This window comes from Gorilla gorilla, chromosome 6 (genome assembly GCF_029281585.2).
Source record: "Gorilla gorilla gorilla isolate KB3781 chromosome 6, NHGRI_mGorGor1-v2.1_pri, whole genome shotgun sequence".
Lineage (NCBI taxonomy): Eukaryota > Metazoa > Chordata > Mammalia > Primates > Hominidae > Gorilla > Gorilla gorilla.
Genome location: NC_073230.2, coordinates 58,128,330 through 58,261,799, shown reverse-complemented (window position 1 = coordinate 58,261,799; position 133,470 = coordinate 58,128,330). Strand labels below are relative to the sequence as shown.

Below are 133,470 nucleotides of genomic sequence, written 5' to 3'. Positions count from 1 at the left end.
CCTTTTTGTTCTGGTGAGGCTCGTTTGACATGGTAGAGTTGGTTATTTCATTCAGCATAAAATAAGTTAGGGAGACTGAACAGAGAGATCCCCACCTGGGATCACTGCCAGACAACAGGGCAGTGATGTCAGTGATGATGAGCCCAATCTGAGTACCCCGCCAAGGCTGTGATACCTTCCAACCTGGCAAGTTTTGGTTTATTGGCAGTGGTACTGAGGCAGGCTTGTCTTTCTTGCAGCCTGTGCAATAAACTTTATTACTAAGGATCTCCTAAAATTATACCCAAATTTAGGAATCAAGTCATAGATACCTAGTTTCAGAAATGAGGAATCCAATATAGTATTTCCTTTATTTAATTAAAAGTGCTAATTTATGTAAGCATAGTAGGTACTATATAATGTTCTAGAGAAAATATGACATTTTTTTAAAAAGCAGGGAAAAATCTTCCCTGGTAACATGATAAATGATGCTATCAGCTTAATATTAGTTATTAACTTTAAACGGGAGAAAATAAATGAACAAAGATAACTTTGCGTAAGAAACAAAAAACACATTTTCTGAGGTAACCATAAAATTTTGTACAGGCCCAGGGTCAAAAAATAAAACACCCCAAACTGGTTCTAAAAAGTACTAGAACTCAACAATCTCTGTGTTCCTTGTCTCTTCTTCATGTTCCCTGTGTTTTAATTAATTTTTATTTATTTTTTTGAGACAAAGTCTTGTTCTGTCGCTGAGGCTGGAGTGCAGTGGCGCGATCTCGGCTCACTGCAACCTTTGCCTCCCAGGTTCAAGCGATTCTCCTGCCTCAGCCTCCCAAGTAGCTGGGACTACAGATGCCCACCACCATGCCCAGCTAATTTTTGTATTTTTAGTAGAGACAGGGTTTTGCCAAGTTGGCCAGACTTATCTCGAACTCCTGACCTCAGGTGATCCGCCTGCCTCAGCCTCCCAAAGTGCTGGGATTACAGCCTATGTTTTATTTTTCATAAAGATAATGTTCTCTACTTTTTACTATAAAGTCAATAAAATTTTTCATTGAATAAATAATAAAGCAAATAAATAACAAGTAAATAACATAATATTAAATAAATAATACTTTATTGTCTTTTTAAAATAAACAACTACAACTCAGAAAATTTATGTTTATGAAATCTCACCTTGAGACTACAGTGAAAAGTTTCCTTATGGATCTCTGCAGTATGCTTCCACCACGGATTCTTCTAAAGATTAGAGCAATCTTAATTTAAAACAGATTTAATGCATATAATAAAAGTTTAATTATTGTAATATATACTCATTGAAGAAAATCTGAAAAGTTCACAATGCAAAATGGAGAGGAAAACAGACACAATTCCACAACTCGGAATGTTCTGGTGTATTTATCTCCTAATCATCCTTTCTGTTTACACACATAAACACATAGCATAATATATTTTAATAAAGCTAGAATTACACTGTAGATACAATCATCATTAAAACATCTCTATGTACTATATGCAGAACTCTACATTCCTAATAACTCTTCAGGGGTGCATAGTTTTCCATTGAGTGGGTGTACCATGCTTTCTCAACTGGTCCCTGGATGTTCCACTGTTGTAGAGGACAAGATCTTTAGGTGTTGAGAAAATTCTTATAAGAAAAGCAGAGAACCATATGGGCTTAAGAGAAATAAGGAGTTGATAGCCTTAACAAGACCTCCAGAAGTTTATTTTTGTTAGCACCTTAGTTCCTGGGTGTTTTCTAGGGATCAGCAGCACCCTCATCACTGGAGACCCAGCCCAGGCCCACTGCCTCAAGGATCTGCATGTTAACAAGATCCCCCTGGTAATTCCAGCACATGTGACAGTGTGAGAAGCTCTGGCTTCATGCAACAGAGGAAAGGGTGTAACTAGAAAACTCTCAGCAATATTTCAAAATAGTACAAAAAGCAGCCTATGGGTATGATTCTTGAAATCATTTCAAGTCATAATATTGTTCACAAATATATCAGGCTAAATTTAAGAAATGGGATTTGGGGTTTGGAACAACTCAGAGTAAAGTTAGGTTGAAATAGAAGGGATAACCATCTTGGAAGTAGATTTTTTATCAGTCAAACCTTCAAATCTGTGTTTTGTGATTTCTTTATTTCCATTTAGAAAGACTTCTCCTAGCTAGGGGTGAGATATCCTGTACATCTCTTGTATTTAAGTTCCCACCTTTTTGTCTAGATATCTTTTGTGTTTAATACGATGAGGCACTAATTGATTTTTTTCTAGTAGCGTACTGATTTTAAAGAATCATGAATTACATAGTTATGCTTTTTCCTGTTTGTTTTTTATCTACTTGTTCTTTTGAATCAGCTCTCAAAGTGTGGTTCACAGATCTCTGTGTTCCTTAAGCCCCTTTCAGGGGATATGCAACGTTAAAACCCAGATATTACTTGCTTTCCCATGTGTTCATATGCACAGTGATGGTGAAAAAGCAGTGGTGGGTAACACTGCTGGTGCCTGAATCACCACCGTGACTCCACACTATGCTGGCAGCCATTGTATTTCTCATTGCAACACATTCCCAGTTTTTTAAAAATTCCAGTTTTACTTAAGAATATCCTTGATGAAGCAGTAGAAGTTGTTAGTTTTTTTAAATAATCTCAATCCATGAGTAAACATCTGGTATTTTGTGAGACAAAATGGGAAGCAGACATAAAGCAAATCTATAGCATATCACAGTACCTGTTTTCTCGAGGCAAAGCACTTGAACAATTATTTGAATTACAAGCTAATCTAGCCACTTCTTTGATGGAACACCATTTTTACTGAAAAGAATGACAGGTACACTATGTTTATTCACACTTGAGTTTTTGGCAAAGATTTTCTTGTAAGTGAATGGCATGAGCCTGTCACTTCAAGCAGAACAACTGAATATTTCTTCAAAATATAAAATTTAAGTTTCCAAAGAAGAGTTGGAATTTTAGGAAGCTTTTCATTGTGAGCAGCTTCCCAGTACTTCAGGACATTTCTGATGAGATTAGCGGTGAACAGATTTTGATGTGGCCTCTACAATCCCTGCTTCCTGGGGCTCACGCCTTTTGACAGTCCCTCTCTTGAATGGGGTGGATACTTGTGACTTTCTTCTAGATTACAGCATGCAGCAAAAGTCATCAGCTGTCAGTCCCATGATTGTGTTGTCTAAGACTTGATCTTGCTAGAACATTCACTCTCACTCTCCCGCTGGCCTTGAAGAAGCAAGCCGCTGTGTTGTGAATTGCCTGCTGTGAGAGCCACAAGGTGGGACAGCCTCTAGGAGCTGAGGGCCACATCCAGGCAGCAGGGAGCAAAACCCGGAAATTTTCAGTCATATAATCACAAACAAATGAATTCTGCCAGCCACCCGAGTAAGCTTGGAAATGGAGCCTTTCCCAGTTGATCTTCCAGAAGAGAATGCAGCCTGAATGGCACCTTGAATGCACCCTGGTAAGACTCTGAAACAGAATCCAGCCAGGCTATGTCTAGACTCCAAATACATACAAACATATAGACGCTGTGTGATTTTAAGCTGCTAAGTCGGTGGTAATTTGTTATGTAACACTAGACAACGAATACAGATTTTGGTATCTAGAAGTGGTTGGGGGCTGTCACAAATCCCTACAAATGGGGCAGTGGCTTTGGAAGCAGGCCATGGTTGGGGGCTGGAAGAATTTTGAGGAGTGTAATAGACAATGCCTAAAGAATCTTGGACAGACTGTTATTAGCTATGGAGACTTTGGCACTGTCATTGGGATCTCTAAAGAAAAGGAGAAGCACGTTATTAGATACTGGAAGAGGCAGAATCTTATTATATAGTGGTAAAAAGCTCAATGAAACTGTCTCCTGAAATTCTATGAAAAGCTGAACTTGTAAATGATTAACTTAGCTATATAGTGAAAGGGATTTGCAAGCAAAGTGTTGAAGGTGCTGCCTGGTTTCTTTTTGCTGCTTATAGTAAAATGTAAGGGCAGAATAACTGCATAAAACAGAACCATGACTTGAGGACTTTGAAAATTCTTTAGCATCACCAAATGGCAATGATGCCAACATGAAGAGATTTATTGTCAGGAAAATGCACTGTGGGAGAAAAGCAGAGGGTGTAACTATACAACCATTTGCCAAAATCTTAGAAGGAATCTAAGCTCAGAATATTCACTCACACAAAATACCTTTCAGTGCTTCACAGACCCTCTCAATAAATTAGCGGGCCTCTGGGAAGCTTAAGGGCACTATCTGTCTTTCATGCCCAGGGGGCCAAGGTGGAGGCGGTATTATTACAAAAAGGTCTGTGGATGTGACTTGTGTCCAATGGAGTGAACCCATTAAAATCCACAGAAAGCCCATAGAATATTTGAGAAAACTGTTTCAGCAGAAACATCACAAGCTTAGACTAATGGGGACAGACAGAGTAAAACAAAAGGCCACTTCAGACTCCCAAATACTACTGGCAGGACAAAGGCTGATAAAACTTCTCACCTGCAAATGCCTTTTAGGAAAATGGAAGGATGACCCAGAAGGCAGCGTTAAAACTCAGAAGGCAAAGCCAAGAGCCACAGGTCATTTATTCTAAGGGCTTAAAGCTTAATCAAGAAACCCAACATTCTCCTGCCTAGATTTCAGAACTGTAATGGATTGGTGACTCTTTTGTACGTCCCGGGTATGAGAGTGTGTATAGCTGTTATCCTCTGCCTGTCCACCTGTGTGTACAGGGTGAGATGGGGGCAGATCATTCTTCTCTTTTGTTTCCCAGGTCCACAGATCAAGGGAAGGTGGGCCCCAGGAACTATACTTATCTGGACCTGGACTTGATGATAAGATTGTGGACTTTGTGCCGACACCTGAATGGGCAGAGACATTGGGGAACCTTGGGAAGCATGAATGTCTTTTACATGTGTCATGGATGTGAATCACTGGGGGCCAGAGGGTGGACTCTGGCAGACTCTAAGGTGGTCCCTGCAAACCTTGCCTTCTGTTCATGTTTCTGTGTAATCTCCTCGCCTTGAGGGTGTTTGGAACTTGGGACTTTCTGCTAATGAACAGAATTTAGAAGTGATAGGGTCTCACTTCTGTGACTAATTTACCGAAAGACTGTAGCTTCTGGCTTGTTCATCCTCTCTTGCTCTTTCACTCACTCTGATTCGCACCTGCTGCCATAATGGGAGCTGCCCTGTGGAGAGGCCCATGTGGCAAGGAACAGAGGGAGGCCTCGGGCCCAACAATCATAAAATGAGCTTAGAAGTGAACCCTCAGCTAGCTGAGTCTTCAGATAAGACCTCAGCCCAAGCTGAGGCCTTGTGAGACACCTTGAGCCAGAAAACAAAGCTAAATGCACCTAGATTCCTGACCCACAGAAATGGTTAGATAATAAATATCTCATGTTTTAAACTGCTAAGTTTTTGAATAAATTTTATGTAGCAGTAAATAGTAAGGCCAGTAAAATGATATTTCTAGCACACTTGAGTTTGTGGCCCAAAATTCAAACATACTGCCCTATTTGTGAGTTCACTGCTAACCATATGTATTTACCCCTAAAAATCTCATAGTGAAAGAAAGACATGGTTTACCTCCATAGATTCCTGAGTGTCCTTCCAATAGCTATTGTTTGTGTAAAAACTTAGAGATCCTACTGCTTATCGAAAACTTGCTAGTTCATGTACCTTTTTTTTTGTCTGATTAAAATATCTCCTGCCTTCTTCATTTTAAAATAATTTTTTATTTTGAAAATTTCAGACACAGAAGTTGCAAATATAAGACGGAGTTCTTTAGTACCCTTCAGCCACTTGCCCCCAATGATAACATTGTACACAAGCATAATACATTATCAACATCATCTGATTCCTTTTTTGAATAGAAAAACAATTCTATTTGGTAGATCTATTAGTAGGCTTTCACCCTACATGGAAAGTCTTTCTTATATTGGAACTTTTCAAGAAATGTGGCTGCAGATCTATCTAGTACTATCTAGAGGGCAGGGCCCTCAGATCCCGACCCGCAAAATGAGCCTCAGTGGGAATCTATACTTGCCAACCAACATGAACATAGCAATAAAATGATCCATTTGTCAGGGCCTTGACGAGGCCTGCGCCCCAGAGGGCGCTCAGCTCCCAAGCTGCTGAGAGCTTTGGGGGGTGGCAGGTGTGGGGAGCAGGTGTCTCTACCAAAATAACAGCAGCAGCAGCAACAGCAACAATGATAATAGACAAAGTAGAGTCCCAGGAAGAAGGGAGGCACTGTTATTTGAATTACATTACTAAAGTGATAATAAATGTCACTTCAATAATGTGTCCAGTGATAATAAATGCCACTTCAATAATGTGTCCGTGGACATTCTAAGCATCAGACTTCACGTGAGCATGACTGTAGTTCTTTCAGCTAAATTACGGATTCTCTTTGCTTCACATCTCTCATGATAGGCAAACAAGCTTAACCATAATTTCCAACTTTAAAATCTAATAGAGATGTTTCACTTAAGAGTAAGCATGTTTTCAATCTCACCAGCACAAACTCTGGCAAAAACACAATGAACAGTAACTGTGGCAAAGCAAAATAATTAGATACCATTAAGGAAATAATCTACTTAGAAGATGGGTGATAACAATTTTTTCAGATCCAGCTGTGGCTGTGCTGCCTAACATAGCAGCCACTATCCACGTATGGCTATTTAACATAAATCTATTAAAATTAAATAAAATTTAAAATCTGTCCCTCAGTTGCACTGGCCACATTCAGGAGCACACGTAGCTAGTGACTTTCATACTGGGCAGTACAGATATAGAACATTTCTTTTACCACAAATAATTTTCCTGGACAGCATCAACTTGCAGGATGCAAGAATCTGAAAGGGGCTAAGAGAAAAGAAAAAATAACAAGGCACATGAAGTGAGATATGAAATGCAGCAGAGCTCTCTCAATATCATTAAATGTCAGAATGATATTTAGATGTATATTATCAGATAACTCACCAATTATCTCAGCAAAAATTTTTGAATAATCTTCCTTTCCCCACTGATATTTCTAATGCCTCCTTTATTAGTCTTAAGGGACTCTGGGCAATCCCACCCTTTGGCAACTGGAATCGTGGCCACTCGCTATGTGAACATTTTTCTTATTTGAAGGAAAGATGGACTCGGAATGCTGCCACTAGGAAAACATGGCACGATGAGCCCTGGGTGGTTTTCGTCACAAGAAGCCCTTTTGTATAGCGAAAATAATATGCTGATATGATACATGATATGACATGCCACAGGGAAGACTGTTTGAATGACAGGTTCAGCACAGGGACTCTGTACTGCAAGCATTTGCCCACAAAAAGGACAGACTCTCCCCTTCGAGCTTCATGGGCAAGGTAAGAGGGTGGCACTGCTTCCAATTCTCCCTCAAGTGTGTGGGCTCAGGACCCTCTCATGAGATGCCAAAGCACAGTCAACACCAAGCTGTGGAGTTTAACAGACTTTGTGGAAATTCTGTGGTTCATAGAGATAAGTTATTATGCATTCAATGGAAACCATAAAATGATATAGGACATAATACTGTTCCTCAAGTTAACTGACCACAGACTGGAAGGGAGTCTCCCAGAGGCCTCCGGGGACATCTCAGCCAGATGACGCCCAGCCTCAGTGTTACAGAAGGCTGCTCATCTTACAACACAGGACCTTCAGCCTCGTCCTCCTGCCTAGAGCCCAGACCCAATTGCTTCAAGCCCCCAAAGAATCCTTAACCCCACAGTAAAAGTTCTTCCCTCCCTGCTTGGGGTGACTGCAATCCGAACAGTTTCTCCTTTCAGGAGAATCTTCCACTCCAGGAGCCAGGCAAAACCATGGGGAAGGCTGCAGAATGACTGGCCTTGAAGCTATGCACTATTTACTTTGGGGGTGGGCTGAAGATGATGGATACAGCTACCCTAGCTGCACCTGCTGTCCCCACTGCTCCCAAAGCAAAAGAAGAAGTTGACTTGAGAAATTTCAGCATCCACACAAAATACAGAAACCGCTGGCACTCTCCCACATCATCAGTCTCCACTGGTGGAAACCCTACTAGTCATCTATTACATTAATCATAATAGCTAATACTTATCGGGTGCTTACTGTGTTGCAGGCACGTGTTAAGCCCTTGATATGCATTAAAAGATTTGATCAGCACAACACTCCTATGAAGCAGGTACTATTATGGCAAAGTCTAATTTTCAGAGTTGAAACTTGACTCTGACAAACACTGGACTAGTGTCCTAGGGCTGTGGTGATAAATGACCAGCACAATAGAAATCTCTTCCCCTACAGCTCTGGAGGCCAGAAGTCCAACCTCAGGCTGTTGACAGGCCACACTCCTGTTGGTGGTTCTCAGTGCTCCTCCGCCTGCCGCGGCGCCATTCCAGTCTTGGCCTCTGTCTTCACATGACCTTCTTCCCCTGAGACTCCGTATCTGTCTGTGTCACTCCCTTTTCCTATAAGGACACCAGTCTTTGGATTGAGGGCCCACCCTAAATCCAGAATGATTTCCTCCTGATATCCTTAATAACCTCTGCGAAGACCCTACTTCCAAATAAGGTCACGTTCTGAGGATCCTGGTGGATGTGAATTTTCAGGGACACTGTGCAATCCACAACACATAAAAATAGTGAGGACTCATCAGAAATTATTTAATGAGTTCATGAGGGGATCAGCAGGATGTCAAGTTGAGGAAAAGAGCACTTGAGAGGCTGAGTGTGTACATGTAGCTGGGAGGGGAATGCCGGAGCAGGTTTGCTAAGTTAGCAACAAAGCCTGTGAATGTCTTCAGGTCAATAAAGCGTCACTTTTGGGGTTATCTTCACTACTGGGCAGAAATCATTTGTATCTTTACAGGACAAATGTACATGTGTATAAGCAACTTCACAGAATCTAGGGCCAAGTCAACGGCAATGCAGGTTAAACACGAATAGATTGTCCTAGAGAATTAAAGGGTCCTTGGGTGGGTCTGTTAGCCTGTGTCCCAGTATGACATTAAAAGGACACACCCAATCATTCTCTTTTCTGTTTTGGATCATTTTTCTTAACAATTTTTATCCCCATCTTACAGATGAGAGATTTGGTTGCCTAATAATTATATCAGTGATTCAGCCAATGGATTCAAGCTCGAAACCCAAGCCTGAATTTAGAGCTAAAATCTTTGCCAAATATATTTCCTCAGCTCTTTGGTTTTGAGACTTCTTGCATTAGGTGTTCATTATTTATTTTTGTCTATAATATTCACAGAGTGAAGCAGAAGCAAAGTTCTTTGTATCATGAAATAAGAACTACTATCTCGTTTTGACTTGAGAATTAACATGAAATACACACAATATGACTCAGTTCCTGGCTTTAAAGTGAATGTAGACAGGAAATCTTGCATTTTTGATTAAACATTTGAGATTTTGGCCATTTGTGAGGACCCAAATTTCAGGACAGGAAGTGCTGTTAGCTGTGCTGAGGCCTGGATCTTATGGGCATGTTGTGTGTGCTGGCCAGTCTTTCAGCCTAAAAGGGGAGCCTAGTATAAAAGATGCCATCAGCTTCTCTAATCTCTGCTCCTCATTACTCAGGATCTCAGCGGGGTGTATTTGTGGTGGTATTTGTGAAGCTGGGGATCTGTAAATCTCCCTTGGCCCAAATTGCTTGTGAATGCCGAGTGCCTATTCTATTCTGCAACATGCTTGTCCATGAATTACCAAAGATCATCAGCATGCTTTGATGTTCACATGTTTCCAAAAAGAAAACTCAAGCTAGAATAGAAGAGAGCTGGAATCTTCTAATTGCAGGATGCTTACCAATTCCAGTGATTATGAGGAGGCTTGAATATCTCCAATGACAGAGGATTCGGTACCTTCCCAGGCATCTTTTAGCCATTTCTCACTGTGGAAAGTTTTTCTCTAGTTTTCATCCATTGTTCCAGTTCTTCCTTCTGTGTTCACATGGAATCAGTCTCATCTCTTGGTCACAATCATTGATTAAGTAAATATTTTTTTCACAACTACCAGCTTCAGTGGAGGTACAAAAATGAGTGAGACTTGGAGCCTGCAAGGAAGTCATAGTCCAGGGAGGGTGGCAGACTGCCTGTGGAAGTGATGCGGCTCCCAGAGCCTGCTCTCCCTTCACCGAGCACCACAGTCTCTGCAGTGCTTGGTCGTGTGGGAGGATGACTGTTCCATAGGCTGGCTTCCTGATTTATCTCTGGATCTAGGCGGATCACCTGAGAGCCAAATGTCTGGGCCAGGATTGACCTCTGTGTTACTTTTTGACATCAGGTCTTCAGGCTACCTTGAGTTGTCTAACAAATAAAAGCCTGGAGAACCCCGTTAGGCAGTGCTTGGGGAGGGGGACGGCTGAGGACATCAACCACCTATGTCAGTGGTTCCCAGCCCTGGCTGCACCTGGGCAGCTTGGAAGCAACAGACCCTTAAGCTCCCCCAGACACCTGATGTCATTGGTTCGGCCTGGGTCCTGAGCTTTTGTACTGCAAATGCTTACCACTCAATCCTATCATGCAGGCAAGGTTGGGAATTAAAGCATTACAAATATGCAAGGTCTCTTATTTGAAGTCCCATGAAGGAAGACATTTCTCTCAGAGTAAAGTGCAGTGTACATTGTATTCTCCTAAAAGGAAACCCATGGAAGTAGTAACGTAGCTTAGACCCCTAAATCAGGAGATGAGTTATAGATATAGATACATACACACATATAACGTGTGTATGTGTGTGTGTTTGCCTCATTTTAACCATTTGTTCTACTTTATATTAGCTCTGGTAATGATTTTTTAAAATTATATTTTCTTACATATGGGGAAAGATAGTTTTTGAGGTGTTCACTTATTTTTCCCATTTTCTTTTCTTCTTTCCTTTCCCATAACAGATAGCTAAGTCTGTAGTTTCTTTTCTGGGATGACATTTAAGACAGGCTTCTTAAATCTAATAAAGACAATAAGATGTGAGAAAAAGGGGTGCCTGAAGAAAATATGGAGAGGACAGGGGATTCCCTTCAGACAAAAGCAATGCTTCCTTGGATTGGAGGAAGGAGAGAGAGAGAAAGAAAGGGGGTGGGGGAAAGACGGAGAGGAGAAAGATGGAGGGAGAGAGGAGGAAGAGAGAAGGGAAGAGAGAAGGGTAAGGGGCAGGGGAGAGGGGGACTGATCCACTGTCGTAGCTTTTTGGCAGTGCCCTAAGGCAATGAATGACAGGGCTTCAGAGCTGGGGCCACAATACAACAGGAAGAACCGATTTTACCTCACCAAGGGTTCCTCAGCTGAGCACGACCCCGAGCAAAAGAGCCAGCAAGGCCAAAAGGACCAAGGAGAGGTCATCATCAGTGGACAGATGGCAGCTGGTGCAGGGGACTCTAGGATCCCAGCCCTGTGTGAGGCCCTGAGAGCTTGGCAGCCTTAGTGAGGGGCCTGGGATTGCTGAGGTTGATTTTCTGCTATCTTAATATGACAAGGCCTGGAGGTAAAATTAACATAATTCATTAAAATAAAAAAGGAAGAAAGCCAAAATGTAACTTCTTACACACCTGCTATTGCGGACTGTTACGTATTCAAAAATAATCTCAAAGAATTTCTAAACTGAAGTGAGCCATAATTCAAACATTAACTAAATACAATTAAGAGTAAAAGGCTACCCCAGATGTGGTCTGACTGGCACAACATCTGTGAGTCCAGATTGGCTGCCTACCCTGGCTTCATGGCTGTGTACCCCAGCTTCTGAGGGTTCTCCTGAGATGTTCAGGCCTTGCAGAGTCAGCTCTGAAGGCCTCCTGGGGATCTGGCAACATTCTCTGAAAAGCTCTCAAGTCAAGTGCAGTTTCAAAATGATTTCATCCCAGTCAGATACCTAAATTTTTAAAGCAGCTTTGTTGGGGTATAATTGAGACACAATAAACTCTACCTGTTTAAATTTGATAAATTTTAACAAATATATACACAGATAAAACCATCACCACAATGAAAATAAAATCCACATGCATAACCCCCAAATTCCTTTGTGTCCTTTGGAAATTCTCTTCTCCCACCTATGGCTCTTCCCCCAATCCAGGCAACTACTGAACTGCTTTCTTGACCTAGACAATAGTTTTCATCTATTAGTATTTTATATAAAGAATCTTTTTTGTCTGGCTTCTTTAATGGAACATAATTATTTTGAAGTTCATTCATGTCATTTTATGCATCAGTATTCATTCCTTTTCACTGATAAGTAGTGTCCCATTGCATTGATGTGTCATGGTTTTTATCCATCCATGTTGATCGATATTTGGGTTGTCTCTGGTTTTTGGCTATCACGAATAAAACTGGTATCAACAGTGCTGAATGATTTGCTTGAATTTAGTTGCCTATTCAAAGATACAAGTGATTCATCACAAGAGAAGTAAAGGCTTCTGGTGGAAGATGCCTTGTTTCACGGAGGGAGAACAGGAAAAGAAAAGCGTGTGGAAGAGGGGTGCGGTCTAGAGACCGTGAGGAATGCCTGTCTTCCCCTCAGTTGTGTCCTCGCCACAGTGCTGCTCCTGGACCTCCCTGTCTGAAAGCTGAGCCCAACTCACTTCTAAGTGAGTCAATTTTGATAAATAGATGACAAGATCTAAGTAGCACCGAGGGTGTGGGAGTGAATGGGAGGCTGAGGGGCCCAGGGAAGGGAGCTGCCTTTTTCCAAGACTTCCATGTGCTGGGCCTTATGTCATTCCTATGCCATCTCATTGCATATTCGCAGCCTCCTTTTAAGGCCGAGATTATTATCGTCTAACTTCACAGGCAAACATGAGGGCTTGCAGACAGTAAAAAACATGTCTAAGCCCACCTGACTCACAATTTGCAGGTCTGGAATTTGAGCCCAGCTCTCTTGGCTTCCAGGGCTGTTTTCTTTCATCCACCCTCTCCAGGCTGGCCTCTCAAGCTGTGGCACGTGCAGGTGGCAGACAGCAGCTACAGCCACGGTTAAGAGGCCAGCAGGGGAGAAAAAGTGCATTCTGAGCTGGGTTCTTAGCACATGCAGGGTTCTTACACCCCTTGTTCAGGCCTGGGCAAAGCTCAACTGAGACAGGGAGGGTCCACATGCCAGAGTAGGACAGGAGCATCCATCCAGGCCAGAAGGGTTCTGGGCCACAGAGTGATGGTCTCTGCACAGCCCCTCTGGTGTGGGAGATATCCCTGCTCTGCATGTGAGCAGGGTTTATGCAAGAACCCTGAGTTCTTATGAGTTCTTATGAGTAGGTACAATAGCTGATTTTAAGGATAATTTTGAAGTCAAGCCCTAAGCAAAGAATCAACCTGGGTGGCAGCCCCTGTGTCTGCCCTTAACTTGGTAAGTGACCTGGGTAAGTTCCCTGCTGGCCCTGGGCTCAGCTTCTCCCTCTCCCCACGAGGAGCTGGGCTAGGCCTGCAGGGGCCAGTGGTGCAGCGCCTCCTCCCTGGAAATGGCATTGGTTAACTACATCCATTCTGGCCAGCCTTGTGTTCCTTCACCACTAGGTGGAGGGCATCTCTTAGGTTTCCCCACTGCTCCCTGAAGGCCTTGGAGGCGGTCTTAGCCATCCCTCCATGAAAACCACTTTAAATTTTGACAGCTTTTTAAGGAATTCCAACTTAGATGTTAGGAAATATTCGGTCAATTCATCTGCCCAAAAGCTCAAATTTTGAGTTTCTTCACTTTCTATTTTCCTATTTCAATATATTGTACTTTTTAAAAAACTTTTATACTAAATAAATTGAACTTAAAAAATGTTCTGGCCTGTATTTATTACTTGGGAGATTTCCAGCAGAATTGCTTTACTGATGCTTGCCTCTTTGTGAAAAGTGCTTTTGATCTCTTTTAAGTCAACTGTTCTGTCTTGCGTCAACCAGACACAATGAAATAGTGGAGATGTGGGAGAGAGGTAAGGACTCGTTCTTTCAGCTGACATGTTTTTGAGAATTCTGTTACCCCCAAAGGTATTCATAAGGCCTCAGCACAGAGCAAACTATTCTCACAATCATGCCTGATAATGAATTGATCACCTTGGGCATTTACCAAGTGCTCTCTTCACATCTCTTATCTCATCGAATCCTTCCTACTCCTCTTACAATGAGCATTTTTTAGTCTCTGCTTTTATAGAAGAAGCAGGCGAGGCTATTATTGGCCACATAGATTCCCCACCTGCACCACAACATACACAAACTATCCAAGCATAGTTTGGAATTAGGAAAGGGACTTGACCTTATTTAAGTGTCCGTGAGTATAGGAGTGGTCAGACTTTCTCAAATCCTGCATCTAGCAGTAGGGACCCAGAGAAGCCTGCCTCATTCAGGTGGCTGTGTTGGCTGGCATGGTTGTGGGGGCCATGCAGGGACATCCCCAGCCTTCAGATGGAACCTTCCAGAGCTGTGTCTTGCCTGTCCCTAGAGTCCAGTGGAGGCCAGCACACCTCCACTGAAAAAAGAATCTGAAGACTTCAGCCAGGCTGACTTGCCCTGGGGTTGCTTTTCAAGTGGACGTACAAGGACAGAATCAGCTACAGAGAGAGGGAACCTGGAAAAGCAAATGACTTCCAGAAGCCCCGGAATCTGCACAGTGTGTGAATGTGTGGAAATAGCAGCTTTCACAAGGAACATTTCTCTAACTGCAAAGGAAATTAGGCAAGCAGTTTATTTAGGAGAAGCAGAAGCAAGAGGAAAGTGATTTGCCTTTTTTTCCTCTTTTTCTCCTGAGAGGAGGATGATCCTGCAACAATCTACCAGCAGGGCGTAGTGAGTCCTTCCCTATTTGCTGGAAATCCCACCCTCCTGCTATTGCACGTCTCGGTTTCTGTTTTGTAGGTTGCTACTGGCAGGAGGGGACTGGAAGTCACAGAAACCCAAAGGGCTCAGACTCATGAGAGACAGAGTGTGGAGCTAGGAGATCCCAAGCATGTCTCGGCATACAGGGAAGAGAGCCAGCATGTCAGCCCACACCTTGAAAGGGACCAGTGTGCCTGCTTGAGAAAAAGCACACGTCCTCAGGCAAGTGACATTTCCCTCTCAGGCAGAGTGAAGGGCCAGGTCAAAAAAGAAGAAGTGAAAGTTGCTGCATGCTTCGAATACTGAAGGCAGCCTTCAGGATTTAGTACCCCAGGGCAGACTTCTTTGGGGAAGCTGGGAATGAATGGTTTACTTGGAGAGGGAATTGAATCTTTTCTGGGCACCCCCTCACCTTTTGCCAGGCACTGTGCTAGACCTTGGGGAGCTCCAGGGAGCAAGGCAGGTACTGGCATGTCATCAGCACTTCCTGACAGAGCCTTCTACAACAATGGAAACGTCTGCTTCCACATTTGTGCTGTCCAATATGGTGGGTACAGTCACATCTGCTGATAGAACACCTGGAATATGGCTAGTACAACTGAAGGGCTGAAGTTTCAATTCTATTTCATTATAATGTAAATTGAAATAGCCATGTGTGGCTAGTAGCTACTCTGTGGAAAAGCACTATTCCACATAGACCCTTGATGTGGGGAAAGAAAGAAACACACTGTGCTGCAGGTTCTGGCATCATGATGTTCCAGGTGTGAAATGGTTGCTCGGTTTCTCTGAGAAGACAATCAGGAAGTAGGATCGCTGGGTGCATCTGGGAGGTGTGCCTTTCCAATGACTACATTTACTCTCTCATACACTTAGTAGAGCCTGCAGGGGTTGTGTGTACCTCGTGTGTATCAGTGACCAAGTACTCCTTAGGATGACAGAGTGTTTTCTTTTTTGGTTGCTCAGCATCATCTTGCTCTTTATGAGTTACAGCTCACATTATCGGGAGCCTGAGCTGCTCCCAGGGTGCTAGGGGCTGGTGAGAGGTGTGGTATCCAGCAGCTGGGGGACCTCAGTGAGGGGTTGGCCTGGCCCCATTCTTCTCTCTAAGGTGTGGGGATAACGACTCCTCTATTCCTTTTCTCTACGTGTCAGGCCCATAAAAATCCTCATTCCATGACTGTGCTGGTGTCCACTGTGGGGAATGCTCTGTTCATCTGTGCAGTGGGAAAGCTAGTTAGCTCCTGGGTCCGGAGCCCTTCTGAAGGAAGGCCTGGCAGTGAGAAAGGCTTTCCTTTTTGGTTGACATTGGAAATGCTGGAGATGGCTGGCTGCTTCAGTGCAGCAGCTTTCTGCCCTCTCAGATCCTAGGGAAGAAAAGAAGTTGCACATTCCTCATACCCTGGTCTGCAGCCGTTCTTCATATTAAAGAATATTTAAATGAACAAAAAAGCTGTCATCAGGAATATGAAGTGAGGGATTATGACTATTTCACAAACATTTACTCCACACCTACTGTGTGCTGTTAGGTTAAGCATTAAGCCTTCTGGGGTCTGCTAATGCTGCAAGGCTTTGTTGTTACTGGCAGATTTATAAATGTGCTTTTAAAGCATGAGATTGTCAAGAACAGGAAAGATTCAATTTTATCCCAAGGTTGGGCTAAGGATTTTGTGCAGTATAGAACAGGGTCTGTGGAGGAGATTCTTTTGAGATCATTGAGACTTGCTTTACCCGGGAAGGTGACATCTTGTGCTGTGTATCTGTGTGATACCTGGCTAAGACTTTGAAAATAATCACTACATATTAACAAGTAGGGTACAATGGAATCTTTTTATGTGCTATTTTTCTACCCAAAATGCTCAAAATACTACTTCTCCTACTTTTTTTTTTTTTTTTTTTTTTTTTTTTGAGACTGAATCTCACTCTGTCACCCAGGCTAGAGTGCAGGGGCACGATCTTGTCTCACTGCAACTTCCACCTTCTGGGTTCAAGCGATTCTCGTGCCTCAGCCTCCCGAGTAGCTGGGATTACAGGCACCTGCCACCACACCCGGCTAATTTTTGTATTTTTAGTAGAGACAGGGTTTCATCATGTTGGCCAGGCTGGTCTCTAACTCCTGACCTTACGATCTGCCTGCCTAGGCCTCCCAAAGTGCTGGGATTACAGGTGTGAGCCATCACGGCCGGCCTACTCCTCCTCCTGATTTTCCTTCTGAACTATCAGTCCTGTTCAGCACTTTTCCTTGTTCCATTGTTGAAAGTCAGGCGCATGCCTTTGAAGTGCATTGTCAAATCTCTATATCATGTTTCTCTTTCCCAAAACTATTCTATCCTCCCCACTGCAACCTCTCACATGCAGTATTGTAAGGGAGTTTACTACCCAAGAGAAACCATTTTGAGGATTCTTTTTCATGATTTCAAATGATTGGCTCTACATAGAAAGGTCTGTACACTGTCAAACATACAAATGAATATGACCTAAAGGCATCCAGTTGTAGGGAAATATTTGGAAAACAAAGATAATTTATTAACTTAACTGATACCTTTTCTTCTTCTCTATTTTAAAAACACAGATATGTTATTAAGATCTCATTATTACTTCAATATTGGCGTATTGCACTGATTTTGTTATAGTGAATTGTGTTATCCTGGCTTCAAGGATCTGTGAACATTGTATGGTTTTGTGGACGTTACTTTTCCTGTCTGAGCCTTAGGATCCCATATTTGTAAGTGGGCACAATAACACCTTGTGAGAATGACAAAAGCACTTATATGATACCAACGCAGCAGATGCTAATGTTCCTCCTTCCTTTTTATTCAAGTCTCTAAGCATTTTACAGTGAATCTAATGCTACTTTTCATCCAGGCCTGAATGAGAAAGCACATAGAAATGGTAAGCTGGTACTTTTCATATGGTTCACACAGATGCTTAGGACCCAAATCTGTTCTGAATTATCCAGGCCCAATGTCAGGTCCTGAATTTCAATGCCGAGTAGAGATGCAAGCTGAGGAGGCAGATAGTCCTGCCTCTCTGCTTCCTGCTCTAGGGAGAAAGGCCTTAGGCACCCCCTCCCTCCCTTGCAGCCTCAGCACTGAAATCCCCCAGCAGCAGATAGAGGCTCCCACCAAGCCAGTTCCACTCTCAGGGCAAGGGTAATTTCCAGAAGTCAGGAGACAGCTTGCGTGATGACCTTGGAGCAGGTTCTGGGCCACCCTGCTTCACCCTGGGATGGCGTAACCGTGGCCAAGTCACCGTGTGAGCCAAGCCTGTGCCTTCATCCATGATCCAGGGCCTGGTACCGCAGGGAACGAAGGGAGCGGCAGTGCTGGGAACATTAGCAACCCGAGGGCATCAGGCCAGGAACACGGCCAGGCCAGGGAAGAGCCAGGGACAGGCTGGCTGTGGTCCCTCCCTGGCTCTCGGTGCTCCCCCAGGACCCCATTTCCTACAGTGTTTCCCTTCCTACAGTGACATGCGTATTAATGGTAATGTTGAAGAGGGGAGGTGGGACATTTTTAGTTTAACTATATTTGTGGAAAGCTGGATTAAATAAACCATCTTCTATTCTGCCCAGGGCATTTCAAATGCTAAGGCACATTGTGGATCTCCAAAAGAGGGAAGAGTGTGTGGCTTTTCCCAAATTGTTTGCCCCATTCTCCTTTTTTGCATTATGCATAATGGGCTTTAGGAAATGTGGCTTGAGGGTGACTCCCTATGACCTTGAAAACGGCTCTCTGCTTCCTTGGCCTTAGTTTCACTACCTGAAATTGGTGCTCACACCCCTCTCCGCCCTTCCTCAGGGGGCCCATGCATTCATGACAGCCCTGCAGCTTCAAGGTCAGGACAGGGGCTCAGCTCCTGCTGCCTTCCCCAACCCTCAGAGGGCACCTCTTTGGCTGAGTGGTGGACCCCTTCTCTCCAGGCGTCTGGCACTCCCCAGCCCCCAGGACACTCCTCCAGCCCAGCCACATGGCCTGGCCTTCTTTCAGCACTATTCCGTGTCCAGGCCTCTGTACTGCATTCACGCTGCCCTCTCTGCCTGAAACTGTCTGCTGCCTTTCTTTGCCCAAATAACTCCTGTCTTTCAGTTCAACTACATCCTTACTGATTTTCTGCCTGCTGGATCTGTCCATTTCTGATGGGGAATGCTGGAGTCTCCAGCTCTAGGAGTGGGCTCATTGATTTCTGTGCGGTTCTCTCCGCTTTTGCCTCACGTATGCTGGTGCTCTGTTGTTAGGCGTGCACATGTTAAGGATTGTTACATCTTGTTGGAAAATTGACCCCCGTGTCATTATGGAATGCCCCCATTTACCCTGATGCCTTTGCTTGCTGTGACTCTGCTGTGTCTGAAATCAGTCAGTATAGCTACTCCAGGTTTCTTTTGATAGTGCAACCATGGTATTTTTTCCTTAATTTCTTTACTTTTAATCCTTATGTGTCTTTATACTTAAAATGGATTTTTTTTCCTTTTTTTATTTTTTTGAGACGGAGCCTCATTCTGTCGTCTAGGCTGGAGTGCAGTGGCGTGATCTCAGCTCACTGCAACCTCCACCTCCCGGGTTCAAGCAATTCTCCTGCCTCAGCCTCCTGAGTAGCTGGGATTACAGGCGCGTGCCACCATGTCTGGCTAAGTTTTGTATTTTTAGTAGAGACGGGGTTTCACCATGTTGGTCAGGCTGGTCTTGAACTCCTGACCTCGTGATCCACCCGCCTCAGCCTCCCAAAGTGCTGGGATTACAGGCATGAAAAATGGATTTCTTATAGACAACATCTAGTTGGGTCACATCTTTGGATCCACTGAAACTATCTTTCAATTGCTGTCCTTAGACTATTGATGTTTAAAGAGATTATGGGTACATTTGGATTCATGTTGATTACATTTGTAACTGTTCTCTATTCTATGTGTGGGCCTTTTTGTTTTGTTTTGTGTTTGTCTTCCACTCTTCTTGACTTCTTTGCTTTGAGTATTTTGTATAATTCAATTTGTCCCCTCTCTGCCTTCTCTTTTTCAAGATTCAGCTGAGGTGCACTTGGTCCCATGGGTCCTGTGTACCTTTGGGTACCGGGTGTCTGTGTCGGCAGCACAGAGCTTGTCTGTGGACAGTCTTGCCTGACGGTTGCCCATTTCACCCGCGGCTCCTCCAGGGTGGTGGCCTTACATTCTCAAGTCTCTGACCCTGGCTCCTGGTCCTGGGATGACAAGGGCAGGCCTAGTCAATGCTGGTGGGACAGGACAGAACTATGTATATAGGGCGGCACTTGAATGAGCGTTAACACAAACACACATTCATAGTACTAAAAGCATGTTTACATTGGAAAATAAAAAGCCCCAGAAGCATTCTTGAGGGAAATCCCCTCTCCCCCACACCGACTGCTGCACAGCTGAACTCCATGACCAAAGGGGGCTCTTCCGGCCTTCCCTGCCCCACAGCCCTTCTCTAGATTCAGCCAATTCACCTCAGGGCCAGAGGCTCTGCCTGTCCCCTGGAGGAGTTCCTTGTCCAAAAGAAGGGCCTGAATGCTAAGATGAGGAGAGGACCCTCCTGGAGCCCCCAGGGAGCCCAGGGCTCAGCACCCTATTGCGTCTGGCCCTTTCTCTGGGAGTGGGGGAGGGGGGAAGTTGATGTTGGCTGTGAAGCAAGTAGAAAGATGGCCAGAGCTTCAAAGGGAAAGCCATGGGCCTCAGGCCCACGTCATTGCCTGGGGCAAGATAAGACCTCAGGGAGTCCAGGGCTCTGGGAAGGAATCTCCAGCAGAAGCTTCTCTCTGTTGTTATTGGAGGCTCAGGATGTGTGAGACCAGCCTCTGCCCTCCACAGGCTCACAGTCCAATGGAGGAGGTGGACATCCCATACACTGCGGGGTGAGAGCCCTAAGATGGCTGACATGAGGGCTTGAGGAACTCAGAGACCAGATCTTGAGAAAGCTCCAAAAATTAGGTGCAATAAGTTCTGCCTTGTCCCAGAAGAACTCAGCAGGCAGCCAAGCGCGGGAAGACTTCCCAGGACCAGCAGGGCCCTGTGATGCGAGGAAACCTGGGAATCCGGTGTGATTTGGAGGTTGGGAGGAGGCTGGGGGATCATTTGGGGTCACATCTCACTGAGGATGGATGCCTTCCTGGAGATGAGATCTGACCTGGGAGACCAGCTGACCAGCTTCCCTCAGCTCTCGGGGTCCCTGCCTCCATGCTTGTCAGCTTTAATTTCCCATCAGTGCACGAAAACACACAACCGTTCTCCCATGGGGTGGTATGAGAGACCAACTTAAAAAAGGAATCATGGTGCTCACAGAGGTGGGAAGTGGGTGTGGGCAGAGGGGATTTACAGAGGATTTTGCAAGGGGCAGTGCCCACTGAGGGTGGGGATCAGGGCAGTGCCCAGAGGGAGGAGGTCCCTGAAAGGGGAATCTAATTGCGGGACCCTGAAACTGCACACCCTCCTTACTGTGGGGCCCAGCCCACCCTCTACCCACAGGAAGCTGGAGGGAGAATGACAATGAGGAAGCTCGCGCAGGTGCCTGGGGAGGAACAGCACCGTGAGACGGTGGTGGAGAGGAGGCCGCAGCCACTGAGGCCTTCTGGGAACCTGGGATCACATGTGGTCGCAACCACAGAGAGAGGTCTTAGGGTGGCCTTGTTCAGGAGAGGCCCATATGCATGTGCATGGCACCTCCTCAGGCCCAGGGGGTAGCAAAGCAGACAGAGAGGCCAGGGCTGACTCATGGGCAGAGAAACAGAAACATTGGGACAATTCACACACTCAACGTCACAACTAGTTGGTTTGACAAAACATGGGAAAGAAGAAGTGAAATTTGTTAACTGTATCGAGATCCATGCAGTTCACTTCAGGGGACAGTTTTGGTACCAAATTATCCTTATTATGCAAATTCCCTCCCCCAGCAGGTTCCAGTTGTGCCCGGGGACCCATGGCGGGTACATCTGCTTCCCATAGTTCCGATTCACCGAGTTGCCAGGGCCCATCTGCTCAGCCCAGGCCCAGGGCCTGCGGCCAGGGAGGAGGGGGCGTGGGCAGGGGCCAGGCTGTTGCTCCAGGACCTGCAGGGCCACTCCTGGAGCTGGAAGGTGATGCAGCCTGCCTCGAGCAGCCCAGATCCCAGACGTGGACAGGAGACAGAGTTCAAGGGACGTCTGCCTTGTTCCTGTCTTGGCCATGTCAAAAAGCAGAAAAAGCAAGGGAGTATCCCCATGAGGCTCTTACCTTTCTCCTTAGAAAAGTGCAGCCAAGAACTTGGCCTTTCCAAAGCATCGGCCTCCGTGAGGCCTGGGCTGCATTGCAAGGTCCTGTCTTCTCTGCCGGCTGCTCTCCAGAGCCCATCTCTGCCCACCCTTGCAGTCCACTGTCACCCATCACTTGAAGGTCATTGCCAGCATCCTAAACACTTGGCTCAGTGGTCTCATCTCTGCCCCCTTCCTTATTGCATCTGCTTTGTTGAACCTATTTGTGGGCCTCTTTTTTTGAATTAAAAAAACAATTCTGAGATGCTGTCCCCAATGAGTTTTCCTATCTGGAACAGCCCCTCTTATTTCCTTTGCCTAATTCCTCCTGCTTCTCTCCCCACGCTCCCCAGAACCATCCCCTACCCTCCACCTCTTTCCTGAGGCGACATGTACCTGTCACAGCTCCCATTATAGTAGCCTATGCCTCATGACTCCCAAATGCATCAGCCATCCATGGGGACCCGGCTGTCCCACCCATGCTTACACAAAGCCAAGTTCCCCTCCTCCAATCCTCTGCCCATTTTCCCTTTTCTCAGTAATGGCTCATATAGGCTCTGAGACTGGGTTTCACCTCCTCACCTCTCGTCAAAGCACAATAGATTTAATTATCTTAAAAAGATGTTATGCAACAAATATTTATTGAGCATCTAATATGTTCCAGGTACTCTTTTTGACACTGAGGATATGGCATTAAATAAATACAAAAAATCCCTGCTCATGGAGCCTGCGTCCTAGTGGCAGAGTCCAGTCCTCTCTTCTCTGCTTCTCTCCTCTCCTGACTTCTGCTGGTTAGTGTCAGCACCCTTGCTGTGGGTAAAGCCTCTCTTCTGCCTGGATGGCATGGCCCCCTTCGCTGTCTCCAGAGTTCTCATTGCATCACCCCCTCCCCCTCACCTCCTAAGACTCCTGGATGCCTCCCTAACCACCTGTTCAAACTCCTCCTGTCTATCCTCAATCTACATTTCTGAATTTATCTCCTATTTTTTTCTCCTTGAGTACTCTTTCCCAGACAAACAGGGCTATTGCTGTTGGACTTCTGGTTCTGACATACAACAGATTTCATTCACATTTGTTCTGTCTTGAACGCCCTTCTTACACCCCCAATCCTCTGCTTCCAATATCAAAATCCCAATCATTCCGAAAAGCTGGGATCAGACAAGATCTCTTCCAGGAAGCCTTCTGTAATCCTCAAGTGAGAAGTGATGTTTCCTTCCACTGGGCTTTTACAGCACTTTATCACTTTAGAGCGCTTTTCATTGCACCTTGTTTTGTAATCACCTTTGTGCTGGGTTATTTCTCCCTGTGCTTTCTAGAGTGCAGGCACAGGAGTCAGGTGCTCAGGGGCAAGTGCTGGTCCTAGTATTTCCAGCTGTGTGACCCCAGGCAGGTTACTCAGCTTTTCCAACCTTCAAAGTCCTCATCTGCAGAACTGGAGGTGACAATGGTACTTGTAGAGACAGACAGGGAGTACACATGGCACAAGCAGGTGGTTACAGCCCCCAACCCCTGTGATGCTGTGAGCCTTGATCCCAGCACATAGCCAGGCACTGAAGGCTCAGGAGCGATGTGATGTGAGTGGGTCAAGTCATTATGTGATGTCAGGAGTGTCTCTTTTATCAAGAAGAAATTGATTTACTTTATTTCCAACTTCCCAGTCTCTGCTTTGCAGCTCAAGTTATTCAACAAACCAATGAAGGATCTTATTAAGAAGAGCCAGAGATAAGATGCAGTGCAGAGAGAACAGAATGGAGTCAAAAGTCAAATGTGTCAATGTGTGTTGGGGGCAGGGACACAGAGGGGGCACTGTCTAATTGGGGGAAATGTCCCTGCTCTTGTCCTTGGTCTTGAGTTTATTGGTTGTAATTGTACTCATCTTTGACTAGATACCTCTAGGCTCCCTGATATTTTGCAGAGCTCTCCCAGTCCACTGATGCTTAGCTTAGCTTGTGTTTCCAGCACTCTGAAATATCCTTTCATTGCTCAGACTCTGTTTGGCTCTCATTTCTTTTCCTGGTCCTCCCGCCCTTCTGTTTCTAGTTCAGATTCATGCATTCTCCATCCTTTCAGGGACCAGCTCTCCAGCAGCATCAGCCACGTTGCATGCTCTGTGGGGCTGGAGGGGACCAGAGCTGTCCAAAATACCCCCAACCCCACCTCCTCACTCTGTGCCTGACCTGGCATATGCCCTCGAGATGCCTCTGAATTTTCTGAGGTGAAAGAGCCTGCTCCCCTAGGTGGAGGTTGGGAAACTTGACGTGCAATTTGTGGGTGAGTTTGGTTGAGGAAGCAGCCAAGGGAAAACCCTCTGAAAGCAGGTTTTCACCGCATCTTTCTCCTCCCCTCCCTGGAATTCAGAAGCTATGGGATTGCCAAACCCTGTCATTCCCGCATATCAAATCCCACATCCTCCCTGGAGGAAGCACTGCCGAGATGGAACAGCAGCCAAGAGAAGAATGGGCCTGAGGGGCCTGGGCCCATCCTGCCTCTGCAGCACTGGACTCTGGGTGCTCTGTGGAGCCCTGAGATGCAGTTCTTTCACTTTACGATGGGGCACATATCATCTTCCCCAGGCTCATGCAGAACATGCCCAGCATGGTGATGGCTGAGAAGGAGGTTTGCTGCTTCCCAGACACAATTGTTTGATCTCTAAGGGGGATGTGGATGGGTCCCTGTCTCACTTGGCTGTCATGCAGCTGGAATGAGATAAGGGGGCTAGAAGGTGCTATACAAACGCCAGGTGAGGCAGGAAAGGCTGAGCAGCCACTCCTGCAGCACTGAGCCCAGTGGTCCACAGACACTGAGGATTTAATCCTTCTTGTAACCCTCCAGACTTTCAGTGAGGAGAAAACTGGGGCTCAAAGAGGTTAGGCCATGTGTCCAATGTCACACAGCCTTAATGTACAGAGCAGATATTCACACCCAGGCTTGGCAGCTCCAGAGTCCCATTCCTAATCACCATGCCTTATGCACATCTCAACATGCCCACAGGGACACCTCTAAGGCAGGGCCACCTTGCGCTTCTGGCTGAGGAAATGACACTTGGCTTTGGAGTAGCAGGAAACCAGGGGAGATCTGTGTGCAGGGCAGGGTCAGTGATTGATCAGGTTCCTGGTGTAACACAATCACTATTGAGAAGTCAAAAGTCTAGGTAGGAGTAAGGAGACTCAGGAGGTAAGGAGGCCTTTAGGAGGCTCCCATTGAAGGAGGGCCAGGGAGACAGACTGTGTGACACTGAGGGTCACTGTGGAGACCAGTGGCAGCTGGGGCACGGCCTTCCATCTTAGTGGACCATGGAGGGCCAGGTGAACAGGCTTGGCTTCTCCATTAGGGTAAACAGGCTGAGATCCAGGGGTGATGCAGGGATGGCTGTGGACTCTATTTTCTCACCCCTGTCTCCATGTGGATGGACTTTGGTAAAACCCCTTGCTGGACCCCAGGAGGAAAGGAGTGGCCTGGACTTGAGTCTGGACGTAGGAACCAAGTGCGCTTCCTCTTGCTCCACGGCGGTCTGCTGCCTACAGGGTGTAGGTTCTGGTCCTCTCTCCCTGTCCTGCAGGGCAGGGGCTCAGCCTTTGCTGGGGCCTCCTAAGTTTAATCGCTACCTGTGGCCAGGTGGGCAAGTCTGTCTAATGCAGAACGAGTGTAATGCCTGCTGGGGTCACACCGTGAAGCTGTGTCCTCTCATCTCAGTTTTATGAGTAAGAAAGCTAGTTTTTTGGTTTCCCACTTGTTGATTCTTTTATCTATAATATCTGGGTTGTTTCAAACTCAGGGGGAAAAAAAAGAGACTATTATTGGTTCCTCCCCTCCCTTCCAAAAATGGGTTTGGGTCCAGGAGGAGAGGCAAGGCTGTAACTGTCTCTAGGAGGAATGGACTGGGAGTCTGCTTAGCACAACTTGGTGGCTGGTCCCACACCTCGAGGGTGGGCTGTGTCCAGACCTCCAGCTCCAGAATGTGCAGGAGGAGGCTTCTGAAAGCTGCATTTTTAACAGCCACTCAGCCACAAGCTGCATTTGGGAAACAAAGTCCTGGGAGATCATTGGAGGCACTGGAGCCTGGGCAAGGCTGGAGTCGGTGAGGGAGTCTCACAGCAGCTCAAAACTAGGGATTGGTTTTGCTCAGGCCTGTTTAATGGCAGGAGAAGCCAGTGGGAGCCTAGGATGCTGAGGGCAGGGTTGCTATTCTAAGAGCCACGGGGAATCCCTTTCTGCCTCCTCAGAGGAAGTTAGGGGCGGATGATTTGCAAAAAGGCAGAGAAGACAGATCTGCGCAGGCAACAGCAACATTTTGCCTTCAGCTCCGCACAGCAACACTGTGCCAGCCCGTTCTGGGTTCTGGTGCAGAGAAAACGCCAGAAGTTTTCAGAAGGATTTCCTGGGCTTTGGAGGAACGTGGAGTTTCGGTCTTGGTTGTCGGACAACTTCCTCCAGGTCTTTTACCAATTGCTCAATCCCTTGAGTGTGTCTTTTGTGCCTAGCCCTGTGTTGGAGTTGTAAGGCCATAAAAGAAAAGACATGAGTTTTGGGAACAGCCAAAGGGATTTCGTTCCTTGAGAACCCATGTGCTTCCAATGAGAATGTGAGACGGTTTCACCAAGGAGTCATAACCTCCAAGACATTTTATTTTGACAGAAAAGGTGTGACACATCCATCAGAAATGGGATCAGGAATTTTTGGTCCCCCAGTCCCCAGTCCTGATTTTTAATTCCCAATTTCAAAATTCTATACTAACATCCAAACTATAACTTGACTTTTAAATTTACCCCACTCCTCGGGAAGAGAAGTGCAATGCAGGCAGGCAGCTGTTTCCAGGAGATCAGAAAAGGGTAAATGAATACTCAAGATTTACAGCGTCAAAAGGCTATGTTGAGGATAATTCTTATGACTATGTAAAAGACAAGGTAGTGAAATTGTGAGGGCCCTGGGACCGGCCACTCACAGAATGACTGAAGCATGCTGCAGTGGAGAACTGGAAATGTATCTCTTGTTGCCCTCTATCTCCACCCACCCTCAAGACTGGGACTTAGAATTCCCACGTCCAGCACTGTTGTAGATGGGAGGTATGTTGCGCTGAACTGCTGCGCTGGCCACATTAAGACACCACATGTGTTCCCAAGTGGTATTGCAGCTGTCCTGAGGCCCATCTCTTCTCCCTCTCATATTGGGATCTCATTGGGAGAAAGTCTAGGCAGATTCCTGCCCTGCTGGACCTTCTCTTACGCCAGTGTGGACTTCACGGGATAGGGCAGACAGAGTATTCGTTGCATTTATTTGTTCTATCACTACAGAAGAAGCATTTCAAAATGTGTACAAAAGGATACTCTATTCCTCCAGTGGTACATCCCTTGTTCACAGCTAAACAGCAATAATTTAACATCATCATAGAGGCAGACTGGAAATATGACTGCATTTCTCATTTACAATCCTGTTCATGTACTCGCCAGAAGGGCAGCTGAAGACCTAAAGCTGTACTGGATACAACAGATTCGACCTGAACAATCACCACACACAACATTATAAAAAACTGTATTAGAAAGTATTGGAAACAATATTGCATATTAATATGTGGTTACACATGTTCACAGTGAGTGCCATTGCACCAAAAGCATTATGTGCTTCTTTTTTTCTGATGCCTGTACATCTTAAATAAGTCTAATAATTTTGGTTCATCTTAAAGTAAAAATACATTGAAATGAATGAGAGAGATCTAGATTTTAAAAAAGTTGACCATTCATTATTGCTGGAACTGAAGAAAGGAAGGATACACTGGCATCATGATTTGTCTACATAAGTCCAGTTCATCTCGCGTTTGTTTTGGCAAGAAGAGGACACTACAAAACTCACAGTGCAGTCAAAACAAAACAAAACAAGAAAAAAGCACAAAAATGTGGGGGGGAACCATATAACAAAACTACATCTCAGGCAGCTCTTTCTCAAGGAAGATTCTAAGATTTTATTATGTGGCTAATTCTAAATTGGAAATGGAACATGCTGGTATGTGAAGCAATTGGTGCTGGGACTTTACCCTTTGCTGATATGCAATGATAATGTGATGAGTTTTAGTGACTCTTGAATTAGGATAATCACACTCTTTAGGTACAAATTACAGAAGGAATATGGGGCAAGGAGCTGAGATCCAGGCTTTCCACATCCTGGGAAGCTGGGGTGTCAGGGAGGGGGAGGAACAAGACACAGCGATTACTAGCTGTAATCAACAGGCCAACCTGTTACCCTCCAGTCTCCAATATTTACTTCAAACACAATGAGAGTGCATGGAATCTAGGCACACAGTAGTACACAGCGGTACCCAAGACACACACTCACGCCATCATACAACAGAAGAAACTACGCAACAAAAAGTGTGAAGTCATGCAAACTCCTACTTTACCAGCTAGAAGAGAAACTTCAGCAACTTTTGGTACATGATATGGCCACCTTTTAAACATAAGTTAATTACTTGCTGACATAATATGAAACCTTACTTTAAATACAATAGTTTCAAAGAAAAATGGTGTTACAATATAAAACCACAACAAAAGGTGTGCAAAGAGACATTTATATTGGCTATAAAAGGCAGTGAGAGGAAAGGGCAAAGCAGTTTAGAAAAGAATTCCTGCAATCACTATTTACAGTTCTGGTTTGAGCTTTGTTTGAATTCCACTTGAAAAAATAACTCCCTTCAACCAACTGACTAGGGGGATGGATGGAAAAGAACAGAGTAGGTGAAATTTGCAACAAACTGACTCTAAGAAGGCTCTCACCTTAGAGATATTAACTTGGATAAGGCGCATCTTTCTCTGTGATTGCATATTGAAGGAGTGCTGTTTAAAGCCCTTGATCCTCTCTCTCTCTTCCTTCACTCAGTGCATTGGTGCGGCACTCAATAAACAAAACTGGAATTTTGTTTATTCCAGTTTCCAAATGCCACACCCTTCTGTGAGCAGAGAAATCCATGACTCAAGAATGGTATCTTTGTAAACTCCATCTTTTCAACAAAACTCAAATGTTTATGAGGAAATATATTTTTGAAGACCGAAGGGGAATAACTGATTTATAGGATTTATAATGACTCCACATGAACACAAATCAGCCTTGATACTGCTGACCGGGAATATTGGGAATATTCTTCAACTGCTTTTCTATTTTTTTTCTTGGAGGGCTTCCCAGACATTTGATTGGTTTAGAATTCATTTGGGTCAGTGGTTCTCCACCAGGAGTGATTTCTCCTCGCAGGGGACAGTTGGTGATGTCTGGAGAGTTTGGGTTGTCAATTTGGGGTGCTACTGGCGTCTATTGGGTAGCCACCAGGGATACTGCTAATTATCCTACAATGCACAGGAGAGCTCCCGCCTAACAAATAAGTAGTCAGCCCAAAATGTCATAGTGCTGAGACTAAGAACCCCTGTTTGGATTAAATGCTGAGGTGCTTATGTACAATTTCCTCTCTTTTGCTTCATTTCACCTTGGGACAGTGTTGGTGAAGACAAGTACTGTAAATATTTGAAATGGTATATTCTTCATTGCCTAGGTGGTTGAGAGTAATGACCTTAATGATTGATAGCATTAATCTTGAAGGAGACCCTTGCTTGTTGGGATCAGAATCTCCACACACCTTCCTTGGGCTTCAGTGCCTCCAAGTCATAGCACGGATGGGCGGGGTTCTCACCTGCAGTGCCATTTGCCTCCTCTTTCCTAGGGGATCTGGTGGCATTACTCTCCGAAGGTCTGGCTCAGTCCCTCAATTGCCCTGTGCATTCCAATATCCTGCAGGTGCAGAGCCAGCCATCCTATGTATGTGTGGACACACATGCTGGCTTGCCTTTACAGTAAAGAGCTTCAACATGTTTGAAAGCTTAGTTTCAAACAGGTGAGCTCTGTGTGTTAGCAACAGAGATGCTGGGCTTCACATATTTCATTGAGCTGAAAATTAATGACCGTTCTAAATCACTCCCTTATGGGTTTTAAAACGAGAATAATATATAGTGAGGGTAGGTAAAGAAACTTACCACCACTGAGACATTCAGGCTTGTGGCTACAAGCAGATGTACGTAATTAAAATGAGGGCTAGGATTGGATTTCTTCAGGAAAGAGGCTTCTGGTACTAGATGGAACCAGCCAGGGAAGGAAGAGATTTGAAATAAAGCTTTGGTTTCCGAGGAATGTCGCCGTTTGAGAGATTCAAAAACAATGAAGATCCAAATTTCGGGACTGGTGTTTAAATTGTAGTGACAGATTTTGGGGGCCATTAAAGGCATGGGAGTGAAAAAGCGGGGAACAGGGCTCCCCAGATATGCCCACGGGAAGACAGTCTCCTCCTACGGGGCAGCAAGCCTCGGGAGGCTCAGGCCATCTGAGCAGCCTCCGCAAAGCTAGCGAATCCAGGACAATCCCAAAGGCTCTAGCCCGGCGTCTCCCTCCACCCAGGGCAGTCTGACAGACACGACTTTCCCCAAACAATTCATTTTCCTACGCAGAATATGACTTGAAATAGTATTTTCTCTCACAAGTGCAGCCTCTCCGCCCTAGATGCATGTGGCCCGAAGCTGGCCTGGGCACAGGTTGTTGGCCCTGCTGTGTCTTGGCACTTGGGTGGCGGCACACCTGTCCTGTCTGCTCACCTGCAGAGCCACACAGCAGGGGCTGTGCTCTCTGCTTCTGGGGACTGGAAAAAGACACCTGGTGCGCGAACCTCGTGCTTAGCACAGGGTAGAGCACGCTCCTTCCCAGGCTGTGGCATGTTTTATCTATTTCTCTCTGAAAATTTAGACTAATCGTTTGGAGAAGGGGATTCTAGGAAGCAACAGGTGAGGGAATCTCAGCCAGCGGTCTGGGGAAACATCCAGGAAGGTAGCAGTTCTGGATGCTCCCAATGCAGCCCTGCCTCTAAAAATAAAAATCTTTTCAAAAGCAAATCAAACCCCAATCAACCAACTCAAACAAAAAACAAAAAACAGTTACAAATCCAAACACAACATTGTCTGGTCCAGTCCAGTCTATGCTGCTGGCGGGAGCGAGAAGGCGGCAGTCCTTGTGCTTTTCCTGGGGTGGCTCGGGGTCGGGGGTGGGCGCGCGGGAGGGCTTTAGCTCATGTGGAAGCGGTGCTCCCCTCGCGTTATGTGCGACGAGAACTCGTACCGGTCCTGGCTGTGGTAGCCGCACATGTTGCACTCAAAAGGATCACGGAAGCCGTGGCAGCCCATGTGGATGGTGTACATGACGTGATCCAGGAAGAGCACCCGGCAGTGTTCGCACTTGTACACCTTCATCTGCTCCCCGCTGGTGCTGACCACGCGGAGCGCGTCCTGCGAGTTCTCGGAGGCGGCGCGCAGCAGGTCGTAGGCGCGGTGCTCCTCCTTGAGCGACAGCCCGTTGCGCGCGTGCGGGGCGATGTGGTTGGTCAGGTAGATGAGACCGCTGCGCTGCTCCTCGTTGTTGCTCTCGGTGTCCGTGGAGTCTTGGCAGCTGTTGCTCGGGGACGCCTCGCGCTCCGAGGGCACCAACTTGGCCTTGGAGAGCAGCAGCAGGTTCTCCACGGCGCTGTCCTGGGCCGAGTGGTTGGAGCGCGGGGTGCCCTCCGCGAGCGGCTTGTGAAGCTGGTACATCGGGCTGATGACCGGGACCACCTCGGAACCGCCCGGGGGCGTCTGCACCAGCGGGCGCAGGGACTCGGCCCCCAGGTAGTTGATGGCGTTGTTGATGGCTTGGTCCATCACGTGGGACTTCATCATTTCGTTCTCCTTCTCGTAGCTGGCGCTGCTGTCGTAGGGCGTGTCGGACAGGCCCTTGTCCCCTGTGGAAAGCAGGCGACAGTGAGTGGGGCGCGGCCACCTCCGGAACAGGTCAGGTCTGGCAGCAACAGCTGAAATCTACAACCGGGGAGGGGAAGGGGAACACGGCCTGGGGGCCCAGCACGCCTGCGGACCCCACACCTGCACACATACACACACACCTGCGGACACATCACACCTGCACCATACTGACGGGCTGGGGGAAGGCCCATGCGTCTGTCTAGGGGACACGGAGCCAGGACCTACCCATTATAAGCACTTAAGGAGATTTTGTTGGATAAATGAATACATAAATAGGGGAACCAAAGATTAGTTTAATTATGTTATTGTATTTCATTTAATATTTTAAATAGTGTATTTGAAATGATGCTTTTTCAGTAGAGTGTTCTCAGTAATTTACAACTGGCTAACTTATACATTTACTGAATTAAAATACACAATAATTATATTATTATTCATTATATACATTTAAAATATGTGATATGTTAAATTATTAATTTTAATAATTATATTTAATATTTTTAATAATCTAGTGTAAAATTTAATCAAAATACATGATGATTGTATATTTTTTGTAATAAAATGACACATTTTTGACAAATAACCCAAAGGTAGATGAACTCTGTCTTGTGATGAGAGTGGAAAGGATACTCAAAAGTAATTCTCTGTAGTTGGCAGGCCCGAAGCAGGGCTCCCCAGAAACATGTGGTGGAGGGTAGGAGGCACAGCAAGGGAGCTACAGGGAAAATAGTTGCTATTCATCTGTTATTTTTAAAAAGTAATGAGAATTATTGATGTACAAGGAACTACTGCTGATGCCTCAGCAGTGATTGGGCCCTGGCCTTGAGAAACTTCTGATCTAACATCATCAGTTCATAGGAGTCCATGAGCTCATTTCCCTGGCAATGGTGAAATCAGAGCCTAGATTTGGCTTCTTCAATTAGCTTTGGAGTAAATATCTTAATACAAAAAATAAATTTTCTTGAAGACACACCTTCTCAATATGTTGGTCATAAGTTCAGTATGAAATCATGGCTTAATTAGCAAATTCATTAATTACAGTAACTGCACTCTTACTGGCAAGACTGCGGCTGTGTTCTGTTTCCAGTGGTGGTACATTAATGAGTCAAAGCACATGAGCCCATCCTTGGAATGTCTGAACGGTTTATATTTTACCACTACTCTGTATATTTCCATCCTTCAACACATCTAGACTGGGCAGAGGGACAAAACAGTGAGCAAGTGAAAATGGTCCCCATCCTTAGCAGCAGACAGCTACTAGGGGGAGGGTAGATAGAAGTTTATGCGTGATTGCACAGATAATTCCTTCCCATCTGGGAAATCCACGAAGACAAGGGGAGTGTGCTATGACAGCATTACACAGGTTTCTGATCTTGTAAGAGTCAGCCAGATAAGGAGGGTTGATAAGGAGGGTTTTGTGTCCCAGTGTTGGGGACAACAAGAAGGAACGTTCTGAAGGGAGAAGGGGCTGGGAGGTGTGGCAGGACCGAGTGAAGGTTGGGGAACCAGAGCCCTAGGTGGGGGCAGTGCTCGAGAGGTAGGCAGGAGGGGCAGGCAGAGGCCAGCGAGGCAGAGACTTTGTCTAAAGGAAAATGGAAACCACTGAAAGGTTTGAAGGAAGAAGTGGCCTTCTCATTCACGGTGGAAAGAACAGCTTGAAGAGGGGCAAAAGTGAGGGATAAGTCAAAACTTCCTCAATGTGCAGGTTATGGCTGATGATGGCTGGTGAGGGTGGTGGCAAGGGAAGGTCCCAACACCTCCCACGATGCACCTGACACTGAGGTCATCAGCTGGTTCTTACTAACAGAAGGATAAATTACTCTGTAATTCATACATTTACTAATAGTCCTTTTATAAAATCTGTGACCATTAAGAATTGTCCAGGAATATATGCCCCATTATACCATAAAGTACCTTTGAGTTTCATGTCTTATTTTGTAATGGATATGCATCATATAATAGCCTGGTTTCCATTTGTTTTCATCTACTGGTGGTCAGAAGTGGCACATACTCTGATTAGAGAAAAAAAACTTGTGCATGGCCAGTTACGCCCTCCCAGAAACAGAACAGGATGAAAACCCTATGAAGCTGATGGTAGGGACCAAAGAAGTGGTGTTTCTCTCCATTAAAGGTCAGAAAAAGTAATTGTATAGCACTACTGAAACCACACAATTTTTTTTGTTTCTGTTTTTGTGTTGAGCAGCTAAATGTCTTGTTACACTAACTCCAGAGCAGAATGAATCCATTCTAGTTTGTATCCAAGTCTATCCCTCTACCAAATCAAGGCAAGAAAAGGAGGGGAATGGACTTTGTAGCCAATTTTGCTAAATATAAAAGTCTTTACAGCCCCACCAAAAGGGTGCTTTCCCACCTAATCATCCTGTCTCTCCCCAGGTCATGGTTCTGTGGTTTCCCAAGCAACCACTGAAATCTGTTGTTTTCAAACTTGGTATCACAACAAATGGGTGTAGGAAAAAAATCAACATATATGCCAGATTACTGTGCCACATGAAAATTACCATAGAATTTCTCTACCTTAATACCCAACAAAACAAGAAAAATAAAAACCTATAAATTTCTCTAACAGCAATCAGCTACAGGAACATGTCATGTATAGTCATAGAATATTATATATACACATAATTATATATAATATGCATTTCATTATGGCGTGTGTGAGAACACACATACACTCAAAGACTAGAAAGAAACAGAAAATTCTGACATGAGATGTAGGGCAAAGCTTTGCTGCTAATCTCATTTCCAAATCTTTAGGTGTGAGTCAAGAATAACCTCAGAATTTTCCCTCATAGCCTCATATCTATAAAGACATGATTCAGATAGGTATCTTTTCCCTGTTCTGATCAGAAAAGCAGTTGAAACCTTGGCTGACAAGAATCAGATGAACATGGAGAAGTGAGCCCCTGCGGGCTCCCTGGGACAGAAACAAAGTCCTCTGTGGTCTACACTGAAGGGGAAGATGGCCTAAAGCTCCAGAGAATCTCCTGTGGGGATGAAAGCATTCCCCAACTAGGTACAGTGCTGATGGCTTAGGGTATTTAACTAAATTTCAGATGAGGGAGAGAGAGCAAAGGAAAAGTATTTTAACAAAGGCTGCACTTTGCCTCACCAAACTCCTCCAACCCCATCTTTGGCATTCTTTCAGGATTTAGAAAACTCAATAGCTCTCACAGGAAAAAAAAAATACAGTGGGAAGAAGGCTGAAATGTCAATCAAGCTATATCAGACCAACTAGAATAAGCAAGATGAAAAGAAATGTCAGGGTTACTAGGAAAATGTTTTCTAGAAATACAGGGGAAGAAAGGAAGTAAAACACAGACCATAGAGTCCCTCCTAGGGGAAAAAATCGTTAATTCCAACAAGAGAGGAAATGCCTCATAATTGCTTCATAACATGGAATCAATTTTAAAAGTATTCAAAATAAAATGCAAAAGCAACAGAATAAGGGGAAAAAAGAGATTTCGGATCTCGGGAGACAAAATAAGGAGCAAAATAATATTATTATAGAATTAATGCATGGATTAAAAATAGCAAGTAATAGAACAGGAACTACTAAAAATTAAATTACTGACAGAGGAAAACCACAAGAGAACAGTGAGTAAATGTAAAAATAGACAAAGAAATAAACAAAAAACTTTAAGAACTGTTAACAGATATGGAAGACAAATTATCTAACATATGGACAACTGGTATCCCTCAACAGAGATCACAACAGATGGAACAAAACATATTTATATAAAAGAGAATTTCCCAGAAATAAAGAGAAAAAAAAAAGGGACTCTCTAGATAAAATGGCAGGAATTTTTTATTCCGAATGAATAGACCAAGATACATCCTAATTAGGGTATTTAACTTCAAGGTTAAATAAAGAACCCTCAGGCATTCAGGAATAAAATACAAATCACCTTGAAGAAGAAACAGTTACACTAGACTTGATGTTTCCACAGCAACATTCAACAAGCAATGCCATCAGCAAAATCTAAAAGGTTCTCAAGGGAGAAAAAGAAAGAGTGGCCCAAGACCATAGACTCTGTCAAAATGCTCGTCAAATACAAAGGCAACAGGCCAACATCCTCAGAAACAATACAATGATAGAAATAGAACATCTATAGAAACTTTTTTTAAAAAGTTGCTTGAATGTAAAGTCCAATCAATTGAGAGATTAATCAAAATAAACAGAAATAAGAAGAAAAGGGCAGGGTCTGATCCTTGAATCTATTTAAATAGTTAGTAATAAATAACTAAACTACTGTGAATTATGATTACAGAAAAGAATGTGAATATTACAAAGCTGGACAATGTAAAAATAATAAGATAATGTGAACACTGGAACACTGAATGTGAACTGGAATACTGTCCTTATTTTTCAAAGCAGTGAGCCAGTAGATGCTGCTTAAATTGAAACAAATGGATTAAAAAATTCAAATTTCTTAATGTTTTTCATAATACATATTTTTAATCTTAGAGGATCCTTTAAATATAATATTCCTTTATGTCAGAGGATATTTAAGATAAGCCACTTCTCCAGTTTTGTTTGGGTCTTTTTTCACCTCTTGAATTTAAGGCATGTATGATATGTTGGAATATTTATGAAAGTATTTATTTCATATTTACCTATCCATCAATCCACCTAATTCATCAGCCTATCCACTCACATACATATGCAACAGAAAATATTTAGAATGATACTTTTCTACTTTTAATATTGGTAATTTCTGGATGTTGGGCTTTGTGGTGATTTGAAAACATTAATGTTTGCATTAAAATTCTTTATATTAACTTTGTGTTATTTTAACAATATAACAGGGTTTCTTTTTCTTACAAAAGAAGAAAATATACCTAGATAATTATAATGGGTAGCAGGAATATTGGTAATTGTTGTTTTCCTCTTTGTGCTTTTCTCTATTTTAAAAACGTTCCCAAGTCAAGCACCAGACAGACTAAAAACAACAATTATCATTGCTATTTAATACAAGCCCTTTTCTAATTAGATTAATCAGTCCTGTTGACCTGTATTTGATGATCTCAGAGGGGGAGATCTTTAATGGCCCCAGTGGTGAGGAATGTCGCTGGAAAAACAAATACTTATTCACACTCACATCAAAGTTTAAGGTAAAAATTTTAATCATAGGTTATAGAACAATAAAGCAAAACTATATGCCACTCTGAGCAACAGTCATCATGAAAATCTCACATTCTTAAGATGCTTTCTAGTGTTGGGAGCACCATCACATCCATCACCCCTTCTGAGCCTCAGAATAGCTCTGGGAGGAGGCAGGGCAACAGACCCACACCCATTCCACAGATGGCAACACTAAGCCCAGCACCATGCTCAAGGCCACCAGTCACTCCTAGCTGGAGCTGACTCTGAAGGATGGGGCTCTCTCAACTGAACCACTATTGGGCCAGCTTGTGTGAGAACAGCTGTATTCCTACTCTTTCCACATTCACATGAAGGCTAAACTCAGCCTCCGAGAAGTGGAGAGGGGCCTCAGAGACTCACTCACCTTTTAATTTTAGGGCTGCAGAAGCTGTGACACATTGGGAGTGACTGATGGAAATCTCATCAAGTTGAAGCGGGGGTAAGGTAGGTATTTTAGGGCAGGAAGAGGCATCATTTTTACAAATGAGCTGCCAATCACCAACAGATTATGCAGCTGCTTGTGAGTCTTTTGCTCCAAACTCCTCTTCTGCTACCCTTGTCCACTGTTCCTACTATGTCCCCTGGGAACTCCTTTTTCATCTTCGCTTTGCCTCATCAGAGCACTATGTTGTTTATTTCTTCTACTAACACAGAAGCATCTCAAGCCAACGCCCACATTGTGGTCTCACAAGGGTGGGGGTTGGGGAGTGGCTCCAGTAGCGTTTCACAGATGAATTTCTCCTTTGGTTTCAAGTCTCCAAAAGCTAAAAGGGGCTGCAAACGTTCATTCACCAAAGCATTCTCCAGGCTCCTCACCTGACAGAGGACGCCATCCCTGCTTCTTAAGGTCAGTAACCCTTCACTCCCCTTGCACACACTTGCTGCCTTATCTCTGCCCATACCCCAGTCACCACCCATCTCTCTGTCACTTTGTCCACCCCAGGCAGATGCTGGCTGCTCAGGAGGCAGCCCGTGGGCCCTGTGCCCAGTGCTGTGGGAATCCCACTGCTTACGCTCAGTACAGGACCTCACTCCTACTCCGTTCAGGAAGGCAAGGCCTCCCTTGTTCTCATGGTCCAAAGGCTCATGTGTGTGTGGACACCTCCCCACTGGCTCAGCCAGTGGCTTTCATTCTTTTTGTACACTGAATCCTTCTCTCCCTTGCTCCTCTCAACCCCCAACCTATGACAAACCTCTAATTAATCAAAAGGTCAAAATGGAGCCCTATTTGAAGCTGCAAGAGGGAGGCTGGTGCCCAGGACTTGGCCTTGCCTCTGTCCTTCCCCCTTCGTGTCATCCTGCAGGTCAACAGGTGCCCTCTGGGACCCTTGGCCTCACCAGCCCCTGTTCTGGCCCCACCTCTCTCCTACCACAATTTCCCCATGTGTCACAAACACCAGAAGTCCTTGAAATTCAACACGTCAAAAACAGAACCCCATCTTTTCCTAGAACCTGGTGTTATCCTTTTCATCAAGGGCACACTACTCTAGAATCAGTGTGACTCACGGTTTCCCTCACCTAATCCCTGCCCTCAGCCCTATGTTCCTCTGACACCAACCCTTCCCCTTCACAAGCCCTTCTTTCCATGCCTGCTGCCACTGCCTCCACAGTCTCCCTTTTCCAGTCATTTTTTGGTACTTGCTGTCTTTACTATCCTAGCCTTTGTTCTCATAAAAAATATGCCAGTGCTTCTTTCCTGCTGACTGAATGAAGGGTCCCTCGCTCACCTGGCATCTGAAGCCGTTCATCCTGTGGCAGAGCTGCCTAGGACACCTTCACTTTTCCTGCTTCCCCATGGGTACCTGAGTTAAGCTGGGAACACACCCTGCTCCTCCGTCATGTCCTTAGGCCCCCACTCCAGCCCTCGTGGTCAGCATTCTGGTTTCTCATTGATTTTAAACATCTGCCTAGATTCCCCCATTCCTCCAACACCTAGAATGTGCTGAAACTCTATTCCTCTTCCAAGGTGCATCTCAGCCTCATGAAGCTTTTACTGGTCCTCTTTCCTGGACAGAGTTAACCTTCACACCGAGGGATTCTAAACGTTTTCTCAATCTCAGAGTCATGGGATATTCACAATCACCCTGTGAGATACTAAAGGATGGAACCAAGGCTCTAGGGGCAGAGCCATTTTACTAAGCTGACAGAGTTGGTGAGTGGCGGTGGCTCTGTATTGACTCTGAGCTGGTTCCCAAGCCTAGCGCCTTTCCACTCGGACCCTGGCTCACTGTCCCTGCAGCGTCTGGCTGGATGGTGGTGTTGGTGTGTCTAATACCTACTCTGGGCAATGCTCCTAGAGAGAAGAATGGTCTTGTTCTTCTTCTTCTTCTTCTTTTTTTTTTAATCCCGCAAAGCATTAGGCAAAACAGCAATCCTAGCTAAGCCCTGTCTTCACTGGACACTTCTCAGGGGTCAGTCACTGTATGATTCCTCCCATTAACCCTTCAGAGTCCCCCATAAGGGGAGCATTAGGAGCTTCATATGAAAAATGAGGATCTGAAGCTCTGAGAAGCCGGCCAGGCCTGGAGTGTCCTGCAGTGTGGTGTCCCCCAGACGAGCCAGGCCCAAACTCTCCACCCTGTGCACGCTGGTGCAGCCGCCCCTAAGAGCGATGTCCACAGGCAGATCACAGGGCAGGCCCCAGATGCTGCAAAATCAAATCTAGGAAAAACTGATGGCAGGTTTGTTATTTTTAAGATACTTATCGGAAAAAATTCTAAGATATTTAACGAATGTTAAGCTTACCAATTTTTGCTTTTGAAAAAATAAGATTTTTCCCCTTTCTTCCACCCTCAACTCATTTCTACTTGCATCTAAAACACCCACATAGTTTTTTTTTAAGAGACAGCAAACATTTAACTCTTACCAAGAAATTTCTGAGGCATAGAGCTCTTACGTTTGGCGACGTTACTTGCTAGTCTGTCCAGCACGAGAGATCTCTCTGATCCTATCTTGCACAGGTCTTCTGCCATTTCACTGTGATTAGTTTCTTCTTTAATGACTAAAGTCAAAGACAGAGAGGCCAGTTTAGAAAGGCTTATGTTTAAAGGGTTCAGTCGCATCCAACGTTAAATCTGACATTTGTTAAGTGCCTACAAGAGCCAGGCCCTTCCTAGAGATTAATTCTAATCTTCCCAGCAACACTGCCAGACAGGCAGAGGCAGCCAGAGCAATGCCGATGACCAGCCACCTGCAAATGCTTCTTCCTCCAACAGCTGCTCACCACACATCATCCTCTTTAAGTCCAAATGCACAGGCACCACCACCATCGCCAGAGGCTGGACTGGGATTAAGTATTGATGTCCCTTTGACAAGTCCTTTTAACTTTTCATAATACTCCCAAATCTGCTACCTCAGTCAGTCCCTAACAGCAGCCCTCTGAGACGCAAAGAACTGTGTGATCTAACATCTGACTTCATGGACCAGCACAGTGAACTGAGATACAAAAATGTGGCCCCCAAGAGCCTACAGCAGATCTGGGCAATGTGGAGAAAAACCCAGAGCCCCTTATCCCTGAGCATACAACAAACTCCTGAAAATCAAAGCACCCCTGACTGCTGTAGAAAATTTAGAAATTATGGAGGTAAATGCTGATGTGTGGGCCATTTCTAGTCATTCTCAATTGTTCTATGTCATCTCTTTCCATAATTGAAGATACAACTTTGTATCCTGCGTAGCTGGATCTATATTTACATCAGTTATTGTGGTTGGAGTTATAAAAATATAACTCTTTCATTTCCCGGCAATTTATCCTAGTGTATAAGGAGATGATAATGTAAACTGATTATCTTAAATGCCTGATCAATTCTTCCAATACCATTCCTGCCTTATGCTTCCTCCTGCCTCGGATATTTCATGCTGATTTATCATGGGGTCTTCGGTAGGGTATCCATCTCTATTATTGATTTGTTTGTCTATTCTTCAAAGAGTTCCATCCATTTCAGCTACATTTTCATACATCACTTGACATTATTCTTCTTTTAAAAAGTTGCCAATTATCTCATGTATATATCCAGATACTTTATGATACATGGTTACCAGATTCCAGTAAAATTTACAAGCCAGTTTTATGTTGAAATGATACAGTAATTTGGGCAGAGGCCCATGGACGGCATCCAGACCTCTCTACCTCTCCAATCTCCCATGTTTTCTTTCTTGCCTCAGTATGGCTTGCTGGTTTTCTTCATTTTTAAGTATTTATGTCTTCATTGCTATTATGAATGTTACTTTGAAAACATATATTTCAAATCGGCTATTGTTGCTGGTATATTTTATATTTTAACATTTGGAATATGTGTTTTTTATTAAATGGGCAAACATATATAGGCCACACCCTGATTTATATGCAAGATAAATATAAATCCATAAAACCCAATTCCACTGGTCACACACTTCATCTATTAAGCTAATATGCTTCCTGACATGTCCATCCTTCTCTGCAAAGCCGCACCCACAGCCTGCCCAGGGCTCCCAGAGGTCAGGGGTCTTCCTCTGCACCATGGCGCAGGGCCTCCCAAAAGCCTCCACCCCCCAGAGTCAATCACAGCAAGGAACAAGTGAGCCTGATGCTCGCGAGTCACAGGCTGCTCTGTCATTAGATGCATGCACCTCCAAGGGCTGGTGACTCTGTTTGTGCACCAAAGGCTCAAGAGAAACTTATTTTTTCCATAAAGACATTAAGAAATTATAAGAGGTGACCAAAAGCCTTTTACTAAAGAAAATTATATTCACAAAAATTCATCTTTTCCTATATTGCCTAACTGAGGCTTTGATTTTACTGAATCTACCCAATCTAAGGAGGTTTTGGGGGTGGGAGAAGAGACTACTTGCTCATCCATCTGAGCACAGACAAGCGGTTCTTAGAGGGGAACAGAGGAGGAGAGATGCATCAGAAGGCACAGGTTCCACCCATCCGGGCACAGCACAGCTGAAATGACCAAGCCCCTGCCTGCCTTCCTGGCCCTAAGCACAGTTCAGGAAGCCTTCTGTCAAAGTCCTTTTATGGATCCCCTTAATACTCCAAGTTACTTAAACCAGCAGCACCTACAAGGGCCAGGTACTGGCAAGGGCAAAAACCAAAGGTGACTGTCGAAAGGTATTTATGATCATTTTGCACCTTTTGAGGCCATACCAGACAGAAATAATTCAATGTAATTAAGTGCGAGCCTGGCTTTGTCTGCTGCCACACTGAGACCAGACCACTGCTCCTTCCTAGAGACGCTTTCATACCTCCTGAGTGTGGGGACATAGAGGCATCACTGTGGTAGTCCAAGTAACTTAACCACCAAAGGGAATAAATGAACATTTTAGGGTGAAATTGATACTCACCACAGGGTAATATTTAATACACATTACTGGCACGTAGCCTTACTGACATAGAGACCAATAGAGAAGAATTAGCTTGATGGTGTCAGTATGTCAGTGACCTAAACATCCATGTTTAGGTAAGTACCTGACACATGTCTAGGCTCCTGCTCACACGTGGATCCACTCCCTTATGTTTCTCTCAGAGCGCTGCTATGAGGGTGGCCAGGCACGAATTATCACTCGCATTTAAGCGATGGCTCTGGGTCACATTCAAAAACAGAGAACTCAAACCCAGATCTCAGTGAAATGAGTGCTGCTTCTCCTGCTCCCCTGGAAGCAGCTCTCAGCCGGCTGTGTACTGCAGCTTGTTTCTTTAGTAATGAAAACAGTGGAGGAAACAGAAATGATATACTGTCTGTTTCTTTTGTTAATTTTGTCTTTTCAATTCTATGTGTATATTAGATTACTGTATTCAATAGGGCTTGGTATTATTGATTATAAGTCCTCAGTAAATATTTGTTGAGTAAATAAAATGGTTTATTAAGCATTAATATGTAAACTACATCATTAGGAGCACTTCCTTCCAAGACCCATTCACTTATTTTTTGCAGAAAAAAACAATATTTGAATGTTGACATTTTATTTCAAAGGAACATAATCATCCTCTCTTCCATTAGTCTTCTGCCCTGGGGTCTGGCCATGTGAATTAATAACTGTTACATTATTATTAGTTTAACATCCAGTTTCTTCTCTTCCACTCACCTTCAATGCCTTTCCATTCTAGACCTGAGATTTTGAAAGAAGCCAAATGACAATTTAATGGTATCTTCCCATTTCACAGGTGAGAAGATTGAGGCCTGGAGGAATCACCTGTAAGCCCCAGATCCCTGGCTGACTGGCAGAGGAGACAGCACTCTGGCTGCAGAGCTCTGGCCAGGTGAGATGTTGCCTCTCCATGCCAAGACTAATTGGCATCAATTTTTAGCCATTCTCAACATTCTTTTTTCCTGCTCTCATCTGCCATTAATAATCTGAGGCTACTCTGGTGAATTTTCCCTTTTGAACCATTTGTTAAAGTCCGAAAGGTGAATGAGGCTTAATAAATTTTCCTCTATTCGTTAAATTTCAACCTCACAGTCTAGTGATGATTTTTCCAGGGGCAGTGCTAAATGAATACTGTTTTGAAAGAGATTAGTTTTATTTGATCTCTTTATAAATTGCTTATCTCTTAAAAAATTAGGGAAGAACTTTTATAACACTGCCATTCCCCCACATAAATCCAGCCTTTCTCAATACTCTCTCCACATCATTTATTCTACAGGCTCTGGGGTCTGAATCAAGTGCTATCTCGTTATGCAATACAGTGGAGCATCACAGCTCCTAAGAAAGAAGCGACCTTTCCTCTCATCCTTCCACAACTTCAATATTATCAACTACCAGGGGCTTGCAACAAACTTCAACCTCACACTCCATGCAGGAGTGGATACCCTGCCCTCAGTCTGAACTGATGCTTAAAATCACAGCCTGAAAGTTCTTATTTGATCAACTTTGTTAAAAAACTGTTTCAAAACAAGATTTTACATTTTATTTTGTTTACAAAGAAATATCACTACTTGAGGTGTTTTTTTCTGTTGTTGTTGTTGTTTTAAAACCACCAACATCCAAAAAACAACCCCAAAACTTTTAAGGTCACTGCTATCCTAGGAGTTTCTCCCAATTGGAAGTGGGAAGGGTTTTAAAATCAAGCTCTCTCTGGTCAGATGAGGACCTAGAAAGCTGGGAAGCACAACGTGCTTCTGGTGAAACTGTGATGTTATTGGCCAAAAACTTCCCTCCCTCCTAGCCCCGGCAGGAAGCAGGCCCAAGGCTCTGCTCCTAAGGCTGCATGCAGAGCGCCCTCCTTCCCCACCGTGCTGGGGGGAGAGCCCACCAGGCTGGCCTCCGAGCAGCAGCGCTTACCTGGGTACAGTGTGCCCGGAAGGCCCATGCTTTCCAAGTAGTTGTGGCAGCGCTCTTTATGTTCCTCTAAAGAGCTTCGCTGTTTATAGCTTCGGCCACAATATCCACATTTGTGAGGTTTACCAACTGCAGAAAACACAATTGAGTTCAAGACCCCAATTAAATGCCAGCCTTCTGTGTAAGGGGAATGCATGCAATACAATTATTACCAAAAAAGTTAAAAAAAAAATTCTACCCTTGAGAGCTAAAAGTGTTACGGACTTGGTGAAAATTCCTGAATTTAAAAGTGTTGGTGGCCAAGGGTTTCTTTAATTGTACCAAGAACTCATGCGACTCTTGTTTTGTCTTAGTTTGTCTACTTTACTGACTACCAAATTCTCTCCTGCTTCAATCACGGAAGCCTAGCCTTTAACTGGAGAAAACCAGCCACTGCCGTGTGGATGCCAGCGACTGGACAGAGATGTGAGGAAGGCCCGTGTGTTGGCCACATTGTCTACAGATTTGCCTCCAGAGTAGGCCTCAGTCTATGCTGTGGGCTGGATCTGCCATGACGCTGGTGCTACATCTAACACAGCCAGAGTGAATTCAGCTCCAGGTGCTAAACTGGGTAACTTCAATCTCTAAGAAACCATGCTGGACAAATATGCTTGAATGAAATAAGCGTTTTATTTCACAAATGTATTTTCTTACATAATATAAATATATCTTACATTTGTATTACATAATACAAAATATTTTGTATTTTCCATGCATATGTATATGTAATACAAAATATTTTATATTTTCTATGTATATGTATTTCTATTTTATGTATATGTATATTTATATGTATATGTATTTTCATATATTTCTATGTATACATATTCTCATATACATATACATAGAAAATACAACATATATTGTTCATAAACAGAGCTTATGGAAAAGCTCTGCTTTCTTGCCAAAGAGCTTTAGGATGGTGTAGCTTCCAGATCAGCCTTGTTCAACAGAACTTCCTATGATGATAGAAATGCTCTCTATTGGTGCTGTCCAATATGGCAGCCACCAGCCATATGTAGCTGTTGGACACAAAAAGCGTGGCTAGTGCCACTGAGGACTGAAGTTTTAATTTTGTTTAATTTTAACTTATTATAATTAAAAATACTGCATGTGGCTAGTGGCTGCTGTATTGGGCAGTGCAGTTCTATATAATGAGTTTTAGTCCTTCTTTGATTTTATTGAGTGATATTTTAGGAAAAAGAAAGACTAGCCAGGAATTAATATCATGCCTAAGTTTAAGGACTTCAGTAGATACCATTTTAAGGGATAAACTGAATAAAGTATCTTTAATCACTTATATAAGGAATATAAATTTCCAACCTAATAGCAGAATCTTCTACTTCTTTCTCATGTTGTTTTATTGAACACATTTCAAAGTATTGTATAAAAGTTAAGAGCATCCAAATAGAAATGTTTGGTACAATGGTTTAGCCAAAGCTTATGTTGGTTAAATCTCTTTCTTAGGTGAACAGAAGCTACAGTAAGAAGACCAACATGAAAGCCAAAATTTGACTTCTGGACCATTTAATAGAGAATGAAAAGGATCTTTCTTTATCTATATAAAGTGATGTACCCTCAACATAAGGAAATAATGTTGAAACACAGAATATTGCCTAAAATTGCACATTTTATTGAGCATTGCTTTTAGAAATTAATAGGATATAGATAACCACTCGATACCCTTTCCTGAAAAAGCTATCACTTCAGTAAATTCCATGATCAAATTGCTTCCTGTAAATATGACATGATGTCTGAATATCTATTTTTCTGAAAATATGATTGAATTTAACTCTGGAACATAAGAAGTATATTCACTGTAAGCAACTGAACTCAAGTGTCTCTTGAAGCATAGTCCAATATTCTTTGGGAAAGAAATTCTAAGCTTGCAACTTCCAAAGGAAGCCATGAGGCAGGAAGGGAGATCACTTCTCCACCCCTCCAGCTCCCCCAGCCCCCTCTTGCTGTCAGCATCGGACAAATTCCCTAATTCTATCCCTGCTAACATGCTAGTTCATAAGACCTCAGGCCACCACCAGTTGCTAGAGAAAGCTGTGATGTTGATCCTGGTTTTTAATGGGACAGGGGAGTCACCATTCCACAGTGGAGTAGAGTGTGGCCACATTTGAATTTGCCAGACCAAGGCCAAAGTCCTTATTTCACTTCAGTGAAATCGTTTTGAAGAAATCATCACTGTTTTTTTTCCCCAAGAGCAGTGTGTGTCTCTACAGCATTTTCAGACAGACAGATCCCCAGCAGCCCTGCATCCATGATGGGTTTTCTTCACTTGCTCATCCGTGGATCCAGAATAGAAATACACAGTCCAAAGTCTACCACCATTTTATAACTACTCAATAATTAGTGGTACTTAGAATAGGAAACCATCATGCCTCAAATGAAATACATAGGCCTGGAGCCAGAATAACATAAAATACTCCATTACATGTTCCTAACTCCACAACAAGAAAGGAAAGAGAGCAACTCTGCTTTTAAGGACTGATGTGCATGAGAGATTCCATTGCAATCAGAGTAATCTAGGAGTGATGATGACCTATGGTTGGTGTCAACCTAAGAATGAGTGTTTGTGTTTTCCACTGACATGGGAAGTGGTGCTTCCCACTAACCCAAGGCAATATTGCTGCCAACTGTGTCTATGTCTACATGGCTCCTTAGAAACAACAGATGTGAAGCTTCTTCCTAGACCACTGGTTAGCATGGCAGACAGACTGCACAGTCCTCTTAGCCGAGGCCTCCATGGGCCTTGCTTATCAGGCCCAGGTACCACCTTTGTCTCCAGGTGGGACCACCATACATGCTCATCACCCATGTGAACATTTAAAGATGCTCACTGTCATGCTACTGTCTTCCTATCTCAGGGGAACCACCTGTTCTCCCTGTCCCTCTGTAACAAGGCAAGTGTCCCACTCCATGGCCCCTCTGCTGACCTGCCCGCCCTCTGGGGCAAGCAACTCCTCAGCTTGGTATATAGCTCCTTTCTTGGAAGTTTTTAGGAAGTCAGATCACCCAAATCATGACAATTTGCTGATAGAGAGCATGTGGGGATCCTTCTCCATGTGCACTGCCAGGAAGGAGGTCAGGATGGAGAGGAGGTGATGCACCAGCCCCTGTGACTCCTCTCCTTTTTGTCTCCAGCCAACTGGGTGAACTACTGCAGGGACCACCTGCCAGGAGAGAGACCGAGTTCTTGCCAACGTGGGTGCCGCACCCCTCTCTGGGATTACTGCCGACTCACACACTCGTTTAGAATGTCTCTAAAGCAAACCTCAGACACTCGCCTTCCAGCATGTACTTCAGAAGCCCCTCCCTTCTATGGGAAGTCTCTCCTGACTTTCCACCCCAGGACCCACTGTCCCCTTCCTTATGCTCCCACTGTCCCCTCAGACGCTCTGTCATGCCTCCTGTAACACATTGGTGCTTTCCTTGTGTGCACCTGAGGTCTTCTGTGCAGAATGGGCACCCAGGGGTGCTCAGTAAATGTGTGATAAAGAGATGGACGCAATGAGCAGCCTCTAAAACCCTCAACCGTCAAATACACGCATCACATTTGGGAAGAGATGGCCTGGGCCGCTGCAGACCTTTCACAAAGAACGCACATCTGCCTCCCTGAGGGAGGCTCCTCCTTATCCTGCTACCCGGGGTGGGTGAGGAGCAGCTGGTCTGAGGCACTGCCATCCCCCAGGGCACCTGCTTAGAGAGGCTGCTGCTTGGAGAAGGGCCCTGGCTGGTGGCTGGCTGGGGCAGGAGGCTCCTTGAGGGGAAGGACAAAAGCCATCAACCTTTCACCTCCGAAGCCTCATGCAGTATACTACAGCAAATATCCCCAACTGGACGGTATGAAGACCTGTGCCATGTCATGTTGTATAGACCACACTGTAGGCAAACATGATCCATGACAGGCCGGCCAAGAGCCCTCTCTTCCTCTGCCCTGTAGAATTATGGGACTGCTGGATAATGAAACACCCAGGACTATTTATCAGGAGGCAGAGGATCTAACCAAACTTTAGTGGATTTGAACTTTGCAGGCTGGGACTGTTTTGAGAATGATAGAGCGTTTATGCCTATGATGATCTTGCCAAGACTCCAGATTATGTGGGTTGTACTTTATCTGTCTAATTCAAAGAGAAAGGCTGCTGTCTAAAATCTGGTAACAACCCCAGACTGGCCTCTGCAACTGTGGCCTTGGCTGGTTTTTGGTGTGAGAGCCACACTGGGCTCAGTCTGGGTGGGTGTGCCCTAAATCACCCTTCTCTACCAGCTCTGCAAAAAAGCTATCCATTACACCTGTGTAAAACACTCCAAAGTGGGACTTAACAACAGAAAGAATTGTACTTGAAAACGTTTTGGGTCTTAGCAGTACACTTGGTGAAAACATTTCCCGCAAAATCCTTTAGGGAAACCATACCAGCCTGACAAACGGGATGAGGAGGCCTGTTCTGAAACATGCTACCTAAGGTGAGACTTCTGTGTGTGTATGTGCACGGGGGTCCTGCGCCCAATCTCCCTGGTGCAGTGGGAAAAGCAGAATATGGGGAGGGGGGATGGGGCAATGTCAAAGAAGCGACAGCTCACACCCGATGCAGGACTGCGAGCTGGGAGGGACTCAGGGTTAGCCAGCAAGGATACAATCCGGGACCCAGGCGGGCAGAGTGGAGGAATCCCGGGACACCCAGACAGCCCCGGACTGCGTCCAGGGGACCTACCAGAGTGCGTCCTCAGGTGGCCAGTGAGGGCGTCCCTCCGGCGGCAGGCGTAGTTGCAGAGGTGGCATTTGAAGGGCTTCTCCCCTGAATGCAGCTTGATGTGCCGGAGCAGGTTGCCCTTCTGGGTGAAGGAGGCCCCACACTGATTGCACTGGAAGGGCCGTTCTCCTGGGATGGAGAGAGGAGAGCTGGTGAGAACTAAACTCAGAGTGGGGACACGAGGACGATGCTACGAGAAAGTTGTTTCCCACGGGGGCTTGGTGACTTCCACCGGCTGCAGGTTTGATAGAACATGAGGCTTTCAGACTAAACCTGCCAGCTCCTTAACGCTTCACTGGCTGGGTCAATTTGATCTGAAAATCTAATTTTTTTCCCCTAAATCAGAATGGCACATCACAATGCAAATTCAAACTCATTTAAATAAAGTGACTGCAACATTTTGTGATGAAGAGCCACTCTTCCTGATCAGCAGTTTTGGAATAAACCAATATCCAATTTTGCGTGTTGTGGCATTTGGTGGGGTTTTTTAATGTGGCTTTTTTCAAAGGGTCTTTAAAATATGCCACTGAAGCAGCAAAATAAAAAGGAAACTCATTAAAAATGCATTTCAGGATCACAAGTTCATTTCAGCGTTACATTCTTATATTTAAATGAAAGGCACTTCATTATAACAGTTATAATAACTTCTTTTCATTTACATTTTCCCTGTATTTTCCCTTTCAATTTCTTCTCCATTACCTGTCTGTCCCTAAGCAGGCAAATCAGGAGAGAGACAGACAGAGAGCGTGAGGATGAGAGAAAGAGAGAGAGAGATGGAGAAAGATTGAATAAAATGAGAAGTTAAGAAACTGCGAAGGAAGCCTCTCATCTTCCAAAGAAAAGTCCCAAACCTTCCTACGGCAGGACATACAAGTCAGAGTTGCATTGAGATTTCTAGCTTTTTCTTTCTTTACAAATCCTAAAACATTTAAGCTATTATTTGTCTATATCCATAGAAGACAAATTATATTTTAAGTACAGGTATTCTAAGAGGTGCCATTTAGTTGTTATTAAGGAATTCTTTCAGGGGTGAGACTGCTGCATTAGTGACTAAGAAAACACCTGACCCTCTGCTCTGTGTGGCAGCACCTGTGTCTCCATTCTGGAGCTGACAAAGGGATAAACAGGTATCTGAGTAAAAGAAATATGCTATTGTCCTACTGAGTAGTCACAGGTCTTGGAATCTAAATCAGGGAACATTTCATTTAACTCTCACTTCGAAGAGTGATACATTTGTCACGTTTAAGTAAACATGAAACTCTTTTGTAAAACAAATGCTTTATTTAGAAGAACAATGCTATGTGACCACAATTCCTGGTGTTGAGATATTGTAACAACATATTTCCTGGAGTCACTTTTTTTCTCAGGAAAAAACAATGTATTAAAATGTCTATTTAACCATTTCCCGATTGATTAATGTGATTATGGTAAAGAAGACAGCACTTCTCAAAAATGATTACACAGAAGCATATCTGGCACTATTAACATCCACACCAGATTTAAAAGTCTATATTGACACTTGAATTTCATGATTATCATCACTTTTTTTTTAAGCTGGCGGGTTAGATGCGTTACTATAAAAGCTGAAACTAATTTACAGTGATGTTCAATTATAGGCCAATGGAGAGGTCCTGATACTAACCAGGAGGTATCTGGTATCTCTCCAAATCCTTACAGAAATCTGTATTAGCTAAGCAGAGAGAAGGAGTTTAAACGTAAGCAGGTTGGAAGGTGATGGTGAAACAAACTAACTAACTATACTGTCTGAGTTACAAACCGATGCATGTAAATCAGTACTGCATGAAGAGGCTAAAACAGCTAGCAGCCAGGTAGCCCAGGAGAGTTTCCACTGGAGAGAGATCATTTAATTATCTATTAGGAACAGTTCTGGGCCTTCTGTGCACTTGTGCATAAATGTGTGCATTCAACTCCAAGTGGATAAAAAGGAAAAGTAGAGTGAGCTGGTGCAGGGAGACCCAGGCAGCATGAGACGGACGTGCCTCCAACTACAGCTCTCACTTGGACAGGGTGGCCTCTCAGGAGAAAGCTCATGTCACAAAAATGCTCACAATAAGGATGTGACAACATCCTGGTGACACAACAGTGTTTGTGGTATGACCCTAAATTAGTGAATCCAGCCCTACACTTACACCTGGGAAAGACCCCCTTCCATGCTGGGCAGGTGCTGGAGTCCCATGTCTCTCCCCAGGTCTGGAGGGCTACAGGGAAAACAGGAGGCAGAGCCAGGGTCTCTGTCCATCGCAGACAGAAAGGGCAGATTGCTACAGACACATGCCCTTCTGCAGAGCAGAGCAGGGCAGGCAGGCAGGCAGGCAGGGGTTCACTTGGATCCTGCAGTGCCTGGTGTCTTAATACCTGCCTGCAAACAAATTTCACTGGAAACCTTTTTTGCTTCTGAGTGCCTATGCTGGTATGAACACATCGCACAAGGCATGGGGGTGTTAAGAGAGCATTCCCAGGAGTGACAATACAGAGCACTCCACTCAAGCAGTTTCCTTTGGAGGGGTCCGCAGCTAAGAAGACACGTCCATGGAGCTGGGGCACAAGAACGCAGCCCACGCCATGTGTGTTCTTGCGTGGCCGGGGTCCATCATTTGCCTTCTGCAGGTCAACAGCTATTGCAGCTGAGTAGGTCAAATTTCTCCAAGGTTGTATTTACTTTTATTTAACTGGGATGAGGACACTGATGTCATGAATTTGAAATTTAATTTTTAATCCCAATGACTCCACAGATCTCCCATTTTAGGAACCCTCTGTAAGAAGGTTTGAACCCCCTCTAGTAACTTCATTGGGTAAAAAGGGAAGTCTTCATGGATACTATGTCATAGAATTTGAGGGCATTTCAGAAGAAAGTGAAAAAATGTGTTTGAACTGCAAGAACTGACGTAGGTCTACTGCAATCATACCTGGGAGGAGCAGTGCCATTAGGGTGCTGTTTTTAGGAGGCTCGGGGACTGCACCTTTTTGTCTTACAGATGGGAACTAGGTAGGCACAGACAATCTTCTTGGTCTTTATTATTAAAAATCCCATCATTTAGAATAATAATGTAGTGTATTTGCACCCTGCATTTCCTGCTTCCTTCCTACCTCTCTCCTCTCTGGTTCTCACACTAACCCTGAGACATTGGTGGGGAAGATGTTACTATTACACCCGAGTCAGAAATATAAAACTGAGCTGCACAACGGGGGAAGTGACGTGCTGGTGCCGATGAGCTGATTAGAAAATGGCGCCAGTGGTACTTCACCAACATGGGGATATGGGCAGAGGCGAGACCGCCCCTGAATCCTCTCAGTGTATCCTGGAAGGGACTGGGAAGCTGACTCAGCCATGGGCAGGAGGAGGAACAATGGCCACAGTGCAAGTCCTAGCCTGTCCACTGGGGATTCCCGTCGTACCTAAGCCCCAGGTGGAAAGCCCTCCGAATGGCCCTGTTCACTGTCACTGCTCAGCTGCACTGCCCTGCTGCCTGAGGCGGCTCTGTGCTCCACAAGCTGGGAGCTTGTTAGGAATGCTTGCTCTCCTGCCTCCCCCTAGGTCTGAAGCAGAGTTGTATGTTCACGAGATCTCAGGTGATTTACATGCTCTTTCAAGTTTGAGAAGCACTGCTTTAGAAATGTTTTAAGCATAGAGAATTCAGAAAGCATGCCTTTTCTAACATATTCCACTCAGATCCCAGGAAAATGAAAACCTTTTCTAGCATGTCTAGTTATTCAAACCAAGTTTGGCCAAACCAGGTATTTCTGTATCTACCTGGGACCCTTTATATTTACGCAAGTGGAAATGCATGATGAAAACAATTCATGAGTTCATTGCTTCAAGTGTGTGTATTTTTTTAACAAAGGGCAAGGCAGAAACTATAAAATTGACTTCTGAAAGTTATTTGTTCCGTAAGTGAAAAACTCAGCTTATTGGTGTGCAGGTGGCACCTAGCTGCTATTTGTTGGGAGAAGTGAGCAGCAAACAGCAGGTGCCACCTGGCATATCTGTACTTGGCAGGTTTATTCATTAAATGTAATTATTCTTTTTATCAAGGCAGGCAGTCATTATATTTTGGCAATTTAGTATGCCAGAATTTGATTCACTTATCAAATATTTATTTAAGAGAATTTTCACTGTACAGTCAGGCTTTAAATGAATTAACAGGCAAGTAGTTCATTTGTGAGGTCTATTCCTTATCAGGGATGTATTACCATGGGTCCCCGAGTATCCTGTTAAGTGTCTATCACAGGGTAGCCTATCTTCATGTTAATTTCCACCTCATTACAAAGGCGAGGCTGGGACTACTCTCATGCACGCTTGCTTCACTTAGGGCTGAGTGTGATCCGTCTATTTCAGTGGGTAATTTGAGGATAAAGGGGCCATTAGAAAAAGCAAAGTTTGCTTAATTTTAGAAGTTGAATTTTTATGGAAGATGGAGATCTATTGATATCAACTTATTTTTATAGTTTTTCAGATACACTACAAATGGAATAGATCATTTTGAAAACCGCCCGATTCAAATATAAAAAATTACAACCCCACAAATATCTGCATTTCCTGATAACACAGCTTTTTTGGCTCACAAAATTTTCTGAATTCCTGCTTAATTTTTGATAAACATATTTTTGTTCGCCCCCACGGAAGCAGCATACGAGGGTCTGATTTCAAGTCATCGTCATCATTTTCCCAAGGTATCTTATAGAATCTGCTAGGCCTTTAAAATAGGATTTTCAACTATTTTTTTCCTCTTGGGTTTTGCAGTGGGAGACGCTAGCTTTATGATGACCTAACAATGCCAGCTCAGAGGCAGTGATAGCTTAGGGTCTCTATGTTTCACGTTTCAGCTATCAGTGGCTGCTAGAGGTGGTGGATCTATTGTGTTTTACCCAACTTTAGAACAGCTTCCCACGCAAAGAAAAGTTTCTCTTCAATTCATAAGAAAACTCCTGCCTACAGTTAAATAAGTGTGTGCTATTCATATTTTACTTCTAAGACACTCCAGCACCATGACTGGTGGTTTTCTGACTGGACAGTTCTGTTGGACAACTCTGTGACACTTCCATCAACGTGACCGGCTATTAGAAACACTGGCAGAGCGCGGCCAGCTGGGGCTCGCCGTGTTCCCACGCCTCTGGTGAGGGAGCACCCTGTGAGCCTGAGCACAACTCGCTGACACTAGGGTGCCCGTGTTCCTTCCTTTCTGGACATAGAACATGACATTCTCTTATACTTCCAGTAAACCTTTCAGCAAGAAGGGGATTTGGGATGAAGTTCTTTAGGAATTTGAGCTGATAACCAGTGGCAATAGAAGCATCTGATTCAAAGTCTTTCCTGTTAGAGGGCAAGCCATTTGAAAGCTCATCTGAGGTCTTTCTGAAAACTCGATTTTGCTGCTATTCCATCATTTATTATTGTTTCTAAACATCAAACCCTGTTAGTTTGGATACAATTTAAACACACATTTTACTCATGGTTTCTCAGTGGAAACTTTGAGGAGTAAGTTTTGGTGTATCAGGATTTTTTGTTTTGTGGAGGGTGACCACTCAGCACACGTACGCTGAGGGCTCAGCTGAGACTACTTAGTATGTGTTACTATAATAGCAGGCCCTCGCCAAGCCTCTCATGTGAGGCTGTTCACTTTTCCCTTGTTTTATTTATAGGGTGGAATTGGTACGTGTTGAGAAGTCCTTTACAAGGCTGTACCAGAACAAGGACTCTATGACTCGGTACCACTTGGAACCAATCGCTTGCAACAACTGAGCTACCAGTCAATTAGAAACATGCTCAGAACACAAGGAAGACAGGATGCTTTCCTCCTTCAAACCCCATGCACCTTCTCCAGGCCACTAAAGGAAAAACTGAGCCAGGCCTTACCAGTGTGGCTTCTTTTGTGAACCATGAGCACATTGGGCCCGATGCAAATGATCCCACAGATATCACACTTTAGTTTTCCGTTAGGAAGTCGAATGCCTCCAACTCCTGACAAAGCCGAGCTGCCTTGGTCCCTGTGGGAGCCATTCATTTTCTCTCCCGAGGCATCAAGCATTCGTAAATCCTCCGCACATTCTTCCCCATTCATTTCACAGGCACGCCCATTCTCTTCATCACTCTGAGTCTCTACTTTAACATTACTGGCTGAAAGAAACAATACAGGAGGCCACTCAGTGTCATTGCAAAAAAAAACTCAACAAAACAACACAGCAGCAAAAAAGACAATCAAATAGGCGTGGAGAGCTACTAAACAGAAGTACTTAGCAAATACCAAGGGGAGAGCAGCCTGAGCTCGCCGTGCATTCAGCCTTGAGTGGGCTTCCGTGGCAGGCCTCGGGATGCACCTGGGGTTACAGGGAGATCTGCCAGCCCTCTCCATCCATAGGCCCAGTGGTGAGTATCCGAAAATGCACTAGAAAGGTATTTACATAGTTCCCACTTTAGAATTGGGCCCTCACTTTAAGCAGGTTCACGTCAGGAGTGGTCTGAGGCCTACTCCTACACCCTACCCATCAGATGGGCACCTTGCCCTAGAGGGTGGGTTCTGGGTCACACAATCCAGCTCTCTAGGATGTGTGAACTTGTTTGGCAAAATACCTAATAAGTGGTTATCAAGCCTGAAAAACGTCTCTTATTGTGATGCTACCTTTCCTTGTGGCATGTAAACATTAATAAACTTTGGGACAAAACTCAGTAAACATAAAAATGCTCAGAGTTCTGACCACAGTTCCCTTTCAGATTTCCGGAAGTTCTTTGTGTTTCTTTGGTACATGACCATTTGAATTCCTGTTTATCTTAAATAACATAAAAACAAACCCTGTGTTCTAAAGAAGAGGTATCCTTTCTTACACTTCTTCCACTTGCTGAAGGGTTAATTGGGATAGTTTATGAATGTAGGTATCTGGAAGAGCTTTTTTTTCCAAAGAGAAAGAAGCTTGTGTGTGTGTTGGGTGGTGGGTGGGGGGGTGGGAGGTGAACTTTTAGTGTCTTGAATACAATGACCACTATTGACTCTGCATTACTGTTACCTTTAAGTCACACATCACAAGGTAATTATGTCATTTGAATATTTTTCTTCCTAAAGAAAGTAGGAGTTATTTCATTTACACACCTCAGAAACACTGACTGATGATACATTGGTGAATCCAACACTGTAATGACTAAGAGAATTTGTAGTTACACTGAAAGCCACCATTTTAATAACCATTTTTACAGACTAATAAGAGTAGGTAGGTAAATTTTGCCAAGTAAAATGATCAATGAGATAGATGACAATCAAGACTAAATGTTTCTTTTCTGAGACAGGGTCTTGCTCTGTCTCCCGGGCTCAAGTGATCCTCCCACCTCAGCCTCCCTAGTAGTTGTGACTAAAGGTGTGCACCACCACATCCAGCCATTTTTTTTTGGTGTTTTTTGTAGAGATGGGTCTTGTCATGTTGACCAGGCTGCTCTCGAACTCCTGAGCTCAGTGATCCACCTGCCTTGGCCTCCCAAAGTGTTGAGATTACAGTTGTGAGCCACTGTGCTCAGCCTAGACCACATAATTTTTGATCAACATTTTCAATCAATGGTTCTCAAAATTTGGTTCCTGGAGAAGCAGCATAAGCATCACCTGAGAACTTACTAGAAGCACAGACTCTCAGGCTCACCCCAGAGTTGCAGGCTCAGGAACTCTCAGGTGGGCCCAGCAGTCTGTTTTAACATACCCTCCAGAAGATTCTAATGTACACTGAGGACTGAGAATAACTGTCTTAAATAACCAACTTAGTTAACAGCACTCCAAGCTTATTTTATTCAGCGAGTTCCTCTCGATTTAGAGATCTACAATCCAGACACTGAAATAAAAATACCTGGTCTGGAATCTTAGCTGCACTATTTAAAAGCACTGAGATCTTAGGCAAGTCATGTAACTTCTCTGTGCCTTAATTTCCTCATCCATGAAAATGGAAATTATTATAGCACCAGCCTAACACTGACAGACAAGAAGTTAGCTGAGGATAGTGGCTGGGGCATGGCACATGGAGGCTCACCCCCAGTGATCCCAGTACAGTCTTTCACCTAACCCCAATACCACATGCTGGGCACACAGCACATTAATTGCACTCTGCTATTTAACCTTCACAACGACTCCATAAGGGATGTGCTATCATTATCCTATTTTACAGTTGAAGAAGCCAAGGCACAGAGAGGTTGAACAACTTGCTAAGGTCGCATAGCTGGCAAGTGGCAGAGCTGGAAGGTAACTGCAGGCAGCCTGGCCCCAACATCCAAATTCCTAACCACTTACAGTCATCTCTTGATATCTGCAGTGCATCAGTTCTGAGACTCCTGAAGGTCTGTGGATGTGCAAGTCCCTAAAATGGCCCTATAGAACCTATGGATATGAAAAATCTGCCTTCTATACCCACAGGTTCTGTGTCTCTTGAATACTGTATTTTCAAGCCACAGTGGGTTAAATTTCCAGAGGCCGAACCCATGGATATGGAGGGTTGACTGTACTGCCAGTGTTTTCTTATTAGCTCTTTAGGGAAATGACTTACAGATGAATAATGAAATGAATTAACTGGGACACGGTGGACTTGGAGACCACAGAAGTGAGGATGCACCAGAGGATTAACAGAGCTGCCTGTCTCCTCCATCAGATCCTGGCATTATGCAGGATTGTCCTGAGAAATCCAGCAATGGGGATTCTTCAAATGCTCTCCCCTTCAGATCCTGAAGATCAGAGACCGAGAGCATCTGGGCAGCCTCCTGCTAATCTCTCCCCACTGCCAGGGACAAGATACTTGGAAAATAAAGGAGATAGGCAGGCAAGTGAGGCTGGTTGGCTGTCGAGGCAATGGTGCTTAATGACCATTGAGTTCTCTGGAATCGGTACTCTCAGGTAGAGGCTGTGCATCTTTCTGGGAGGAAGCTAATTCTCTAGGCCCTCCTTGTTCACCAGTGTCTACACTAGCCCGCTCTGGAAACACAATGAGGCTGCAAAGATCTGTGTACTCCTTAATCTAAGATTGTTTTTAATCATTTACCTTGTGGTTTTTAAAATGAGATTAGAACACAATGGAGCAAATTAAGACTGGTGTGGCAAGTTTTTCAAATACAGGCGCTAAAACGAGGGCTATAACGAAGGTGTAGGCCTAGTGCTTCCGAGGCTAGAAAAAGGACACCACGCAGAACAGGCATTGGGATAATCCTCTTGGCATGTTCCCCTACGCGGCTTGACTTCATAAATTCAGAGGCAACCAGCTAGAGAGAATTGACTCTTGCTTTCCCATGGGCACATATGGCCTATTAGAACTTGCCAGAAGCTATCACTTGTTCTTCTGGATCATTAAGAATGAGTATTTCTGGGATTCTTTGGCATGCTCTATGGCGTGTGCTGTTGATCAGTGTGTGGGCACTTGCAGGTGGGGAGCAGAACAGCAGGGAAGCATTGGACACGACCTTTGGGTTTCTGGCTTCAGGAACACTGGTTCTGCTACAGCAGGCTGCTTGCAGGAGGAGGCAAAGCTATGTGACAGGAAGGAAACAGAAGCATGGGGGAAAGCCCACAATGGATGCTGCCTTAGATATCACAGATGTTCTCAAAGCCAGAGGCCTGGAGATCAGCCACTCATTGGACAAATGGTGGCTGAAAGCAGTACTCTGTCCTTGTTAGCCTCAATGACACTGTCACTGACAGCTGTAACCGAACCAAAAGAGAACTAGGGACACAAACACTCTGGCTCAGGCCCACCCTGGGCTCTTTCACTGACTGAGACATAATGGACAAGAGCCCAATTTTATTATTCAACAAATGTGACAATAAATATGAAGAGTGGATGTTTTCAAACTCCTAGTGAAAAAGGCACAAGAGCCTATCACATACTGTCCTGAGGTCAATGTGGATACCAAATACAATTTTAGGGAGATAGGTACCTAGATCTCCACCTAGATGGCTAGATGTAGGGACATATATAGAAGATTAGTCACATAGGTCTGTAGGAACAGCAGTAGGGATGATCAGCTCAGGAATATATAGAGTTTGAAGAGGAAAATTAAGGACACTGCGATGCTCTAGGTTTCTGAAAAAGAGTATGCAGACAATATCCACAGATCACTATGGGCAAGGCCAAGGAACTGAAAATAATGGGAAAAGGACAGAGGAACCTGTATCAGCAAATGCTCAAAACGTTTTAAATGGAAGTTGGATGGCAGATGCTGAGCATTCCAGGGCTGAAAGCTTCTAGCACTATTCGGACAACTTCTAAGCCATGTTATGACGGGAAAGGTTGGTGAAGTCTAAGACAAGGACTGGATGACTGCCAGGTGCTGGCAGGATTTGGTGGGAACAGAGTGGGCAACACCGTCACCACGGGGCGCGTAAGATTCAAGCAGTGCGTGGATTTCCCGTAAATGGGGTTAAGCTCCCATTTTCTTTGCGGAAAAATGCAAAGTGGGTGCTGGTTACATAGATGAGATCAGGAGACTTCTGTCCACCCAAGGAGGCTGTCCGTGAAAACGGGGGTCTCTTATCCAGCTAGGAGGAGAATACAAGCAACTTGCTTACTGTTTTCATAGATGACAGAAATCAGGGCTTGAAACTATCTTCATAAGTTGCAACTACAGATTGTATCTCAAAATCTGAAATCTATTAGTCATAAATGTAAGGACCTGTGAAATTAAAATATAGATTTTAAAAACACAAGCCCAGGATGAGAGTGTCTTGGCTTCCCATGTAAGTGTGAAAAAGGTTTCTGGGGTTTTCCCTGAAGGTATGCTCAATCAGAGATGTGGACAGAAAAAAGAAAAACAGAAGAAGGGGTGACAGAGTCCTGTAGTCACTGAAATCTGGAATCTTCTGTACCAGCCAGGCTGTACGCATGCCTCCTTTCAAAAGGGCAGCATAGGCTGGTGCAGGTTTGGAAGAGTCAGTCACTGGGGACTGAAACTAATTCCTGTGAGCAAGGTTGGTGGCACAGGATGCACACTTCCTCAGCTTGGCCCCTGAGGGTAGAGAAGGTGCCGAGGAGAGGCAAGTGGGAGATGAGGGCAAGAAGTGGTTCTTCTGAGAGAGGGGTTTGCAGTGGTGGAAGGTGTCCACACACAGGGCAGAGAAGCAAGCCCTGGAGGCTGGTGGGAACCCTGATGGCAGGTTCCTGCCACCTGTAGTTGTGTGACAGCCTCCACCAATATGCCTCCCATTCAAGGAGTGAGGAGTTCAGGGCCTTTGTCCCACAGACCTTTTCCTTTACCTAGAAGAAAAGAACAAGTGGGTGTTGGCCTGTTGATGGCAGTGAACACATGCAGTTGTGACGGAGGCTCTGCGAGAATGTGAGTTTTGTTGGCCCTTCATTTTGAAATCCATCCTCCTGAAGAAGGCAATGACACCAGCTGATACTTCCACTAATGAAGGAGGAGGTTGGGAAGGAATGACTGGCACTTACTGAAGCTGAGCACCTCCTGGCAGCTCCATAATACCCCGGAACCCATCCCAAAGGATATGCAAGGCTCCTGCTGAATTCTGTTGAAAATGCCATATGAGAAATCCCTTCAGTTTCTTAACAACTGCCACTCCTTAAATGGTGCTGATCATACCTGCCCCAGAATCAATTCCATGAACCCGCCTGCCCCTGATTTGCAGGCATTGTGCTTGGTTCAACCCCATGGATGCTGTCTCTATGGAACATTTGCCAGGGACCGAGTTGCCTGGCCATGCCCTTCTGTGAGTTCCTAAATCGCTCACTCCTTCCTCTGTTACTCGGAGCTGGAACTGCTTAGCTGTGGTATTGCTTCAGTGAAATGGTACCTCTCCCTGAAGATAGGAAAGATACTTATAAATATTTTGTAACCCCCCACCCTATTACTTAGAAAAATGTCAAACTCAGTAAGGTGCTGAATTGAACTGATTAAATATAGAACATGAAATGGAGACTGGTCCTCTCTTTCTCCGGAACACTCTGGCTCATGCCCACCGTGGGCTCTTTCATTGACTGAGAGATAATGGACAAGAGCCCAATTTTATTATTCAATAAATGCAACAATAAATATGAAGAGTGGATGTTTTCAAACTCCTAGTCAAAAGCTGCTTTCCTTCCCAGATGCTATTTAAAGTTGGGAAAAATTAAAATCTCATTGACCTATCTTGGAGGGCTTCTATGTTATTGGCACCCAACAGTACTAAGAGAGACCCCACACCCCTGTATGGAAGGTGGACTTTGGTAGATAGACAAGTTTGGATTGAAGAATCTGGAGAATCCAACAAACTCAGATGCCAAGAGGAGCCAAGAGGCCTGAATCTGTGCCAGGCACTGTATGTGCTCATGGATAATTAAACATTTTTTAATGCATAGGTGTAATGTACACTGTCAGTCCCCACCTGACCAATGAATTAAGCTTCCTCTTCATTTCCCTTTCCTTTTTAGAATATGTTTTCATATTTACTGAAAAAGTAAATGTTTGGTACTCAGAACGCATTTTTCCATTGAAAAGATAGTCCAAAGTAGTCACTCTAGTGTGAGTTTAGGCCATGTAAGCTTGAAATGCTCAATATTTCACTTGAAAAATGGTACAGAAATATTCTTGCAACACTGGTGACTAGCAAGTAAAAATCAAATGAAATGGAAATATTTAAGATATATCTTGAATCACGGTAATTAAATGAAAATTTGAGGTGAAGAGGAGATATATATAGATATTTTTGTGTTGCCTCTAAAAGAGATTTATAAAACTTTTAAGCATTTCAAAGTTCATGGAACCATTTATTATAACTTAACATCATTTAAAATGTAGAAGGTTGTTTTCGTCCCACTAGGGTATATTATTAGAAAATACTTTTTTCATTATTTGCAATTTAAGGCCTATAAATGGAATGAAGTCAAGGAGAGAAAAGAAAGGCAGAAGAGTAAACAGATAAAGAGAATAAAAAAAAGAGCAATAGGCATTTTCTTTCCTCCAGCAACTACGGACACAAACTGGAATAAGGACAGTAGAGGGGGTGAAAGGGGTTGTTTTTAATTTTCAAGAAGAAAAGAGGTGTTGAGGGCAAAGAGGGCAATTCTTCATCATGACCACAAGGTGGTGATATTGGCCCAGAACAGTTTGGTTGCTGTTTTGCGGGGGAAGGCATCAAGACTAAGTAGCCGCTTGTGTGAGAAGGATAGTCACAATTCCAACACTGGGGAGAGGGGGAGAGAAAGAGAGACACCAACACCTTATGGACACATTTGCATAAATATAGACAGAAAGCATATCCAAGTGTATATCATCTCTTTTATAAAAACTGTAACTATCATAACATTAACATGCAGCGATTCTTACAGACTGAAGGCTTCACTGAAGGGTCTGCTTCAACATATGCTGTGGCTGACACCTTCCTCAGACTTCACAGAAACATGTTTTAGGATGCATTAGCTTACTCTCAAGTGCATTTGACTTCTCAAAATACTTCAACAATATGATTCTTCAAATCAATATCATTTCTCTGTCCAATACCATAATGTTTTATATGTTCATGTAAGCTCACGTGTAAACAAATACACACATATAAGCATTTACATATACATACATATACATCTCAAAAAGTAGGTATCAAGCTATTGCTTTAAAGTGGAATCAAAGGAATATCAGTAAAAGAAAGATTTCTGTAACTTCTATAGGCTGGAAAAGTAGCCAATCTAGTTTGTGAGCAAAAAGATGTACCTTGATACTGTTAAATTCCTTAGACACCAGATAGTTTTTGATAACCAGGATGTCAGACACCTGTCTTTAACTGTTATTGGCACTGTTCAAATTAGAGCCTATAATTATAATTGTCACAGTGTTAACAAATGCGACCTGTTTTCTGATGTTGCTTTATAGTATTAGATAATTTACTAATACAGGTCCTAAGGGGATTATCAACTTGTATGACTTTAAATATTCAGCTCTCTATACATTTTTAAAAGCACTCTCTGTTCTTTAAAGTACTCATTTGAGGATGTTACCCAAATATATTTATCATTTATCAGCTCAATATCTAAAAAAGAAAAATGAAATTCACATCTGTTTTTGGTTTAACAGCTCAGATCAGAGAAGGTCCTGCGGGCACCAAGCATGAACAGCACGTTGGCTCCAGCAGCGACGCACCACAGAATAACGGCCTGGAGGCCTGCAATTTTCTCTTCTCAGTTCTGAAATTAATACTCCAGAACCACAGATGAAGAGCATATCTCCTTCTCCTGTACCACAAAATTGTAAAAATTATCTTGAAACCATGCTCAGTTCTTTGTTGGTGACAGAAAATATGGCCATTTTATCCTCACACTCAATAAAAAGGATCACAGGAGTAATCTCAAAGCTGTCCAGCAGCATCCGGGAAGTAACAATCCCATCAGTGCTACTGTGACTCCAACCCTTACTGTTACTCCACTGCCATGCTCCCAGGACACCGCACAACTGCCTAGACCTTCGTTTTGCACTTTATGGTATAAATACCCAAAAATGATATGGTAGGTGTCTAACGAATAGAACAGTGAATATTTAATGTATCTCGGGCGTTGATGAAGGAACATGCACGTACGATATTTACATGATAGGAGATGAAGGCATGCTTTTGTTTTCCAGAAGCAAGGCATATACTTACGAGAGAAAGATTTGGGAATTATTGCATGGAAATCCCTAAAGTCATCAGCCCCATATGTAACTGCAATAAAGAAGGCAAAAAGAAAGCTGGGTTGTGATACCAGGAGAGAGTATAGTCAGAGTTTAACAGAAAGCATTACTTTTTTTAAAAAAAGAACGTTTTATTACTCAAAACCACTGTTCAGCTACTCATCTGCTATTGCTGGCCCTTCTATAGGCAACAGAAAAGTAATTACTCATGAACAGGACCACAATCCCCTCAGGTGTCAACTCACAGCATTATATCCCATAAAGCGGTTTGGAGCAATTACTGATGGGTTCAACATCTTAGAGGGTGCAGCCCCAAACATTCTAGAACTGTGAGAAACCATTCAGCAGCTCCAGTCCAAACACTCAGGCTCCTCGCAGAGCGTCTCCTGGGACAGCACGTATCTCCACAAAAGTGCGTGTTTCTTAATGAGCTGATGGCATCGCAAATGTTCTTCATTCAGCTTTTTCTTAGAAAGTGTTCATAGAAAATTAGAAAATGCAGCACATTGGGTGGGGGAAAAATTCCTGTTTTCCCCAACCAACAAAAGAGCTACCCCTTTCGGTGATTAGTTCTTATCAGCTGCTTTCATAAATGCTGTCACTGCCTCAAATCTTCAAGTTTCTATTCTCTTTCATAGGACAGTTTCCCAGCATGTTCCTTTCTCTTAAGATTTGGTAGATTCTGCACATGTGCACACATGTGTATACACACACACACACACACACACACACGCACAATCTTTCCCCCAAGAGTCACAGCTCAGTGACTGTTAAAGTGACGTACACAGTGTAGCTGTTAAATTAAACTTGTTGGATGAGTTCCTAGGTTAGCAGAGTAAAGACTCTGAGGTGACCTGCAGGGAAGCAGACCCACTGAACTTTGCTTAAACCAGTGTTTTCCAGATTTATCTGACCACAGAACTTCCTTCTTTTCCCACGAAATTATTGGGAAATAAATTATTGGGATAATGGGCAAACATAGTTTGAGAGACACTTTGAAAGCTGTTTCTTGAACAGCTTTCAAAGTGACTGGCTGAATTATTTCCTAGCAAATCCTTACTCTCCATCTGCTTATTTTATTCCCTGGTAGTCCAGATCTAATGGATAAAGTCAATATTATGAATCCCATCAAACAGACAGAGGTAGCATAAACTGATTGCCTCCATATGGATGTGCTTGTTGGCCTGCAAACAGCCAGTTTTACAATAACCTTTGCTGTTCTTGTTGTCTTCATTGAGCTCCAACCCTTTATATAATCTGTTTGCCCTTAGTTATTCTGCTTTATGAAGCTGCTAGCATCTCGATAATGGGAGGAAAAGCAAAGATGTTTTAAAGGGTATATATTACCTTTTGCAAATAGGAACATTATAATGGGTGATAGAGTACAAAACTCTGACTAAACAACAAAGCACTGAGATACTACTTATACTGCTGATCATGCTGATATGGTGCTTGAAGATGACTTGCCTTGAGAATTAACTTCCTAATATATCCCTGCAGTCTACCGCCAGAGCTCAGCCACCTGCTGTACATATCATGATGACTACAGCACTGGGGAGGGAGGTCTTCATGTTTACCAGTACCCTGAAGATTAAGGAGCTAAGAGATTAGATCTGAATGCAATGCGTCTGGAATTTGTCTCACCAGTAGAAAATGTAGCCTTGTGCAGTCTTGGGCATCAAAGTGTAAGCCTTGAAATACTGAATTCTGTCAAGACACTTCCCACTTCACACATTGCCACTGAATATGAAGAATACTGTAATATATTATTAGACATTAATTTTTTTTAATTTAACTTTTAAGTTCAGGAGTACACATGCAGGTTTGTTATATAGGTAAACTCATGTCATGGGGGTTTGTTATACAGATTGTTTTGTCATCTGGTATTAAATCTACTACCTGTTATTTTTTCTGATCCTCTTCCTTCTCCCACCCTCCACCCTCTGATAGGCCCCTCTATGTGCCCATGTATTCTCCTCATTCAGCTCACACTTAAAAGTGAGAACATCTGCACTTGGTTTTCTGTTCCTGGGTTAGTTTGCTAAGGATAATGGCCTCCAGCTCCATCCACGTTCCTGCAAAGGGCATGATCTCATTCTTTTTCTTATGGCTGCATAGTATTCCATGGGGGTATATGTACCACATTTTCTTTATCCAGTCTATCATTGATGGGCATGTAGGTTGATTCCATGTTTTTGCTATCGTGAATAGTGCTGCAACAAACATATGCGTGCATGTGTCTTACGGTAGAATGATTCATATTCCTTTGGGTATATATGCAGTAATGGGATTGCTGGGTCAAATGGTATATAGGTCTTTGAGGAATTGCCACACTGTCTTCCACATGGTTGAACTAATTTACAATCCCCTCAACAGTGTATAAGCGTTCCTTTTTCTCTACAACCTCACCAGCAACTGTCATTCTTTGACTTTTTATTAATAACCATTCTGACTGGTGTGAGATGGTATCTCATTGTGGTTTTGATTTGCATTTCTCTAATGATCAATGATGATGAACTTTATTTCATATGATTGTGGGCCACATGTATGTCTTCTTTTGGAAAGTTAGACGTTGAATGTCAATCACCTTTCAAAAGAATCAGTCCTTTGCCTAGTGTAATTCAAATTTACTTGTTGATTTTTGTCCCAAATATGTGGTCCACAAAATTGTTTAAAAAACAAAATATAGCTGTACCTATTAGTTTGTTTCATGTCTCCAGGGTAATGCTGAATTGATAAGCGCTCACCCTTGTTCCTGTACCATCCGTGTTCAGGCACATAAACTTCTGGGCTCAGTAAAAGAAGTGTGTACTATTCTAGCTGGACAGGTAATTATGTACAACAGCAAATGTGGAAACTCACTCTGTTCCATGCTAAAGTTCAGTATCTTTTGGGAGCCAATCACTGGGAGCTCTGTGGATGCCAGGTGGGTAGTAGAGGTTTTGTGGAAGCTGTTTTTATGATGCTTGAGAGGCACTGGAAGATATGTAAGGTACTGCAGCTGCACATACAGGGACACACATAAGTGTGTTTGTGTGTTAATGCAAATATACACACACTCACCTGCACATGAGGCATAGGGAGTAATGGTGTCCCCCCAATGAACAAATTCCCAACCAGTGAATCAATGATTGGTCAAGTGCGACTGCTACACCTCTTAGCCCCGCCCCCTCAGGGACCTCACTGGTCCAGCAGCTAAGCCTGGCACCCTTCACCACACATCCAGGGTAGGGACTGAACAAAGTCACAGAGCAGGTGAGTATGCACAGCAGTCACTGAGAGCTCCTCGCACTCTAGGAGCCAGCTGGCCCCAGGTCTGTGCAGTCTGACAATATTCCCACATTGCTTCTGGCAAGCTGCAAAATGAGCCATACAACCTGCTTTTTCTCACTCTCTTGGAGAGGTTTGTAGGTGCTGACTTGCTTTTGCCCCTGAAGATAGTCCTGCCTCTAAGTTGACCCTCTTGCTTGTCATAAGAAGCAGTCACTGTGGGATTAGCGAAGCTATTATTCAGTGATTACCTCTCAACCTTGTTCTCTGTCCTTTAGTAAATTCAGGCCACTGTTTAATAAAAGGGTGCAGATAAAACAGGTGTTAAACTTTTTTTCTCAGTTTTCTACATTTTACAAAATATATTCTTATCAAGAGCAAATTTAACTTATTTGGTAAGAATTTCTATTCCCCAAACTCTCAGGCACATTTTCATATAAAATGCTGCGAACACCTTGGATTCTGAATCCTATTTGAATTGACAAATTGATGAACATTATGGGAAAAATGAAATACCCACAAACCACACTTTTCAGTTTGCATTTAGCTGTGCATAAAATTATAAACTTCTTGTGCCATTGTCACTCTGGGGAGAGGCTAAACCTACTTGAGATTTTCAAAACTAGAAGGAGGAGATCTGATCTACTTTCGAATGTGAGAACACTGACAATTTTCTGGGAAAATCTGTCTAAAGGTAAACACATTCAGATTTGTATTTAGGAGAAGTTTATAAAATTTATAAAATTTAGAAAAAATGCTGTCATTCTTTAAATCACATGAACCTGTTAGTCACAGTGAGATCATTAGTCTATTATGACCTTGTTTGAGTATGGTTTGTGGTACCTTGGCAATGCCTCCAAATCTAGCATTTCATGGCAGGGCTTCCTGACCTGGTGACTGAGCTAGTGAGAGTCACAGGACAGGACAGCAAGGTGGAGGTGGATGGGAGGACCAAATACTCCAGACAGAACACCACAGGCCACACTTCTGGAAAGCACGAGTTAGATCCTGAAGTGCAACCAAGTCAAGATTCTATGAAAACCTTTCAGACCTTCTGTGGATGGATCCATTTGTTTTTAGACCACCCTCTAGTGAGGAGGCCCAGAGTCTTCTCATGGGAAGAGAACACTGGCTGCCATCTATGGACTGCACATGCACACTCAAGGAAGGTATTGTTGCTCCAGTCTTAGAAAAGAGGCAACTAAAATACAATCAAGTTCAGTGGGACCCAGGGACACAGAGCTGGGGAGTGCTGGCTGGTGTAAGTCTCACATCTAAGCTCCCCAGGGCACTGGGTAACTCCTCAGTGCCTCGTTTCATCGCCTGTCCTGCAGTCAGTCCTGATGATGTCAACTCTGCTGCCACTTGTCTCCTTCCCACTCTACCAGCTCGTTCTTTTCAGAAGTCAAGGGTCACACCATGCAGGCCATGTTGTCTTACACTGCTCCGGATCCTGGATGGCCCCAGCATAGTACCTTCCACCCAACAGGCACACAAAAGTTTGCAGAAGAAGGCAAGTGGAAATATGCCCAGGGCCCTGGTCTGGGGGCTCCACCCGGGCTTGATCCTCGTCATTCTGCCCATTCTTCCCTCCATGCCTGGAACACGCACACCCAAACCCAAATCCCATCTTTTCCCCCAGACCCAGCTCTCCTATGTAGCCCACACATGTTGATGGTGCTTCATCTGGATTCCATACATTCCAACCCACAGGGGGCTCACCTCTACCCTTGCCTCTCATGGCCGAATTATGTCTGAGGTCTTTGGAGAGGTCTCCATTCTTATTGTTTTCCAACCACGTCACATCCCAGCATGGCCATGAAGCCCCTGCCTTTGCCCAGCCAAGGCAGCCCAGCCTGCACCACATCCTGCCTGTGTTTCCTGTTCGCCGTCTGGCATGTGAGTTTGTTTGCTTTCATCATGGGGACCTTGCTTTCAGGCACCCCTCTCAATCAACCTGCTCATTGCCCTAAGATTATCATCCTCAACCTGCTCTTATCCAGTCACAACTGCTTCCAAGCTTTCCATGGGTCTGCACTGTTACGATGAGAAAAAAATCCTCCAGTCCTGCGTCAAAATCTCCCTACAACTGGTGAGCAATGAATAAACTTCTCAGCAGGTAATATTATTCAGATAAGCAATAGTAAGGGTGAACCTTATGGAAAAATGCTTTAAAACAAAAAAGAGAGCCCTGTAGCTCATGTTTTAGTAGAAAGCCACACGCAGATAAAGATAACATCTACTTTCTTGTCAACAAAGACCTCAGGACCCATAGGATTAGCTACAACCAACCAACATTCACCATGTTTCCCAGATGGGAAAAACAATGGGGCTAGTGCTTTGCAAGTCCATTGAAGGTGAACAAGAAGGCAGGAAAACGCCTTCAGTGCCTGCAAACCGTGAGTCTGTACAGTCTCCCCTTCAGCTCCAAATGCCCCTGGCAGACACTTACTCTATCTGGCAGTGGGGTTGAGTGGACCTTCTGAAGCGCCTCACTTACCCTCATGGTGTTTCAGGGATGAGTGTCAGGTCGAGGGACAGTTTTGGTTGCTTCAAATGGGACATGTCAGTGATGGCCAAAGTCACTATGCTTTACTTCAAATCCCAGCTGTTGGAGCTACCTTCCAGAGCAGATGATTTGGAGAACTTGACAGAAGATTAGGAAAAACCAATGTCTGGCCCTTTCTCTCTTCATATAGCACAACTAGGCTCCAGTCCTATTTTTGTTTTTGTTTTATTAACACAATTTTAATTGTTCGCAGTGAACTAATTAAGATAGAAAAAGCTCCAAGTAATACACCTATGGCTTAGAAAGGGAGAAATGGGTACTTCTAAAGAGTACAAGAAAGAAAACAGTAGGTTCAAAATGATGGTTCTTTTATGGGATTAGCTTTTTTTTTCTTTTTTGAGATGGAGTCTTGCTCTGTCACCAGGCTGGAGTGCAGTGGCATGATCTTGGCTCACTGCAACCTCCTCCTCCCGGGTTCAAGTGATTCTCCTGCCTCAGCCTCCCGGGTAGCTGGGACTACAGGCACACGCCACCATGCCCAGCTAATATTTGTACTTTTGGTAGAGATGGGGTTTCACCATGTTGGTCAGGATGGTCTCGATCTCTTGACCTTGTGATCAGCCCACCTCGGCCTCCCAAAGTGCTGGGATTACAGGCGTGAGCCACTGTGCCTGGCCGGGATTAGCTTTTAAATGATTGTTTTGGTGCCATGTGCAATCTTCCTGGATCCTGAGGTTGGAGCATTTCCTCAGCTGCCCTGCTAGGCCTGTTTCATGTCAGCCAACTTCCGGGTCCAGGATCTCCATATAACAATTTAGGGGAAAACATTCAACAGGTTGAAGAACAGGCTTAGGGATATTTTCCCAATGTTGTAACCTTCTTGCTTACTCTTTTTTGGAAGAAATACTACTTTTTTGTAAAAATGATATTTGCTGATTCTAAAGACACTGAGTAGACAGAAGCACTATGATGGCACCTCTAGAAATTACCCCCAAGTTTTATAATTTAAGGAGAATCATAAGCAAAGAAGAAAATGCAAAAATGATAATGAGAACGGGGTAAGAAAGCTTGGTTCATGCTTTAAAAGGAGAAGGGAAAGGGACATTCAGGCAATCAAGAAAGGCTGAAGAAAACTAAAAGGGCTGGAGGAACAATGATTAGATAGGAAGGCTCTTGTCAGGGATCGTGGCAGGGGTGAAGAGTGTGAGGCCCTCAATATAAGTGAAAAATGAAATTTAATTTTGTCATTCCAAATTTTATTCTAATAAGGGAGATTTGTGCTGGATCACTGGGCCAAAATGATAAGGAAGGGAAATTCTACAAAATAACTGGGCTGCCCATAAGAGTGTGGGCCACACGGTGGGCAGGAGGGGCTTGGGGTGTGTGCATGGAGAGCCACGTTTCCATATCTAGGCCCTGTCAGGACACGCTGGGGCAGCACTGGGCAGAGCCACATGGTGATGACTGGCTGTGTTCCCTGCCACATGGAGAGGAGAGGCACAGCAGGCAGTGCGGAAGGGACCTGGGGCTGCGGAGCTCGGCAGTCGTCAGAGTGTCTGCAGCGTGGGCCACAAGGCGAGAGCCTTTGATCAACTGTTTAGCGTGTGCTCTAGCTGATGTAACTGCACACGTGTTTTAGATGTGGTTTTCCCAGTAGCACACTCTTACAGAAGCAACAGGTTAAACTGTTGCTGCCGGTGTAAAATGGAGTTCGGCAAACTGAAGGACTAAAGACTGAAGGAAATGTTCTGACTGTTAAGCTGGACTTGGCTTCCTGAAATGGGGTTATTGTATGTGCATTTCACACGTTCTTGAGGTGTAGGACATATCACTTCTGACTTCAAATGAGAACAAACATGCAAAGAAAGGGCTGAGGAGTTTAAATCCATTTCTGTGGCCTTTGTCCACCTAAGCGATCAACTGAAGAGAACTCCAGAGGCTGCGCTCAGCTCCTCCTCAGGCTCTGCAGACAGACACGGCCATTCCCTCTCATCCCCAGGGCTGGCAGGGTGTCAGCCTCAAAGATTCCAGAAGCCCAGGCCCTGCTTCAGGGAGGCCAGAGATAAGTAATCTCCCCCAGGACACACAGAGGGTGGATCCTCTGCTGTCCCTCCCTTCCAGAAGCCCAACGGGTCCCTGTCAGAATTCCAAGCAGAAGGTGACTCAGCACAGAGGAGGAGGGATGGGAAGAACAACTCAGTTGCCCTCTTGATCCCGCCGCTCTCGGCCATGGGTACAGTCCTGCACACTTTGTGTCTTTAAGTGGTTGCTAATCTTTAAGGAAGGGGTATTTGTGTAGTACTCTGCTGAGAAATCCTGGGGAGTCAGCCAGCCTCTGGTGACCTGACCCCACTACAGGTGGAGGTCAAGTCTTCAGTCCTGCCTTGGCAGTTTCTTCTGCCTTCCTCCCAGAAAGTGGATTTCTCAGGCATGAGCTCAAGCTGAGAGCCAGGTGATGGTAAAGATCAGAGTGCAGGCAATCTGGCATAACTGTAGCTGAACTGGCTGTCTGCAGAGGAAAGCAAGGGGTTGAGGAGCATGGAGTTGGGTGGGTGCATCTGGTCTGGTGCACTGGTGCACACACATGTGTACATGAGTGATCACGTGTGCACGTGTGTGTACATGTGTAGTACATGTGCAAATGACACACAGAGATCGCCCTTTCTACACATATATTTAAAAAGGCAGCTCAGTAAAATCGACTCACAGGTAGAGAGTCCATTATTTACTGTGACTTTTCCATGCAGAAGGACAGTGGTGCGGCCAAATAGGCAGCAGTCTCCACTGTTCGGAATGTCAGATCAGCTCCTCCTCACTCTGCGCACATTCCCCCGCCTGCCAGCTCTGTGGGCAGAAGGCTGCAGGAGTCAGATCTGGTCTCTACAAGACTCAGAAGTCAGGATGAAATTCATGTTTCCTCCATTTCTTAACAAAGAAGCACACCTGTAGAGATTTCTGAGCAAGGAATTGTGACTTGTTTCAGAATTTATTTTATTTTATTTTTTGAGACAGGATCTTGCTCTGTGGCCCAGGCTGGAGTGCAGTGGCTCGATCACAGCTCACTGCAGTCTTGACCTCTTGGGTTCAAGCAATCCTCCTGTCTCAGCCTCCTGAGTACCTGGAACTATTGGAATATGCCACCATGCCCAGCTAATTTTTGTATTTTTTTGTAGAGACAGGGTTTTACCATATTGCCTAGGTTGGTCTGAAACTCCTGAGCACATGTGATCCTTCCACCTCAGTCTCTCAAAGTGCTGGGATTACAGGTGTGAGCTACCACACTTGGCCAGAATTCTGTATCTTGATAAGAAACTCACAAGTGGCTATGAGAAGACATAAGGAAGGAGATGTGGCTACTTTAAGCCGTTTAACGTTTCATGTAAACTTATGTCTAACCAGGGAAAAATAAACTCCAATGACTTTGTAATATATAGTTCTCTTAAGAAACTCTTTAAGGCTTTTTTTTCTTTTTCTTCTTTCCCTTCTCTCTTCCTCCACCTCTCCATGGTTGTCTCACTATTTCCTAAAAAGCCCCGTGCTGTATAAATGCTAGGCATATGTTATTTTATTTAGCCCTTACAATAAAGCCTTGGCTTGTGAGTGATCAGCATTGGCTGCAGCACCCTGCCTCCAACCACCTGAAGGTGTTTACAGACAGCCTCTGCCTCTGAGTAGCTCTGGAGTCCGAGCCATGCACAGGACATCACCAAGCTTCAGCTTCCTCACGTATGAAACCAAAGAAAACGCCAGCCTCATGTCACCATACAGCTGGAGAGTCACAGAGCAAAGGTGCCAGGTCCCCGCCATTAGCTGGTGCTCAGGAAATGCTGGCTGCCCCTCTCCTGCCCCGTCCCACAGCCTTCACGCGAGATTGGCCCACTACTCACACACCTCTGGCTTCCTGGCACTTCTGTCAAAACCTCACATCTCTTAGGAAGAAACTTCAAATGTCATGTTTTTTCCTAGTAGATATCAGCTGTTTCTTAGGATGAGAGTGTCTCAAAAAGTCCTGTCCTTCACATTAACAACACTTCTTCGAAGTAAGGGGGGTTCCTCCCTTTCTTTCCCATCTTTCTAGTTTTATGATTCAACAACCATTTACCAGGAAATATCTGGAAACTACTAATTTGGGTCACACACTCTTCCCATTTACAAATCGAACAACTAAGAGCGTGTAACATGTAAGTCAAGTCATTTACCTGGTTCCACAGCTGTTGCCATGTGACTCCAGGGGCTTGCAAGCAGGTGAAGGTGCTATGCTATGTCCTTCCTAGACATTAACTTTGTTAACCCTTGAAGCAGCCCTGTGAGAAAAATATCACCCCCACTTTACGAATGAGAGAAACTCCGACTCCGGATGGTCACCCGACCTGCCCAAGACCAGGTAAGACAGTAGAAAAGAAAAGTGGAGGCCAAATTCGAGGCACTCCAAAGCCCATTTCTTAACTCGTTGCCTCCCTCCCACTCCCTGTGTCCTGAGCTGACTTCTCCAAGTCTTCGCGTCCTAGCTGTTAATGAGTTTATGAAATGAGGCCCTCTGAATAGCCCACACTACACATCAGGGAGGACCATCTCCAACTTGGGCATTCCACAGATGTGTGTGCAAACCCTGAGGGAGTCTCCAGAGAAATTATAGAGGGAAAATCCAAGATCTGTCCAGGGATGTAGCAATCTATAAACAGCAGGAGGAAGACGCACCGAAACTCACGTGCCACGGTGCACAGCAGCCCTGGGTACTGGGAAGCAGCACATGTTCTTAGGAAGACTAAGGCATGCCAACTGGAGGGAGGGGTGGCAGGGGGGTTGTGAGAAGTCACAGAAGGGTGACATTCAAAATGAGAAGCAGGAAGAGGGAATCTCAACAAGTGGAGGTGGGGGGCCACAGCAGGGTCAGCAGTGGACTTGGCGGGGGGGGTGGGGTGGTGGCTGGCTCAGAGAGTCATGGGGACAGTCATCCCCAGGATGCAAGGCCTGGTTCCAGAGGCCTTGGAAGCTGAGATGAAGTCCCCAGGCAACAGGAACTGTGAGAGGTCCCTGCTTGTGGGGGTCCTGTGGTGAGAGGTGGTTTAAGGGAACTGGTCTGGGGTTGGGATGGAGATGCCTAGAAGAAGGAGTCGGTTATGACACTCCACAGGCAGAGAGAGAGAAGTGGGAGACCAGCAGGGTGGGCTGGGGAAGTAGGAGGATCACAAGTGGAATCACACACCCATGGCCCTCCGAAGCCCGGTGAGTCGGCAGTCAGGGGTGCAGTCATCCTGCTCTCAGTTACTCTAGGCTTTAGGGCACCACCAGCCCAGCGACCACGAAACCCCAGCTTCCAGAAGACCCGACAGTCGGGCCTTCTGCCACCCCGTGATCTTCCGCCCTTCCCTCCATATCCAGAGACACCGTCCCACCCCGGTCTCCAGGAGGTAGGGCCCAAGCACAGCGATTGTGACACTGTGCTTGTGTCTCATCTTGTAACTGGGTTTCCACATCCTCCTGGCTGTATTGTAAAAGCCCTAGAAGAGGAACAAGAGCAAATAATGAAATATAGGAATGCAGGAAAAGAGGAAGCCGCCGCGAGATACCAGCCCAACCGAAATACAAAGAATTATGGAGAAGTGACAGAAAGGGAAGTAAGAGTAAGGAATTGCATTGAGTAGCTTAGCAGAGTGCGTGCGCACACACACAGACAAAGCCATGCACACGCGCAGACACACAGCCGTGCACACACAGACACACCCCACAGACACACATGTACACACAGACACACACAGAAACACAGGCACAGAGACACACTCACACACTCTCACAAATTCACACACACACAGCCTTTCTTGGGTCTAAATTAAACTGCTAGAAGAGTATGAGCTCATAGTTGTCAGCCTTGGAGGGACAGTAACAAGTTCACTCTACGGTCCAGCTGGCTGAGAGAGATCATCCAAGTGCGCTGGCTCCGGACCATCTGTCCCCACAGGGTACTAGATCCAGAAGTTCCTGATAGTTCTAGAAGGCCATTCTGTTATTTGTCTTTTGTATTTAAAAAGCCAGAGTTAAAACATGGTAAAATTTCCTTACATTATAATCAAAAACTTAATTTTAGGGCTGAGACGCAAAGTGGACTAATGGAAAAGAAAACATAAATCTATCGGGGTAGATGCGTTTAGGGACCCCCACATCATTTTTAAGCGAGGAAAACAGGCAAGGAGAGAAAAGCCTGAAACTGAGGGAAAATGAGAACAACACAGTGAATTAACCCATCTGTGGCATTTTCTGTTCGTGGAGATAACCAGTGGCAGAGCTCTGAGTCAAAGACATCCCCACCGAAGGAGCGTGGAAGTTGCTGAGAAAAAGTCCTTATCTAGCATTTTCACAGGCATGTGGCAGGAGGGGCAGAACAGCCAGGAGGCCTCCAGCCTGCTCTGCTCACTGTGGCCTCGGAGTTCACAGGGAACGCTGCCTCCCTAGGGCAGGTTTTTAAATGAATGCACCGCTTTCCCTCTTCCTTATTTTCCAAGAGAAACACTGGCTAGCCCCAGAACTCTCATTGTTCTTAGAGGAAACTGCTGATCATCTGTTGGAATTAAAATTTGACTGGGACTTTCTGAGGACTGTTTCTTTCCATTTATTTATTTATTTATTTATTTATTTGCAAGCTAACACATTAAACTTTGGAGTGAATTAAAACAAGAGAGACTGCAGATTCAGTAAAATTTGGACAAGAGCATTGGCCACAGCCTCTTAGCACGCAGCCCAGTGGGCACAGGGTTTCCAGTGGATGGTGTGGCCCTGCAGAGCGGGGCAGACCTAGCCAGGACTCTCTTGTGCTCTCGCCTCCCATCCGGCGGCCAGGCCTCAAGGCGGGCGTTGGCCGGTACCCCAACCCATCCTTATACATGACGCTGACTGCTCTCAACCCCTCAATAGCTCACTGATAATGATGACCACTCTGCAATCCGGCTGGCTAGGCAGGATCATCTGAGTGCACCCAGGACCATCTGCTCTCACAGGGTACTAAATCCAGAACTTCCTGATAGTTCTAGAAGGCCATTCACAGGTGCCCTTCCCCATGTGAATTTCCGCCTGTTGGGAAGGAGAGCTCACACATCTCAGTCATTTGCCTGCAGAATGGAGGAGGCTTCTGAAGATTTGCCTGATGGAGGCTGAGGCCACTGGGGAGAGAGGCATGAGGCTGGTCATCTCCACCTTCCCCCAAGACCCAGGCCTGTCCCCCTCCTCACCCGAGGACTCTGCCTCAGAAGCTTCCTATGGGAATCTCCTGAACAGGTGTCACAAAAGGCATTGCCACGCATTATGTATTGTTCCTACCCAAAGTGACATTTTTGACGCTGAAGCATAGTACTGATCCTGTCCAAATGCATCACTGAAATCCTATGCTTGAGTATCTTCCCTTCTAGATAAACTTCAGGGCATTCAACAAGCTGGAGGGGAGGTCTAAGTTTCTGCACTAACCACTCTCCATCCCCATCATGGGGAGACAGCCTGGTGACCACAGGGCCTGTAACCAACGGTATGGACTGGTTACTTTAAAAATTCTTCACCAATACTAGGGAAAAGACAAGCAGAAATTCTAGAGAGGGTAATGGAAGACCCGTGACTCCAGGATTTTGGTGTTCTCTTTTTGGCAAGAGTATTTCTCATCTCTCAACCTTGACTTTTTGTTCTCTCTTAAAAAACAAAAACGTACAGTACAAAGACTGCTGCCCTGTCTTTCTGCCTTGTAGTATCTCCTGCCAGCCACCTCTTAGGCTCCCTTCAGGCCTGTGTTCAATAAGGGGGGCACCCAGAGCCCTCGCCCCAGCTCTGCCCCTTGCTTGATGTCTGCCCTGTGCCTGGGAGGCTTTGGAATGGGCTCTGTCCACACAGGTGCAGCCAGAAAGCAGAATGATGCTCACCTCCGCCAGGCTGCCCTGGCCAGTGGGGGCTCTGGTGGGATGGAAGCCCAGGCACCCACAGCAGTGACCAACTGGATGACACACCTTTGCACTAGTTTTCCATTTTCATCCTCCTCTTCTCCCCAGGGTCACCATTCATGAACCAGCTGCTCACAGCACCTGTGTTGGGCTTGCTGTGGAGGGTGCCCAGGCTGCAAGAACCACTGATCCTTCCACACCAGGGAGAACTGCTAAAGACGCACCTTGCAGGCACAGAAGGGACACCACACCTGGGGCTTTTAAATCCCGAGTTACAGATGAACCTGGCAGAGCACACAAATCAGCGCCCTCCAGGATGATGCTATGGGGGGAATTCTGCCTCCTCTATGTTCTGACATCATTCCGACCTTTACTAAGATCCCAGCATCCTGGCTTGGGGCCTGCCTGGGTCCCAGTGTGGCATGAAGGGTCTGCTTTTTGTAACAGAGGTGCTGGGGACAGGGGGACCCGGGACAACAGCAAATTCCTGCAGAAAACAGGCACAGGGCCCTCAGAAATGTGATGCTCCTGGAGAGAAATATGTAAGAGGATTGTGGGATCATGGATACATTTAAATAAATACGAGTGTTTGTGACTAGTACATCTAGAGATTCGCTGAAAAGAGAGCCCCTTGAATAAAAAGGACACAGTTGAAGATTCTTCCTGGAGCAAAAGTGGCATCTACTGGCCCCTGGGCTCTTCACAGCCTCGGGGGCTGACCCACCTGAGCTCACCTGGAAGCTCTGACTCTTCCGGCCAGGATGTCCTCTCCTGCATCACTGGAGGATTAGCCTGGATGGTTAGCCCTTCTCTCTTATAAGGGTGACAGCATGGCAGGAGGTGAGGATAGAGGGAGGAGGGCAACTTCTTTTTCTCTTCTCCCTCACAGGGCCACAACATCCATTGCAGAAACAAGAAAGGAGGGGCCAGCAGGCGCAGGTGGCTTCCAGACCTCAGGCCTTGCAGGAGGTGTTAGGGCAGGGGAAGGAGCTTTTGGCTGAAACTGCTCATCATGGCAAGAGTGTGGCTGGCAGAACTGAGGAAGAGGAAAGGCAACTTGCTTGCTCTCTCTCTCTAAATGCAAGTGCCCTGGAAGCTTTGGAAACATGGAGCTGCAAATTCTGCTGAATGCTGGTGGAAGGGAAGGGAAGGGCCCCATTGCTCTCCCTGCCTCCTGTGCCTGGGCTGTGGCACAGCATCCTAGCAGACCACTGGGCAGCCCCTCAGGCTTCTCCAGCTCTTTCTTTCATGTCTTTCTGTGTCTTCTATGAAAAGATTCTACCATAAGATCTAAGCAAGGGTAAGCAGGGGAAAAGAGGCGTGGACAGCCATCACCTTGCTTATGAGCAATATTTCATTTGCAGAAAACAAAGTATAAAAAAATTCTTAAAATATGTAAGAGAGGAAAATACAAATATGTGTAATTCATAGAAAGTCTTACCTTTCTATAAGTATCTATTTGTATAAGATATACAAATTTAGGATAGTGATTATGCCATGATATGTCATGGCTGAGGGCCAAGTAAAATAAATTTCCTAATAAATAATAAAAACACATTTATACATTAGATAAAAATGTCATTAGTATTTGATTTCAACTTGGAGGCTTCCTTTAAGTGATAGAAGCACAACAAAAACTTAAAATGAAAAAACTGAAGAGAGACCGAAGAGGTTGAAAATGTCACCGCTTTGGTCTCATTCTGAAACACTAAACTTAAAATATATGAACTTTAAGATCAACAGAATCACCAGCCAATCCCATCCCATCCCATTGACATTATTCTTACTCAGAAGTTGTACACATCATCCATATCAGCTAGTGATGATAGGTCAAGAATGAGAAAGAAAGTAAAACTGATCTCTGAGGTAATCAACCAAAAGAGAAGCAAAAAACCCTTGACCTAAAATTCATGCATTTACTCATGGGCAAGTCCCTCATACACTCTCTCGGCACTTACACACACTCTCTTTAGGCACAGTTGTAAAAATGATTAAATGGTTCTTTCTTATTGTAATTCCCAGCAGATTAGAAGTAGCAAATTAGAATGCAGAGGAAGAGACAGATAATACTAACCAAACAGATAAGAGAATTCAAAACCAGTATCATTTAGGGTACACCTATTAGCTCTCTATGCACAATGACTTTTCAGAAGTGAGGTTCAGGACCTATGGCCAGGGAAACACAAGTGTACTTTCTGGCTGAAAGGGCACTACACAGTTGAAATCTGGACTGTTGTGGAAACTGTAGAAGTCAATTTCTCTGCTGCATTGGAGGCAACAGAAATGTGTGCTGAAGGAATGAATAAGAAAACTAATAAACTGATAATACAATCTTCTCTGCTTAAGGGGTTTATAATTTACTGTGTGTGCCCACAAATTAACTCCCTGTAATGCCAGAGCTAGTATTTAGGATAGTACTTTTGAGCTAAGAAGAAAAGACTGAAGCGTTTTCAAGAAAGTCTTTAAGAATCTTGGCATGGGGGCGGGGGGAATTGTTAGTAGGTTCTAGGAAGAGTCCTCATCCAAAAGTGTTAAAATACACAAGAAATAAAATGAGGTAAGCTTGAGCAGTTTAGAAAATTTAGTCTTGAAATGCTCCCTCCCCTAAATGCTGGATTAAGGTAATACTGGCCAAGGTAACCTCCAAACGTGTCAGCAGGAGTGTGAGGCCTGGCATAGCCCCAGATAGTGCAGGGGCTCTAGAAAAATCTTTGTTGCAACGAAGCGCTCACTGGCCAGCTAGCTGAATGATTTCATACATGATCAGGGCAGCACATTTTACTTCACATATCCATTTCTGAGCAAAGATATTGTTGATTTGATTGCAACTATGTTCAAAGAGCACAAATCTCAGGTGGGGTAAATGAGGTTGGTGTGACTGCTTCCAGGGTCCTGCTGCCGGGAAAGTAGATATGGAGGAAACACAGAACATTCTGAGATGAAAAACAGGAAATGGGTGAATTCAGTGCCCCTTCTGGGAAATGATGAAATGAAATGTGTTTTAACCTTAAGGTGTAATCACGCAAAACTTAGTTTATCAAGGTTACTAAGACATGATTTTACATCAAGATAAGTGACTTTTTAAAATTAAAAAATCCAATTTACATAATGGTTAAATCTACTCCCAATATCATAAAAATATAATGGTTAAATCCACACCCCCCACTCCCCATATTATAAAAACTACATTAAAAAAGAGAGAGCATGTAATGAACAATTGAGATGTGGTAAGTGTTTTGGTGATCTTAAATCCAAACTAATGAAGTCTATAGTTAATTGGCTTCCACTATTTTATTCCGAGAGGTAACACACGAACTGAATTAAACAATTAAGAGTTACTGTGTTAAAATATAAACCTCTTTTGCTAGAATGCATAGCTAGTATTTAAACGCAGGTCTTAAATTGCTAAATACAGAAAACAGAAGCACACTTGGCTCCCTGGGTCCTTGGCCCCAGCGCAGCTGAATGTGAGACTGCCTCTGAGTCAACCCGGGCAAGCCAGCATGCAGGGATAAAGCGCTACCAGAGCCCAGCTTGCTCCGCGATTTCTTTCACAGATTGACACCCGGCAGTTGTACAAATCATACCAAAGATCTACATTTATGAGTAACCAATGCAAATGAGAGGGAATGAAAGAACAGAAATGATGGGAAATCTAACAGCATAATATGTTCACACTTCAGTGACACATTTCTAACGGTTAAGCACAAGGCAGAATTATCTGTGCGCGAGGTGAGGTCGTCGTTAGAGTCCACTGGTGTAACGTGCCGTCAGAACCCAATTTATCCTCGCTCATCTTCCTGCCTCGGAATCCTGCCCCAAGATTCTCTACCCAGCTGCAAAGTCACCTGCAGCAAACTCTCTTTCAAAATCAGTGGGGAGGGCATGGGTTATGGGTGGGTTCAGAAATGCTACCTGTTCAGTTCACTAAATTCCCAGATGGGCTCTGAAAATCAAACTTAGCATCTGCACCGTGAAAGCCAAAGGTGACTGGAAACAGTGGTGAGGGGAACATCTGTACAGGCTTCTTGAGAAACAGAGTCAGGGACCAGCCTCTGGAGCTGGGCTCCACCTCAAAGAGGGAATGTGCAGACCCTGTGGGTGCTGGGTTCAGGTCTGCATCCCAGGATGTCAGACCACGGTCCCTTCGAGGATACAGCATCAACATGTGCTGGTCAGAGCGGGCAGCCGGCTCCAGGCCTCACAGCGGACGGTGGTGGCCGTGGGATTCAAGCCCAGCCTGCAAGGCCCACCCCGGGGCTGCCCCACCTCCCTACACCCTGCTGCCCCTCTTCCCATGTCTGCTGAGACATCTCTACTGATGTGGGGGTGATTTCATGTGTTTCTCAGAGCTTCTTACATCTAAGTTTGGAATTTTCAAACCTACAGCTTTCTGAATGAATTTATAAAGTGAGGAAGACACTCTGTCTTGTTTCCAAAGTCTTGACTGAAACTTTGCATGGAGGGTGCTCATAGGTTTCAGCCTTATTTTTCATAGACCCAATAACATGTTTTAAAACATAAGCACGAATGCCCTCAATGTGACAGGGTTTTCACTAGGATGGTACTTCCTATAAGATTTATTGATAAAAGGCAATAGAATAAATGGTTCCAACTAGCTATCATTTTGGGGTAAGTTACCCCAATAACTCCCCACCCATTCCCCATCACCCCCATGCCCACTCAGCTTATAGACTGGGTGGCTGTTACTGCCTGCAGGATAGACTTCTGGAAGACCTCCCTGCTGCCAGCCCTCCCCATAGGGTCTGTCCCCTTGGCCCACGATAAACCAAAGCCGGCGGTGGGGCTTCCATGGCTACACCTGCTCTTCCTTGGTCCACGTTTTGTTCCCACTCCCTGTTCCTTTTCCCCATCCATCTCTTCTAAAATCCTACCCATTCTTATAGGTACATAATACATGTCCTATCTTCTAAAAATTCCATGCGCTTCTCATCAAAACTGTTTTCTCTCCTTGCTTATTTTGTAAAGACTCAGGCCATTTCTTATTCACCTTCCTTACTCCTCATTACACACTCAACAAACACTTCGCAAGGAAAACTAGACTGCATAGTAGCTATATAGTCAGATTTCCCTAACAGTTTACTAGAGCTATTTAGAACACAACACCAACATGTCTCAGTATGTTATTCAGCTAATAGTTGATCTTTTGGTGGCAACAAAGGCCATGAACACACAGGCCTACACTAGACAGTGGTAATGACTAAGAGTTAAAGAGCAAAAGATTTATAATCAGAAGACGTGGGTTCATACCAGTTGTGCGATGGGAAGATGAGTTCATTAACCTCCGTTTGTGTTATAAACTGGCTGACCACATGACCAAGAAGGAGGCTGGCGATGCTAAGTAGCACCTGCCACCTCTAGGCCATGCTGGAGACCGGACCTGTGCCAGGGACCTTCCTCATCTGTGAAGCACAGAAAGGGCCATGCCTGCCCATGACAAGGACCAAATAACATAAACTGCCCCATGGCCAGTGGAGCCTATCTCCTTTGTTGAAGGACAACTCTCCTTAGCATCTGTAGTGCATGGTTCTGGTGCATTTTATTCAATGAGTGGGTACATCACTGTGCAAAATAACAAATCGCTTGTTGAGATTGCTCTGCCATGACTATCTCAAGTGCTGCCTTGTTTGTTTATTTTTTACTATGTCCATCTTCAGAAGAGTTGCTGACTTAACAACATCTGGCATGGTGCTTCACTTTGTTCATTCTTGAAACAAAATGGTGGCCTGTCTCATTGTTCAAGTGGGCAGGGCCTCTGCAGCGGCTGTGGATGATGTCCAGGGTCTGAAAACCACTATGTTCTTGCTCTAATCTTGGTCCCATAGCAATAAGGAAGCAGCATCTTAAGGAGGTGTTTTACCTCAAAGAATGTCCCAAAAATAACTGTTTCTCATTGAACATAGCTCACACTCATTTTCCTTTTGGAAGTGAGAATTCTGCTAATAGCCAACGTGTGGGGCATCTTACAAAATCAATAATCAACAAACGCCCCTCTCCTTCTCCTTCTTCCTCAGCTAGGACTAACATGGATTCTGGAAGAGCCAGATATGTCATGTCCAGAGGCAACAATTTAAGACTTCAAACAATTTATTTTTCTGACAAACTTAAAAAATGAATTTCTTTCACTATCTAACAATTATGCAGTATGGCTGACTGATGGGATATCAAAGGAGATTTCTCTCAAAAAAGGAATTCTCTTGGAAATGTCCCTGGCATATCAGCGGGAAAACCTGTGATTTTCTTTATTCTTTTGAAATAAAGGGCATACTTCACACTTTGGTTACACTAAAATGTCCCTTGGTCCCCTGCATGGCCCCCTGCTCTGTGGTCCCCTCTGTGTACCTTGCAAAGTGGGCCTCCCTGGTATGAGTCGGGGAAATGGGATGGGTGTCCATCTGCAGCACAGCTTGGTTCAGTGCAAACACTAGGGTTGCACAGAGCGTCACAAAGAGCCGTCCGCATACCTATTCTCACGAAGCACACTTTCTCCCTGGTTTCCCTTTCACTTAAGCTTTCTAAGAAATCTTTCCGTATCGATGGTAATCCTCCTGCCCTTGAGTGACTTGTGGAATCATGTGACACGGGTCAAACATGTAAACTGAGCTCCAGGAATTCTGGATTTCAGGAGAGGACTGATTTCTTTCAAAGTGATATTTCCACTCACGAAAATAAAAATGAAATTCAATTAAAAATTGGACAGACAAAGCTACTTATAAGACTAGTGTCAATGGATAAAGTAAAGTAGAAGTCAAGGAGGGCTCCTGGGGAGACAATGGCATGTTTTCCTGCTTGTGCTCAGGTGCATTGTGGGATTTTTGCCCACTTCAGGCAACTCGCAAAATCTTGGTTTCCAATGGTTTAAAGAGTATGACTTTGACTTTAAGCTTGGTTCAAAGTCATGATGAACCACCGTAAACTGTTTCTCCTTCTGCGAGTGCTTGTGCAGACAGGGAGGACAGGGATCTCAGAGGCTCTAGGATCTGATCCTTATCAGAGATCAGACCAGGAGGCAGCCCTTGCAGCTCAGGTATGCTAACTTTATCTTTTTCCATTATTATTTTAACAGATTAGTAGGCTGTTTCCAAAAAAGGCTCTGTTTTTAACTAGGCATCTCATGGAGCTGTGGAAATAGCATCTCAAGGACAGGAATGCTGTCTTATTTATCACTGTCCCTGTAACTAGCGCATACAGTGTTTCCAAAAGATCTTAACAGGTTGAAATGAAATACACTGAACCAAATGAGATAACGATAATTGCCAGATCCTACCCTTCCCTCCAAATATCAAAGGCACAAATACAAGATGCAGGAGATAATGTCTTCAGGGCTGTTCCTGAGAAACTGACTCATGAGTTCTCAGTTGACAGTTAACATGGGTCGTGGCTGCAAAGATCGAACACAATTTTATATGTGCACATGTGCCTTATTAGGAGGAGCAAGGAAGGTGTTATTCCTGCTCAGCTCTCTGCCCCTCAGAAATGGGATAGTAAATAAAGTTGGGAAGCATGGAAAATGAGTTTAATATGCCATGCTTTCTCAGACTAATGGCAGTGAGTCATGTGGAATTACACAGTTAGCTTTGGCAAACTGTTTCCCATTATGCCCTGAGGGGGAAGGTACACTTACACACAGAAGAGCTCCTTTCGAGGCAGGGGATGGGATTTCTTTTTCATTCTGCATTCCCTGGAAAGACCAGGAAGGCCCTTTGGGTGCAACGTTCTAGGAACGACTTGGGCACATTGAAGAATGCCAGGGAAGAGTGAGACCAGCAAGAAAAAGCAAGGCAAAGGCATCATGGTGTTTATTTCATTATATTCTGAGGAAACCAACACACGTTAGCCAGGAGAACGGGCTATTTAGAGGGCTTTGTAGAGCTGTTGTCAATGATTTGAAGGGCTGAACTGCTTGAGAGAAGAGAAAGTAGTTACACTGCAGACATCTGCAGGGCTGGCTTTAGAGACAAGCAGATTTAGTTCAGAGCTTTTGTAACAATCAGTGCTTCCATAAGTGGGCTGCCTCCTGAGGGGTCTCAATAGGCGAGGTGATCACCTGTTAAGGATGCTTAGGAAGAACTTATGCACTGGGGCCTGATGATCTCTCGACAGCCTTCCATCTAGTATGTTTTATGAGACTGGGGATCTCTGTGCACAGCAGCAACATAACATTGTTCAAACACACCGTGCACATGGCTAGCTCTGTGGGCAGCGGGGGTGGGATGAAGTTGTCTGCACTAGAGTCTCTTCTAAATTTCCATCTGTTTCATGCACATGCAGACAGAAGCTATTGCTCCCCTTTCCACTAGGAGAACAGTCAGACTGCAATCAGTGCATCCCACAAAAGCAGTGATGGACTTCAGTGCATCAAGCTAAATATTTTCATGAAGTATTTTAACTGAACCAGATGTTCATACCAGGCAGAATTGCTTGTGGGACGAGGAGATAGATTATTCTGTATTTCATTTCTATCTTTTACCTTTTTTCTCTTTCTGCCAAGCTGCCTCCATCTTTTCTTACACCAGAAGGCAAATTCTTTGGCCCCATGAATCTCATTTTTCTGGTTCACCCCTCTGCCTAGCAGAGTGCCTGGGCCACAACAGACATTTAACATGCATCTGTCTCATTAGTTGATTCTCCAAAGACGGCTCAATTTCCACCTCCCGGGGATCCCATGTGTTCTGGAGTGCTGACAGCACTCAAAACCTGAGCTCCAAACCTAGAGTGTGGTGCGAGGCTTCCCTTTAGGTCTCTGCAGTTTGTTTACCTCCACAGGGGAACTAGGTCTTATGTACCTCTGATTTGCCATGATCTCTAGTCCAATATCTCGTAACTGATTCAGTTTGTGCTTTGGAGACAATATGATTCTGCGTAATATGTTAATAAGCCTGCAGATTTCTTTATGGTTTTTAAGACTAAATAGGATAAAACAAATTCATACAGTATATACCCATGAATATTTTAGTAAGGTGGTAATTCACTGTGGGATGTACTAATAATTTCTGAGATCCTCGGATGCCGTCAATTCAGATTATTTATACCCTATGGGCTGGGAGAAGACCAGAGGGTGTGACCTTCACAGACTCCAGACTTCTAAGAATATTTTAATTATATAGCAAAGCTTAAAATATTCATTCCTCTTATTTTTCCCATCTATTAGGTTGGTGCAAAAGTAACTGTGGTTTTTGCTATTACTTTTAATGGCAAAAATCGCAGTTACTTTTGCACCAACCTAATATATTTGATTTAAATTTTTAGATGATACATTTTATTTTTTCCCCTCATCTGTGTAAGCACTGCTCCTTTCCCTTTTAAGTATTTTCATCTCTTACTTAAAATGTTGCTTCTTGACTTTCAATTCCAACTAAGATGATTTTCTATTTCTATAGCCTATCTCGTAAAAAGGTATCATCACAATACACTGAATTTAGTGTTTCTGCAAGTCAAGATGTCAATTACTTTTCTACTTTTAACACTGCATTGTGTTATGTGATCGTGAAGCAATTCAAATAGATGTAGTACCTGCCTGCAAGGATCTTGCAATCTACCTACACATGAGGTACAAAATAACGGGAGTATAACAGCTTATACACATGTTTGTACTTTCAGCACTGATGCAGAGGAGTGGAATAATTCTAGATGTGCTCAGATGAACTTAGGCAAATAGTTTGGAAGTTGTAAAATGTGTTGCCCAAAGCACAAAAAATAGAGAGGCAAAATGTGGATGATTTGCCCTGTGGGTTGGGGATGTGTGAAGAGAAGGAACCTGGCTTAGAAACACTGCTGATTGACTTCATAAAGGAGTCATTGGAAGGGACAAAGAAGTGAAGGAAGAGAACATCAACGGATGTGGCCTGGGTCATCTACATGTGAGGACAGTCACACACTAGACACGAGGCAAAAGGTGTGTCTTTTCTGACCCGGTCATGCAGATTAATGAGTTTTTGAAATACCACTTTACATGTCATATATTTAGGAAAAAATATGATTTCATTCAATGTATTTTGCAGATGAAGAAAGAGGAGGTAGGCCTGCCCCACACATCCCGATTCTGGTAAGGCAGAGAACTGAAGCTTAAACCCAGGACTTCTGCTTCAAAATCCTTTACAACAAGCTGGGCTCACCTTCTGGAGGATTTTTTGGGGGTTTGGGGAAAAAGAGGTGGGTAAATTTATAAGTCAGCTCAGAAAGCAATTCTCACGACTTCACAATTAAGCCTTATTTGTGAACAAAAAAACAGCATTCCTCAGGTTAAGTTAGCACTTTATTCAAAGGTCTAGGCTCTAAAAGGATTTTGGACTATTTCTAAAAGGAAAATAAAACCCAGACTCAAATATACAAAAGCAAGTGCTTGGGTTTCTGAAGGTAATCAAAACAGGGAGATGCAAAATAAATGTGAGTGATGAAAAAAATGCGGATTCTCAACGTTAGGTCTTCCAGGCATGTGTGCTGGTGCATTAGGCCTTCAGCCCATCACTGCTGCACTGTATTACACTCTAGGTACACTCAGTTAAAGACATGAGATGACCATAGCTAGAGACAGTAACATTGTAACCACAGCGTGTCTTCTCCTGGCACAAGCCTCTTGTACAAAGAAGTAGTTCTCCTTGTCCACAAATCTCAAACCAGGAAATCCCTAATTCATTTAATGATCAGGAAAATGCAAGAGATTTGTGTAGTTGTGACTCTTCCAGTTACTCCCCGCTGTACCATTATTTTAGGTTACCTATCACACAGGATGGTGTGCCTGATGGCACTGGCAGTCATTTCTCTATGTCTTGTAGAAAAGTTTACTCCTGGGAAAAACAATTTGGTCACTAGTCCTTGGACCTAAGTAACAGAATCCTGATGAAATGGCACCCATGATCAAATGTTAAAAGGAAGAAAGGGATAGAGAAAAGAAGAGAGGAAGGAAGGAAGGAGGAAAGGGAAAGAAAAAGGAGGAAGGAAGGGAGGGAGGGGAGGGGAAGGGAGACGAGGGGAAGGGAGAAGAGGGGAAGGGAGAAGAGGGGAAGGGAGGGAGGGTGGGGAGGGAAGGAGGGAAGAAAGAAAGGAAGGAAGGAAGGAAGAAAGAAAGGGAGGGAGGGAGGAAAGAAAAAAAGAGGAAAGAAGGAAGGAAAGAAAGGAGAAAGAGAAAGGAGGAAAATTAAAAAGAAAAAGGAAGAAAAGAAGGAAGGAAGAAGAAAGACAGGAAGGAAGGAAAAAGGAGGAAAGAAACAAAAGGGCAAGCAAACAAGAAAGGTCAAAAGACAGTAACGGCCCAATCAAAGCTTCCATGACGAATCTGTGCCTTTTTTGGATCATGGTGTACTCAGGAATGCAGCCGCCACAGGAGCACACGCTGTCTCCTGAACTGCAGGAAGAGCAGTGGTTAGCAGCAGGAGGTGTCCCTTACACAGGAAGGCTGGGGTCTGGGCTGCACACTGCGGAGCAGATTCACATGCCAGGGTGGCCCCGCTTGGGCTATGACATGGGTGCCAAGGTGGAACTGCTTTCTCAGGCTGCAGGCAGGCAGCTTGCTGCTTCTCTTTCTCTCTTTGAAAAAAAAAAAAAAAAAAAAAAAGCCTTTCCTTCACCACCTCTCCTCGGTTGCTTCATCAGGTTGCAAAAGCATCTTTTAGGAAGTATCAAGGGGCATCACTCTCCACAATTTTTGCAAAACAATTCCATAGTTGTGATGGTGTCTGTCTTTGCAGCTTAGTTTACTTACAGCCTGTCCTCAAGGGCGCTCTCTGGGAACCTGCCTCATGTCTATAAAGCAGCTACCTCATTTCAAAAATTTAAAGAGGACTTCCCAACTTAGAAAAGTTACCATAGAGTACATGGGAATACAATGAAGGGATGAAGACAAAAATTAAATGTCATGTTTTTCTACATTTAATTCAGCTACTTAGCTTTGAAAAACTGATTTGTTTGACATGTTTACATGTTGTTGTATTCTCGTTACTTTGTACTTAACCAAAATGCCTACAAGTACAAGACCTGTACTTAAAACACAGCTACATAAAATAAACCCAACTGATGTTAAAATTGGACTGGACCTAGATTTTCTTTACGTCGAATGTGGGCAAAAAATGAAAGACTTAAAAAGTAGATGTTCACATATATTTGTGACAACACTGAGAAAATTTTTTGAAAAGCAAATTGATTTAAAAACTACTTTTAGAGAGTTGATAAATGACTAGTCTTTGGCTAACATTCAACAAGGGTTAATCTAAAAAGTTTTCTTTTTCTACAATATAATGACACACAGTTCTTTGGAGCTCTCAAGATCTGCCTGCCTGTCCAATAGGTAACCCCTAGCTGCATGTGACTCCTGAGCACTTGAAATGTGACCAACCCAAATTGAAATGTGTGGGGAGGATAAAAAAAAATACATCCGGGTTTCAAACACACAGTTCAAAAAGAGTAAAATATTTCATTAACAATTGCTTATATTGAGTACATACTTAAATAATGTTTAAGCATACTGAATTAAGAAAATATATTCAAATTAATTTCACCTGTGTCATTTTTCTTTTTTAATGTGACTACTAAAAATGGACCAGTAAATATGCAGGTCAAATTATGTTCCCCTTGGACAGTGCTACGCTGGAATTTCTGATTTCTATATTTCACAAATAATGTTCCACAGATGCTAGTTATCATCCATCTGTAAAACCTCTGTCCCTCAAACAATGACTGTTCAACGTTGTTGCGTCTCATAAAGCATAAAGCTGGGCTGGGACTGTCTGCCCATGTCCTGATTAGAAAGAATCCATACAGCCTGGATTCGGTGCCTCACATCTGTAATCCCAGCACTTTGGGAGGCTGAGGCAGGTGGATTACCTGAAGTCAGGAGTTCGAGACCAGCCTGGTCAACGTGGTGAAACCCCATCTCTATTAAAAATGCAAAAAATCAGCTGGGCATGGTGGCGGGCGTGTAATCCCAGCTGCTTGGGAGGCTGGGACAGGAGAATCACTTGAACCCAAGAGGTGGAGGCTGCAGTGAGCCAAGATCACACCACTGCACTCCAGCCTGGGCTGCAGAGTGAAACTCTGTCTCAAAAAAAAAAAAAAAAAAAAAAAAGACTCCATACCCAACATTTAAAATATGTGTGCAGGCACAGGGCAAGCAGATTTTAAGGGTATATTTTTAGGAGACTCCATCAATAATAAAACATGGTTATTGAAATGCGAAAAATTAACTAACACATATAAAACCTTAACAGAAATTTTTACACTTAAAGCTACAAAGTCAAATATAAAAATCAGTGTTGAGACCATATAGGAGTAGCAATAATGCTTTAAAACTGTGAGTAAATGCAGCCTTTACAATGACAAAAACAACTCTATTGTCATCTCAGGATGAAAGTCACTTCACTTAGATCACAGCATTCTCTACAGAACAATAATTTCACTAAGGATTACTTGCACCATAACACTAAGATTAAGTAAGGGTGGCTACACCTGGTAATAGTTAATTGTCACTAAACATTATGGACAGAGTAGAAATGCTTGGGGGGCACTGGCAGATTCTTAATTTTATTGCCACCAAGTTCAACTGGAGAGCACAGAGATATTGCAAAAGCAGTCAAAATTCTGCCAGGTTCCAAGAATCATAATAAAAATGATCATATAGCTGCCTGTAGAAATATAATAACAGCCCTTTTCTCATTTCAGCAGGATTTCACTTCTAGGGTAACAGTCCTTTACTCTGAAAAAGAGAACAGCCACATCTGCCACTGGGCTCTGCCATGCAGCAGGGGGCCATGCTGAAGGCCTTCCATCGATCATACCCAGCCTGGTGAGGAGTGACACCGGATGTTCAGGGCTTCACCAGAATCATCGCCTGGTGATTTCAGTGGAAATCGACAGCCTGCAGCCACATCCCCTGTGGGGGAAGTACTCTCCTGGCAGCAGGCCTTGCGGAGACACACCCTAGACCTGTCTCTCTGAGATCCCTGCAGCTGAACTCACTCCTGAAACTAGGGCACCAAACGGCTCTTCAGTTAATGGAGTTACAGCAAGTGTCAGGTGCTTCAAAGCACAAAAATACAATCCCCAGCCCTTCCACAGTGGAGGTAGTTTTCTGATGGACTCCTTAGACATGAGCATATTGCTAAGCCCTTACTGCGAAAGTATCCTCAAGAAGCCACCCCTGCAGGCACAGGCAGAACTGCACAGGCCACTTCCTGGACCTGCACACCCATCTCAGGGCTGCATTTAATCTAAGGAAGTCAACAGAAATTTCTTTGCAGAAGACCAACTTAATCACAGGAATTAAAGAATATTGCATGGGCTAATATTTTTCTGGAAAAATCATAGTAATTTAGTAACATATTAATGTAATTTAGACATCTTGCTTTACATTTAAAAATAATTCAGCCCCAAATAAAAATCATTCAGCCCCAAATAACAGCAATAGCATAATATCTCATAAATAAGACACAGAATCCTTTTCTTTCTTTCTTTTTTTTTTTTTTGAGAAGGAGTTATCACCCAGGCTGGAGTACAGTGCCACAGTCTTGGCTCACTGCAACCCCCGCCTCCCGAATTCAAGCGATTCTTCTGCCTCAGCCTTCCCAGTAGCTGGGACTACAGGCACACGCCACCACACCCGGCTAATTTTTTTTTCGTATTTTAGTAGAGATGGGGTTTCACCATACTGGCCAGGCTGGTCTCAAACTCCTGACCTCATGATCTGCCCGCCTCGGCCTCCCAAAGTGCTGGGATTACGGCGTAAGCCACCATGCCTGGCCAAATCCTTTTCTAATCATACTCCCCCAGCAACCAAACTAAATGCTAAAGATGTGTTTTGTTTAGAATATGGAGAGTCTAGTTGCTCCAACATTTCCAGTTTGTGACATCAACAGCAAAGAGTCATTTGGAACCAACTCTTTTGTTGGACAAATTATATGTACCCCACAGTCCTCCCCAATAGATTCACCCTTTCCCAGCTCCTCCTCCACAACACACACACACACACACACACACACACATAACCCTACCCAAAAGAATTCCTCCTTTCAAATTTCACTGTCAAATTTCAGCTGTCAGGACATTAAAAGTGTATTTAAGCTAGTGGTGCACAGATAAACTGGCTCTCAAAAAGAAAAAGCCTTGATTTGCAGCGTTCACCGATTTCTGTGGTGTAAATACTCCCAACCACGGTAGACTTCAAGCTACCAACAGCCTGGCAGATTTTCTGCATATTACCAGTTGGCTGATTCTAGGTGGCTCACTGCTCACCGGAGCATGCTTTCTGAGTTCCCTATAAGTTTCTGTTATCTCACTGATCCTAACAGGCAAAGAGTTTAAAACTGTGAGCATGTCTGCGGTAATTTGTGAAATGTAGGTTCCTGTTAGGGCCTTAAAGAAAGCTGGGCTTATCTGGTGGGAGACAGTAGCCCAGGCCTAGCCCTGCCTTGCCAGCAAGAGAGGGCTTGGTAGGGCAGCTTCCTGGCATGGCCCACTCCCCCAGAGCAAGAGCTTTCATTTAGTCTAACGGGTTCTGTGGAAACTTTCCGGGGCAATGTTAAGGCTGTACTCTGTTTAAGCCTTTCTACTTTTGCATAAAAGGAGGGGAAGCTGTTTTTTCTGGGTTATATTTACACTTCCCAAATCAGAAAATGCCCTAACCAGATAGGGGGACAGGTGGCAACTGGCAACCACAGCTCAACCCCCCAGCCTTTTTTTTTCCCATTTCTTTCTGAAACCCCATGTAGAAGGAAAGTTAACGAAATGTCAGTTGGTTGTTTTATACACAGAGCTAACTATTCTTTCAACACAGATGGAACAAAGCAGAAAATAAAACTGGGACCAAAAACCCGGCAACAGAAAATGTTATCTATCTACTCTGACAGCACTTTTAATCTAAGGATCTCTTTATTTTCTAGTAGTTGGTTCTATTTATTGAACGAATTAGGTTCAATGTGATCTTGAGCTTAAGGCATCAAAATAAAATGAAGATTAACATTGGTTTTTGTTTATAAAAATAAGCAACTTTCCATAGTTAATCTGCACCTTTGAAGACACATAGTCATCACTGCAAGCATGGTTGAAAATGCAAGGTTTGGCATTTTTCAACCTTTCTGGTCCAATTTCTCTATAGTTTTTTTTTTTTTAAATTCACATGTCAGATTCTGGAACATTACTGGCTATATTAAAAATCCTTAACAAATCTGCCAAAGATTGCCCTTCTGAATTTTCAAAGCTCTTACGAGTGGGAAGTACTGAAGGAAGTGAGGATGAATGTGTCCAGGCTAACTGGTGGCTTTTCCAGCGGGGTCCTCACCTGAGAAATGTGGAGACATTTTGGGTGTCACAATCACCATGGTACCACTTGTGATGTGGGTGGCTAAATATCCTGCAATGCGAGGGACAGTCTCACCCAAAGAAGTGCCCCCTACCTCAAATATCATTGTGCCCACTGAGAAACAGTGACCTAAAATAAGATGATGAACATCAGATGCAGCCTCAAATTCTCTCCTCTCACTTTGAAAGTTCTCTCTACCGTCCTACATGCTCCATTTGCCCTCATCTTTGAGAAAGCAGTGCCACATTCCCATTCATTCATTCAATACCAATGTATCGGACAGCAACCTACTCTAGGCCGGGGGATGCCCAGGTACTGGGGATCACGCAGGGAGCAAATCAGAGCTGAGTCATCTATGAGTGGTGACGTTGCTGCTATAAGGCAGGGCAAGGAGCAACAGTGCTAAGAACGCTATCTTAGGGCATGTGTCCAGGAAGACCTCTCTGTGTGGGGACCACTGCACAGAGCCCTGAGGGAAGGGAGAAGAGTGCCAAGAGGAAACCTAGGGGATAGTCCAGGCCCAGGCCCAGCTCATAGGTGACTCATGCCGGCCGACCCTGGAGCTGCTAGTTAGATTTTAATCCTTTCTATTCTGCTAGCTCCCACTTACTGGCCTTCAATCACATTTAAACATTCTCCTAAAAAGACTACCCTGTAAATACCATCCCCTAGTCCTGCGACCCCCGACCCCAACCAGCTCCTTGTCTTCTTTCTTCCCTTGGTTCCTGACGCCTGACAGCCCACAGCTGCTGCCTCCTCTCCTGTGCCGCTCCCGGTCCCTCTCACATGGTTGGTTTCTGCCCCAATCCTACCGAGCCGCCTGTGGGAAACCCACCGCCAACCCCCAGACACCTCTTTCTAGGGCATTATCCTGTCCCCGGCAACTCCTCTCGCCATGTTTCTTTCTAGAAATTTTACCCGAATCACACAACTCACTCTGTCTCCTTCTTTGCTCTTCTCTTAGACAATTGAAGGCATTTACTCCCCAGGGCCCCTGTGGTCCTGCTGTTTTGTTGGCTGTCCCTCCTGAGCTGATAGTGTCCCACAGATGGAACTTGCCCTGTGGCTTACATCCCTACCTTCCAGACTGTTCCGTGGCTAGACACCATCCCTCGGTCTCATATGAACCCCTACTCTGGGTACAGTTCCCATTGTATTCAGCAGAATCACTGTGGCCCCAGTCACCGAGGTGGACAATGCAGCCAACGGATGGAACCGCCTCAAAGGGGCAAACACCACGGGGCTGCTGAGATGCCCCTCTCTGCCCTCTGAGACACCCCTCCCTGCCCTTCTTCCCCTCCTGCACCAAAGGCCTCCTGGCCTCTCGCCACCGCCTGTCCCAAGGGCGAGCTATCTGACAGGCCACCTGAAGGGCTATTCCCAGGTCAGCAGGTTTGAGGGTTCCCTTTCCAGCACCACACCATTTATTCCTCAGCCTCAGAGTGAGTGCGGGCCTCCTGTGCCTCTGAGCCTGCACCCGCCCCACTCCTGCCACCTCCACCCCTTCCTAAAGAAGGGGACAGCTGAGATGTGACCCATGGTCCCCACGCATGCCCCTTCACCAGCACATGCGTGCCTGTGGCAAAATGACTCATCCCCTCCCTCTGCACCCTCCCCCTGCCCCCGCCGGGGCCAGGCAGGGCTCCTCCTCCCCCAGTGCTTCCAGCTGTGGGAACCACATGGCGTTTGCCAACTGAGTCTTCTCCGGGGACCCAGCCTGGCCACGGGCTGCACCCTGTGTTTTATCACTGAGGAACTGTAAGCTTTTTGTTGGGGTCAGTGTGTCAATGCTTCTCCCTAAAGCCACCTGCTTAACAGGAATGTCGGACATGGAGCAGGCCAAAATGCAGATGATGATGATATCAGTGCAGCTGCTCTGGACAGCCTTCTATGCTGTGCCCTGCTGGGTCAGGCTTCACAGACATGGCAGCCAGGATCGGGTGAGGGGGCGCCCTCACCTCACAATGCAGGAACAGCAGAGCCACCTGCCAGGGCCAACAGCTAGCAATCAATAGAGACAGGCCTACCTATCCACATGGCCTGCTCCCAGGCACAGCAAACACCCCGGTGGCTCAGCTGCACACGCATGTGCACGCATACACCACAGACACACCACACATCCCATACACACATACACACCACACATCCCATAAACATATACACACTACACATCCCATAAACATATACACACCATACACCACGCTTCCCATACACACATACACACCACACATCCCATAAACATATAGACAGCACACACACCACATCCCATACACACATACACACCACACATGCCATACACACCACACATCCCATACACATATAACACACATACACACTACACATCCCATACACATACAACACACATACACACCACACACCACACATCCCATACACACATACACACTATGCACCACACACCACACATCCCATACACACATACACACCACACATACACACCACACATCCCATACACACATACACACCACACACCACACATCCCATACACACATATACAACACACATCCCATACACACATACACACCACATACCACACATCCCATACACATACACAACACATATACACACCACACATCTCACACACAACACATATACACACCACACATCTCACACACAACACATATACACACCACACATCTCACACACATACACACCACACATCCCATATACATATCCACACCACACACCACACATCCCGTACACATCGTATATCCCATACACATACACACCACACATATATACCACACATCCCATAAACATATACACACCACACACCATATATCCCATACACACCACACATCCCATGCACACATGCACACCACACACACTACACATACACACCACACATCCAATACACACATATGCACCACACTCCACACATCCTGCACACATATACACATTACTTGCACACACACCACACATACACACCATATATCCTATACACATATATACACCATACACCACACATCCCATACACACACACACCACACATTACACATCCCATACACACACATACCCCACACATACACACCACATATCCCAAACACACATATCCACCACACATCATGCATCCCACACACATATACACATCACATGAACACACCATACATACACACCGCATATCCCATGCACATATACACACTACACACCACACATCCCATACACATATACAGACCACACACACACTACACATCTCACACACATATACACACTACATATGCACACCACACATCCCATACACATATACACAGCACACACATACACTACACATCCCATTCATATACACACACCACACACATACACATCCCATATACATATATACAGCATACACATATACACTACACATACATATACACACACCACACACATACATGCACACACAAACATATGACACACACAACATACAACTGCATGCATAAACATACAACATGTAGTAGATACAAACACACACATGCCACACACATACATATACATACATCACACACCACATACACCCCCCACATATATACAGACACCTGCACACACACAACACATGTACCACATGCACATATACACAAACACACACACATCAATTTCAGTTTTCCAAGGAAAGTTATTAAACTTCTGCTGCCTGATTTCACCGGTCTATTCCAAAACCTAGTACAAGATGTTATCTGATATAGCACAAAAGTCACTTACTTTAATCTAAAATCAAAACTGTCATGAAGTTCTGTGGAAGACATCATGATCCCTAAACATTTTGAACTATTTGACAAATTAGCAGACATAAAAATCCTACCCAAAACGAATCTGGAAGACTGTAAATTAAAATTTACTTTGAAATGCGAAGCAATGAACCTGTTACATGATGGCCTCTCTTATCAAACATGGAAAAGCTTAGAGGTGGGCAGATCATTTTGTAATACTATATTTCATGTCTGGGAAATTTGAAAAAGGGGAGGCTTTCCAACCGGGATCATCTGGGTTTGGATATGTTCATGCTGACAATACCTGCTGTCTTCACGAGGCATTCCAAGATAGTGGTAGTAAATTGCAAGATGAATAACATAGAATTTTCAAAATTTGCTCCATGGACCACTGAACAATAATTCAACTATGAAGGGGGAAAGGAACTAAAAAAGCAAGGTGAACAAGAATCCAAATAATATGCTTTCAGTTATTCCTCAAAGAAGAAAAAAAAAGAAAACTTGAAAACCAATACTCCAGCCACTTGAAGTTCGGCAAACAGTTCTCGGCTTGAGACTTCTCTCACATTTGAACATGCTTGAGTTCAGCTGCAGCTAATGCTCAGATGCTGCTAGATAATACTTCTCCCCAGCTAAAATGGGGTTTATCGGTTCAGAAGAGATGCATTTCGCAGATAAAAACAACTTCCTCTAGCTGCTGATTAGATAAGCAGGCTCCGCATCCGTGCTCAAAAGCCTGCTGCCCAATCTCCAATTAGACCAGAGCGGCTGCTTTCTTTCCATGGTGAAAGCTGTCCCCAGCACCGCTCCTTCCCTCCCAGAGTGTAGAGGACTATTACCACCATTTGTCTACCCACCCCCCTCCCCTGACTACCGTGCTGGTCTTCTGCCTGAAACTGTAAAATGAAGGGGAGATTTGGCACCAGAATAGCCAATTTAAAATATGGTAATCCTCTTACAATTCCCACTGCAGTCTTAGAACTCATGGCTGAGTAAAGAAATTTTTACTTCAATTGAATGAATAAAAAAGATTTATGCTTTTACACACTCAATCATTTGTTCTGGAGTCCAGAGGGAAAATACCTAGATTTTTTTTCTACTTTTTTTTTTTTTTTTAATTAGGCTAGGGTAAATCAAATTCTGTTCAAACTATTCAACATGAAGGACCTAAGTTGTGCTGATTCAGTTTCTATCTCTCAGTGCTGCCAGGGAGCCTAGAGCCTATGCCTCTGAACACCACACTGTGAGATGCAAGCTGAAATAAACCACTCATGAAACCATGGCGATCCCCTCACAACTCCAGGAGTTGGCTGCTCCAGTGCACAGAGCCAGAGAAGCACATTCTGGAATGTACCAGGGCATACAGAAATATACCTTATCTCCCTATATTCAAACTCATGTGTCCTCCCGCCTGAATAACTACTGCCTGAGGTTGTCCCGATTATCAAGCCAGGTAGAAAGTCATTTAGTAAGCCCTGTCCCAGGCCCATATGGGCCTCAATCCTTTGGCCTTCCACAGATTCAACCAACCCATCTCCACTTACATCAATCATGGTCCCAATTCAGTCCTACAGCATTCCTGTGCCTCTGCCCTGGGTTTTTTCTTCAATTCTACTCTAAGCCCTAAATTTGCTTGTCCTCTTTCTCAGGGGTGGCCATCCCGTTTTCTAGCCTGGAATCTTTCTTCTCTGTCCTCTGGTCTTTTGCTCCTCTGTTCCGCCCACCCAAATGCCTCCCCTGCTGCCTGATTTCATGGGGGAGGAATGCCCTTACTCATACCTCCAGACCTGTGGGCTTGTCAATAGAATCCTAGTGGCTGAGGACCCTTGGTTAATTTAGGACACGGAAATGTGTACAAGAGAGAAGTCAGTAACTGGCAAAAATGTATGTATAAAGGAGGAGGAAAAAAATGCAAGGATTACTGAATAAGGGAGGAAAATAACTAAGCTTTTACTTTTCTCACACAAAACACTTATCCGCTCTCCAGACCCCAACCCTGACATAATTCCTAAACGAAAAACTTTTAAGAGCCCCTGCTCAAGAGTTTTCAGAACAAGTCTCAATTCATTTTTTTACTTCTCTAGCATGTGTGCCATGGCTGACTGAGTAAATCTGGGGTTGCCTGAAGAGGTCACTGAGTGCATCCTCGGCTTTAAACAGTTTCATACACAACCACTTCAGAGAGGTGAGAGTTCTCTAGTTTTTAAAAAGACCACTTCAGAAGAACAAGCTATAGTCTCATTAAATAGACCATTCTGATGACTAAACTCTCCTTGCCAAAAGGAGAGTAAAGACCACATCTCTCCTTTAAGTCTAACTTAAATTCTTCAAGCAACACTTTAAATCCTTTGTTTCATTTTCTTCAGACCGGGAAGAAAATGGAGGCCAACTGAGGGCTGCAGGGCTGCTCTGCCCTCTGGCTCTGTCTCCTTCTCCCCAAACTTACACACAAACCTAGAATGTTCCTTCCACACTGAATGAAGCAATGAGGTGTGAAACCATTATTTGTTTATTCTGGGAGTGACTCACCAATCAGTATAACTTTGCACCCTCCTCATAGGGAACTGATTTCCACCATTCCCATCAATTTGTTTATTAATATGGTCTGTTATCCTTGTTGAGATTAGATTTGTCTAAAACTGAAGGATGCCAGTGGTCATAACAGCTCACAGCTTTCCAAAAGTGTTCCTTGTCACTTTCTAAAGCAGACACTCTTGTAATCTATTATTAGCAAATAATTTCCCACTTTTTTTTTTTTTTTTTGCATCTTTTAGCCTCTCACCATTTCTCCTTGAAATTTCAACAGTGGCAGCTCGACTTGAACTTGAGTTAGGTGGCGGCCAGCACCCTTACTCTGTCCTTTAGTCTTGCCCTATTCTAACAAATTCTTCCTTTCTCTTTTGGCTGTTTTCAGTTTGTTTATTCTTTGGACCATTTTTTTTAAAGTAAGAAATCCCTCTTCTATCCTTGGTGCTGGTCATCTGTTCTCTCCCTTTTCCCAACTGAAGCTATGATAGCTTCATTTACCCTTCTTGTAAATCTTTGAAATTTCTATTTTGCACAAGTTGCATTTCTTTTTTCTGTCCTTTTTACTTTGTGTCTTTGCTACTCTGTCTTCAACAAATTATGTCTATATATGTTCCATCTAACCCTCAAGGCCATTCTGTGATGCAGGTTCAGTTGCTATTGCCACCTTCAAAAGAGGAAAGTAAGGCTCAGAGAAGAAAAACCTTGCCAGAAGCTCCAGGCCAGTGAGGAGAGGGCCTGGACCTGTCCCTTCTGAGGTGTGCCTTACCCACAGGGCACTCTCCGCCCCTGCTGCTCACCCTGCGTTTCAGCAACTCCATTTCCTCCTCCCGGGCCCACTGCTTCTGTCTTTTCATTTCCTGCTGTGCACTCTTTACAGTCCTTTGCACTGATGACTTATTCCCATGGAATAATGTGATGAAATATGGTACCCAGGTTATTCCCTTTATCCACGAATTCCCCTACCTTTTTATATTGTTTCCTAATGTTCTCTACATACTTCATTTATTTAATGCTATACACTACAAATTAATGAACAGCCTGTCACCACATATGAAAGCCGGCTGGTTTCCTTCCAGAACCATGGAGGGTGGTCTCTAAACTCAGCTCTGTGAAGAGCCCTCTCTTCCCTCCATGTCTCCTTGGGCACTTCGGTCTTGTGGAATCCTCTCCCTCCTTCACTTCCTCTTCTCAAGCCTCTCCTTCGTGTCGTGCCTGGTTTGTCATGTGGGCTTTTGCATCTTTTTTGCTTTCTTTATAGTAACTTATCACTCCTGTGGCCTCTAGCCCCACTGAGGAACATTCATTCTCCCAAATCATCTCAGTGCCCACGTCACACGGCTGTTCCCGCCTGTCCACAGGGCTGCATCAACTGCTATTTACAAGCCAAGCAAAGAGGTTTTCTAGGGTTTTTAAATTTCACAATACTGAAATCATATTTTCTAAATTACATCCTGAAGGAAAAGTAGACTGAAAATCATGTCAAACATGATAAAGGGCAGGGCCAGGACCCATGGGCTATGACAAACCCGCCCCTGACTCCAAGGTGACACCAGTGCTGGGGGCAGCTGGGACCGAGGGCAGGACTTTGACCCAAGAGACAGCTCTGGGAACCCATCAGTAATGCCAACCAGATACTGGGTGATCTCCCACCCAGGAAAACCCACCAACAATATGATGTCCATAAGGGACAGGATACTGACACTGTTTTGAAGGCACGTGTGCTATTCTTCACTCTCCAGGAATCGGCCTGACTTTCAGTTCTCTAAAGATGCCCCAGCCACCATGGCTCACAGCCTCTAAGGGCAGGTGCAGAGATTCCAGGGAGAGCCCATCTCTTTCTCCACAGCGACCCGAGCTGGCGTCCTCACTCTGACATCCAGGCTCTCTGTTCATTTACACGGCTAATGGATCACTTCTTCTGGTTCAGTCCCTGAGCCTCTGTGTTCTTGGGCAGGGTGTGAGCATCTGTTTGCTCCTGCGTTAAGCAGGAAGAACAGTACCCTTGGCGCTGGGTGCTTCAGGGACTAAAAAAATCAGGGAACATCACCACCCAATGACTATTTCTGTGCCACTTTTGCAAACTTTTATCATATCTATGTACTGCTATTGACTTGATGTTTTTATTTAAACTGATTTTTTAATTTATATGAATGTGTTTTGAAAGGAACCCTCGTAGTGGTACAGTGCATGGTAAAACCAGTATCACCTGCAATACATAGAAGACAATCTCAAAAATAAATACATAAATTAAAATGAAACATGATCATTTGCATCCCAACTTTGGAAAACCCTGAAATGATATATGTATCTTTCTTTGGTAGAATAGAGTAGATAATCCACAAGTTCCTTTCTCTTCCCCTCTACTTTCCACATATAGTAGCCATTTTCCAATAGGGTAAAATAATTCATAAATGTACTTGTTTTCTGGATTCATCTACATCAAATGGCTTTAGCCACCATCTTTATCTGTTTGTGCCATTAACTGTGCTGCTGAGTTAAAAAAAAAGAACCATTATACCTAGTCCACTTGGTTTCTAAGACACATAAAAAACATACAAAATATGTTTTCTTTTTCTTTTTTTTTTTTTTGAGATGGAGTCTGGCTCTGTCACCCAGGCTGGAGTGCAGTGGCGCAATCTCGGCTCACTGCAAGCTCCGCCTCCCGGGTTCACGCCATTCTCCTGCCTCAGCCTCCCGAGTAGCTGGGACTACAGGCGCCCACCACTACGCCCGGCTAATTTTTTGTATTTTTAGTAGAGACGGGGTTTCACCGTGTTAGCCAGGATGGTCTCGATTTCCTGACCTCGTGATCCACCCGCTTTGGCCTCCCAAAGTGCTGGGAGTACAGGCTTGAGCCACCGTGCCTGGCCCAAAATATGTTTTCTATACATGTAGATAAAATTCAGTTATCACATTTTCCCATTATTGCATTAGGATGTCCTATAGACAGACAGTTGAGGTGATTCTCATAAGCCTGAGAATTTTACATACATGTTCCCTCCTTGGCTATGGGGGCTTAAGTAGCTGACCCACATTGATCCAGTCTACCTCATTTTACCTGTATGTCCTTCATATTCTTTTATGCCAATAGGTAGCTCTCAGTATCACAGCTCTTTCTCTTTTTAAAGAAGAAAACAGGTATTCCAGGGAACTGTTGACTCATTAGCTCATTAGAACATGGTACAATAGAGCGAGAACTAGTCTTTCAGTCAGAAATTCAGTTCAATTCTGACTCTGTCATTTGACCTTGGTTAATTCACTGAACTTCTCTCAGTCTTTGGTTTCTTGAAATAAAGAGGGTGGGTGAAGTTTTCCAAACACAAACTGTCACATGTGTAAGTTAACCAGTGGAGTTGCAGATGGTTCCACACACACTTTTTTATGGAAATGTGTGCTTCGATTTTTTTCTAACATTTAAAAATTACCATTTATGAAACTTTCTATTTTCAGTTAAATCTGAAATTTAAGAACTAGAGATTAGAGGGATAACATAAAATGGCCAGATGTGGCTTCTTCTAACCCCAAACACTGAAGAGCACTGTTGCCAAAACACGTAAGTGTGTAATTTTCACGATCTACAATCCATAACATTTGATATTCCTGCAAGTGCAGTGAGGACAGAGGACAGTGACAGAGACGCGTCCCTGGGCAGGATTGCTCCTCAACTTGGACATTTTGCGGGGTGTGTGGCTCTCACGGCCATGCTGGCCTGTGAGTGTCCATCCTCCCACACACCAGAGGACCCCCATCCTGCTGATCTTTGTGCCATATTCCTTTAATATGCCAGTTGAGGGAACACAATGGACAAAATGACTTGCATCCCTTCATTACTGTCTTGGAAAAATACAAAGAGATAAAGGTTTCACAGGCACAGAGGCCACTGGTGACCCACTTACCCACGACTCTGTCACTCTTCGAGCTTTGCTGTCCTCCCGAGGTGGTGGAGAGGTCCTCGGGGATCGGCATGGGCTCATCGCCCTCATCTGGAGTATCGCTTACAGGGGGGCTTTCCTTCCCTGATGAGAAAGAAGAAGTGTGAGTCTCGGGTGGTCATGGTCAAGGTGCCTGGGCTTCCCCAGGCTTTTGGCTTGAGAGGGTGACATGAGGAGGCAGGTACTGGGTGGAGCCAGTGCTTCTCTGCTGGGATGCATATACCTTTTTCTTTTTATAAAAAAAGTCATTTCTCCCCGCACAATACAAATGAGAGAACATAGATGTGCAAAAGGGAAGAAATACAATCACCGATAATCCCAGACACTGCCACTCTTAAAATCATCTTTATATACTATAAATAATATGAGGTGACATTATTTTGTTTTTCAAAATGAACTAGCTTTTAGACATTCTCATGTACATATTTCCATGCTCAGGGTCATATTTCCATAATTTCATTTATAACGGGTACACTAGGATTTATTTAAATTCTTTTCCTATTTTTGAGTCCACATTGCTTTCTGTCCTTTTATAATTATTAAACAACACTGTAATGAACATCCTAATAGCCAATCTTTGCACATATTCCTAATAATCACCACAGTATAAATATCTAGACATTTTATCACTGCGTAAAAGGCATCTATATTTTTAAGGTTCTTCCTATCTTTTGTCAACTTTTCCCCCTGTAAGCTTATTCCAATTTACTCCCACAATGAGCTTGCCGCACCACATCCTCCTGTCAATTTGTGTTTAAGGATACCACACCAGGTATTCTGCTCAGAGCTATACATTCTGCCATCTGCTCACTTTCTTTGCAAGAACCAGGGAATATCTTACCAGCTGCTTAGTATGACTTAACTTAGTGGGGAAAAGAAGACTGGACAAGGAATGGAAGGGAACCCCATGCCTACTGGGAAAATGATCCCCTCTCCGCATGCAAAGGGAGTCTGCTAACACAAATTCTTCTCTTTGAAATAGGAAAATAAAATATAATCCGCACAAATACAAAAATTGCTTATACTATGCAAAGTAGGATTTACAAAATGAAATCGGGTTTTACAGAATACCTGTATTTATTTTCACTGGATTAGAATTATATTTGACCAAAGGTTCTAGCATTGGGGAATCACTCCTACTCTGAGGAATCTAACCTTCCTTGGGAAGCCATAACTAGTAGGAAATGCCCTTTTCTCCACTGAAGCTGCAACTCCTATAGTTTCCGCCCTTCCAAATCTAACTTAAACTTGAGTTGAGACACAACCCACAAGCAAGAAACAGATGATGTGAACTTATGCAGTATAGCTACGTGTGGAAGACCATTTTAGATGAAGGTCCTGAAGAAGTCTAACAAAACAGCAACAGCCTGGGAGAGTGTGCCTGCTGACTGAGCTGGCAACAGGCAAAATGATATGAACACATAGACAAACCTAGATTTTTGAGAGTGTGTGCAAATGATGAACCAAACATTAAAATGTCTGAAAAACATGACTAGGTATTGTGTGAAATGTCCTTGTTTGTTTGAATAAACCTTCCACAAGAGTAATACCAGCATTTCAGATGACTGGCAAGACCAGCAAAATCATCCTCAGTATATAAAACAACCCTTCCTGGAATATTTAAAATAGAACCTGCACAGGCACCAAGCCTAAGCTCTGGGGAATACTACTTCATTCTCTGGAAAACGGACAACACAATTTAATATTCCAGCTTAGCTGTAACTACCACAATTGGCATATTTTCAGAAAGAGCATTATTGGGTATATTTGGATAGCCAATACAAAATGAATAGTTAAAGACGGAGCAGGATTATAAGAATTTCCCAAGGAAAAACAAAAGGCCAGAGAGACATTGAGTGAAAGTGCTCATGTTATGCTAAAGCCTTGGCAATGTGCATTAAGTCACTACTATTTTCACTGCTGTAAATAGAATTTTTTTTTTTTTTTTTTTTTTTGAGACAGAGTCTTGCTCTGTCACCCAGGCTGGAGTGCAGTGGCACGATCTTGGCTCACTGCAAGCTCGGCCTCCCAGGTTCAAGCCATTCTCCTGTCTCAGCCTCCCCAGCAGCTGGGACCACAGGTATCCCCCACCATGCCCAACTAAATTTTTGTATTTTTTTAGTAGAGACAGGGTTTCACCGTGTTAGCCAAGATGGTCTTGATCTCCTGACCTCGCAATCTGCCTGCCTTGGCCTCCCAAGCGCTGGGATTACAGGCATGAGCCACTGCGCCAGGCCTATAAATAGAAAATGTTTAAAGTAATAATTGCTAAATATCTTAGCGTTTTCACCTCTTTCATAAATGGGGAAAAACTCCAAACAGGAGAACGCAGGAGGTATATGAACCACCTCACAACTCTTATTTTTGTATAAGATGACTTCCTAGAGCAATGGTGTTCAAACTCCCAGGACTTTATGAAGGTTGTCAGAGGAATACTTTTTTTTTTTTTTTGGTGGCAGCGGGGGGTGGGGGGGGTGGGTGTGGGGGTAAGAATAACAAAATAATCTTACACAGAACTGTAATATACACATAGGTCTCCTACATAAAGCGGGGACCTTGCAATTTGGGGAGGCAGGGACCCAGGCCACTTGCCTTCTTGAAGACCTGCTAAAGTACCTTCATAGAAATGACCATGGAGCCTCCTGGCCTGACATGCTATCCCAATGAGTAAACATGTACAGGGCGTGTGGGGTGTGCACGTGTCTCATGATTAACCAGCTGTCATTATTATGGGGTGGAGGTGGGAGGTTGAGAAACTAAACTTTATTGACTCTTTTCCTCCTATAGCTTTTCCCTGCGATCACGCTGGAGCACTGCAGGATGCTCTGAGACGCCCTTAGATGCATGGGGCCCTGGAACCAAACGAGGATCATAAAGAATCAGGACTTACCCAGTGAAGAAATGTCGTACTTTCTGCTCAGTGCATGCTAAAACACATCCAAATAACTCTTAGTTACTTTTATTAAAAAATTTAACTGCTGTATCTATGAGAAAACAAGATCCACTAGAATTTGTTGAGGATGGTTCATAATAACAGGTATGCTTCCTAAGAATTACATCTGCCTTCAGTTCCTGCACTGAACTAAATGTCAGTGCTCCAGTGTCCCTGATCTTGCATCTCAGGACGTTTATTTTTTTCAACATGGGGGAGAAAAAGGAATAATGAAACAGTAGGGATCGCAATTCTAAGATACCATGGGTCAGACTGATCAATAGGAACTCTCTATGCAGAAGAAACCACATGGGGAGAAGGGAGAATAAAAAATCAGTCTTGGTATGTACAGGGGCATCTAGTAAAGAGTCAGAACTGGATGGCAGCGAAGTCAGATATATTCACATGCCCACCAAGGGCCCTGTGTTAATTCAAGCTCGCCTTGCCTGAACTCAGTGATAGTTCTTAAGAGGCTGTCTGATTTGCCTAAAAGCCCCAAAGTGTGAGTCCAGGCTGCTGAGACTTTCATCCCTCACATGAGCCTCTGTACCCAGGGCCCCTCATCTTCTGTGACAGCTAAGGATCTCCACGATGAAAAGTTATCACTTCATGAAACCCATCATGATAGGCACAGTATTTTTATGCACTGATTTTAAACCAATTTGCCTGGTTAACCATTTAAAATGTAAAAGTATGCAAGGATTATAAAACACTAAAAAATAAATGACTAAATCAAGCCAACAGGCATCTCAAATACTAACACACAGTGACTAGGAGTTAGTGACCCAGGACATAGTTCTGGCTTTCTGGCTTGACCAATTAGTTGTAAAACGAATGGGAACATGAGACTGGTCCCCTTTTTAAGACTCCTTTCCTCAAGTGGAAAAAGGAGGCTGAAAAGCATGATTTTGGTCTATCCCACAGGGTTGCGGTGAAGATAAAATAAAAATAATGTGCATGGATTCTAATATGCTAGGTAAATTTATGGTATTATTTGGTAAACTATATGTACATAGAAACATAAGGTATATATTGCATCAAGCTCCCACACTTTTCCTAAGAACATGTACAATGACATGCAAACACACAGAGATGGAGACAGCAAGACATCAAGTGTTTAAATAGAATAATTTAGAAGATGCAATACAATTTCACTTATTTAGAAAAATGAAATAAACTTCTGGTTAAATTATAAAAATACATATTTACACTTAACTTACCTATGGCCTGTGTTTCAAATAAAGCATTACCTATGAGAAGTGTTCTGGGAAAACTGGATGAGATATGGTATAATTAGCTTATAAACTGTAAGCAAATAATTTCTCAAGTAGATTATAATTCACTCAACAAAGTTCTGTCATCCCCCCTCTCCTAAATGCATGAGGTTTTATTATATACAATTGCCCAAGAGGATATAATTCTCTGGGTAAATACAAGCTCAAAATATAGAATCTCAACTCTATAAAGTAGTGGAGAAGCTTCCACTCTAGGGTCCAAGTGGGGATCACACCCCAGAGCAATCTCTGACTCCCTATTGGACTTCCGGTCAGTTGCTTAAATTCTCTGTGTCTCAGCTCCCTGAAGGTTGGAAATGATAACTGTATTTTCTTCTGTGGGTCCTTGTGAGGTTGAAATGAGAAAACACTTTGGGTAATGTTTGGTAAATACAAAGCATTTAATCAATGTGATTTACTAGGCTTAACTTGATAAAATATTCCCATTGACACTGCAATATATACAAACCTTCTTTATGTAAGCAGATTATATTTATCTAAAGGTTTCCATATCCTTTAGATATATACAGTTTATGTTTATGTTTATGTTTATGGAAACAAACTTCTGGTTTCCATATCCCCAAAAAACCACACTACAAATAGCATTAAACCAATATCCAATATCTATTTAGGGTCACAGGTGCCAGAGGAACCTTAGAGATCAACTGGCTCAAGTCCCTCCTGTTACAGATGATACTATAGTGGTCCAGGAGGCAAAAATAACTGTCTCAGGTCCCATCGTGGGAGGTAGAGGTGGGATGCTGATGCAGGTCTCTCAGTTCCCACATCCTTCACTTTCCCACCGGCTGACTCTTTCTTTAGAAACCAAACCAAAAAATAATGCAAAGGTATAACACGTATTTTTGGAAAGACTGCCAAAAACACAAAAGAAAGAAAAATACGCTTTACCCAAAGAATTAGTGAGACGTGCCCTAAAGGAAAGGGTAGCTTGCTTTAGATATGCTCTCCTCCAAGTCTATCAGTAGCATTTTCTCAGTACCCTGTGGATTCAAGTCAGTAAACACTTATGGAGTGTCTACTACTACACATCTGTGAGACACTGTAAACCAGGGTATAGCCCACATTTAGGATAAATCTCAAGGAACAAATAACCCAGTGCTTTGAAAAAAAGCCAGATATTAAGTATTTATCTGTTTATCTAGCATTTCGCATACATTAGGTTGAATCCTATGAAATTGCTGATACTTTAGTATTTTATGGGAAATATGATTTAGGGACATATTCGTGATAAGATTTCTTATAATCTATAACGTAATCTTGATAAGATTTCTTACCAAGAATGTCAACTCCTATTTGGTTAAATGTACATCCTTATGCCATACCTAACTGTCATTTCTTCCAACTTTAGAAATGAAAAAAATATACTGGTTTTAACTGGAGAAGCAGAGATCAAACTCGAAGAAGTAGAAAAAGTATCCTTTGATTCTTTACTGAAAGTGACATGACTCTTTAAGTGCTCTCATCATTACGTAGAGTGCTCAAAGGTTAACAGGAATCAAAAGCACTATGAGTGTTTTAGAAATAGGAATCCCTTTGGTAAGTGTACACAAACTAAATTTCAGACCAAATCATTTCAAACAAAAACAGAGTTTCCTTTTTCAGGAAGTCTTATGTAATAAGGTCTCCATTCTTGTCCCCGCCCCCAGCTACCCTATCCTTTGAACAGTCAGGGTGCAGAACAAATTACTTATTTTGTATTATGGTAAAGACAAGAAAACTACCAGAGGAGAATCAGGCTTTTGTTATAGTTTCGTTACTAAGATACGAGATCAGAATACTGAGGGGCTATTCCTTATATAAACATTCTAGAAATGAATTCCTAGGTGTCAGCATTCAGCTTTGACTCTAGAATATCAGAGTGTAGACCCCTGCATTGGCCAAAGGGGTCTCATTTTCTTTAAATGCACCATGCAAAATACCAATTTAGAAGCTACCCAAAGTGAAAGTGACAAGGAAAAGAAGAGCAGAACAATGAAAGCATCTTTTTGGCCTCTGGAAATTTTTAACATGCTTGGGTTTTTTGACACTCTAATCACTTCTAGTCACAGTCAGCAAACCCAGTGAATGAGATCCTCTTCCATGAGTGAGGATTACAGTCCTCATCTACCAGTGTTTCCCAGACCAGCTCTCCGAGGCTGCAGTGAGAGGCTGGCAAAGCCAAATGAGAGGCTATAAAGAGCTAAACTGCTTTTTTTCCCATTTAACTCGTTTTTTGTTTTTGTGCTTTTTTGTTTACGAAACAAAGTAAACGCTTAAGGAAAATAAATTCAAATAATGCTAAGAGGTAGAAGATGAAAAGCAAAGTTTTCCTTCTCCTCCTCCTCTTCCCTAACTCATCCCCTTCCTTCTACCATCAATCTTCCAAAAGGAAGTCCAGGTTAATAAATATCACCCAAGAATTTTCCTAAACGTTATGCGCAAGCATATAGAAAATATGTATGTGTATGTAATTTATTTTCTTTTAAAAGAACGAGATCATACTTTGCATACCATCCAGAACCATGCTATTCTCACTTTCACATGTATTTGGACTTCTTTTCATACTAGTTCATTCATATCCTCCTTATTTTTAAGAGCTGTATGTGGAAGTACATGGACGTACCATAGTTTTAAAATACTGATAACAATGCTGCAGTGAACAAATGCTTAAATGCTCTGTGCACTTGTGAGAATATACCTCTAAGGTAAGTTCTTCAATGCAAAATTGATATTTGGATTTATACCATTTTTGTTTATATAGATAATCACAAACTTTTGGACACATTTTCACTTTTACCAACTGTACCATGAAGTGCCTGAACACCACATTCTAAAAGTTAAAAAGCCACATGTTCTCACTCACATGTGGAAACTAACAAATGCTACTGTCATCATTACAGGTAGAAAGTAGGACAGAGGCTAATAGAGGCTGGAAAGGTCGGGGGAGTGGAAGATAGGGAGAGATTTGTTAAAGGAGACAAAATTACAGCTAGGTAGGAAGAATAAGTTCTAGTGTTCTACACCATTGCAGGATGACTGTAGTTAACAATAATATATAGTTTCAAATAGCTAGAAGGAAGATGTCGAATGTTCCTAATACAAAGAAATGATAAATGTTTGAGATGATGAATATGCTGATTTACCTGATCCAATTACTATACATTGTATATATCACAACATCTCTATGTACCCAATTATTTTGTGTCTATGTACACAATTATTTTGTGTCGATTAAAAAAATTAAAAATTAAGTGAAAATATTCAATGATATACAAAAAGAATTATATAATTCTCATTCGTGAGAATTATATTTAAGATATAAATGTGAGAATTACACAAAGAATGTGGCAAATATATTGTAATAAATATGAAGCCTAACTCTAAAAGAAAAATAAGCTAGCCTTTTGTTTGTTCTTTGCACCTGGGAGAGCTTAAGTCCAAAACCTGAAACATGAATAGAGCGGCTGAGGAGTGGTGGAGAAGGAAGCCTGTGATTGGCAGATCTATCTCCAGTTCCATGGAACTCAGAAGATCCTCTCCTGCACCTTCTCCAGGGAAACCACCAAGCAGGGGAGCAGCCACACATAGGTCCTGGTCTTCATCAGGAGCACCGACTTGTAGAATCCCATAGAAACTTCAAAACACGAGGGCGCTCAGCCAAGGCAAGGTGCCACTGAGAACTTTCTCAAATAGAAGTCAGCCTCTGGGGCTGGCTGTGAGTCTGTGAGGCTCAAAAATATGAAATACCAAAAACCCCAAAGTCCATGAAAGCTGCTACTGGGGCTGACGCCTCTGGATACAGGGCCAGATAGAAAGCTGTCTTCCTATGTCCATGCACTGGGGAACTGTGCGGTTTTGTTGGTTTTGTTGGACTGGCTCGCCGTCCACCCTCAGTGCTGCCAAATGGTCACAGTCTGTGACCTACCCTTAGGCTTTTCCTACTACAGACTTCTCCACTTCCTGGGTCTCCTGGATGAGAAGAGCTATATCCAATACGGCTTGAAAAGATATATGGCAAAGGGGAGCAATGTTGTGTCCATGCTTAATGAACAAATAGTCATGACTGTGCCCAACAATTATGTTTTTCAAGCTTCTCTCTCTCTCTCTAAGTACCATCATTGGCATGTGTTTGGGTTTTAAACCAATCAGCCATTTTTCCTTCCAACAGTACAAAAATGTATTTAACTCTTCCCATTTTTTTTTCCTGAAGTTTAACAGTAAAACTAATTTCATCTTGGAGGCTTTCTGTTCAGCTCAAAGTGAGATAATTTGTAACAGGTGAAGGAAACACTCAGGCAAATTCCATCATGGTCTTTTCTTTTGCAGAATAGCCCCTATTCCTCCCCCATGAGCATACCAAGCACTCTGACTTCTGGCCCCAGGGAAGCTTTTCTCATGAACTTCCCACACAGCTATCTCATAAGGTCTCACCTGAAACTTGGGACATGTCTTGACCCTCATCAGCATCCATTGTCCTCAGGTTATCTGAGAAAGAGAGGAAGGGATTTTAGTTTAAAGCAAAAATATTAATAAGATATGAGAAAGAGAGAGAGAGAAAGAACCCCTATGCTATTTAACAACAAGGTTATCTAGCAAGAATAATGCATTTTCCTCCTCACATACTTGCTGGAGTATCAGACTGGCACAGACCTTGATCCTTTTAAAAACAGCATTACAAAGATTTATAAAAATATCATTACAAGCACAGGAGGACCAAATTTGTTATTTATTGTTAATTTCCTACTGCATAATAACCCAAAATGCAAACTGACTGCAACAAAATTAAGCAGAAAATTAAATGGCCCTGGGTCATTGTAGGCACAGAATTCATTCTCTTGGCTGATCCATAGTTATGTTCTTTCTAATTTACTGAGCATGCATCGATGAACCTTGAGTCAGCTTGGTGACACGCGTACAATCAGCAATCAAAAAACGAAGCAATTTGCTGAAGAATGTCTCATTTACCCAGGCAGGGCTGCATATCTGAGCAGCAACTGCACTACCTCCATCAATAATGAATACACCTCCAGCCTGGCAGATGCGCAATGCGGGCGCTCCTGTCTTTGTCCCTCAATCTTTCTGGGCCCTTGCCTCAGCCTTCACCAGCACTCTTACACGAGGAGAAGTGACGCTCACTACGGCAGCAAAACGAGCCCAGGAGAGAGCCCAAGCCTTCCTGTTTTGCTGACAGATGGCTGGCTTCTCAGATCTGTTTAAATTAAAAAAAAAAGAAAGAAAGAAACAACTGGGAAGATGCTGCCCTTCGATGACCATCGTGAATGTTCCACAGAGTGTACTACGAGCCACAAACACCAGGGAGAGAACCCCAGCATCAGTGGAGTAGAAACAAAAAGATGTTCTGTGTTTCGCACTTGGGTCCTGGCCTGCCGCTCGGCAGTCTCAGGTGCCCCAAAGTGGATGACAGCTGGCAGCTCCACAGATAAGAAAGCTATGGCCAGCAGAAGGTGACCTCAAGGAAATCTGCTCATTTACACTCTGGTATACGACTTTCAGGAGAGCTCCTTCACTAACCAGAAAATGCAGTCTATTTGTTGACTCTAAACCAGGTTGTCCGCCTGTCCCCCTTTTTATTTTTGGCCACCTCTGTCTCTGGTTCAGATGTGTGGATCTGAGCTATGGCCTGCTTTCAGCAGAGACCTGAAAAACTGATGGATGATTCAGGGATCTTACCCTCTCAATTAGGCTGAAAACTGTGAGGGTAGAAGTGTTATATATAATATATCTATCACTCCATATATATTTAATACCTTTTATGGTACATATGGAATATGTATTTTCAATTTCAGGAATATCAGTATTAGTCATGATGAGGATATACATGATAGTCACTTTTTCTGGATGGGAGGGGTTTTTATCTATTTCTAAAAGTGACATGAATTTTCAAGGTGGGTGTGTGGCTTAGGAGTACAGCTAGTGGCCACTGTACAGAAAAAGTATTTCAGAAAACAGAGTAAGCATCCACCAGCACACGGAAGCCAGACACACTAGCCCAGATGCAAGCATGTGACCAGCACAAACATTTCCAAAAAGCAATACGTCAAGGGTCTCAGATACCTTTACTGTAAAAAAGGGGAAAAGCCATGATTCTTCTGAAACTGTCAAAACAATGATAAAGAAGCAAGATAGACTCAAATGAGAAAAATCTTTGTAACAGCCGTGCCACACTAATATAGGAAGTTAGAAGTTAGTTCTCTAGTTTTCTGAAGATGTGTATAGTATTTTAGCGCGGCCTACCACACGCCAGGTCTTAAATACCTCTGTATTGATTGGTGAAGCATACACAAGTTAAATCTTGTCACAGCAACTATACCAACACGAAATTTTTAGAATGGTGACTTAAAACTTTTTGCTACATAAATGATACAATCTTTTACAACTTTTTTTAAAGGCAAGAAAATGCTCATAATTTCTACCACTTAGGACTACTATTTTTTTCTGTATATTTATTTCTGTGCTTTTTACAAAAAGAGGACACTAAACAGATTACAAATGTTGTTTTAAAATATTTTTTAATTTGATACCACACATATTTTTTATTTAACAAATACACACCACCATCATCATTTTACTGGCTACACACTAGTCAACTGATTTATATAACAAATGCCCTATTGTTGCATACTCAAGTTATTTTCAATTCTTAAAAAAAGATATTTCCTAAGGCAAAGTCAAGGCTCTTCCACCCAACACCACTGGCAAACGCCCTTCCAGTGGAATGCAGGCTGAGCCTCTGAGTTTGCTGCATGGAGACAGAGGTGATCAATGCTAAGTCCTCTGGACACACTCGTCCTTTCAGGCGGTGAGATGTGAGAACAGTTTCAAGCCGGAATCCTGACAAACTGCCCTCGGCTGGTCCCCAAATCAAGCTCTGCTCTGTGGGAACCTTCTTACTTTTGCAGTCATTTGCAAACAGTCCCCGCACTAGTCTCCTGGAGGGAGCTAGGGGTGGGCAGCGGATCACACCACAGCGAGCACCTTCCTGGAGCGAGTCTATTGTCAGCAGCCAAGTCTGCAAGAGCCAGAGAGCTCTGCATTTTCGCACGTGGGCCTGCTGGACATTTCCACTCCATGCCCTATCACCACTCCTGCCCCAGCATGGAGACCTGTGTTTTGCAATCCATCTCACTTCCAAGTTCATACACAATTTCAACCACATTGTTTCTGACAGCAGGGGGCTTCATGGGCTTATGAGTGCAGTTGCTTGGGGGCTGGTGCTTAGGGGATCTCTTTGCTTGGGGTGATGTTCACCAAAATTTTTAATAATTTCTGAACAAGAGGCCTCAAGTTTTCGGCCTGCACTGAGCCCTGTGAATTCTGTGGCCTGACTCGTCTGAGATCATAAAGGATGACTTGATGGGCACCTGAAAACTTCCCCAAACTCCAAACTTGCATCTCTTGAGATGAAAAAGCAGTGACTTTCTCGTAAAAGTGGCTTTGCTTCCAGAGAAAGGCTAAAAGAATAATCAAACAATAAGAAACTGTTTGACGGAAAGGAAACGTGGCCTCTTCCAAGACAGCTTACAAAGGGGAGACTGAAGTGTCTAGAAGGGCACTTAAGTCCTGTCACACTCCTTTGTTAGCATGTGCATCACTTCGGCTGTGTATTTTACAAAGCACTTACTGAGCCCCTCCTCTCCCACATGGAAGAAATGCAGAGTGCCGGGTAAAATATGGAATTTAAGCTTGATATGGCCTCAATTTAAAAGGAGCTCACATTCAGTAAAAGGAGTTAATCACAAAGCAAGCTAATGGCATGTTTTCACAAACTTTCACCTAAATGAAAAATCAAGATCAGTAGGTCTGTAAAGGGAGATGCCAGAAGGAATAATTATTTCACAGAAACGTACCGCGGTTTTCTACTTTGCCTGGGAAACCCAAACAATTTCAGGCAAGAGCTAAAAGAAGCGATAGTAAAAAATACAATATCAGCAAACTACCTTTCACCTGTGCAATTCTTATGAACATAAATGCTTTTATTGTTTTTTTGGAGCATGCAGTTCTGAATCTTGCACAAGGGGAAATAGATGCAGAGATAAGTGCAGGGCCAACGTGACAGAAGCTGTCCATGGCTGTGCCTCTAGGAGCGGGGAGTGGAGTCTGCAGTCACAAGCCACCAGGCACCCTCCACTCCAACTCTGGACTGCTCACTGACTTGGGAGGTCTAAATCTCTGTCTGTCTTTCCTCTGCCTTCTGCATCTCTCCCTCCTCCCACACCTACCTCCCATCTCTTTCTCTGTCTCTCCCTCCCTCCCTCCGTCTCCCTTTGTCTGAGACTGTCTCTCTCTCAGTCTCTCTCTGTCCTTCTCCTTTCTCTCCCTCTTTCTGACCAAACAGTGTCAAGTAGGACTTACTTTCCTAGTCTCAGTTGGAAACTATTAGCATATCCATAACTTTACAAAGGAGGAGCAGAAGCCGGACTAGGAGCCGGGCAAGCCGACAGCACAGGGGCCTCTTCCAGGCCGTGTGGGCCCTGCTGATTTACAGCCTCCGCTGACCCTGAAAGGCATCCCTGGGGGACCTTGGGCCTGTCCTGAAACAGCTTCCTGGACCCTGCCTTTCCTCCTTCCACACCGAGGTGGGACTGGGACCTGGCTGTCCCCTGGGGAGAAACATCCAACAGTCCTGGGCAGTTGCTGCTTCCAGGTGAGGAGCCTTGGCAAGACTGGCTGGGAAGTGAACTCATTCTGACTTCAGCATCCCAGAGGAGAGTGTGGCCAGAGCTCCGCCGAACCTGCTGAGGCTCCTGTGGAGGCAGGTCTCAGGCCTCTGAGCTGCCTCCAGCTCCCCTCTCTTTTCTGACAGTGAATACCTCTCTTCACAGTGCTTGCCCTGACACAAGGAGTCTCTTCCATAATTCTGACAAGCTGAGTCTAGACAAATGAAGTAAAAATGAGAATGCAGATAGATGCCTGTCAAGAATCACAACTTTACTACTTTTCTAGCAGCCCAAATTTATAGCTGTTAAAAAGCCAGTAAGTACACAGCGTGCCAAATTAACTGTACAAAGTACTGAGGGTCACTCAAAATTAGCCTGTCTGTTGGTAGCACACAGTAATTCTACAAGCTTTAAAAACAATTGTAGTTGGCCGGGTGTGGTGGCTCATGCCAGTAATCCCAGCACTTTGGGAGGCCGAGGCAGGCGGATCATGAGGTCAGGAGATCAAGACCATCCTGGCTAACACGGCGAAACCCCGTCTCCACTAAAAATACAAAAAATTAGCCAGGTGTGGTGGTGGGCGCCTGTAGTCCCTGCTACTTGGGAGGCTGAGGCAGAAGAATGGCATGAACCCGGAAGGTGGAGCTTGCAGTGAGCTGAGATTGTGCCACTGCACTCCAGCCTGGGCGACAGAGCGAGATGAAAAAAAAAAAAAAGAAAAAAATTATAGTTCTCTGAGACTTAAACAACTGCCTTACAGTGTCTTTCTGTTGGTTTGCTTTTAAGCAAATGCCTTCCTTCTCCACTAGTACTCTAAGGGGGATTCTTTGTCCAGTGATATTTCATAATATGTACTGAATACTTTGAGTGTGCCAGGAAAAGGCTGCAAAGAAAAGGATACTGGTACTCACTGGCTTTATCTAATCAACCTACTAAGTTTCTGGCATTGAAAAGGCAAATGGTTAAGCCTCATAAGACCATGGGTGTTGTCTGTCTTGTCCACTTGTTTATTTGAGCACCTGGCATAGTGTCCAATGTAGAGCTAGAATTCAACACCTACTTGCTAAATATGTAAATGTGTCTTTAACTCTCCCAATTAAACCCAATGCATCTGCATCATTATCTCCATTTTATAGATGAGAGAACCAAGGCTAAGAGAAATAGCTTTCCCCAGGTCACACAGCTAATCAACCACAGAGCTGAGACTTGAACCCGTGCAGTCTGATGGTGATGCCTCTTTCTCTCTAGCACTCTTGCCCATCAGAATGTTGCAGCCCAGTGCAGGGGTCACGCACTCCAAATGCATGACAGATAAGGATGGATGCTACTTATATACTGCTAGAAACTAAACATGATCTTTGTAATACTCTGCAAGAAAGGCAAATTTCATCATAAAACTTCTACAGTAAAGTTCTGGTTATTTGGCCAAATGTATGCTATTTACTTTTTCCTCCCTGACAAGTGAAGCTATACTAGAGTTACATTTGGGGTTATTTCCTTAAATACTCAATGATGCTTATATTGAAGGGAGTAGATACATGGGGGAGACAGGGACCAAGCCTGTAATTTATTTAAAATGCCTTAGGTCACAGACCTCTTTAATAAAACCCATTATTCCTGCTAAGAGACAAGTCCTTTCATCTTCAGACTGGTAGATTTTACTTTTGCAAATCTATCACATCACTGTGAATTACACTGTATTTTAAAAAAGGAAATGCTTCAAGAGAAAGCTAAGGCAATATGCAAAGTCTTTGTATCTAGTCAAAGAGACCTTATAGGTTTTCATAACAATTTGACAAAACAGGTTGAGAGAACATAAAAACTTCCGAGCACTCTTATTTCATTTCTGATTCTTTTCATTTTTCAAAAATTAGCTGCCAATCTACACATTTTCATGATTATTCCACAGAGTATTGCTGGTGCAAATAACAATGAAAAACAAGATTTAAACAGGAAAGCAGGAATCCAATTTGGCTTTCACACCACCCTCCCCCGACATTTAACTGAGCCACAGAAAACTCCTCCTGCGGTTTGTTCCACTGTGAAACTTTTTGAGGGCAAATCAGCTCAGATGTGCAATTCTGTCCTAGCATTTTTTATTTTTATGGCCAGGAACTGATATGCAAAAGAGGAAGGGTCAAAGGGAACTAAGGAAACCTTTCAAAATACAGTTAAAAACTATGCTGTTTGAATGTTTTCTTGGTAAAGAGGTATTTGATACAGAGGGAAAAGAAACAGAACATTTTAAATGCCACAGTGGAGCCACCTGTTTCAAAGTGAGGTATAAGAAAAGATGGCAGATACTGTATTCAAAAAGTTGTTTTAAAAATAGAGAAAGTGGAGTTGGAGACAGTCCTCTGTGTTCACGTTTGTTGCTGCAAGAAGCCCAGGGCTGGAGTTCAAGCTGGCCATGACTGTCTGTCCTGACGTTACAGGCATACTGTATTGTCTCTACCCTCTCATAGGGGTGCACGGTTCACACGGAGAGGAGAGGCTTCCTGTCTATACTACTGTACCATCCACTCTTAAACTAATACTGCTGTTTATTGAGCAGCCATGGGAGAAGCATACACAGTCAAAATTGATAGAGGCTTTTACAGGCCCTCTTCTGATTTGGGCCATCGACATGAGCCACTTCCTAGGTAGCTTCCTCAAATATAAATGGCGTTTCACACTTCATCATTTAAGTTAAAAAAATCTAAGTTTAGAATCATTTTCTTCTGCCCTCTTACCGATTTCAGAAGATCTTCATGCATGGTCAGGAGCTGTGCAACAATATGAAGTGCAATGAAAATAGAACCTACAGCTTTACAAAACACAGAAACTGCCTCCAAAAGAAGGGTCCACACAGACATGCCCCAGGTCATTATTTTTTTGGTAATTTACTATAATAAGATAAAGAGACAGAGGAGCCCAGGAACTGCTGTGTTCCCATTATTTTAAACGTTTTTTTCTTCATTTTTTTAAAAAAGAGAGATAAACACAAACTTATAACAGTAAGTTTTTCCCTCAGCAAGGCCATATGGTGTCACAAAGAATGCTTTATCTTGCCTTCTTAGCAGTGAAATTATCTTAACGTACAAGTAAATCATTTCAGGTGGACATTTTGAAACTCAAACTTAACACTGTACATAATAGAGAAATCCACTTGTAACATTTCAAACAATGCACCTGTAAAACTGAAGTTTCTGCAAAGCCATTTGACTTCTATTAAAATAAGTGCTTGTGTGAGTTTATTTGGCAAAAGCTATATTTTATTTAGTCCTAAAGAAGTAAAATTATTTAGATCTTCAGAAGAACATCCCATTGTTTATGAACCCATACGTGTGTATTTATTAAAAATAACCTGAAGTCATGATTGATTGATTGGCCCACTGAGGACACATTCCTAGGTACTATAAATTTTCCTCAACTTATTTAGATATAGTATCTACCATTAGCAGGTGGTAAGACAAGATCTACAAAATCTACATATAAATACAGAAAGAACATGTGTTCTAGAGTAAACACATTAGGGGATTCATTGTTGCACATATATCTATTTACCTTTTATTCCTTGCAATATAAAAGGCTGCTTTGGCCTGACCTATATACAATAATGGGTATTTAGTCTTTCCTCCAGAGAGGATGAAAAGGTGCAGACATCCTGATGGGTGTCTTCAAACTAAGGTAGGCCACTTGGTTTCCTACTAATTGGAAATTTTCCCCAAGGGACTGAATTCTGACCTCTGTTTTGTTTATGACACCCACAAAATTATCAGCTATCATCAATTAAGATGAGATTTTTTCATAATAACTATAAGAAATTAATCTATGTTGAACTATACCCACAGTATATGGAATTTGATTCAAAAATCTGGTTCCTTAAATCGTAGTTTGGTCTCTTAGTAGCTTTACTTTGAAAATTCACCTTGCTCATCACCCCACCTTCGAGGGGTTCCACTGAAGTCAAAATGAGCTGTGTCTCAGAAGGGCAAAGGGAAGAATAAATGCATCAATGGCTTGGTAACAATTACTGCTACTGACAACAATCAAATAATGACAGAAAAGAACATCATTTAAGAATCTAACTTGGTGTTTTAGCTGGATCCTGTTAGCAAGAAAGTTCTAGATTCCTATTTTGTTCTGCAATAGGGAGCTCAGCGCTGGCTGTCCTGTAACCCGAATCTGGAAGCATTCTTAAGACACTCATGCCAAAACCATTCATCACATCCTAAGGTCCATGTGAAACGTGAGTATCAGGCCCCACCAGGATAGTTTAGACCCCATTTTGTAGTCCTTTATTTGTGGCCTATGATCTCTTCATGCAAACCCAGGGGGAGGGGGCTCATCAGTAAAACCTCAGAGAGCTTACAACTTCCTCATTTGTGGGGGTAAAAAAATGGGCATGTCTTTATTTATAACCTGACAGAAAATGCTCCTGTCCATAAGAGAGCGAAATGTGGGAAAATTCATTTTAAACACAGCAGTCAGATTTTTCTGCAGCTCTTAAGTAAGTTGAAATTATTTATTTTTAATGTTTCACTTTACATGCTCCTTTTTAGCAAATTTCATTTCTTTAACAAAACATTGTCTGCTTTTAAAGTGAAAATTCTGTAAATTCAAGCAAACATACACAACCTCATACTAAAGCGGGAAAACACTCATACTGCAAAAGTACTCACAACTTCCTACCAACTTTTAAAATGATAATTAATTGCCTTATGTTTAACAACCTGAGATAATTAGCAGTATGGTTTTAATTTAATGAAATAGAATATACGATTTATCAATATGTTTTTGCAGTGAATCTCTTTGAATATCAGCTTAATTTTCTGCCCTACGCAAAACTCAGCACAAAGGAGGAGGAAAAGGTCACTTTTTCCGGTTAAAAGTGGGGCTCACACTAGGGGGTTGCTGGCTCTCTCTAGTTTCCATTAAAAGCACTGGAACACACTTCAGAGTGCCTCAGAAGTAAGCTTACAAAAGGTCAATTCCTCATTCTCATTTCTCCTAAAGACTCTAAATTAAACATTTTTCCCATTAGGTCTAGGGAAGTATCTTATGTGGAATTTTATTTGTTCTAGGTTTGCCAGTGAAAATCTGGTATAACAACAAAAATTTGTCAAAAACTGATAAATCAATATTCATAGTGGAACTCCTAGCTTCAGAACAGGACTCTAATCTAAACCACATTGTTCATTTTCAAATAGTTTCAAACTAACAGAAAATGCTTTAAAGGTATAGATTTTAGTGTGTGATCTCAAAAATGCAGCATAAAAATCTACTTCAATATGTGTAAGGCCATTCAAAAACACTTTACACAGTTCTTAGTGTTTCGGCAGTCTGTGCAAACCCCCCACCAATTATAGAAAGAAAGAGGGGAAGGAAGGGAATGGAAGGACAGGAAAGGCAAGGCAAATGGAGGGAAGGGAATGAAAGAGAAGACAAGGGAGGAAAAAACGAAGACAGGAAGACCAGACAGACAAGACCACATTGGATCCCCTCTTTTTACTGCATTGCTCTCTCAACAAACCTAACCTCCTACCCATTAGAGTTAACTTTTGGTGTGCAATGGCGGGAAGAGAGTCAGATTTACTTTAGCAGTGAGCTGATTGCAGAAGAAAAATGGATCACTGCACACTCGAGTGAGAAAATATGAAGAAAGCACTTTTCCACTAATTAGGACCCATTTTCAGCCATTCGTTAAGCTGTGGCCCCGCGCCACGAGCTATCAGGAGGTGGAGCATGGGGCCATCTGAAAGCAGAGCGTTCAGACGGAGCATAATGATGCTCTCCATCACCCGAGACAGGTGGCCTGCACAGGGATATGGGGAGCTGCTCTGGGCTCAGGCCACCCACTGTGGAAACACCAGCAGGGAAGAGGGAAGAACACACTGGCTATTCCAATCCATGCAAGCACGCAAAGAAACCGTGTGGCACTCACCAACCAACCGAGGCCTCGCCAAGGCCAAGTGAGAGCTGCCTTTTCCACACAAATCCAGACTTTGAGGACCTAGGGCTGCTTGGAGTTCCCCTCAGACTCAGCCACCTGGGAGGGATCTTGGTGCCTGGCTACAGGGCCTCTGTGTCCTCTTCCTCCTCCAGAAGGTTCCTCTGCTGCCTTCACACTCCACCAGGGTGCAGAGAAAGGTGGAACCACTTGCCAAATATGCAAAAAAGGAGGGAAGACCGTTTTCTCTTAGGAAAACACAGACAGGAAGGGAGCCTGTGCTTCCTGTCCTAACCAAAATGAGTTCAGAAATTATGTGGACGTCTGATTTGTCAGGCTTGTGGTGGAAAAGGGTGCTCTTTTAGTCAACAGGAATTGTGAGTTCCCCAAAGGCAGAAATGGCCATGGGAGAAAAGAATTAAGGCCAGGCCTGTTAACAGGCAAGACAAATGGCCCCCACACCTGTGACCTAGGGTTTGCACCATTTTTAACAGTTTATTACCAGGTGGTTGGCTGAAGACTCCTCTGGCAACTACCTATTTATTATAGTCAAACATGAGAGGGAAAAACGTCAACTGAAACAATTTGGCAGTTGCCTGTAGATTAGGCCTCAGTTGCTCTTCCTCCAGGCCCTTCTCAGGAGTAACCACCAAGGAGACACCAAAATGGGCAGGCCCGCACTTCGCCACTTAAAAACCTTCTGCAAACCTTCTTTTGCTTGCTGTTTTATCTCACTTGTAATACATGGCACTTCATAAGGTTTCATAATGTCTTAAAAAATATTTGTTGGAATATCACCAAACATTTAAAAACTCAAACTAAAGCTACTAAAGTGATGACACTGAAACTTTAAGGACATAAACATATATTCCAGGAGATGTGGAAAGGTAACCTGAGATATGAAGTCATTTATTAAACTGCAAAGAAATACAGGAAAGCCATGGTCCACATGAAGACACCAGCATGAGTGTTCAGTCAGCACTACAGTAAAAACAGCTTTGTTACTGTCGATATCCTTTGGTTTTAGGTGCTCTGCGTCCCTAACAAAACCTCATTCCTATCTTGTTCCTCATCTGAATTTTAAGTGTGTGTGTGTGGTGTGTGTTTGTGTGTGTCACAGTGTGTATAATGCTGATCCTCTGAAACTCTACGTTTCTAAGACCTAGATCAAAAATGTACATGTGCCCTTTTTGAGCAAAATAAAACTGATCTGTTTTCAAGACGTGAAATAGATTAATGTTTCTCTTCTTGTAAGCTTCAAAGGATGGGTCACTTGTTGCTTTTATATCTTGTGTTTTCTCCCATAAAATGGAATGATTATTCAGCACAAATATGAAATGGAATAGAGCTGAAGTCTCTGTAGTTATGAACATAGAGACACCAGAGAGAGAACAATGTTCACAGCCAGGACAGGAGCTGCAGCAACTCTGCTGCTAGAAGCAGGCGTCACAGTGCCCCCAGAGTGCTTGTCAGTCTTAGAAACAGAGGCATCGGAAGACAAGCGTTTTCAGAGAACGCAAAAAGGTCGTGGTTTACCTTCTGTAAGCTGGAGTGGAGCCACTTACATCAATCTCCCTTAGAATATGACAAGAACCAACATTTATTTCATAGTGAAATTATTTCACAAGTCCAAAGATTAGAGGAGGAAAAAAAAATGCCACAAAACAGTGCTATCCTTGAATTCTTAGTTAACTACAGTTACATTACATTAATACGTACAATTATGCAACACTCAAAAAACGTTATTTATGCCTAAAATTCACCATTATATAACATAGGGAAATCCATCTTGTTTTAGTAAAAGTTTAAAAATAAAGGGTGCCTTTAATACTCATTTCAGGTCTGTTTGATGTTAAAACTCTTCCACACTGCCCCATGCCTCTCACTCCACGCTGTGTGCATGCTGTGTGTGTGCACGCTCTGTGTGCATATGTGCATATGCACACGGAATTTATTTCATGTATCTGTTAATAAATGCATAATCTTGAAGTGTGTGTATACGTATATTAATATATAGAGAGTTCTTTCTTATTTCAAAATTTTTGACATTTATATTGAAAATATGCTATATTAACCACGCATGAAACACACACATTCAAATCAAGAACAAAAAATGTATCCAAACCAAAGAACCACTGTTCTCAAACTCCAAGTCTCTAGTCAAACAAGGAAGACAGTGGCCTGCAGTACAACAGGGCTTTAGACCTCTTGGCTAATACATTCACTGCGATCTTAGTTTTTCGACAAAGGAAATGGCTACAAACGGCCACAGCTGATCTTCTCTTTAGGAGCCTGTGTAAAACTCTTCGAAAGGGTCAAACCTAACACATCCAGACTTTTATCTGCAGCCCTTGTGGTCTCCTGGAGACCCTGAGGGTGGGTGACTATTGCTATGATGTTTCTGCATTAGGGGGGTGTGTAGTTTTCCAAGAGGTACCACTCTAATTAGAACACTGATGAATTAAACAAGTACTGGAGAGTTTCTAAACTCCTTCCTTCAACTCTCACTGTGAAACAAAAGGGGAAGAAAACATGACCATTTAGTTCAATAAAATGTTCTGGTCACCAGCTCTGATTGACTGTGAGACTTAGAGTCACACTTTTTTTCATGTAAAAAATGTATGAAATATGTTCATGGTGAAACTGGAAATCAGATACATTCCATCAAGCAAGAATAGTGTAGTATTTTTAATGGGACATCATTATTTGTATGTGTACACATTATTTCTTTAACTTGTTCTGCGTTTTACAAGATGCCAGCGTAAGAAGGTGAATCTTCTTGTCATGAATATTTGCCTCGTGTACATTTTAAGCCATAGCCCAAATGATCTGATTTGTCACGGAAATAATTCTGACACATTCTAATATAAATAATACTGAAATTGTTACTTTTTAAAATTCCATATAAAAGATGAGTACAATAAACCTCATTGAACAAACATCTTCAAACAAAGAAATAAACTCAAGAGGACCCAGGACATTTTTATGTGGGTCCCCCCCCACCCCTCAACTCATAACCAAAGTGAACCTGGCCTTAAAAGCATTTGAATGTCTATGAAAGTTTAAATATCATACGCAGTATTTTCAAATTCCATAAATTTTCCTCTTTTAACAGAAGTTGATGGGACTAGTAAGGAGACATTTCCTCAACACCATTTTGTCTGGAAGTTTAAAACAAGGTATCTCAAAGCTGAAATATACTGCCAGCGGCGCAGTGGGAAATTGTGAGTGGGTAACCTAAGCAAAGCGCACCGTATTGAAATTCAGTCTGGGTGGGCTGCAGTCCCTAGAGAGAGGGAAGCTGCATTTGAAAGCTGTGCCTGGTCAGACCCTACGGAATCGCTACGGTTTTCGGTCATTAGATGCCTCCAAATTGGAAGGAAAAACAAGTCCTCACGAGGTTCCTTAGGCATCAGCAGCGATGCTTGACAAATATTTAAAATACATTTCAAATATAACCGCAAGTAAACTGATGCCTTAATATTACTAAGGGTTTTCCTGAGAAGGTTTGGTGACTTGAGCGTCAAACCTGCGGTCAGCAAAAGGACTAACTTTTCAAAGCCGGGATAATTCCTCTCTTGCAGAAATCAAGTTCAGACTCGATCTCATCATATTTATAGTATAAAAAGAAAGCTCTCGGCTCAAATATAAGGAAAACTCTTTACACACGACTTTATAAAGGCTGACTTCCGTGGGTATATGTAGGTCTACATAAATTTAAATATGGTTGGGAGCTAGAACTCCTCTCCTGGTGACAGCGGGGCTGCTCAGAAGTGTCCCATGCCGGCCTGGTCCTGCACCTGCTGGCACTGTGCAGAGCAACAGACGCTTGACAGAAGTGAACTCTCTCACTGTCCTCAGAAAGGAGAGGTGGACCTGAGCGACACCAGGGTCTACCAACCTTACCGCTTTTCTCTACTGTGGTTTTTTTTTTTTTTAATTCACCAGTTACCCCAAGTTTTCCTATTGAAATTCAATTTGAAAACACTCACGTGGATTTATGCGTCGCGCTTTGGGGCCAAGACTGATCCTCGCGTGCGAAGAGCAACCTCGGAGCCGGGGCTCCCTCTGCCCTGCTGGGCTTGCCCGCCTCGCCGCGGCCGAGCGTCCCGCCCAGGCTGGGATGCGCCGCGCGGGGACCCAGGGGGGTCGCCGCAGTCACCGCCCCGGGCGCGGGCCGCGCAGTCACTTGTTAGAGTGTCCTGCTAACTTGGCCGCGGAGCTCTTCCCAGCTTTCTTTCACAATGACTTCCTGAAGTTGCTCACTCGCATTGTTCCCCATTTCTCCGCCACACTCCCCGCCCCCAGCCGGCTCAGACCCGGCTTTCGCGCTCCCGGCCGACCGGCTGCCCCGCGCGCACAGCGCCGCCCGCGGGCCGCGTACCTGGCCCCCTCCGCGCCGGCCGCCCCCGCCGCGCCCTTGCGTTGCCACCTGCTGCCGCCCAGAGCGGCGGGTGGCCAGAGCGCGAGCCCTGCCGCCCCGCAAACTTTGGGGTGACGCACGCTGGCGGTCCCTGCTCGACCTGCCCCGCAGCCGGCTCGGCCCCGCGCGCACCTCTCGGCCGCCTCCCGGATCGCTGCTCCGGTACACGGAGCGGGGCGAGCAGAAGGGCGCAGAGCGGGACACGGAGAGGGTGCGTCGTCCCGTCCCCGCCCCGTCGCCGAGTCCCCCGGCTCGCGCGGCGCCCGTCTCAGCCGCAACTCCGGGCCAGAGGGGCCGCGCACGAAAACTTTGCAATCGCGCCGGGCTCCGGCTCAGCCCCCAAAGGCCGCCGGGGCGGCGGCGGGCGCGGGCCGTACCTGCTGGCGCCGCCGCCGGCTGCAGCCAGCTCGCCCGCGCCGGGCCCGCTCGGCGCGCCGCCGCCACCCCCGCGCGCACCGCGCCCGGGCCCTCCCCTCGCCGCCGCGCTTCCTCATTCCAGCGCAGCATCGCGCCGCGGCCCCGCACGGGATGCGGCGGCCGGTGCTGTGTCCGCGGGCCGGGCAGCCCGGCTCGGCCGCGGCGCTGCGGGACCCGCACGTAACCCGTGGGGGCGCGGCGCGGGCGACAAGTGCGGGCCGCCAGGAGGGGGAGGGGGACGCGCGCCGCCGGGCCCGCCACCCTGCACCCGGGGCCGCTGGTCGGTCGGGGCACCCTCACGCTCGCCCCGCTGGCGAGACTCGAGGGACTCGGGACATCGTAAAGCACTTTCCCCAGTGTCTGGGAGCGCCCGCTGTACGCTCAGCTTCACGTCCCTGGAACTGGGGCCCCTTGGCTCCCGGGTTCAGGCTCCGGCCCCAGGATGCGAGTGCCCACCCGAGGGGGTGGGAAAAGTTGATCCTCCGCAAGGGAGGGGAAGGTGCAATTCATTTTCCCAGACAACCAATGGAATACCTCTCGTCTCTCTTCCCTCCCACCTGCTCACGGCAGAAGTTAGGATGGCGCCTTCCATGTTGGCCTGGGTGCACACACAAGTGCGTGCGGAAGGGTGGCTGCAGGCGGAGGTGACAGCGAAGCAATCCCGCAGCCCGCTCGACGGCTCTTTGCGTCTCAGACCTCTCCCTGGCGTGTAAGACACCGTGTGTCTCCGTAAAACGGGAATGCCACCTCTGACAGCGCACCTCTTCGCCCTACGGGGAGCCCCTCACTCTAATTAGCCGGGCTCCACCCGAGCAGGAGCCAGCAATGTGTTCAGCTTGAGCAGGAGAGAAAAAGTCATGAATTCCACAAATGCAGCCTGGGCTCCCGCCAGGCGCTAGGGGAGGGGACCCAGAGGAGTGAGATGCGCCTCCTGCCCTTCCAGACTTGTAGGAGCCACCAGGAAGGCACAGAATAAAAATCCCGGGCACCCCTGTGAGGAGGAGCGCCCTGTGAAGAGGGCCGAGAACGTGCTCCTGCTTGGGCGCGGTGGTTCAGGAAGGCGTGAAGACCCGTAGGGAGAGCGATGAAAGACCAAGGGAGCCTCCTCAGGGTAGGACATGCAGGCGAAGAAGGCACAGGCCTTCCGGGTGGAGGACACAGCCGGGCAAGGGAATAAGCAGGAAATGTCCCTTCAGGGCAGTTGAGTGTGGCTGGAGACCATCGCTGCCGGGGAAGGTCGTGGCCTGGTCCAGGAGGCCTCCAAGTCGGGGGCCAGGGCACACCAGAGACAGGATCTGCCTCTGCTGCCTCTGGGAGAAGGCCCTTTTACCCGTGAATCACAAACAGCGTCTATCCACATTCTTCCTGAGCGCATATGCAGCTCTTACTACAGTACTCAGTGTGTCCTGAAGGGCATTCCGCTGGGCAAGCCTGAGCCAGTTAACTCACTGCTACAGCCCAGAGAAGGGGAAGGTAGTGAAAGGTCCATTGATTTACCTTCTAGTCCTCTCCTCCACTGCGTGACCTTGGGCAGGTTATCCAAACTCCTGAGCATCATCTTCCTTGTCTGTAAAAAGAATACATGCCACCAATCCTAAAGACTCCTTACCTGGATTAAATGAGGCAATAAACATAAGGTACAAGGCCCAGAGGGAAGCCAACAATGTTGTAAAGGGGACAAGGGACACCTCTAGTTCTTGGATGCAGAAGTACCTTTAGCCCCTGGTACGTCTCTCTAAACCTGTGCCTTGGTCTTCAGGAGTGGACCGGTGGACCGAAACATAGGCATCTCACCAAGGTGTAGCCCACTGAGGCGGGAGCACGTGGGGCTAAGAGCCCAGATAGTTTGGGCTTATGAATCTGACTGAGGTCCTTAATCTCTCAAAGCCTGAATTTCCCCATCTGTAAATTGGTGGTGATAATATAACCCTCCTGGTGGGGTTGTTTGTGGGTTAAGGAGATCACATATGGAAGACCTTGCCACATGCCTGACAGAGAGGAGTACTCTCCAAGTAAGAACAGTTATTCCCTGCTAGCCCAACCAATGTCCCAGTGAGATGAGGAGTGCACTGTGAAGAGTCAGGCTCCTTGGCTGGGTGCAGTGACTCACACCTGAGTTTGGAGCCCAAGGTGGGAAGATCACTTCAAGTCAAGAGTTCCAGACCAGCCTGGGCAACAAAGCAAGACCCTGTTTGTACAAAAAAATTTTAAACTTTAAAAATCAAACCCCATTTGTATTAAAAATTTAAAAATTAGGTGTTGTGGTATGCACCTGCAGTCCCAACAACCTACTTAGGAGGCTGAGGCAGGAGGATCCCTTGAGCCCAGAAGTTTGAGGCTGAAGTGAGCCATGATTGACACCACTGCACTCCAGCTTGGGCGACAGAGCAAGACCCTGTCACAAAACAAAACAAAACAGCAGTCAGGCTGCAGGTACCATGCCTTACCCTTGCCCCCAACCGGGTGGAGTTGAAGGAAGTCAAGCTTATATTATTATAACCTGGGGTCTGTGGATAGACTCAGAGGGACCAGAGAGGTGATATAAATCAAATGTTCAAACCCTTAGGGACAACAGTAAAATGCACAATGGATGGGAAAACATATAGGGAGAAATTGGAACATGTAAAACTGTTTTTTTTCATATTATGTCTAAAGTCATTTTATTTTATTTATATATTAATTCATATATTGCCCTCTTCATAATGTTAAAGTATTAAATAAAACACTTTAATTTATTCAGGCAATAATTGCTAACTCACCAATTTTTCTTCTTATGAGGCTGTATTATCGAAAGAATAGAGACCACCTATAGGATTAATCAAAGGCTACTTATTCAGAGCTCACTATGGAAAGAGAGGCAGCTAGGCACTTTTGTCCAGGTAGAGCCTGGATGGGATTTTCAAAAGAGAGTGAGTTTTTTACTTTCAAAGGAAAGTAAAAGGATGATTGAGGTGATACGATATGGTTAATAGTTTTGTTTCTTAGTAACTGTGTTTGGCAAGTTGTTTAAAGCCTGAGCTTCAGTTTCTCATCTGCAGAGCACATCTACTTCACAATGGTCTTGATAGAATTATGTGAAATTCAATGAAATAATCTATGGAAGTTATCATAATTGTATTTTTCTTCAATAAAAAAATCTGTTAACAGCAATGAAAAGTGCATGTTTCCTCTGATGGTTGGAAAACAGCAAGAATATTTTTAAATAACAGCAAAAGTTTTTTTTTGCTAAAAAATAAAATTTTATTTTATTTATATACCCAGGCCTTGGATGAAACTGTTGCAACAAAGACACTGTTTCTTTGGTTTCTTTTTCCCAATTTTCATGACTTCCAGCTTCTGCCTCTGCTGTTTTTGAAAACTAATGATCACTGGCCTGGTGAGAGGTCCTCAATCCTTTTTCTTGGGCTCCCTCGTTGGTTTGGCTATTTCTAAGCATAGTCCACTAGCTCCCGCCTGCTGCTGGGGGTGAAGGAGCAGGATGCAGAGGAGAGGCAGGGGGCTGGTGCAGAGCTAGGGCTGTCCTGCTGGCAGTGCCTGGGTAGAAAGCACCTGGTGAACCTGGCAAGATACTCCTCTGGGTGCTTGGTTTCCTGAAACATCTGTAAGGCCCTGTCTTGGCACCTCAGTGGCTCCTGGTTCTGCAGGAACCACAGAAACCCTTTAGCACTACTGACCATTCACATCTCTGCCTGTAGGTTTCGAATCAGGGATGGGCTGCAGCTGACATATGAATTCTTCCCACTTCCTGATAATACTTTCACTTTATTCCCTTTGAAATTTGTAAGAGAAATACACTTAGGTTCTCAAAAGCAACAAATTTCTATCAATATCATTTGGTTAGAAGAGACTAAAAATCACACTGAGTCAGATATAGTGATTTGGAGGAGATAGATAGGTTTACACAAAAAAACTTTCTGATGAAAAGTTTCTGAAGATGTTTTTGATGAGTAATAAAAAATAATATATTAATCTGACCTGAACAGATCAGAACAAAGAAGAACAGAGCTGTGTGTCACTCCCAGTTGATTCTTTGAATAGGAACAGGACTGGAGCAGGATTTCTGGAAGCATAAACATTCTGGTGGCATGTATTCATTTATTTATTCAGAAAGCCTGTATTTATTGAGAGTGTACCATTGCAGGTGGCTCTTGAGATGCAGGTAGTCACAAGAAAGCAGAAAGGAAGATCTGTCCCTTAAGGAGCTCACAATCTAGTAAAGTCAGTGGACAATTAATAGTTTCATTCTGATGCAAAATGTGTCATAATAAATTCTGACATGAGCCTTATGGAACACAAAGGATAGCACTAAAGAGTTGCCAGAACTGGGGGCGGCTTCATGGACAAAAGGAGGGAGGTGGTGAGGAGAGATCACACAGGAGGTCTGAGCAAATGCTTTTCTGCTCCACACTTGGCTGGCAGGGGAGCTTAGAAACATCCGTCTCAAAAGAGAGAATTAACTCAAGATTAATAGTAATATTGTAATTATCACCCCACCCTGAGCCCAGCTCTGTGACAGGCATGCAGGCATTATCTCCCATCTAACGATGCAGCAAAGCCAGCACTGTGGTCCCCATTTCACATGAGTACACTGAAGCTCAGGGCAGGTGACTCGCTGGGGTTTGATGGAAAGCCCAGAACCTGGCTGTGAAATGACAGACTCTGGGGCCAAACTATTGGAGTTAGTTCTGCAAGTTACTAGACTTCTCCATGCCTCAGTTTCCTCTTCTGTAAAATGGGAACATTGCCATAGCACAAACATCCTCGGAAATGTTTGAGGTCTCAATGAGTTAGTGCACATGAAGGACACTTTGATGGCTCCTTGGCAGATAACAAGCACTGGGTAAGTGTTCAGCACTTTGAAGCATTCAGTTTTTATGTGACCAGGCTGGGATACAAATCTTGGCCAGTTATAATATTTCAGCCATGCGTCTGCCCTCTCTTTTCAAATTACCTTGCAAATCATGCTGGCTCCTCCTCTGGCTCCACACTTATCCTCTTTCTTCCTGCTTATGCCACATTTACCAGCACAGAAATGAGATCTCTCCAAGGACTGATTCCTGTAAGACAGGAATTCCCAACCTCAGGGCCACTGACCAGTATAGGGAGGGTGAGCAAGCAAAGTGTCATCTGTATTTATAGCCACTCCCCATCACTCACATTACCTCCTGAGCTCCACCTCCCATCAGATCAATGGTGGCATTAGATTCTCTTAGGATTGCAAATCCTACTGTGAACTGTACATGTGAGGGATCTAGGTTGCATGATCCTTATGAGAATCTAATGGCTGATGATCTGTCACTGTCTCCCATCACCCCCAGATGGGACCATCTAGTTGCAGGAAAACAAGCTCAGGGCTCCCACTGATTCTACATTATGGTGAGTTGTTATTTCATTATATGTTACAATGTAATAGTAATAATAGAACTCAAGTGCACAATAAATGTAATGCTCTTGACTCATCCCCAAACCATCCCCTCCTGACCTCTGTGGAAAAATTATCTTCAATGAAACCAGTTCCTGGTGCTAAAAAGGTTGGGGACTGCTGTTTTAAGACACCTTTCTCCAATTTGTGGGAAGCGTTTTCCTCCACTTCTCTTTAAATTTTTTATTTCCCCTAAGGCCGAACTGTCAGTCTTAGAAGCAACAGTCTTGGTAGAGAGGTCAGATGGAATGGACCTGTCCAGGAAAGAGTAAGATATGTGAACAGCCTTTCCAGCCTATCAAGTAGGACTGAAATTTAGTCTAGTTATTTTTGAATTATGATAGCAACTCTCTTTTCTTTTCTTTATTTTTATTTATTTTTTTGAGACAGGGTCTCACTCTGTCACTCAGGCTGGAGTGCAGTGGCACGATCTTGGCTCATTGCAGCCTCCATCTCCTGGGCTCAAGGGATCCTTCCACCTTAGCTTCCCAAGTAACTGGGAACACAGGGGCATGGCGAGGGCACTGCGTGAACTCAGCTGAGTTATGTCACCTCTCTCAGGATCACACTGTCAT

General features: G+C 44.1%; 1 protein-coding gene and 1 long non-coding RNA gene across 22 annotated transcripts; one reads left to right on the top strand and one right to left on the bottom strand.

Moving 5' to 3' along the window:
* Nucleotides 1-26,578: 26,578 nt before the first annotated feature.
* Nucleotides 26,579-127,486, bottom strand: IKZF1 (IKAROS family zinc finger 1). 21 transcript variants are annotated; one of them, XM_055347016.2, is made up of 9 exons: nt 127,434-127,486; nt 112,455-112,508; nt 103,782-103,901; nt 63,620-63,679; nt 54,901-55,161; nt 48,987-49,154; nt 44,230-44,355; nt 39,830-39,964; nt 26,579-31,780 (listed from the first exon to the last, which is right to left on the bottom strand). In XM_055347016.2, the coding sequence occupies exons 2-9, from the start codon at nt 112,492-112,494 to the stop codon at nt 31,071-31,073; spliced, it is 1,620 nt and encodes a 539-aa protein (XP_055202991.1). In that variant the 5' UTR covers nt 112,495-112,508; nt 127,434-127,486; the 3' UTR covers nt 26,579-31,070. The 21 variants fall into 21 exon arrangements, with proteins under 21 accessions (XP_055202991.1, XP_055202990.1, XP_055202989.1 ...); XM_055347015.2 differs by lacking the exon at nt 127,434-127,486 and adding an exon at nt 127,189-127,391; XM_055347014.2 differs by lacking the exon at nt 127,434-127,486 and adding an exon at nt 126,626-126,886.
* Nucleotides 31,698-45,875, top strand: LOC129523672 (uncharacterized). The gene is made up of 5 exons (XR_008667248.1): nt 31,698-31,829; nt 37,341-37,407; nt 43,112-43,207; nt 44,630-44,824; nt 45,733-45,875. It is a non-coding gene; the product is annotated as an uncharacterized lncRNA (long non-coding RNA).
* Nucleotides 127,487-133,470: the final 5,984 nt, after the last annotated feature.

Excerpts from the sequence above, each read along its gene's own strand:
- IKZF1 (XM_055347016.2), bottom strand. The coding sequence starts at position 112,494 with ATGGATGCTGATGAGGGTCAAGACATGTCCCAAGTTTCAG. Across the intron at positions 103,902-112,454 it reads AGACATGTCCCAAGTTTCAG|GGAAGGAAAGCCCCCCTGTA; the intron begins GTGAGACCTTAT and ends CTTTCTCATCAG. Across the intron at positions 49,155-54,900 it reads TCACAAAAGAAGCCACACTG|GAGAACGGCCCTTCCAGTGC; the intron begins GTAAGGCCTGGC and ends TCTCCATCCCAG.